This window comes from Oryctolagus cuniculus, chromosome 20 (genome assembly GCF_964237555.1).
Source record: "Oryctolagus cuniculus chromosome 20, mOryCun1.1, whole genome shotgun sequence".
Taxonomy (NCBI): Eukaryota; Metazoa; Chordata; class Mammalia; order Lagomorpha; family Leporidae; genus Oryctolagus; species Oryctolagus cuniculus.
Genome location: NC_091451.1, coordinates 13389415 through 13507998, shown reverse-complemented (window position 1 = coordinate 13507998; position 118584 = coordinate 13389415). Strand labels below are relative to the sequence as shown.

General features: G+C 51.4%; 2 protein-coding genes across 8 annotated transcripts; one reads left to right on the top strand and one right to left on the bottom strand.

Annotated features, from left to right (window-relative positions):
- The first annotated feature begins 26989 nt into the window (after positions 1 to 26989).
- Positions 26990 to 44379, top strand: PIGH (phosphatidylinositol glycan anchor biosynthesis class H). 6 transcript variants are annotated; one of them, XM_002719564.5, is made up of 4 exons: positions 26990 to 27561; positions 31367 to 31576; positions 32451 to 32534; positions 34415 to 35053. In XM_002719564.5, exons 1-4 carry the CDS (start codon positions 27382 to 27384, stop codon positions 34505 to 34507), a joined length of 567 nt encoding a protein of 188 aa, XP_002719610.1. In that variant the 5' UTR covers positions 26990 to 27381; the 3' UTR covers positions 34508 to 35053. The 6 variants fall into 6 exon arrangements, with proteins under 6 accessions (XP_002719610.1, XP_008270059.1, XP_051682314.1 ...); XM_008271837.4 differs by having other exon boundaries at positions 27277 to 27561; positions 32454 to 32534; XM_017349393.3 differs by lacking the exons at positions 32451 to 32534; positions 34415 to 35053 and adding exons at positions 37451 to 37555; positions 42115 to 44379 and having other exon boundaries at positions 27284 to 27561.
- Positions 35063 to 91444, bottom strand: PLEKHH1 (pleckstrin homology, MyTH4 and FERM domain containing H1). 2 transcript variants are annotated; one of them, XM_051826353.2, is made up of 30 exons: positions 91305 to 91413; positions 89261 to 89398; positions 83492 to 83650; positions 73010 to 73072; positions 71220 to 71369; positions 68632 to 68715; positions 64337 to 64418; positions 63345 to 64099; positions 60602 to 60680; positions 59851 to 59942; positions 57624 to 57774; positions 57284 to 57426; positions 56315 to 56425; positions 54980 to 55066; positions 54545 to 54706; positions 50574 to 50654; positions 50117 to 50299; positions 49669 to 49777; positions 48750 to 48862; positions 47620 to 47796; positions 47282 to 47379; positions 46357 to 46534; positions 45777 to 45932; positions 44763 to 44863; positions 43757 to 43898; positions 42599 to 42741; positions 42372 to 42501; positions 39136 to 39225; positions 38723 to 38869; positions 35063 to 37358 (listed from the first exon to the last, which is right to left on the bottom strand). In XM_051826353.2, exons 3-30 carry the CDS (start codon positions 83615 to 83617, stop codon positions 37197 to 37199), a joined length of 4095 nt encoding a protein of 1364 aa, XP_051682313.2. In that variant the 5' UTR covers positions 83618 to 83650; positions 89261 to 89398; positions 91305 to 91413; the 3' UTR covers positions 35063 to 37196. The 2 variants fall into 2 exon arrangements, with proteins under 2 accessions (XP_051682313.2, XP_008270056.3); XM_008271834.4 differs by lacking the exon at positions 89261 to 89398 and having other exon boundaries at positions 91305 to 91444.
- Between the last annotated feature and the right edge of the window lie 27140 nt (positions 91445 to 118584).

The window sequence follows — 118584 nt, the reverse complement described above, 5'->3', positions numbered from 1 at the left end:
GTCTCCACGCCGTACCGAGTCGGCGAGCTCTCGGAACGCGAGAGCCCTCAGTCTTTCTGATCTTGCGCCCCGGGAGGTGCTAGCTCCACCGCCTGGCTGCTGGGCGGGCCAGCCCCCGGTGCGCGCTCGGCGCAGACAAGGCCAGGACCATCTATCTGCTCCGTTCCATCTCAAAGCTCAAAGTCCAGAAAACACTGTGGCCTTAACTTTGGGCGTGGACATCTGGGAGGTCAGATGCAGATCAGAACCCTCTGCACTGGCAAGTTAATGAAGATCCACCTGCCTTAGGTTTGCTGGCCGGGAGACGAGATGTTTTCAATTATATACCTGTAAAACGGGAGTATTGGCCACTAAAAAACAAATACAGTGACATTGGGACTATTTCAAAATTACAGGGAGGCTCCAGGGCTAAACACTAAGTAACTAGTTAGGTTTTTTTTTTTTAAATAATATGTATTTATTTATTTATTTGAAAGTCAGAGTTGCACAGAGGAAGAGACAAGAGAGAAATCTTCCATCTTCTGGTTCACTCCCCAAACGGCCACAACAGACAGGGCTGGGCCAGCCAGGAGCCAGGAGCTTCCGCCTGGTTTCCCACGCAGGTGCAGAGGCCAAGCACTTGGGCCATCCCCTGCAGCTTTCCCAGGTGCATTAGCAGGGAGCTGGATTGGAAGTGGAACAACCAGGACTAGAATTGGCGCCCATATGGGATGTCGGACATCGCAGGCAGTGGCTTTACCCACTGTGCCACAATGCAGGCCCCACTAATCAGTTTTAATAATAATGTTTATCTCTTAAAATTCCTTTTTAAAAAAAATTTGATGGGGGCATGCGCTGCGGCTTATCGCGTAAAGCTGCTACCTGCGATGCTGGCATCCCATATGGGCGCCCATTAGAGTCCCAGCTGCTCCTCTTCCAATCCAGCTCTCTGCTGTGGACTAGGAAAGCAGTAGAAGATGGCCCAAGTCCTTGGGCCCCTGCACCCGTGTGGGAGACCCGGAGGAAACTCCTGGCTCCTGGCTTTGGATCGACTCAGCTCCAGCCATTGCGGCCATTTGGGGAGTGAACCATTAGATGGAAAGCTTCTCTCTCTCCCACTTTGCCTTTCAAGTAAATAAATCTTTAAAAAAAAAAAGTGATTACCATACAATATTTGTCCATTTTTATGGGCTACAGTGGAATATTTCAGCACATATACAGCATAAATTGACCAAACCAGGAAACCAACCTTTAACAACACTTTAATAATAACCAATTAAAGTTCTAAGAACTATCCCTCCAATAATTCTGTAAAGTAGGGACATCTTGCAGGGTCTTAGTCCACCCGAATGAGGATGGACTGGGTCCAAAGAAAGGTAAGTGCGCTGCTCGCCCGTTCCCCAGCCCCTCCCCCCATCCTGGGGACAGTCAGACGCAGCGGAGAGTCAAGTCAAGTAAGCAAGAACTCATTTATTGCATGCATAGCAAAGCCTTTTAAAGCACAAGACTGCAGGATTGCTGGGGCAGGGCATAAGGACCAACCAATTACTTAAAAGGTCATTTTACGGGGCGACTTTTTACAGGACCAGCCATATGTCTGTACACTCATCATCAGTTGTCACTTCCCCTGATGCTGCTTGGCCAATCAGCTTTGGTGGTAAACGACTTTGGGCACCGCCCACCTTACTTCCTTTGGGCGCCATCTTTGAATTGCCTCGTGTGCCTAATTTCCCCACACCATCTATTATTTAACAATAGATAGTGTGTGTGGGGGGGGAGCCAATGTAATCCATAAGCTGTACTGAAAGGAGCGGCCGAGAGCCGCCATAAAATGGCCTTAATAAAACAGTCCTGGGAAATGGGGAGTAAACTAAGTTCACAGAGAAAGCAGATAGCTACTAGCCAGAGATAAGGGCTACTACCCAGAGATAAGGGCTACTACCCAGAGATAAGGGCGGCAGAACATCCTGGTATGCACATAAGCCCCCTCCCCTGTGCTTGTTCAAGCTTAACAAAGAAACTGCGAGACACGTAGGGCACGTAGCCACCCCTTTCTGCTCTTCAAGGACCCCCTCCCCTTGTCCAAGCTTAGACACGTAGGGCACGTAGCCCCCGTTTCTGTTCTCTCCTCCTCCTCCTCCTCCTCGACGACCTCCTCCCCTTGTAGTTACCCAATAAACTTACGCCACCCTATGGTATGTTAATTTTGTGGTTTTGCCCCTTAAAAGCTGTGTGAGATAGCTGCTCGGGGCTCCTCTCGCTTGCTCGCTGCTTGCAGCAGTAGAGGGCCCATTTGCGCAAATGAAATAAATAAAATTACCTCGTGCTCTATTGCATCGTCTGGTCTGGAGTCTGTGTTTCTGGGGTCGTCACAAGAGGACACCGCTTTTGGGGTCCTACATTTGGGGGCTCGTCCGGGATTTGGGGGACCCCAGACTCCCACACTCCATCGGCCTGACGGAGGTAAGTTTGCTTACTTGTGTATTATTGTAATTGTGGTTTGTACTGTTTGTCTTTGTCTGCCAGGGCGACGTGGAATCCGTCCTGGGGCGGTTTGTACTGTTTGTCTTTGTCTGCCAGGGCGACGTGGAATCCGTCCTGGGGCGCCTGTACAGGCTCAGTATTGACTGGACCAGTGGGGGAGACAGACGTGTCCTGAGACCCCTGGTTCAACCCTGGAGGACGCTCCAGTGGTGGTCTGGGAAGGAGGGAAAGAGGGAATTTCCCTTCTTCCAGGGGAGAGCCTGGCCAGATGGCCGCTCCCTTCTGATAGTTTCGGTTTTGTCTAGGTCTGTTGCTGCTCGGCTTGTGATTTGTGTTCTGTGTGTCACTGTTTTTGTTGTCCTTTATTTCCTACTGTCTCCCCCATCTGTTTTTATTGTTGTGTTTGATTGCTAGATGTATACTTGTATGAAAAATGTGTATTGTATTCTTATGATGTGTTAATTATGTCTACTTCTCAATGCAACTCTAGGGCCAAATGTAAGGACAAATTTTTGGAATGGAGAGGCTTGTACCTAGATTTGGCTCTGGTAACCAAGAAACTTTGCTGCCGAATGACCTTCTCCTGCTCCTTGGGAGCCTGGCCAGTTCCCAGGGAGGAGGATAAAGGAATGTTTTCTGATAAACAGGTGGGCATGCTTCATGTCTCGGCTCTCTGGCCAAGACCCGAGATGGGACGCACTGCTTGCCTAAAATCTTGGCAATGAGCCACCCTTGTCCTTGGGGGCTTTAAGGGGGAGCCGGAGCAAGCCTCTGCTGCTGCTGTTTCGTTTCGGGGGGAACACACAGTCAAGCTGAATGTTAAATGTGCCCGTGATGATTACTAATAATGTTTAATTCTCAGTATGGATCCTTCTCCGGAGCTGTGTGAAGATTGCCTAGTGATGCCCACAGTACTGTAAATTCTACAAAACATAAGTACAACGTGGACATGATCAATTGGCTACTGTGATTGAGGTGTTCTGTGACAGTCCCTTTAATGAGAAATTAACAAAATGGATTAATAACAGGACATTCAGGACCTGACACTCTGCTTGGTATGTCATTACAAAAATCATCAAGGAGGGCTATGCCTGATAAATGAGGGTGCTATAAATGTGGGCAACAGGGACATGAACAAAAATTGTCCAGAAGTCAAAAATCAAAATAAGGCTCTTCCTGGGATTTGCTTCCAGTGCTAAAGGGGAAGGCATTGGGCCAATAAATGTCACTCCAAAACTGATAAAGAAGGTAATTCATTAAAAAACAGAGTTCAGGAAACTGGAAGCGGGGCCAGCCTCAGGCCCTCCCTACAGGGATCAGTGGACCATCTTGCTATAGTATCATTAAAGCAATGGAGCCATGTTTATTGCAACATTCTGTTAATCTATGCTCCTTTACCATCTTTCCTGTAAATAATTTTAGTGTGCACTACAAGGCTTGCAGCGTATTTCTTGTGGATTAAACTAAAAGTAACTAAGTCTGTGCACAGCAGACAGCTGAAAAGTAATTTACTGTCACAAATTGGCATAGTTGGCAGGATCCGCAAGTATGCAAAGCAATGCCTTTCTTTAAAAGAAAAACTGAAGTTGCATGTGTAACCTGTGATGTTCCTGGCTGGAAAGACCTTCAGTTCGCCTGTTTGGTGAAGGAATGGGCTCTCTGCTCAGAATCGAGTGAGAATTGGGATGGCAAGTTACAGAGTGCACAGCCTCCACAAGTTATTGAGGTTTTGCTATCAGTGCCGGTGGAAAAGGGGGATGAACTATAGGCTTTGGGGAGGTGAGAATGGATTTTGTTATCTGCATACTGATGCATGTGTAAGCAATTGGAAAAATAAGTACAGGATAAATGTAAATTGGAAAAAAGAAAATGCTGCCCTTTGGAGTCAAACTGCTAGATAGTGGTAGAAAAAAATTATATCAAGCTCCTGTACTGCTGCCAGGGCCAACTAAGGTTATTCAGTGTAAACAATACAGAATTCCAGGTGGATATGAGGAAATATCTAAAACAGTAAAAAAATTATCTTAGTGCTGGAGTGATGATTCCCATAATCACTAAAAGAAATTATCTAATTTGGCATGTTAAGAAATCAGATGAAACCTGAAAAATGACTGTGGATTACAGGGAATTAAACAAAGTTACTCTCCCATTGACTGCTACAGTCCCAGATACCATCATTTTGATGTAAAAGGTCACAAACATAAAAGCGTGTTCTTGATAAGGAAAGTTAAAAGAAAGAGATACTTTTAAAAGAATATGATTTGTAAAAATTGTTTATCTTAATGGCTGGTTTATACTGGAATGAAAAAAAAAAAGAGGGGGGGAGAAGAGAAAGGTTTGAGCAAGTTACAGAAGGTGTGAGAAAGTCGCAAAATGTTATGGGAAGAAGAAATCTTTGGTTATTTTCTTTGACATAAAATCAAAATCTGATCCTCTGTTAAAGCAATGAGTTAAAGTAATCTATTATGTTCTCTTGATGTCTCTGTTAAATTCTAACTGCTTAAAAACAGCTGTAAAAAGAGCAGTGGTGAAATGGAGGGATCCTATCACCAATCAATGGAATGGACCTGATCCAGTACTGGTATGGGACAAGGGCTCCTAAGGGATGGGTTTTTCTATGTAACCAACATGCCTTTCTGCAATTGCTCCCTGGGCCATGTGGCCCTGATGCTAACATCTGTATTTACAGCAGCGGATAGAGCAGTGGTGTGCTTTACCTGAAGACTACTATAACAATCATCCTAATAGGAGAGGACACTGCCCTTGCCATGGCTGCATCAGTAGTAAGTGTTCCTGGACTGGCTTTTGGAAATAATCGTGGACTATGAAGGCTTACATGTTTGGTGACCAAAGCAATCAATCTTACTGCTACTGTGCTATCCAATATAGCCAAAGAATTGCATCAAGTTCACTCAGGAGTGCTTTTAAGCCATGCAGCTAACAATTACTTGCTGTTAAAAAAAAATCATATAACTTGTAAATCTGTACCTGGGGGATGTTATTTTAACATTACTAACAATGTGCCATATATAGAGTCTGTTATTGATAAACTTAAGAGTAAAATGCAACATATGTTTATTACTAACCCACTATTCATTTAAGGGGTTTCAATGGATTCATTGGTTATTAATGTTGGCTGGACTGCTACTGCTTTTCCCACTTTGTATGGGATGTCTTCCGTGTGTTCTGCATTTTATGCTGACTTCCCTATAGTATGAATGGACTGAGATTCATCATTTAAAACTTCGTACCAAGCCTCCTTTGTAATCAAAATAATTGATATTTGGCTGTATGTTTCATCTCTCACCTAATGTTGGGCTGGAATGGTACTCAAAGACGGGTAAGACGCTCAGCATCCTGTACCAACCTAAGACAGGGCTCTAGGCCAAGCTGCCAGAGTTACCGATGACGGGTAAGGACAGAGATGACTGAGGGCAACCTAAGACAGAGGCCATTCTCAATTTAATAAAAAAAAAAAGGAGGAGATGTGGGGACCCATGGCTGGCCATGGGCCCACATGCTAAGGCCTGGCTTGCTGATCATTGGCATTAGTCCTCATGCAACAGTATCAAGCCCTGGCCACCAGTGACCGTATTGAAACCCCTCATTAACGGCACACAATTTTAGGATTAAAATTAGTTCAAAGAGAAAATGGGGGAATGAAAGGAGCGGCCGAGAGCCGCCATAAAATGGCCTTAATAAAACAGTCCTGGGAAATGGGGAGTAAACTAAGTTCACAGAGAAAGCAGATAGCTACTAGCCAGAGATAAGGGCTACTACCCAGAGATAAGGGCTACTACCCAGAGATAAGGGCGGCAGAACATCCTGGTATGCACATAAGCCCCCTCCCCTGTGCTTGTTCAAGCTTAACAAAGAAACTGCGAGACACGTAGGGCACGTAGCCACCCCTTTCTGCTCTTCAAGGACCCCCTCCCCTTGTCCAAGCTTAGACACGTAGGGCACGTAGCCCCCGTTTCTGTTCTCTCCTCCTCCTCCTCCTCCTCGACGACCTCCTCCCCTTGTAGTTACCCAATAAACTTACGCCACCCTATGGTATGTTAATTTTGTGGTTTTGCCCCTTAAAAGCTGTGTGAGATAGCTGCTCGGGGCTCCTCTCGCTTGCTCGCTGCTTGCAGCAGTAGAGGGCCCATTTGCGCAAATGAAATAAATAAAATTACCTCGTGCTCTATTGCATCGTCTGGTCTGGAGTCTGTGTTTCTGGGGTCGTCACAAGAGGACACCGCTTTTGGGGTCCTACAGTACTTTGGAAATCTATGTTCATTAAATAAAAGTTAAAAAAAAATTCACACTATTCAAAGACACGCTTTTTTTGGGAAATCTTGAGAACTTTTTTTAAGGATCAACAATAAAAATATCCTTTAAATCTGCCAAAAAAAAAAAAAACAATAGATAGTGTATTAAAATAGTTGGCTTAAAAAATATTTAAGTAGTTGGCTTAGGCGTCTGCAACCTGGACTTCTGGAAGTAATCTGCTTATCAGTCTCACCTGGAACCCATCCCCCGTCTGAGAGCCTTCACCACAACGTTCTTTTCTCCGGTGATTTGCACAAAGTCTCGGTAGACATCTGAACTGCTCCTTTCATGCTGAGATTTTTTCCTTTCCTCTGATGGAGCTAGCACACACCTGCTTCAGGGATTTGACGTTGTGGCTACTCAGGGTGGTCCTAATCGGGTGAACCTGGGTCCATGGGTGTCTTTCTGGTACGTTGAAAAGTACATGGCTGTGGCTGGTGCTGCGGCTCACTAGGCTAATCCTCCACCTGCGGCGCCGGCACACTGGGTTCTAGTCCCGGTCAGGGTGCCGGATTCTGTCCCGGTTGCCCCTCTTCCAGGCCAGCTCTCTGCTGTGGCCCAGGACTGCAGTGGAGGATGGCCCAAGTGCTTGGGCCCTGCACCCCATGGGAGACCAGGAGAAGTACCTGGCTCCTGGATTTTGATCAGCACAATGCGCCAGCCGCGGCGGACATTGGAGGGTAAACCAACGGCAAAAGGAAGACCTGTCTCTCTCTCTCACTGTCCACTCTGCCTGTCAAAAAATTAAAAAATAAAAGCCATGGCCATGGCCCAGCTTCCTGATCTACTTGTTCTGAAGTAACACCTTGACAGTTGGGACTCCATTTTGGAGAACCTGAGACTCCATTCTGGGAAGGTGCCCTCCCTCCCCCCCCCCCCACACACACCATGAGACTCTGGTCTTGAAATCGGAAAAGACCCCCTAAAGTTTACCCTGAAATGTGGCCCCTTAAAGTTCCCTAGAAATGCTATCAGGGGTGCCACATGCGCTACCGGAATTTGGGGTCCCTTACGATTTCATCACAGGCTTATTACCAAATCCCCGATATTAATAAGCCCGAGAGGGTTCTTGCCTAGTATTTAGAGAAGAATTCTAAATACCGGCACAGATAAACGAGGCAGCATGGTACATTTTAAGCTTTTATTGAGTAAGAAAGGTGCATAAGAGAGTGAGAGCTTTATTTAGGGGAGAGAGGTGAATGGGGGTTCATACCGAGCACCAGGAACCAGCCATGTGGATGAGCATCTAGGCCAGGAAGCCTAGAGCACATGGCCCGAAGGCCACGCGCCCTGGAGGCGCAGGGCTACAGCAAGCCCTGTCCTGGCAAGAGGCCAGGGAAGAAGAGCAGGCGGGCCTGGGCACACTGTGCCCTAGGCTTTTAACCCACTCCAAAGGGGAGTGGTTAATTAACCTGATTGGCTGGTGGGCACCCCAGTGTGGCCAGGTAGGGGAATGAGGCCACACAGGGGCATGGCAAAGGCATCAGGTAGGAGCATGAGGTCACATAGGGGCGTGGTCTTCCAGTTCACAAATCTGATCAATTTTAACCTGTATGCCTGCCTACTTCAGTCTGAAACCATGATCTAAAACAGTTGAACAATAACAGTACACTACACCACACTTGGCAAAGCATAGAAACCCCCTAGCATGATCGCTCAAGCTTGGAAGTGGATAGGCTGCACCTGGTTAATGATAAAAATGTAATTTGTCTATGTCCTACATGTGATTAAAACCAATACCTGGATTAATGTCAAGATTATAATTGGAATTGTTAAGATTGTAACTGGTATTGTCAAGATTATAATTGATACTAGTTTCCCATAGGTTTTAGGTCAGCTTGACTCTAGTAACCATGAATTCCCCTCCCAATTTTGTGGGTTTTGCCTTTATAAACCCTGTTGCTTTGGGCTTCAGGGTCGAGAGTTCTTTAGGGCATGAGCCCACTCTCCACTGCTGGCAATAAGGGACCGTCAAATTGCATCAACGTGTGGTGCTCCTTTGTTTACACTTGCTCGGGTACAACAGATCCTGGTGGGAATAGCAGACAGTTGGTGAGGCAGGGCCACCTGTTTTAAAGCGGGAGACAACAAGACCAGAGAAGATGAGCAACCTTCCCACAGTCACATAGCTTGTGAGTGGCAGGGCTGTCTGTCTTCATGTTCTAGTTTCCTAACCATATGCGGGCATGGAGATGCAGGCATGGAGATGCTATTCCTCCCAAAAGAAATTTGCATTTAAACAACTGAGATTGAATTCACCTGATGCCAGTTTTCAGGCTGCTCTCCAACATAGCTCAGATGTCTCCATGGCAATACCGTATCTCCAAGGAGCACTGGCATTCTAAGGCAGTTTATTTTTAGTGAGTGTGTTGTATACTTCTTTCTGCCTACTGCTTTAACAAAGATGTTTTTGTTAGCAAAATAAGCATAGCACTGCTGTGAGGCAGCTGTGCTCCCCGACCAGCAGCAACAACATTACCTGGATACTTGTTAGAAATATAAATTCTCTGGGGCTGGCACCATGATGCAGTAGGTTAATACTCTGCCTGCGGCGCCAGCATCCCATATGGGCACTGGTTCGAGTCCTGGATGCTCCTCTTCCAAGCCGGCTATCTGCTGGGAATGAAGTAGAAGATGGCCCAGGTGCTTGGGCCCCTGTACCCATGTGGGAGAACAGGAAGAAGCACCTGGCTCCTGGCTTCGGATCAGCACAGCTCCGGCCGTTGTGGTCATTTGGGGAGTGAACCAACGGAAGGAAGACCTTTCTCTCTGTCTCTCCCTCTCTCTGTCTGTGACTCTACCTCTCAAATAAATAAAATCTTTTTTTTAAAAAAAAGGAAATACAAATTCTCATATCCCACCCCCAAATATGCTGAATTGGTACCAGAGCAGGATGGGTGAGGGTGTGGTCCAAGACTCAGTCACTGATACAGTCACACTTGTTCAGTACACTAGAGTTATCTTGGGACTTTTCTCGTTCTTGTCTGTTACCACTTCCGATTTTTTCCCCTCTTACTATATGTACTGTGTTTTCTAAACCTGATATGATTGTCTCAGGCCCTCCTCATTTACTGCAAAAATTTTTTCTATTCATTCATTCAGTAGAGAGAGAGAGAGAGAGAGAGAGAGAGAGAAATGCATGGGTGCTCCTATCTGCTGGTTCATTCCCCAAATGCCTGCAGTGACCTGGGCTGGGCCAGGGCAAAACCAGGAGCCAGGAAGTCTATCTCCCATGTGGGTGGCAGGGACCCAGTTATTTGAGCCATGACCACTGCCTCCCACAGTCTGCAACAGCAGGAAGTTGGAGTAAGGGACCAGAGCCAGGTATTGAACACAGGTACTTTGATGTAGGAGGTGTGTCTTAACCGCTAGGTCAAACGCCCACTTCCTTCTTGCTTTTTGAGCACCTACTATGGGTCCTCACACCGGCCTTTTCAAACCACCATATTATATTAATCATGCATATCACTTTCTGTGGTCTCCACAATGTGTAGTTTAGTTAGTGGAAAGCAGCTAGTTCCATATACTGTGCCCAGGAGCCGAGAACAGCAGATTGCATTGTTAACTATTGCAAGAACAGAGAGGTGTGATACCTTTCCTCACTCAGTGAAGGGTCATAGCTGACATTCCTAAAGCAAAATACAGGTTAATAAAATAAAATTGGGGTCAGTGCTCTAGTGCAGTGGGTTCAGCCTCTGCCTGCAGTGCCAGCATCCCATATGGGTGCCGGTTCGAGTCCTGGCTGCTTTACTTCCAATCCAGCTCCCTGTTAATGCACCTGGGAAAGCAACAAAAGATGGCGCAAGTGCTTGGGCTCCTGCACCCACATAGAAGATGAGGAAAAGGCTCCTGGCTCCTGGCTTTGGATCATCCCAGCTCTGGCCAGTGCGTCCATTTGGGGAGTGAACCAGCAGTTGGAAGACTTCTCTCTGTCTCTGCCTCTCACTGTGACTCTGCCACACAAATAAATAAATATTTTTAAAAAGAGAAAAAATCATAGCAAATTTATTTAATCAAAGTTCTATATGACATGGGCCGGCGCCGTGGCTCAATAGGCTAATCCTCCGCCTTGCAGCACTGGCACACCGGGTTCTAGTCCCGGTCGGGGCGCCGGATTCTGTCCCGGTTGCCCCTCTTCCAGGCCAGCTCTGTGCTGTGGCCAGGGAGTGCAGTGGAGGATGGCCCAAGTGCTTGGGCCCTGCACCCCATGGGAGACCAGGAGAAGTACCTGGCTCCTGCCATCGGATCAGCGCGGTGCGCCAGCCGCAGCACGCTGCCTGCGGTGGCCATTGGAAGGTGAACCAATGGCAAAGGAAGACCTTTCTCTCTGTCTCTCTCTCTCTCACTATCCACTCTGCCTGTCAAAAAATAAAAAAATAAAATAAATAAAAGTTCTGTATGACATGAGAGCCTTCAGAAATGGAGACATCCCCTCACCCACCACCAAAAAAAAAAAAAAAAGGCACAAGGAAAACCACCTGTTTTTCTGCTTAGATTCAATGAAGAATGGACAGCTGTGCAGACCGTGCCTGCACAAAAGGGTCTGCTCTGTGGCACAGATGGAGGGGGAGCTCAGCGAGGCCTGTCCAGATTCTTCTCAACTTCTCGGCATGTGGGGCAGAGCGGAGGGTTCATGGGAGAAAGGAGAGAGTGAGATTTCTGGTTTGTTTTGTTTTTTAGCATTTTATTTATTTTTTGAAATAACATATTTTCATTTACATTATAGTCTATTTTTAATTTACATTATAGTCAAAGGTTTAATGGCTCAACTAAATAAATAGAGTTCAACAAATAAAAATACTATAGTCCAACAGGAAAATAGGTGCAGACTACAAATAATAACCAAATGAAAATATATTCAGCAGGGGCTGGTGCTGTGGCATGGACTTGGGCCATCTGCCACTGTTTTCCCAGGCCATAGCAGAGAGCTGGATCTGTTGTACCCAAGCAAGTGTAAACAAAGGAGCACCACACATTGGTAAAATTTGATGGTCCTTTATTGCCGGCGGTGGAGAGTGGGCTCATGCCCTAAAGAACTCTCGACCCTGAAGCCCAAAGCAACAGGGTATATAAAGGCAAAAACCACAAAATTGGGAGGGAAATTCATGGTTACTAGAGTCAAGCTGACCTAAAACCTATGGGAAACTAGTATCAATTATAATCTTGACAATACCAGTTACAATCTTAACAATTTCAATTATAATCTTGACATTAATCCAGGTATTGGTTTTAATCACATGTAGGACATAGACAAATTACATTTTTATCATTAACCAGGGCAGCCTATCCACTTCCAAGCTTGAGCGATCATGCTAGGGGGTTTCTATGCCAAGTGTGGTGTAGTGGACTGCTACTGTTCAACTGTTTTAGATCGTAGTTTCAGACCAGAGTCTCATGGTGTGTGTGTGGGGGGGGCACCTTCCCGGAATGGAGTTTCAGGTTCTCCAAAATGGAGTCCCGACTGTCAAGGTGTTACTTCAGATTGAAAGTGGAGCAGCCAGGACTCGAATGGGTTCCCATATGGGATGCTAGCACTGCAGGCAGTGGCTTTACCCACTACACCACAGCACCGGCGCCCATATAAAATAAATTCTAAAATACAAAATCATTAATACTACAGTAGTATATATTTCTTATCAATTTGTTTGCTAAATATTTTAAATGAAGTTTGACAAAACACTGTATTTGCAGCAAAACTGATACAAAGCTTTTCTCTGTGTGAGTTTTTTTGCTTTTCTTTTTATTTTTAAGCTCCCACATATAAGGGAGCTCAGGTGGTATTTGTCTTTCCATATCTGGCTTATTTCACTCAACATGATGTCCTCCAGTTCTAATCATTTTACTGCAAATGACAGAATTTTAGCCTTTTGTTTAACTGAATAATATTCTATTTTATAGCTGAATAATATTCCACACATACACTACACTTTCTTTTTTTTTTTTTAAATGTGCCAGTTTTCTCAAGATTAAGATTTACTTATTTGAGATGCAGACAGAGAAAGAGAGAGAGACAAAGATCTTCCATCCTCTTGTTCACTCCATAATGGCTGCAACAGCCCAGCCTGGACTGGGCCAGGCCAAAGCCAGGAGTTTCCTTGGGGTCTCCCACATGGGTAGCAGGGTCTCAAGTGCCTGGCCATCCTTTGCTGCTTTCCCAGGCTACCAGCAGGAAGCAAAGCTGGGAAGTAGAGTAGCCAGTGCCCCTATGGGATGCCAGCAAGGGCTCCCACATTTTCCTTATTCATCTGATGGCAAACACCTTGGTTGATTCCATATTTTGGCTATTGCGAACAGTGCTATTATAAACATGGTGGTACAGATATGTCTTTGATACAATGAGTTCATGTCTTTTGGGTCTATACCAAGTAGTGGGATTGCTGAGTTACTTGGCAGGTCCACTTCTAGTTATTTAAGAAATCTCTATACTGTTTTCTTTATTTCTTTCTTTTTTAAGATTTAGTTATTTATATGAAAGGCAGAATTACAAAGAGGCAGAGGCAGAGAGAGAGAAAGTCTTCCAACCGCTTGTTCACTCTCCAGATGGCCGCAACGGCCAGCGCTAAGTCAATCCCAAGCCAGGAGCCAGGAGCTTCTTCCGGGTCTCCCATGCAGGTGCAGGGGCCCAAGGACTTGGGCCATCTTCCACTGCTTTCTCAGGCCATAGCAGAGAGCTGGATCAGAAGTGGAGCAGCCGGGACTTGACCCGGTGCCCATCACTGCAGGTGGCCACTTGACTCGCTATGCCATAGTGCCGGCCCCCTATACTGTTTTCCACAGTGGCTGCACTAACTTACATTCCCAGCAACAGTGCATAATAGTTATCCTTTCTCTACATCATCAGCAGTTGTAGCTGTCTTTTGCGTAACGGCCATTCTGACAAGGATCAGGTGACATCTCATTGTGGTTTTGACTTGCATTTCCCTGATGGGAATTGAATTCCCTGATGATATTGAGTATTTTTTCATATATTTATTGGATTTCTTAACGGGAGTGGTTGCTTTGGTTTCTGGGTTGTATGGCTTGCTTGGAGATGGAGTTCTAGTTTTTTGTTTTCTTTATTATTTATTTGAAAGTCAGAGTTACACAGAGAGAGGAGAGAGGAGAGAGAGAGAGAAAGGTCTTCCATCCAATGGTTCACTCCCCAGTTGGCCACAATGGCCAGAGCTGCACCAATCCGAAACCAGGAGCCAGGAGCTCCTTCTAGGTCTCCCACATGGGTGCAGGGGCCCCAGGACTCAGGCCATCTTCTACTGCTTTCCCAGGGCATAGCAGAGAGCTGGATCAGAAGTGGAGCAGCCGGGTCTTGAACCGGCACCCATATGGGATGCCAGCACTTCAGGCCAGGGCATTAGCCCTCTGCGCCACAGCGCCAGCCCCGGATCTCTAGTTTCTATGACTCACCTTGAGGAGTAGGAATTCCGGTTTCCATGATTTGCTTCAGGGGAGAATGAAAGGCAGAAGATGGTCAGAGAGAAAGTTTGCTTCAAAGGCCCTCCCCAAGTCCTTCAGTTCAAATTACTCAGCCTACCAAGGTGCTATGCTCCTGAGTTTCAGGTACTGAGTCCCAACAGTAGTATTCTTTAAAACTCAAATTAGGGGTGGGAGTTTGGTGCAGCCGATAACACGCTGCTTTGGGACACCGTATCCCATGTTGGAGTGCCTGGGTTCCAATCCTCTGAGGCTGGCAACACCTCCCCCTTCCTCATCCCTTGATAAGTTGCCGGGAATGGTGGTAGGGAGGCTGTGAAGGAATGAGAGTGGGTAAAATCTCCATGTAGAGTTTTTCTATGTAAATCCACCCCAGGGCTGACTCCAGCTTCCATCACGATGGCCTTGAACATGAAGCTGGGGAGAGGTGCTCATGATGGACTACTTCCACTGTATAAATCCAGTCACCATAGATAGCTCCCGAGGGCATACATAATAGCAAGCACAGTAAAATATTTAGGCAGTGCTAAGTTTTGAGTATGCTATCTTTGTTTTTAATATAATTTAGTCGTAAGGTTATATAATTTGATTTTTAAAAGATTTTTTAATTAATTTATTTGAGAGGTAGAGTTACAGACAGTGAGAGGGGAAGACAGAGAGAAAGGTCTTCCATCTGCTGGTTCATTCCCCAAATGGCCGCAACAACCAGAGATGAGCTGATCCAAAGCCAGGAGCCAGGAGCTTCTTCTGGTCTCCCACGCGGGTGCAGGGGCCCAAGGACTTGGGCCATCTTCTACTGCGTTCCCATGCCATCAGAGCAGAGAGTTAGATCAGAAGAGGGGCAGCCAGGACTAGAACCCTTGCCCACATGGGATGCCGGTGGAGGATTAATCTACTGTGCCACAGCGCCGGCCCCTATAATCTGATTTTTAATGAAAGCTGGCAAAATTCCTGAAAATTGCAAAGTGCTAAGAACAGACATCAGTAGTGCATCATTGTTTACTGCAAATTCAAAGGAACCCAGAAAAGTCTAAATAGCAAAATTTCAAAGGCAGGGACCATGAGTCTTTCTCTCTTTCTGAGCTCTGTGGTGTGATTTTTTTTTTTTTTTTTTTTTGACAGGCAGAGTTAGACAGTCAGAGAGAGAGAGACAGAGAGAAAAGTCTTCTATCTGCTGGTTCACCCCCCAAATGGCCGCCACGGCTGGTGCTACGCCGATCCGAAGCCAGGAGCCAGGTGCTTCCGGCGCCGGCCCCCTAAGCTCTGCTTTACCAAGTCCTAAGGACAGTGCATGGAACATAGCAGGAACTTGATCAATACTACACAAGGCTTCCAGTCTTAGAAGACGCACGATCTTTGTTCTACAGCTCTGATATCAATCCCAACTTTAGTTCTAAAGTTGAAAGCCTCTCTTTCATTTTAAAAACATATTCATGGCGCCAGTGCTGTGGTATAGCAAGTTAAGCCACCGCCTGCAGCAGTGGCGTCCCATATAGGTGCTGGTTTGATTCCTGGCTGTTCCACTTGAGATCCAGCTCCCTGCTATTGTGCCTGGGAAAGCAGCAGAAGATGGCCCAGGTACTTGGGCCCCTGCATTCACATGGGAGACCTGAATGAAGCTCCTGGCTCCTGGCTTTGGTCTGGTTCAGTTCTGGCCGTTGCTGCCATTTGGGGAGTGAACAAGTGGATAGAAACATTCTCTCTCTCTCTGGCCAGCGCCGCGGCTCAATAGGCTAATCCTCCACCTAGCGGCACCGGCACACCAGGTTCTAGTCCAGGTCCGGGCGCCGGATTCTTTCCTGGTTGCCCCTCTTCTAGGCCAGCTCTCTGCTGTGGCCCAGGAAGGCAGTGGAGGATGGCCCAGGTGTTTGGGCCCTGCACCCGCATGGGAGACCAGAAGCACCTGGCTCCTGCCTTCGGATTAGCGGGGTGCGCCGGCCGCAGCGTGCCAGCCGTGGCGGCCATTGGAGGGTGAACCAACGCCAAAAGGAAGACCTTTCTGTCTCTCTCTCCCACTATCCACTCTGCCTGTCAAAAAAAAATTCTCTCTCTCTCTCTCTCTCTCTCTCTCTGTGTCTCTCTCTCTCTCTCTCTCTCTAACTCTGCCTTTCAAATAAATCTTAAAAAAAAGTATTCATTCATTCACTCATTGCCAGTATTTGCCAAGCACCTAGAGTGTGCATTGTTCTGTATGTTCTGTGGATAGTAACGAAGGCAGATAATACTTCATCACTCACAGGGCTTACATTCTAGTGGGGTAAGACATTCAGGCAGATGAATAATTTCAGCCCATAGTAAATGCAATGGGGAAAACAAAGCAGAGTAATGGGAGAGGAGATGCTATTTTCAATGGGATGCTAAGAAAGGCCTCTCCAAAATGACAATGTAGTCAGAGGCCTGAAGGATGAGGAGCCAGCTCCTCTGGGAGAAGAGACATCAGACCAAGGGAACACCACCAAATCACAAGCCCTAGGGTGGAAGTGCATTTGTGGATCCAAGGCAGAACGAGAATGCCAGTGCAGCCCAAACATGCAGAGCAGAGGCGGGTACAGCGGGGAGTCAGGGAGGTAGGAAGCCACCAGCTCACCGAGGCAACACCAAAGAGCATGAACTTCAGAGGGCGACTTCTTTTTTTAATGATTTGTTGCATTTATTTGAAAAGCAGAGTTAGAGAGAGAGAGAGAGAGAGAAGAGAGAGGGAGACAGAAGAGAGAGAGAAAATCTTCCATTCACTGGTTCACTCCTCATATGGCCGGGCAAGGCTGAAGCCAGGAGCCAGGAACTCCATCTGGTTCTCCCACATGGTTGGCAGGGGCCCAAGTGTATGGGCCATCCTCCACTGCCTGCCAGGCAGCGGAGCTGGATTGGACGTGGAGCAGCCAGGATTCGAACCACTACTCATACCGGATGCCAGTGTTGCAGGAGCAGCTCTACTCACTGTACCACAACATCAGTCCCAGAGTGTGAATTTTTTACACACAGTCAGAAGAACAGTAAGTCTGAAGCCACATTGGGCACTTGGTAAAACTTCCCTTCTTGCCGGCGCCGCGGCTCACTAGGCTAATCCTCCACCTAGCGGCGCCGGCACACCGGGTTCTAGTCCCGGTCGGGGTGCCGGATTCTGTCCCGGTTGCCCCTCTTCCGGGCCAGCTCTCTGCTGTGGCCAGGGAGTGCAGTGGAGGATGGCCCAGGTGCTTGGGCCCTGCACCCCATGGGAGACCAGGAGAAGCACCTGGCTCCTGGCTCCTGCCATCGGATCAGCGCGGTGCGCCGGCCGCAGCGCGCCGGCCGCGGCGGCCATTGGAGGGTGAACCAACGGCAAAAGGAAGACCTTTCTCTCTGTCTCTCTCTCTCACTGTCCACTCTGGCTGTCAAAAAAAAAAAAAAAAAACTTTCCTTCTTTCTTGCTCTTTGATACTGGAGCTGGGGAGAACTAACAAAATAACACTAGGCGACAGTGAAGGTAAGGGCTATGGCCTGAATTCATTTGTTGAAATCCTAATTGCCAAAGTGATGCTGTCAGCAGGTAGGGCCTTTAGGGAGGTGATTAGATAATGGGGGTAGAGCCTCATGAATGGGATTAGTACCTGGGATGTTATGAAATATATATCCTGGGGCTGGCGCTGTAGCATAGCAGGTAAAGCCACCCCTGCAGTGCTGGCATCCCATATGGTCGTTGGTTCGAGTCCTGGCTGTTCCACTTCTAATCCAGCTCTCTGCTATAGCCTAGGAAAGCAGTAGAAGGTGACCCAAATTCTTGGGCCCCTGCACCCATGTGGGAGACCCAGAGGAAGTTCTTGGCTCCTGGCTTGGGATTGGTGTAGCTCTGGCTGTTGCAGCCAATTGGAGAGTGAACCAGCGGACGGAAGCCCTCTCTCTCTCTCTCTCTCTCTCTCTAACTCTGACTTTCAAATAAATAAATAAATCTTTGAAAAAAGAAAAAGAAAAAGAACACTAAATTTGGGGCCAGCATTGTGGTGCAGCAGTTAAGAGGCTGCACGGGACACCATATCGGCGTGCCTCGGTTCACATCTTTGTTCCAGTTCTGAGTCAGCATCCTGCTAATCCGCATCCTGGGGGCAGCAGGAGATGGCTTGACTACTGGGTCCCCACCCAACACCCGTGTGGGTTCTGGGCTCCTGACCTTGGCTTGGCTCAGCCCTGACTGTTGTGGGGACTTGGAGAGTGAAGCAGTGAATAAAGATCTCAAGCAAGAATGAATGCATGAATGGATAAATAAATAAATAAGTTTTATTTTGGTGCAAAACTTTGAAACCAATGCATAACTTTTTCCATAATAATTTTTTAAGATTTTATTTATTTATTTATTTGAAAGGCAGAGTTACAGAGAACAGAGGCACAGAGAGAGAAAGAGAGACAGAGAGACAGAGAGAGAGATTGAGAGAGAGGTCTTCCATCTGCTGGTTCACTCCCCAAATGGCCACAATGGCCAGAGCTGGGCTGATCTGAAGCCAGGAGCCAGGAGCTTCTTCCGGGTCTCCCAAGCAGGGGTCCATGCACTTGGGCCATCCTCCACTGCTTTCACAGGCCATAGCAGAGAGCTGGATAGGGAGTAGAGCAGCTGGGTCTCCAACCAACTCCCATATGGGATGCCAGCACGGCAGGCGGCAGCTCTACCTGTTACGCCACAATGCTGGTCTTGCATTTTATACATTTTAAAGACCCCTTGTATGCATGGATTTCAAAATTTTGCTTGAACCAAAATAAACTTATCTTTTAATTCCATTTTCTGTGAAATTTTTGAAGTGCCAGTATTTCTTTAAATTTCTATTTTTCCTTTCATGTCGTTTCTTTTTCTCCTCATTACTCTTCCTTATTTTAAATAATTCCTGGCTGCAACCATCATGTGTTCCTGCCAGTGCCATCTGCCATTGCCATGGGGCCCTCACCATAGCTGAGTTGATGCAGGTGCCATGACCTTGAACCTCCAAAACTGTGAACTAAGTAAACCTCTTATCTTCATAAATGGCTTGTCTCAGGAATTTCATTATAATAATGAGAAGCTGACAAGCATACTCCCAAAGGGAGTTATAGAAACCAGAATTCTGGGGCTGGCGCCGTGGCTCACTTGGTTAATCCTCTGCCTGCGGCACCAGCATCCCTTATGAATGCTGGGTTCTAGTCCTGGCTGCTCCTCATCCAGTCCAGCTCTCTGCTGTGGCCCAGGAAGGCAGTGGAGGATGACCCAAGTGCTTGGGCCCTGCACCCACATGGGAGACCAGGAAGAAGCACCTGGCTCTTGGCTTCGGATGGATGCAGCGCTGGCCATAGCAGCCATTTGGGGGCTGAACCAATGGAAGGAAGACCTTTCTCTCTGTCTCTCTCTCACTGTCTATAACTCTACCTGTTAAATAAATAAATAAATAAATAAATAAATAAATAAAAAAGAAACCAGAATTCTTCTTCTTGAAAGTGAGTCACAGAAAGTAGTCTCTTCTTCACCACAGCAAGCCATAAAACTTCTCCATAGAAGACTTTATGTGGAAGCCGGCGCCACGGCTCACTAGGCTAATCTTCCGCCTTGCGGTGCCTGCACACCGGGTTCTAGTCCCGGTCGGGGCGCTGGATTCTGTCCCTGTTGCCCCTCTTCCAGGCCAGCTCTCTGCTGTGGCCAGGGAGTGCAGTGGAGGATGGCCCAAGTCCTTGGGCCCTGCACCTGCATGGAGACCAGGAGAAGCACCTGGCTCCTGCTTTCGGATCAGCACGGTTCGCTGGCCGCAGCACGCCGGCCATGGCAGTCATTGGAGGGTGAACCAACGGCAAAAGGAAGACCTTTCTCTCTGTCTCTCTCTCTCTCACTGTTCACTCTGCCTGTCAAAAAATAAAAATAAAAAATAAAAATAAAGACTTTATGTGACCAATGTTCTGTTCCATACAAACAGGAATGAAATCCCTCACGGAGAGGCCTTGCTGGTTTCCACCCTCAGTATCTCGCCATCACATCGTATTGCTTTGGTGCAGTCACATTTCTGCACAGCCGTGCATCCTTCTTTGATGCTGAACATAAAAATATATGGTCTGTGGGTACTTATTTCTTTTCTTTTTTTTCCCAATCAAATGGAAACTTTTATTAACATGGCACATTTAAAAAAAAAAAAACAGGGTAGGGGTTTGACCTCAAATACTTATGTCTTCTGAAATAAACTTAGACAACATATGAACCTTAAGGATATCTCCTCCCTAACCAGTTTAGGGTCCACTGCAACAGTTCTATCCTTTCCTTCCCGGCCTCTTAAGAACCTTGCAAATATCTGATCATCTGATGCCCAGGAGCTCCTGAAATGCATTAGAGTCACGACATCAGCTTGTAGAGAATGCAAAGACCTAAATCTTATTCTAGGTTAAGTGTCCAAACAAATTCACCAGACAGTTTACATCAGATAGAGTACCATGCAGAATTTAAATTTGGAACAAAATACTTCTCTTTAACTCTGCCCTCACACAGAAATGAAAGTTCCCAACTACGAACACCACTAACCCCCACCCTGTATTCTGATGCACCAATCCCAGCCAGATTGGCCCATCCACAGCGCCCAGCTGAAGTCCAGCAGTTGCTTCACAGAGCTGTCCTTCTAGAATGATGCATGTCAGGGGCCTTGCTCTGGTGCAGCAGGTTAAGCAGCCACCTGTGGCACTGGCATCCCATGAGTGCTGGTTCCCAGCTGCTTCACTTCCAATCCAGTTCCCTTATAATGGGGCTGGAAAGTAGCAGAAAATGGCCCAAGTGCTTGGGCCCCTGCCACCTGTATGGAAGACCCAGATGGAGTTCCAGGCTCCTGGCTTTGTCCTGGCCATCACAGTCATTTGGGAAGTGAACCAGCAGATGGAAAATCTCTCTCTCTCTCTCTTTGTGTGTCCCTCTGCCTTTCAAATAAATAAATCTTCTATTAAAAAAAAATTGAATGCACCTCCTTCCGCACCTCCAGAGCTGCAGACTCCAATTCCAGGGCTCACGTCTCTCCCCAAAGTACCAGAGAGCAATCAGGTCTTGCGAGAAAGAGCAAAGCGCCTCAAAACTCAAAAATTATTTTTTCAAACTTAAAATCAAAATATTTATTTAGATTTTTTGAAATATAAATAAAATAATCAGCAGAACAAAAACAAAAAGCTGACACATCATACGATTGACCATCGCCAAGCACAACATTTATTAGTGACTATAAAAAATAAACATCAGTTTTATTTGCTTTTCCTAGCTTTCAGTACATGAATGTTTTTGGAAGCTTGAGTTCCTCAGGAAATTCCACAGCTAAACTGGCTCCTATAATGTGACTGAGTGAGGTTTAGGGCCCACTCCCACGGGGAAACACATTTCTATCCTTGCGGATTCTGAATAACAACCCCTAGGAATTTCATTAGGATCCTTCTAACATGGGGCCAATGCAGCCACACACTTGCAAACACACTCCAATTTAGGTACAGGTCCTCTTCAGGTTTCCTAAGTTCTCCAGATGACTACAGAGTCCAGGGCACCATCATTTCTGGCAGCCCAGCCTGCAGCCCAGGGACAAATATGACTGCTACCAAAGTGACAATAACTAAGACAGGTTGCTAACAACAGAAGGAAAGACAGAACAGGTCATATACAGGGTCTGGACACAGACTGACACATAATACAGGGGACTTCAAAAAGTTAATGGAAAGTGGAATGCATATTTTCCATGAACTTTTCAAAAGCAATGCACAGTTTCCACGCATTTTTTGAAGTCACTTTTAATGGTCATTTGATTTACAAAATTTGCAGCAATGTCGTCACTGCAATTGAGAAAGAGTGGTCTTATCATCAAATGTTGCTGGGAAATAAAAAGGTCCTCAACCCTTACAAACAAAAATTAATTCAAAATGGATTACAGACTCAAATCTGAAAGGTAAAAAATAAAATTTCTGGAAAAAAAAAAAAGGAACAGAGTATTTTCACGACCCTGAGGCAAGCAAAGTTTCTGAGGCAGACAAAGGGTTTTTTTTTTTTTTAAGATCTATTTATTTATGTGAAAGCATTACAGAGAAAAAGGGGGAGAGAGAGAGAGAGAGAGAGACCGACCTTCTATCTGTTGGTTCATTCCCCAGATGGCTGCCAATGGCCACCACTAGGTCAGGCTGAAGCCAGGAGCCAGGAGCTTCATCCAGGTCTCCCATGTGGGTGGCAGGGGTCCAATCAATTAGGCCATCTTCCACTGCATTTCCTAGGCCATTAGCAGGGAGCTAATGAATCGGATGTGGAGCAGCTAATACATGAACCAGCACCCACATGGGATGTCAGTGTTGTAGGTGGCAGCTTTACCCAGTATGCCACAATGCCAGCCCAAATTTCTCTAACAAAATACACCACTACCCATAAAAGATTGGTAATTTGGAATTCATTAAAATTAAAACCCCTCTTCATCAACAGACACTATTAACAAGATAAAAAGGTAGCCAGCGCCGCAGCTCAATAGGCTACTCCTCCGCCTTGCAGCACCAGCACACCGGGTTCTAGTCCCGGTCAGGGCGCCGGATTCTGTCCCGGTTGCCCCTCTTCCAGGCCAGCTCTCTGCTGTGGCCAGGGAGTGCAGTGGAGGATGGCCCAAGTGCTTGGGCCCTGTACCCCATGGGAGACCAGGAGAAGCACCTGGCTCCTGCCTTCGGATCAGCATGGTGCGCCGGCCGTAGTGTGCCGGCCATTGGAGGGTGAACCAACGGCAAAAGGAAGACCTTTCTTTTTATCTCTCTCTCTCTCACTGTCCACTCTGCCTGTCAAAAAAAAAATTAAAAAAAAGATAAAAAGGTAACGTACAGACTGCATTTTACTGAATGGAGAGTAGGCCTCAAGAAAACAAATTCATGGATCAAGTACTGTAACACAGTTAAGCCACCTACCTGCAACACCAGCATCCCATGTGAGCACCAGTCTGACTCCTGGCTGCTCCACTTCTGATCTAGCTCCCTGTTAATGCGCCTGGGAAAGCAGTGGAAGATGGTCTGAGTTGGTTGGGCCCCTAGCATCCATGTGGGAGACCCAGATGGAGTGCCTGGCTCCAGGATTCAGTCTGACCTAGCTCTGGCTGCTGCATCCATTTGGGAGATGAAACATATTCTCTCTGTGTGTGTATGTATGTGTGTGTGTGTGTGTCTGTCTGTCTTTCCCCCTCTAACTCTGCCTTCCAAATAAGTAAAATATTCAGAAAGATATTCAAAGAGAAAGGGAGAGAGTGACATGAGAAAGACTGAACTCCCATCTGCTGGTTCAGTCTATAAATGGATACAACAGGCTAGGCCAAGCTGAAGCCAGGAACCAGGAGTTTCATAAAAGTTATTTATTTATTTATTTATTTATTTATTTTTGACAGGCAGAGTGGACAGTGAGAGAGAGAGACAGAGAGAAAGGTCTTCCTTTGCCGTTGGTTCACCCTCCAATGGCCGCCACGGCTAGCGTGCTGAGGCCGGTGCACTGCGCTGATCCAAAGGCAGGAGCCAGGTACTTATCCTGGTCTCCATGTGGGTGCAGGGCCCAAGCACTTGGGCCATCCTCCACTGCCTTCCTGGGCCACAGCAGAGAGCTGGCCTGGAAGAGGGGCAACCGGGAAAGAATCCAGAGCCCCAACCGGGACTAGAACCCGGTGTGCCGGCGCCACTAGGTGGAAGATTAGCCTATTGAACCACAGCGCCGACCCAGTTCTTTTTTTTTTTTTTTTTTTTTTTGACAGGCAGAGTTAGACAGTGAGAGAGAGAGAGACAGAGAGAAAGTTCTTCCTTCCATTGGTTCACCCCCCAAATGGCCGCTACAACTGGCCCCCTGCACAAATCTGAAGCCAGGAACCAGGTGCTTCCTTCTGGTCTCCCATGCGGGTGCAGGGCCCAAGCACTTGGGCCATCCTCCACTGCCCTCCCAGGCCAGAGCAGAGAGCAGAGGAGCAACCAGGACAGAACCAGTGCCCCAACCGGGACTAGAACCCAGAGTACCGGCACCACAGGTGGAGGATTAGCCTAGTGAGCCACGGCGCCGGCCAGTTTCATCCAGTTCTCCCACATGGTTGGCAGGGGACTAAGTAATTGGGTCATCATCCACTGCTTTCCCAGTTCCAACAGCAAGGAGCCGGATCAGGAGTGGAACATCTGGGACTTGAACCAGCACCCATATGGTAGCAGGAGGCGGCTTAACCTCTATGCCACAATGACGGCCCTAAAATAAATCTTTTTAATAATAATATTGGCTGAAATTTCCTCAAATTTGACAACACATAAGATTTATTGGTTTATGGGAGAGGCAGAGTGACAGAGAGAGAGGGAAGAGAGGAGAGAGAGGAGAGAGGAGAGAGGAGAGAGGAGAGAGGAGAGAGGAGAGAGAGGTGAGAGAGGAGAGAGAGGAGAGAGAGAATCTTCTATCTGCCGGTTCACTCCCCAAATGGCCACAACAGCAAGGAATGGGGCAGGTCAAAGTCAGGAGCCAGGAGCCTCTTCTGGGTCTCCTACACAGATGGCAGGATCCTGACCACTTGGGCCATCTTTCACTGATTTCCCAGGCCATTAGCAGGGAGCTGGATCAGAAGTGGAGCAGCTGGGACTTAAAATGGCACCTGTAAGGGATTCTAGCATCATAGACAGCAGCTTTAACTGCTATACCACAGTGCTGGACCCAATAACAAAAAAAAAGTTTTTTAAAAAAGCTGATCAAACACTGAACAGTATGAACCCAAAGAAATGTATGCCAATATATCATAGTCAAATTTGTAAAAACTAAAGATAAAAATTTTTTTTTAAAGATTTATTTATTTTTGGGCCGGCGCTGTGGTGCAGAGGGTTAATGCCCTGGCCTGAAGCACAACCATCCCATACGTGTAGCAGCTTGAGACCCGGCTGCTCCACTTCCAATCCAGCTCTCTGCTATGGCCTAGGAAAGCAGTAGAAGATGGCCCAAGTCCTTGGGCCCCTGTACCCACGTGGGAGAACCAGAAGAAGCTCCTGGCTCCTGATTGGCATAGCTCTGGCCACTGTGGCCAGTTGGGAAGTGAGCCAGCAGATGGAATCTCTCTCTCTCTCTCTGTACTTCTGCATTTCAAATAAATAAATAAATCTTAAAAAAAAAAAAAGGCCCCTTAGGATACCCATATTCCACCACATTCCACATCAGAGTGTCTAGGTCTGAGTCCTGGCCCCACTCCAGTTTCCAGCTTCTGGATAATGCATATCCTGGGAGGCAGCAGATGATGGCTCAAGCAGTTAGATCTTCACTATTGGAGACCCAGCTTGCATTCTGGACTCCCAGCTTCAGCCTGGCGCAGCCCTGGCTGTTGCTGGCATTTGGGAATGATCCAGCAGATGGAAGGTCTCTCTCCATCTCTCTCTGCATTTCAAATAAAAATACATAATATGTATCTTTTTTTTTTTTTTTGACAGGCAGAGTGGACAGTGAGAGAGAAAGACAGAGAGAAAGGTCTTCCTTTCCCTTGGTTCACCCCCCAATGGCCACCACGGCTGGTGCAGTGCGCTGATCCAAAGCCAGGAGCCAGGTGCTTCCTCCTGGTCTCCCATGGGGTACAGGGCCCAAGGACTTGGGCCATCCTCCACTGCACTCCCGGGCCACAGCAGAGAGCTGGACTGGAAGAGGAGCACCTGGGACAGAATCCGGTGTCCAGACCAGGACTAGAACCCGGTGTGCCGGCGCCATAGGCAGAGGATTAGCCTAGTGAGGCCACGGCACTGGCTGATAATATGTATCTTTTGACTGACACTTGAAAAAGATCTCGGAATGGGTCCCATAATTACTGTAATTTTGAAGTAGTGATGACTAGAAATGACATTTGGAGTTAACCATTACAATTTTGAGTTAACTGTAACAATACTAATTAGTTTAATTCAGAATCCAAAGAAATGTTGAATTTCAACTGGAAGTGAATGGAGGGGTAGGGATTTAGCTCTGTAGCTAAGAAGATGCTTGGGATGCCTACAACTCATATCTAAGTACCAATGCGACTTTGGAAGGCAGCAGTGATGACTCAGACAGTGAGGTTCCTGCCACCCATGTGGGAGACCCAGACTGAGTTCCTGGCTCCTGGCTTCAGCCTGGCTCAACCCTGGCTGTTAACAGGCAATTGAGAGGTGAACCAGCGGATAGAAGATAGTTCTCTCTGTTTCTCTCCCTTTCAGATAAATAATGAATATCAATATTTTTTTTTAAAAAGAACACGTTAAAAAAACCAAAGACAAAACTCAGATTCTATTCATGAAGTTTAAGTTAAGAAACTACAGAATAAAATGTTTCTCCAAAACATTAACTGTTTATTTCTAAGAGGTGGAAATACAGGTGGTTAAAAACGGATCTGTATTTTTCAAATTTCCTAGAACAAGCACCTATGACTTTTATATTTAAAAAAACATATTAAATGGCATATACCAATAAAGGGGGGGTATATCATGTGATCCGATTCAGGGCCCAAAAGATGAAATGGGAAAAACAAATGCTTCTAGAAAATCCATTAGGAGCAGGAAGATGGACAAATTGAACCTTTTAGCAGAGACTGAAAGCTGCCACGAATCTCTTACACACAGAAGGACCAGGCACAGGCGCTGCCACGGGGCTGAAGCAACAAAGCCGATCTAACAGCCCCCGAGCCCCTCCTGTGCCCCGTCCCGGGCAACGCGGGCGCCCACAGGCCGCTGGTGCTATTGCTCTGGAACGCTGTTACCGGGACCTTCCGCCCTGTTACTGCTCCAGGCGGCTGTCTGCGGGAGAGAACTCCCAGGCAGCGAAACCCAACCCTATGCCAGACCCTACAAGAACCTTCTAGATCTGACCCCTGACTTCCTCCCCGATTTCCAACTCTCGGCCCCACTCGTTCCGGTCTCAGCGGCTTTGGTTTTCCTGGTCCTCTTTATTGGCAAACCCCTCCCCCAGGGCCCCCCCAAAAACAGCGTGGCCCTTCACCCCTTCTGCCCGCCAAATTCGCTCCCTAAGAGTCTCTTGAAGGAACCAAGCACGGAACGCAGGCCGAGCCGGCATTCGCAGTTTACGACCTCAGGGAGCTCTGCACCGAGGCCGACGCACGACTGCGGCTGCGCAGAGCTTGGGGGCGTGGCCTGGCGACCGGGTTCCCGGAAGTGGGCCTGGCTCTGTCGGGACGCTGCGGACTTGCGGGCGGACTAGCGCAGCGAGACTGCCCGGGTCCCGGCGGTCGCGTCATGGAGGACGAGCAGAGCTTCTCGGATATCTGTGGCGGCCGCCTGGCCCTGCAGCGCCGCTACTACTCGCCGTCCTGCCGGGAGTTCTGCCTCAGCTGTCCCCGGCTCTCGTTGCGCTCGCTCACGGCTGTCACCTGCTCCGTGTGGCTGGCGGCCTACGGGCTCTTCACCCTCTGCGAGGTAACGGCGGCTCGGCCGCTCGGAAGCTGGGATCGGCTTTGAAAGGGTCTCTGGGGGGCTCTGCTGGAGCTCGGGCCTGTGGTCTGACCCTCCTAGGGGGTCGTAGGGCGGGAACTCGCTGGCTCTGCGCCTAGCGTGTAGTGAACCTTGTGTTGGGGTCCCTGCTCCCTCCCACAGGTCGCTGTGGGTCCCAAAGCTTGGAACTTTACCTCGCACGTGCCCTGTGTGGTGCGTGTCCTTGGCGATTAAGTTCCGAGAGCTGCAAGAACCGTGCAGCCTGTGCAAGGCTCTCATCCGTCAGGTCAGAGGTGTCACTGCTGACACCTTGCGTCATTGTCCCCAAAGCACGCGTGCATCTGTTGTGAATGGAGTATTGTAGTTCTTCCTAAGCTCTTGTGTTTCAACGCAGTTTAACCCTTCCTCCTCCCAGCGCCTCCCTCCAATTTCAAGTTCTAAAGAATTATTAAACTTGAGACGTGCATGCTTGCTTTTTTTAGATTTATTGTTCAAGAGGCAGAGAGATGGGAGAGAGGCAGAGATCTTCAATCTGCTAGTCCACTCCCCAAATGCCCGCAACAGCCCAGACTGGGCCATTCCACGTGGGAGGCATGGACTCAAGTACTTGGGCCCGTCCAGTGCCTCCCAGGCGCTCAGCAGGGAGCCGGCTCTGAAGTGGACTGAGCAGGCGCTCTGATGGGGGATGCTAGGACACTTTCACGCGTGGCTCCACAGTGCCTGCCCTGTGTGCGTGCTGTCTATGCCCAATCTCCAGACTCATCGAGGCTCCGTTTTCACTTCTCTGGAGTGGAGTTAGTATCTGCCATGCCAGCTTCACAGAGTGGAGTGAAATGCACTCGGCCCTCGGATCCAGAGGAGCATCCTGCTTGACGTTTGCAGGGTGAATTCCAGTTGCAGGCTCTGAACTGCGTATATTATTTCAGCAGTGATCTGACCAGGGCAAAGTACTGCAAGCCTGTTTATTTCTGTAATTTGGATTTTGTTTCCATTGCTACCTCCATTTTTTTTTTTTTTTTTTCCTATCAAAGCATATTTCAGAGCATGGTAGTTTCACACAGAAACGCAGAATTGAGGCAGGCGTTTGGCACAGCAGTGAAGGCACCACGTGGTCTGCTCACATCCCATATGGAAGTACCGGGGCTCAAGTCTCAGGCCTGGCTCTTGATTCTGTCTCTCTGCTAATTCACTCCCTGGAAGATGTCACAATGGTGGCTGAGTACTTGGGTCCCTGCCACCCATGTGGGAAACCTGAATCCAGTCCCTCCTGCCCTGTCCAGAGTGTCCTGGGCATTTGGGAAGTGAACCATCAGGTGGGAACCAGTATCTCTCATTCTCTCTCCTCTTCTCCCTTTCCCTCTCTTCTGTGCCTCTGAAATAAAATAAAATTTTTTAAAGATTTATTTATTTATTTGAGAGAGAGCGGGGGGAGACATGACATAGAGAGACAGAGAGAGAGAAAGAGAAAGGGAAAGATCTTCTGTTTGCTGGTTCACTCTTTAGATGGCCTCAATGGCCAGCATTGGGCCAGGCTGAAGCCAGGAGCCAAGAGCTTTCTCCAGGTCTCCTGTCAGGTGGCAGTGGCCCAAGCACCTGAGCCATCTTCTGCTGCTTTCCCAGGCCATCAGCAGGGAGCTGGATCAGAATTGGAGCAGCCAGGACTCGAATCAGTGCCCATATGGGATGCTGGCACTGCAGGCGGCGGTTTAACCCACCATGCCACAGTGCTAGCCCCTGCAATAAATTTTTAAAAATTAATAAAAAAAGTACACAGAATTAAGACTGCCCAGCTTTGTATCAAATTGTATCTAAAAGTTTGTTCATAAGTCAGTTAAAATGATGGTTAAGTTGACAGTACCTCCCCCAAGTTTTTGATATAGTTAAAGTTCAATACTAGCCTGGGTCCCGGCTAGTATGTGATCAAGTGAGGAAGAGAGGACGGATGTTTGTAAGGCCCACTGAGGGCCAGCTTCCTTACTGAACTCCTTACTTCAACTTAGAAGAAAACAAGACTCGGGAAGAGCGATAATTTACCCAAAGCCCTAAAACCAGTAAGTTTAAACCCAAAAGCCTTGAATTAATTGATAGGAGGCTGGAAACTTAATGCGGTTACAGTGCCTTAGAGGACAAGGTGGGATTCTAGCTGAAAGGACTGGACAGGATTCTTGCTGAAGGCAGGCCAGGGTGGACAGGGTTCTTGCTGAAGGCAGGCCAGGGTGGACAGGGTTCTTGCTGAAGGCAGGCCAGGGTAATCTGACACCAAGATCTAGTGAGAGCCAAGGTTCTTGCTACATCTGGGCAGGGAAGGCCCAACAGACAGAGTTGATGGCTTAGAGGAGCATCTTGCCAGTATAAAGAATAGTAACACACTCCCTGCCCTCTGGGGATGTGTGGCAGAATTACTGAATTTCTTTAATTACACGTCATCAATGATTTTTCCCCTATACCCTCTCAGTGTTCTCTGTCCTCAGCATGGCTCTCCACTTGGTCTGGCCAGGGCAATAGTTCCAAACATCTAAACCTCACAGTGAGGGAAACTTCTCTCCCTTGGGTCTCTTTGTAAGGTGGACTAAGTTTGCTGTGCCAAGCAGACTTCCCCTCACGTTTCATTGGCCAGGGTTGTGTCACATGTCAGTTTTTTTTTTTTTTTTAAGATTTTTATTTATTTATTTGAAAGAGTTAAACAGAGAGAGGAGAGACAGAGACACAGAAAAAGAGAAAGAGAGAGAGAGGTCTTCCATCCGATGGTTCACTCCCCAGATGTCCGCAATGGCCAGAGCTGTGCTGATCCAAAGCCAGGAGTCAGGAGCTTCTTCTGGGTCTCCCACATGGGTGCAGGCACTTAATGACCTGGGCCATCTTCTACTGCTTTCCTGGGCCATAGCAGAGAGCTGGACAGGAAATGGAACAGCCAGGTCTCGAACCGGCACCCATATGGGATGCTGGTGCTTCAGGCCAGGGCGTTAACCCACTGTGCCACAGCGCTGGCCCCACATGCCAGTTTCTAAACCAGTCGTTGGCAGGAGTGGGAACCAGTGGCGACTGGTTCTGTTAGGAAGAGTAGATGGCTGTGTATCAGGTAAGAATAGTATCTGCTCGTTGTAAACCCTTTGCACTTGTCCAGGCTATGATTCTGTACTATACATTCTGCTGAGAGAGAGAGGAGAAGACCCGGGTGTTTATGTTGCAGTTTTGGAAGACCATGTCTGAACTGGTGTGACGGTGGAAGTTCGGCTCGTGGAGTTTCTCTCCAGACCTATTTTCTTATCCTGTGGATCTATTGCTCTGGGTCACTTTGTGGCACTTCAGAGCCCAGCGCACAGAACAAAGGCTTTTCTCCCGCCTTGCCTAGAGCTGACTTGCTGTACAGCACAAATACGAGTATATGCCAAGACTGTTTGGTAATCTTTTTTTTTTTTTTTTTTTTTTTTTGGACAGGCAGAGTGGACAGTGAGAGAGAGACAGAGAGAAAGGTCTTCCTTTTGCCGTTGGTTCACCCTCTAATGGCCAGCGCGCTGCAGCCAGTGCACTGTGCTGATCCGAAGGCAGGAGCCAGGTACTTCTCCTGGTCTCCCATGGGGTGCAGGGCCCAAGCACTTGGGCCATCCTCCACTGCACTCCCAGGCCACAGCAGAGAGCTGGCCTGGAAGAGGGGCAACCGGGACAGAATCCGGAGCCCCGTCCGGGACCAGAACCCGGTGTGCCGGCGCTACAGGTGGAGGATTAGCCTATTGAGCCGCGGCACGGGCCTGCTTGGTAATCATATGCCTGTGTCTGGCTCTGTCTTCAGAACAGCATGGTCCTCTCTGCCGCCATCTTCATCACCCTCGTAGGCTTGCTCGGTTATCTTCATTTTGTGAAGATCGATCAGGAGACTCTGTTAATCATCGATTCCCTTGGCATCCAGATGACCTCATCCTATGCTTCAGGCAAAGAAAGCACCACCTTCATAGAGATGAGCAAGGTCAAGGATATTGTCATCAATGAGGCTATTTACATGGTGAGTATTTAGGTGTCCAGGCTCCTTCGGGCGTCCCCAGCCCATGGTTGACCCTAGATCTAAACTAAGTCTTTTTTTTTTTAACTTTTATTTTTTTATTTGACAGAGTTATACAGTGAGAGAGAGAGAGAGAGAGAGAGGGAGGGAGAGAGAGGGAGGGAGGGAGAGAGGGAGGGAGGGAGAAAGGTCTTCCTTCTGTTGGTTCTGTTCACTCCCCAAATGGCCGCCACGGCTGGAGCTACACCGATCCGAAGCCAGGAGCCAGGAGCCAGGTGCTTCTTCCTGGTCTCCCATGCGGGTATAGGCACCCAAGCACTTGGACCATCCTCCATTTCCCTCCCAGGCCACAGCAGAGAGCTGGACTAGAAGAAGAACAACCAGGACTAGCCAGTGCCCATATGGGATGCCAGTACTGCAGGCGGAGAATTAACCAAAGTGAGCCACGGCACCGGCCCTTAAACTAAATCTTAACTCCCTAAAATATTGGGTATGTCCCAGGATTAAACTTGGGGACCCTCTGTTCTAGTTCTTTGTTCCAGTTTCCTTTTTGGCCAGCCTCTCAAATAAACAAGTAAACCAGAAAAGTGAAACTTATGTTGAAAAGATGAGTCCTCTTGTTTTTAAGAGAGAGATTTTCATGGGGAGGGAGTCAGCATTTCAGCTGTACCTTGTAGCCCAACTTCAGAATCATTTTTAGTTTGTGGGTTTGCCATTTTTTATCTAAAGAATGAACATATACTTATCCCCCACTTCAAGAGCTATTGAGTGCAGGCCTATTTCGAGAGAAGCGTGTGAGGTTTTGAGGCTTCCGTGGAAGAAAAGGGGCACCAGTGCGTCTCCCCCAGACCTCTGTCAGCTGTCTGTTGTCTTGCAGCAGAAGGTGATTTACTACCTCTGCATTTTACTGAAGGACCCGGTGGAGCCGCAGGGGGTGTCCCAAGTAGTGCCTGTTTTCCAGGTGAGCACAGAGCCCCTTCCCTTCCCCCAGTGCAACCCTCCACCTGTTCTTTCTGCTTTTCCACTGCGACTTTTCTTCAGTAGAGGTGGAAATCTCTGTGGTCAGAGCATGTAAGATGCCGGACAGTTATTTTTAGTGCACATTAAGATTTTTAGTTATTTTAGAAGTTCCTCTCTGAGGCAAATATAAGCTCTCAAAAATATTATGAATCCACATTTTAGCGAAAAAATATATAACAACTCTGCCTACAACAAAACAGTAATTTGCTGTCGACCAACATATAGTTTTACATTGATGTTATTGTTCCACATGTATAATTATATGCTATTTTGTGGTTTTTTAAATCATTTAATGTGCATATTTTCCACAAAGGCCATTATACTATTTTAAATAATATTTCATTCCATTATGTTAAAATATCAGTTTATCTAGCTATACTATTGCTAGCTTTCCCCCCCCCACAAGGTTTATCTGTTGCACTTGAAGAGCAGGAAGAAACAGAGCGCGTCCATCCACTGGTTCATTCCCCTAATGCCTGCAACAGCCAGGGCTAAAAGTCATGCTGAGACCAAGAGCCCAGAATTCAATCAGGGTCTCCGATGTGGGTGGCAGGGACCCAAGTACTTGAGCCATCACCTGCTGCCTCCCAGGGTGCACATGAGCAGGAGGCTAGAATTGAAAGCAGAGCCAGGATGCTGATGTCTCAAGTGGCATCTTGACCCCTATGCCAAGTGCTCACTCCTGTGACTGGGCTTTTAACATCATGTCCAGATTAGTTTTTTGTTTTTATTAAAAAACACATGATTATAATCACAGTAGGCATTTATAGTTAACCTCACCTTATTGTCCTTTCTTTCTCACAGATGATTTAAGACTAAAAAAATTCTTTTGCATTATGGCTCAAAATTACTTTGTTACAGCTAACAAATAGCTTTATAAATTTTTCACATGTGAGACTGGACAACTTCAGCATACTTTTGCTAAGAATGTCCTTGTTTTTCTACTATCTTGGCTAATACTGGATTTACAGTTAGTAGGAAAGGCATTGTAAAGTTAATAAATTTATATCTTTTTAGAAGACTTATTTGTATATTTGAAAGAGCTACAGAGACTGAGACAGGAAAAAAAAAAAAAAAAAAGAGACATCGTCCATCTGCTGGTTCACTTCCCAGATGGCCATAACCACTAGGACCGAGCCAGGCTGAAGTCAGATTCATCTGGGCCTCCCGCGAGGGTGCAGGGACCCAAGTGGTTGGGCCATTTTCTGCTTTCTCAAGCCCTTAGCAGGGAACTGGATCAGAAGTGGAGCAGCTGGAACCTGAACTAGCAGTGCCCATCGGGAATACCAGCATCATGGGCTTTACCTGCTGCATCATGATGCTGGCCTTGAATTTTTCTCTTCAAATGATGCATTTACTTGTATTATCCTTGTACCCCTGTAACAATTCTTTCTGTATACTGGGCAGCAAACTTTTACTACACACACTCTCCACATTGTTTTTCCCATTCTGTGGTTTTTGTTTTATTTCACTGTGTAAAATATTTTTCAATAGTGACATGTAAAACTGCACTTCTTGTCTCAGAACTACTTCACAACTTATGACATTTCTCGAGGGTCCATCCCTGTTACTATGGCTGCTTGCTTGTTAAGATGGAGGTCATGACATTAGCTTAAAAAGCTGTCTTTTAATCTGTAGTTTGCAGGTAGGGCTGAGGGCCTAGTTGGGACCCCAGCTGGCCTGACTCTCCAAGGCCTGCACTCCTGTCTCTGAGCTGACACTGTGCTGGCTGAAGGGCAGAGGACACCGGTCAGCACGCAGGTGGCCACCGCTTGGCATGCAGGGCCGTTTTCACTGTGCATTTCTCCCCTTGGATTTCAGAGCGCCAAACCTCGGCTCGACTGCTTGATTGAGGTGTACAGGAGCTGCCAGGAGATCCTGGCACACCAGAAAGCCACAGCCACAGGCCCGTGAGTCCCAGCGTTGAGAAGGCCACTTTGTCTTCCACGGGCAGACTCCTAAGCCAGGTCGGCTACTGTGTTTTCTGTCCTCAAAGCATCAAGTGGACACAGCCCACGGAAACAGTGTGGATGCAGTGGATCGCTCGCTGTAGAGCAAGTGACTGCAAACTCCGCTCGGGTATCTGTGTTTCGTAGTGCTCCCCTGGTGAGGCGCTGCCTGCTTTACCAGCTCAGGGGAGATCTTAACTCCGACGTGCTATGGCAAAAGCAGTTCCAGGAAAGAGCACTTTGTGAAATTCCTAAGCACATTCAGTCTTACTTTGTGTTGAGATTTGTGAAGACAACGGGATGCTGACATCAGATCTCTTGAGAGAGGTATAGTTTCTAGTTTCATAACAGTCCCTGTATGAAGTTAAGGGGGAAAAAGCCAAGACCCTCGGGCATGGGGGAGCAGGAAGCAATGTCCTCCAACAGGAACCTCTGTCACCTGGCTCCTGTGTTCTGGGCCGAGTTACCTCGTGATTTTCTTAATAAACAGCTTTGTTCAAAACATTCACAATCGCCTGGGTCACAGACAGCTGCTTTTTATTGACAGACATGATCCTGGCATTTCAGTCATGGGTGTCAAGCACATTAATACTTTTCTGTTACTCAGCACTTTTTACCATTGTGAAAGCTGCTTTTGCCAAGAGAGGTGAGACAAAGGCAAGACGGAAATGTGACTCTGGTTTCCAGACGTGGAATCCTTGCGTCAAAGTTGGATAAATAAGCAAACAGTCGAAGCCTCTGTTTCCAAGGCAGTGTCTCCTGAAGGGCGGTAAGCAGAGGGTGGGAGAAATAGTTTGACCCCCAAGTTCAGTATGAGCACTGCCTCATTTATGTTTGCCCCGTCTTTGGAAACCTGGTTTTGAAACTCCATGGGTATACAACATTATCCTTACTGGCCTAAGAGACACTCAAGATACTATAAAATCAGAACCGTCGCCTTTTATCTGGCTTTGGGGGAGGGGGTTATCTGGGAGCCAGTGGAACATGTGCCTTGTGCGAGGTAGAGATGTCCAGCTAGATCCCCAAATCCTGAGAGGGGAAGATGGGAACAAAGATGGCCTTAAAACCACCCGTCTTGCAAAGTCAGGGTCATGTACAAGAGTCAGAGTGGCGCGTTTCTTTTTCCATCTGCCTGGTCAGTGTGTGGGTGAGAAGGGAGCTTTGAGCAGCGGAGGCGTTCACGGAAGCAACTTCCAGCCAGTGTCACAGACACACACACACACACACACACACACTGCTGGGGCTAAAGGCGTGGATCTTGGGTGCTACTGCCAAACCTATACAGTTTCCAACACCATACTGACAAGTGCTAAGGCTGTCTTAGGGCTTGGAAACAAAACTGTTTCTCCGATGCTGGAAAATCTGAGCATGAACTCTCGTTTTCTTTTCCTCTGTCAGGGAGGGTGTAAACAAAGACTATCTTCTCTGCACTCAGGTCACAGTGTAGTCAGGAAGGGAAAAGGTTAGCCGGCGCTGCGGCTCAAGAGGCTAATCCTCCGCCTTGCAGTGCCAGCACACCAGGTTCTAGTCCCGGTCGGGGCGCCGGATTCTGTCCCGGTTGCCCCTCTTCCAGGCCAGCTCTCTGCTGTGGCCAGGGAGTGCAGTGGAGGATGGCCCAAGTGCTTGCGCCCTGCACCCCCTGGGAGACCAGGAGAAGCACCTGGCTCCTGCCATCGGATCAGCGCGGTGCGCCGGCCGCAGCGCGCCAGCCGTGGCGTCTATTGGAGGGTGAACCAACGGCAAAGGAAGACCTTTCTCTCTGTCTCTCTCTCTGTCCACTCTGTCAAAAAAAAAAAGGAAGGGAAAAGGTGAAAGCAACTTGGCTTCCTCACCTGATGCTCATGTGCAGGTACCACGCACACGCACACGCCCTTGCCCGGAAACTAATTCCCAGTGCAAGTTCACCGGAAGTCTCGAGGCCCCTGAGCGCAGTGAGTCTGTGTGTCCAGTAGCCTCACAGAGCAGCAAAAGAAGGGCAGGAAACTGACCACCTCATCCTGCAGCACTGAGCCCGGTGCAGCTGTTAAATGAGGCCAGGCTTGCCGGCCCCTGCCCTCGCTCTGGCCGTGTGGCACTGGGGACAGTGCGGGGCCAGGGAGAGGCGCTTCCCTCTGAGTGGAGTAGTGCGGCCTGTACTCCAGGAAAGAGGGAGAGGGAGTGCTTTTCTTTCCAGCCCTGCTAGCCCTTTCCCACGTGGGAAAGAAAGTCCAGTTTTAGTGAGTTCCAGGCTTTTGTCAGTTCAGGTAAATCAGAGTTTTAGTCCTGTTCTGTTCAGGGATGTTGAGAAAACTTCAAGTATAAACCCCTACGTAACGACCACCTGCATGAGAAATACCAGCTGCCCTGACGTCGGCACTGAGGCCTGGCTAATGGTGCACCGGCCTGTCGAGGTCTCTATTCAGGCAGCATACAGAGTTAGTATTCTCGTGGGGAATAAAAGGTTAACTGGTTCTTACACTGGGTCTGCATTTTTAAAAGCTGGGCTCTGAGACAAGTAAGGCACCTAGAGTAAAGGCTTCTCAAACACGAGATACACGGGTCACAGAACAAAGTGAGGCCGGGCGTGAGACCCATCACAGTAGTATCGCACCCCAGGACACACATCTCCAATTCCAGAGGCACCAGTGGTGGTGGGGAGGAGGCAGGAGAAACAGTCACAGCAACGTTGGCCCCTTGGTGGCGCAGGGAACAGAGGCAAAGAGCTGTCGTCCATCCAGGTCCCAGGGCTGGTGGATGGCAGGGGGATCTGTGGGGGGGCACACAGTTGTAGAGTGATGGTTCATGTAGCTGGCCATGATGAAGGTAGCTTCTGCAATCTAAGGAGAGAGCAGAACGAAGGAGGTAAACCAACCTGGGCTCGAATTTGGGCTTTCACTTACAAGGTGCATAATCTTCCTGTCTAAAATAGCCAACCAAGAACAAAGCCCAAAGGGACCGTTCCTGTGAGGTACAGAGGCCCAGTGAACTGGACACCTGTTTGGAGGCCCTCCGAGCTACACAGAGCCCTCCTCAGGTAAAGAGAACCACATTCCCTCACAGCAAGGCAGGGGCCTTCCTGGGGAAGAGATCTGCACAGCCTTGCCTCTGGCGAAGGGGGCACTACAGGGAGGAGGTCTGACAAACTTCAGAATTAAAAGTAGAGAGGGGGGTGGTGTGGTGCAATGGGTTAAGCTGCCACTTGCGACACTGGTACCCCACATCAGGACACCAGTGATCCAGCTCTCTGCTAATGCAGAAGGTGGCTCGAGTGTGCACGTGGGAGACCCACATAGAGTTCCAGACGCATGGCTCCAACCTGGCCCAGCCCCATCCATTGCAGCATCCAGGGAATGAACCAGCTTCCTCTCTCCAGATAAAGTGGAGCACAGGGACAGGTGTTGGCAGAGCAGTGGAGACACTGAGTGGGGTTCCTGCATCCCACGGCATGACTCAAGCCCTGGCTCGCCCCAGATTCCAGCTTCTTGCTAATGTGTGGGCTCAGGTAGTTGGCTCCCTGCCACCCGTACAGAAGTTCTGGGATGCTGGCTTCAGTGTGGCTTTTCCCCACCTGTTGCAGGTATTTGGGGGATGAACCAGTCGATGGCAGAATGCTGTCTCTGCCTTTTACATAAAATTCATAAACAGAAAATTTTTAAATGGTTACAAAAACAAGTTAATAAAAGTGGAGAACAAGTTTCTAGTTACTCTCAGAAGAGAACAAGAAATCAGAACTTCGGTTTCTGAGCTTTGTTATTTTGCTGGTCACCATTTCCTGTACAGAGCCCTAAAAGCAAAGGCCATTTTGCTGTCTTTGGGGCCACAAAGAAAGGGACAGTGTGGAGCCCGTCTGGCCAGTGCTGGCGCAGCAGAACCCAGGCACCTTGAAGAGGAAGCTACCCTGCCCTGGGCCTGCTGCAAGGAGGAGAGCAAGTGGGCGCCAAGCTCGGGTCTGCACGTGCAGGGGCTTGAATTCAGAAGCAAAGGAAAGACGGTGCAGTATCTGCACCAGTTCCCTCCTCCCCACTCGCCCCTCTCCCTACCAGCTCAGCGGTGACACAGAGGGAACTCTGCCTGAGCCCTCTGGAGTACTGGTTACAGACAAGGCCACAAACGAGGGGGGCAGGGCCCTTGTCAGCACCATCCAAAGCCCCACCCACCACCCGCGAGCAGAGTAAAATGGTTAAGCAGCCGGCAGACCCACCTTGGGAGCAGCCATCCGGAAGGTCAACTTCTCAATGTGACCTTTCCCAGAGCTCTGGTCTGGAATGGATCTAATCACAAGCATGAAGTCATCTTTGCAGCCACCAAAGGTTGTCACTGCAGTGTAGGGGTAAGTGACGTGCACTTGCTGTGGAGAGGAGCCAGTGAGTTCGGGGCAGTTTCCCACCTGTCTCCTAGCAAGGAGCCAGCACCGTCTCTTCTAGGCACAGGCTCCCTCAACCAGGAGGGAGAACCCACAGTGGTCCTCACTCGGAGGTCTGCGTGTTGCAGGTCGAGGAGCTTGTCCAGAGGGAGGGCAGCAGGGCTTGGGCGGGCTGGGGTAGGGCCCTTGGAGTCCAGAGAGCGGGCAGTGCTCAGGTGCAGGGGCAGAGGCAGCCAGCCACCCGTCCTTACCATGGTGCTGTGGTCCAGGATGCTGACGCCATCCTCGTTCACAGCGATCCAGACCAGAGGGCTCTCCTCCTTGGAAGACAGCTGGGCAGGCTGGGGAAACAGAAAACGCCACCAGTCATGCCGAGAGATCCTGAGCTCTGAAGAGCTTTCTGAGGAAGAAGGCGTGTGCAGGGACCTGAGGCAGCGAGCCCTCATCTTGGGGAACACAATGACATTTGTACAGCATTGGAAATACACAAGGCTGCTTGTGGCAGGAGCACTCGGCCTGGGGGCTCTGGCCACCTATCATCCACCCCAGGGGTCGGGGGGCTCAGCCTCGGTGTACCCAGCACCCATCCTGCCACAGAAGCTGGACCGGGAGCTCAGAACAGAGGCCAGCCCGGCTGCTGCTGCGGGCATGAGGAACAGGCTGACTGCTCTGGGCTGAATTCCACCCACGGCTTCTCCTGGCTGAAGCACATCTTGTTACAGCCAATTTCCTAGAGACTACATGGGAAAGCAAGAATGCACACTTAAGGACTTTGGGTCCCAGCAGTGAGACAGGGACGACAGGGCAGGCATTCCCTGCAGTAACTAATTTTCTCTGCTATGGTTGCAGTAGGAGAATCCACGTCTTTTTCCTATTCAAAAGGCTGGGGAGAGAGACGGACACATTACCTATTCTAGAAGCTTTTCCCAACACCCAGACCAAGTGAGACCAGTTACATGTCTTTATAATACCCCTGTACTGTCCCTGCATTGCCTGTGACAGCTTATAAAACAATTTCTATAAGAAGGGAAGGCAGGGCAGAACATGCATGAAGGTACTTTAAAATGCGTGTCAAGTGCAATTAAAAGATGTTTATGTTGGTACAAATTTTTTTTTTGAAATCCATGCATATGAGGGGGTCTTCAAAAAATTCATGGAGGGGCTGCAATGTGGCACAGTGGGTTAAGCCACTGCCTGCATCCCATGAGCATCCCATGAGCGCCGGTTCAAGTCCCAACTGTTCCACTTCCAATCCAGCTCCCTGCTAATGCAGCTGGGAAAGCAGCAGAGGATGGCCAAGGTGCTTGGGCCCGTTACCCACACTGCAGACCCAGATGGAGTTCCAGGCTTCTGGCTTTGGCCTGGCCCAGCCTTGGCCACTGCAGCCATTTGGAGAGTGAACCAGCAGATGGAAGATCTCTAAATCTGCCTTTCAAAAAAAAAAAAAAACTTAAAAAAATCCATGGAAATATGTATTATGAAGAAACTATAAATGGGGGCCAGTGTTGTGGCACAGTGGGTAAAGCTGCTACTGCCTGTGATGCCCTGTGCCGCTGGCATCCCTTCCACTTCCAATCCAGCTCCCCCTTAATGGCCTGGAAAAAGGAACAGAGGATGTCCCAAATGCTTGGGCCCCTGCTACCCACGTGGGAAGCACAGCAGAAGCTCCTGAGGCTCCTGGCTTCCTCCTGGTCCAGTCCCAGCCATTGTGGCCATCTAGGGAGTGAGCCAGTGGATGGAAGATTTTCCTCTTTCTCTCTGTAACACTGCCTTTCAGATAAACAAATAAATCTTTATTAAAAAAAAAAAAAACTACAAATGGGTTTCAAAAATTTTTTCCACCAAAATAAACACTTTTAATTATATTTTTCATGAACATTCCAAAGTTTTATATATTTATTAGAACTCCCACTCCCAAAGACCCATATCTACTGGGTCTGGCCAAGGCTAAGAGCTGGAAACTCAGTCCCATGTGGATGGCAGAAACCCAACTGCCTGCACCATTGCTGCTTCCCAAGGTCTGTATTAGCAGGAAGCTGGAGTCAGGGGCTGGGGCAGGTGTCAAGCCCAAGGACTGATATGGGACACAGGCATCTTAACTAGGCCAAATGCCCAACTTTTCCATGAACTTTTTTTTTTTTTAAAGATTTATTTCTTTATTTGAAAGAGTTACATAGAGAGAGGAAAGGCAGAGGGAAAGAGAGAGGGAGAGAGAGGGGGGGAAAGACAGACAGAGAGAATATCTTCCATCCTTTGGTTCACTCCCCAATTGGCCACAACAGCTGGAGCCAGGAGTTTCTTCCAGGTCTCCCACACAGGTGCAGGGGCCCAAGGACTTGGGCCATCTTCTGTTGCCTTCCCATGTGCAGCAGTGGGAAGACCAGAGTGGAGCAGCTGGGACTTGAACCGCTGCACCACAGCACCAGCTCCTTCCATGAACTTTCTGAAGCACTCTCCCCAACCTCTATCTCCCCAACCTGATGGGAAGCTTCCAGAAGGCAAGGATCGAACCACTCACCCATTATAACCTCAGCTACCACCAGACAATAGGAGCCTAACCACCATTTTTTGGGTGTATGAGAGAATGTCCATTTTCTGATCTGTCGCTTCAGTAGAACAGGTCTTGATCCTGCTTGAGCACAGGATGACGCCTGTGGTTATAAAGTTCATGCACTCCACATGCCCATAAGGAAAAGTTCCAGCTCACATGAGCACTTGCCACGTGGCCTTCATGCAGAAGTGAAATGAACTTTTCCCCAACACTGTGGAAATGTGCTCACATTTTTTAGGTTATACATTGTTCTATCTTTAAAAATAAATAAAGCACTAATCTTTTTTTTTTTTTTTTTGACAGGCAGAGTTAGAGAGAGAGAGAAAGGTCTTCCTTCCGTTGGTTCACCCCTGAAATGGCCACTACGGCTGGCGCACTGCGCCGATCCGAAGCCAGAAGCCAGGTGCTTCCTCCTGGTCTCCCATGGGATGCAGGGCCCAAGCACTTGGGCCATCCTCCACTGCACTCCTGGGCCACAGCAGAGAGCTGGCCTGGAAGAGGAGCAACCAGGACAGAATCTGGAGCCCCAACCGGGACTAGAACCCAGTGTGCCGGCGCCGCAGGCATAGGATTAGCCTATTGAGCCACGGCGCCGGCCTAAAGCACTAATCTTGAGAGGAATGTATAAGGCTGGATCTTTGTGTGTAAATTAGTTAGTTGTTCCTACTTCTCCTTTCAGGGCTAACAGAAGTCAATATGAGCAATGAATCACGACTCTGCTCTGCACCATGGACATCTGGAGGTCAGACACAGTAGGGCAGCGACCCCTGGTGGTTGCTGTGGTGGAGGCGGGAGCTACAGACTGACTGAGGAAAACGGGTCAGACACAGCGGGGACAGCGACCCCTTGTGGTTACTGTGGTGAAGCCAGGAGCTACAGTGTTGACAAACTGGACATGGGGTGGGGGATGTGAGCCCCTCTCCCACAGGCACTTACCTGAGCAGCAAAGAGCTTAGCACCAAAGAAAGGCCATTTCCGGGCCACAGTCAGGTAGATGCGGATGCACTCAGGAGCGGAACAGCCTTGCAAGGCTGCCCACTTTGTGGTCAGCATATCTGCCAGGTGCCTGGTGTGGGCAGGTGGAGAGAAAGGTGCCAGTGGAGGGCCTGCGTGTGTCCACGGCAGGTCTGAGGCCTCCCCAAAAGGCCCTGCAGTCCCCCTACCTGAGCTGTTCAGGGGGGGCCCCATGTCTGTAGCGCCGTGGGTAGAACCTGTCCAGGACTTGCTGGAGGAGATGCTGAGCTTTGCCCGGGGGTGTGCCCCCGGGACCCAGCAGGACGGGCTTCTCCAGGTCTCCATACTCCACCTGCGGCAGAAGCAATGAGGAGAGCGGTCAGGAGTCACCAGTGGACGGTGCCGGTGGTCTGCAATAAGCCACCTCACTGGTGGGCTTCGAATGGACATGGGAAATGCTTGTGAAGAGACCCCTTACCTCAGGTTTCACAGACACCAGACAACTGGCCAGGCCTGGGGTACCAGGGATTGTCTAGACCAACCTGCCCGTCACAGCTGAGGTCAAGGGCCTCATCCAAAGCCAGTGACAGGTGAGGGAGACACTGGTGATCCTGGGTTCTAACCCCAAAACAGGGGCCCAGGAGGAAGGATGCTGGCGATCCTGGTGGACAGCAGTGTTCCCAGCGTGGCCTTTGGAGGCAAACCCGTGGCTCAAATCCCAGCTCTGTGCTCCTGACGGAGTTACACTCCAAGTGTCGGTTTCCCTGTCTGTCAACTGGGGATGAGAAGTGCCTGGATGACACGGCTTCTTAGCACGGGGCTGCGACAGGTGATACGTATTGGTGTTTGTACGGGAGAAGGCCTAGTGTTAGCTCCCTGGCTGCAGCACGCCGATCCAGACTCCTATAGAGGCACTTCGAAGGTACCTGTGACAACATGGCCTCCCAGGGGCAACAGATGGTGCGGCACAGGCTGCATGTGTGTGCCCCTTCCTAATTCCACGTGTGATGCTGGGTGGTTTATACAGCTTAACAGAGACATGCGACACACTACCCAACTATCATACTTAGGACAACCCTGTGGGCGGGCAGGGAAGTCTGTTTTCAGTATGCAGAGCTTCCTAAGGTGTGTGGCTAAGCTCTCGCAGCAGAAGGTGGCTAGCACAAACTGCGCGCTTGGATTCAAGGTTCAGCACTCCGTGTGGTGTGCACTGTCTGCAGTGGGTGAGGAGCCCCGCAGGGTTAAGGAGCAACACCGCCCTCTCCTGGGCACCATGGGTTCTGCAGAACTGCCCGTCTGAGCCTGGGAGGCGCACTCCCCACAGGGACTCAGTCCCCAGAGGCGGTCCTGACCTCCCGCCTCCTCACCTGGGCCATCAGGGCAGCCATCTCCAGAGCCAATTCCTTGTTGACAGGAAACCTCCCGGCCACGATCTCGCCGCTGGTCTGGGAGGCGAGCAGCAGCCGCTCTCGTTCCGTCTCCCCCTTGACCTGACTCCGAAAGTACAGCCTGCAGGGAGGAGCGGGGCGGTGAGGACCCCCACGGGACATGAACCCGGATGACGGCTCTGCTTCCCGATGTACACAAGCAGCAATCGGATCATGCGCGAGAGCCTGTTTCCTGCCGCTCCTGCTGGGACACAGGGTGACAGCGACACGGGCCGCGAAGCTCCCGGGCTGATTCTGCGCACACCACGGGACTGCCCCATCTGCTGCGGGGAAGCGGGTGCTTGGATCAGCCCATCAGGGCACTGCAGGCGTGCAGATCCAAGACGAATGGACACTGCTTGCCTAGATACACCGGGATGGAATTTTCTGTCCTAATGGATAGAAAGTCAAGGTGTCTACTTCCTACCAGGGTACTTTAAAAAGCTTGTGGAAAATGGAATTAAAAGATAAGGTTTTTTTTTTTTTTTTTTTTGGTGGAAAAAAGCTCTGAAATGCAAACATAGTTTTTTTTTTTTTTTTTATAATACACACTTTTCCATAAACTCTTGAAGACCTCTCATTTTTCCCTGGAATCTGAGCTGTTGACTCAGCCATAAGTATCTGGTGCTCATTCCCGGTTTCCTTCTCATAAGGTGGCACGCGCGGTTCGTGTGTTCCCAAGGTAACACACAGCGTGTCTCCTTGGCAGGTGTGTGCACATGTGCGGCCATGCAGAGCACATGGAAGTCAGACGAGGTCCGAGCTGCCCAGGAGTGCGTGGGGCTCAGGAGCACGGCCAGCCTGGGCCCCTCCTGTGACCAGCGTGCAGCAGGTATCTGTGGGCCCCTCAGCCCGCAGGGGAGACCGTCCATCCAGGCAGGTGGACTGCACCTAGAAGCAGCCTCCCATGCCTGTCCCCCCCCCCCCAACCCCGAGTGCTCAGGACCTGTTCTTGTACATCAGCTTCACCACACGCGTTCCCCCCTCCGTCTTTCCGGGGTGCAGCTCCTTCAGCGCTTGTTCCCACTTGGAGATGGCGTCGCAGATCTTGGAGAGGCAAAGGAAAAGTTCCTCGTGAGAGGAGCGAGTGGGAGAGCAGGGCTGGCCTGTGCGCTTCCTGACAGAGCCTCAGGCTTCCAGGATCCCACCTGGGTGCCTGCAGACAGACAGGGGGCGGGAGCCCTGGGCAGGGGAGCAGCAAAGCGAGGAAGGCGGCTGCCACTGGCGAGGGGGGCAGCCCCAGTCAGGAACCACGGCCGCTCGCGGGGCTCTGTTTCCATCCCGCTGACCGCCAGTTTCTGCTTCAGCAGACGCACATACGGGCTGCCATGCAGCAGAGCCTGACAGATGCCCCCGGCACTCAGAAGACAAGGGGCGTGGTTTTTCCAGGCAAGGAAGACTATAGAAGGCGGCTTTGTCCCATTGCAGGAAAGAAGGCAGATGATGCAAATACACCCGCCAGAACCTCCCCACCAACACTCGGCACCCTCCACGGCACCAGCTCCCAGATCAGCCTTACATCCCGGTCAAGGCCTTTACATTTGGCGAACCATAAAGACCCACTTCCTTAAATTGCATCTGTAAGCACGGGCCTGGCAGGGCAGAGGGGAGGGGCCGTGTACAGCGCCACGCCCATGGATCTAGGCTTACAGTTTCCGCTGGGGAGCAGGCGGACGTGACGGGCGGCAGGCTCGGTGGGGTCTGCCTGTCCATACTTGGGGAGCTGAAAGGGGCTTACTTTTGCCCTGGGAGCTACAGAGCCATTCGGGGGAGGCAGGGCCACGGAGAGCTCGTCTCCTAAGCCGAGAGCACACAGCAGCTTCGGACGGCACAGAAGTCCTGGCCCAGGGAGCACCTTGGGCTCAGTGCCACACGGGATGCTGCACAGCCGGGCGCCTGCCCGTCGGGCTCTGTCCCCACCCCCCAAGTGGTTCTCTGCGCCCGGCGGGGAGGCCGTCACCTTGACACTCCCCTGCAGGCAGTGCTCCAGGTCCCTGCCGGAAGGATCGTCCGTGAAGAGGGCGAAGCCAGAGTGCGACGGCCTCCGCATGCCCATCTCCTGGTTCAGCCGCTGCAGGAACTCGTCCACGGTGGAGGAGCCGTCGAAGCCGACCACCTGGCGGGGAGACAGACGTTCTGACCCAGGCCGGCTTCCCGAGCAGCCCACAGGGCCGTGGAGGGCCCTTAGCTCAGGCAGGAGCGGAGGCGACTGGGAGAGGACGAAGCAAGCTGGTTTCCGGACGCTCACGCCGAGGGCCAGCACGCAAGGAGCCTGAGCCTGCCCGCCCTGGATCGGACTTAGGCTTGGTTCCTCCTTTGCGGTCAGTCTGCGGGGGCCCTGCCATGGTCACTGTCACTGCTTTCCTGTTCACGCAGTGGGTTCTAAAGAGCCACTTCCAGGGCACCCAGCAGCGACACGCTTGCGTCAAGCTCTCTTCTTCCAACCACCCCGTTCCCCGGCCCAGAACCCAGGCCCGTCGCTTTTGCTGGTTTGCCTGTGAAGAACCCATCACTTCTAAGGGGGTGCACCCGGCCCTCACCTGGTAAGTCCCGTTGGCCAGGTGCACGGGGATGCTGAAGGGCAGGGAGTGGTGGAAGGGGTTCCGCAGCAGGATGGACACCACCTCCATGCGCGACGGCCTGGCCTCTCGCTCCCCGGTCTGCAGGGTCCGCTCCACTGCCCGCTGGCAGTAGGTGGCATACTGGCCAGTTTCACTCCTGAAGACACAGGGCAGGAAGAGCGGTATGTTGGAGTCTCTACCAAGGCACTGAGGTCTCCACCCAGACTTAGCTAGAAGAAAACTAGCTGGGACAGGCCGTGAGCAAAGCCCCGAAGCCTCTGCTCCGCGGGTGTTAACTGGCCACGCAGGACCCGTATGCGGCAGCTTCATGACCTGGATCATTTTCTTCCAGAAGCCAGAACGTGACAACAGAACGAATATTTGGGGATACTCTGGGACAACGTGGCTTCACCCGAGGGGCCCACAAAACACCCATGGACACATGGTAGGCATGCCCCATCTCCACGTGCCCTACCGTGCACACCACTGGGGGAAATCTCTGCACCCCGAGCAGACGTCTGCTCTGTGCTGGTCTCCCTGGCCCCTCTTTGTTCTCCAGTGGTTTAGTTATTTACTTGAAAGTCAGATGGAGACAGAAAGACAGCGTTCTTCCACCTACTAGTTCACTCCCCAGATGGCCACAAGGCTGGGCCACGCTGAAGCCAGAAACTCCACCCTCGTCTCCCAGGTGGGCAGCAGGGCCCAATACTTGGGTCACCTTCTATTGCCTTTCCAGATGCCTCAGCAGGAAGCTGGATCGGAAGCGAGGCAGCTGGGACCGAGACTGGTGCACTGATGGGGGACCCCAGCGTTGCAGGTGGCAGCCGAGCCTGCTGTGCCACAGGCCGGCCCCGCCCCGTCCCTGCTGTAGTGCGGGCGCGGCAGGGGAACGGTGCTCACTCACCGGGGGTCTGCGTGGCGCTGCAGCTGCTGCTTGACGTACCACAGGAAGTGATGCTGAGGCAGGAAGAGGGGGGCACACAGAGCCAGGAGCTGCCAGCACTGCCAGGGCATGAAGCGGGAGTGAGCATCAGTTCCGCGTGCCCCCAGCCTTCCACCCGACTCTCATGGGTTCTGGGAAGGCCACCTCGGTCAGGCTTCTCCAGGATGGAAAATGCACATTCTCACTGTGCACTGGGGCAGCCCGGGACACAGAGGCTGCCCACTGGCGAGGCTCAGAGCACCACAGCCCAGGCGCCTCCCGGGCAGCCCTTGCCACTGTCGTGCCCGGGGGATGCGCACCTGCATGCGGGAGTACTTCTGAGGGGGGCGGCAGCTGGTCTGCTTCATGAGCTGGCAGTAGATCTCGCTCTGAAGCTCGGGGTGAACGAGGCACACCTGCAGCGCCGTCTGGGCCAGGGACACGTGGTAGTCCACCGAGGCAGCTTCCACGGGCACGTTGATGAAGAGCTGGCAAGACTGGCAGGAGGGCACCAGTGGGCATGGGCAGCCCCACACCCCTTGCTGTTGTCCTCACAGAGGAATGGGGTCTCTTGCTCCGAGAGGGGTGGACAGAGGAGGCCGTTACCCTGGGACTCAAGTTCACGGGCAGACAGCCCCCTCAGAGAGCCAGCACTCTTCGTGCTGGGGAGCACCTGTGCTTGCTGCAAATGGCCCCTTTGGGATAGACTCTTCCCTTCTTTAAATGGTTCCATTACATAAGCAAGACATAAGCATGCTTACATAAGCAAAAAAATTTTTTTTTGGACAGGCAGAGTGGACAGTGAGAGAGACAGAGAGAAAGGTCTTCCTTTTTCCATTGGTTCACCCCCCAGTGGCCGCCACGGCCAGCACGCTGATCTGAAGGCAGGAGCCAGGTACTTATCCTGGTCTCCCATGCGGGTGCAGGGCCCAAGCACTTGGGCCATCCTCCACTGCCCTCCTGGGCCACAGCAGAGAGCTGGCCTGGAAGAGGGGCAACCGGGACAGAATCCGGCGCCCCGACCGGGACTAGAACCTGGTGTGCCGGCACCACAAGGCGGAGAATTAGCCTATTGAGCCATGACGCTGGCCATAAGCAAATTTTTTTAAATAAAAAATAGAAAATTCAGATGGGTACAAAGAACATTCTGAAATAGGTCAGAATTTCTGTGTCCAGAGCAACACGGACCTGGCCTCCCCTGCTGTTACCCAGGGAGGAGGGGAGCTCCCAGACAGAGGTGCCCCACACCCGCCAGCGGGAGGACGACACTCGAGGCTCCCTGCGGGACTCTCCTTCCCACCCTCTCCAGAGCCCGCTGTGGGCTGCCCCTCACTGCGTGCGTCTCCTCCACCCGAGTCTCACTGGGGCACCCTCGGCCCCTGCAGGCAGAGTCAGGATACACAGCGAGGCTGCTGCCAGCCGGGGGGCGTGGGCCACTCTCCCACTTTACCTTGAAGAGCTTGAGGGCCTCGGTCTGCAGGGCCTCGGAGGGCAGGGTGGTGAGGGAGGCGGCCAGCCCTTGTCTGGTGTAGCACAGCGTGGGATGCCTCCAGAGTGGGGAGTCTGCCAAAGCCAGGCGCAGTTACTGCCGAGGAGCGAGCCCGCGGCCACCCCGTCCCCCGCCCCCACTTCACACCATGGGGGAGGCTGGGACAGCTGGGTTGTGCTGGCTTGTCATCCTTGGCGGATGGCTACACAGTGGGCACTGCAGTGAGCACGCACACACACACACACGGCATGGCTCACAGGAAGGCAGCCACTGCTTTGCACAGAGAGCTGCAGTGGGGGGGGGGGGGTGTGGCACAAGTGTCTGTGCACGCATGTGTGTGCAGGGTCAACCGCTTTCTCACAGCACCACGTCTGCCTGGAGCAGAGCGAGCTCTGCCTGGAGCCAACAGGCCCGGGAGCAGCAGTGGGGAGCATGTGGGCATGGGCCTTGGGTTAGCTCCTCAGGGCCCCAAGACATCAGCAGTAGAATAAAGAGCCCAAACATCCCAGGCCCAGGTTAGCTTGATCCCAATGTATGCTTCATTTATTGATTAACAAACTCGAACTGCAGATTAACCAGCTACCTTCTTTGCTCAACCCTCCGCCCAGTCGGCGAAGCTGCTGGCTGAACAAAGTAAAACATTTACCCAGGTCACTGGAGAATCTGCTTCCCAGGTCAAACCCGCCCGCCTCATGCAGGGTGACCTCCGTGTGCTGGCCACAGACAGAGGGCCCTGGAGCCTGGGAGGCGAGCTTCCTTCTGCAGCTCAGATGTTGTTCAAGCAGCTTCAGGATACAACAGTGCCTTGTTTGGTTGCTGAAGCAGCAAGCACACAGCCACCCTCCTCCACCCCCAGCAGGGATGGCCACCCTCACCTTACCTGGGTCCCCCTCACCATCCATCAGTTTCCCAATGAGCTGTTCATAGGCAGTGCCCACCTTGGCACTGCTGCCTCCTGCAGCTACCGTGAGGTGGTAAAGCCACGTGTCCTGGAAGAGGGAGGGAACCACAGGATGGGGACAGGGCGGGAAGAGCGCAGGCAAGGGCTCCAGGGAGGCCTCCCAGGGTGGGGCACAAGTCAAGGCCATCAATCTCCAGGGAACATAAACCCAAGCTTCCAAGTCTGTGGTTCTTTCTCATGGCCCCAGGGAAGAGACGCTACTCAATGCAGAGAACTCAGTATAAAGGAACATTCCATTCAAATAATAATATCAACTGCCCAAGTGTCACAGGGGCAAATAAACTCAAATTCTAGGGGGCTCGGGAGTCAGAGAAGGAAGATGAGAACCACAGGCCAAGCCTGGCCGTGGAGGCCCAGCCCCTCTCACCTTTTCATGCTTGGTGCCTATGAGGAGGTAGGTGGGGCTGTGCTCTGGGGGGTGGATCACCAGCGTGCAGTGGGAAGACAGCAGCCGGCCAGTTCCTCCAGCCTCGTAGTCCTCATCTGAGTCACACGAGCGATCCACTTCCTCGATGCGCGCATCCCGCACGGGCAGACGGCCCAGGGGTCGCTGTGGACACAGCCTTCCGTGAACAGAGAGCTGGCGCGGGATGGGGAAGTCTCTTTTGGCTCTGTAGGGCTGGGGACCGTGACTGCGGCACTGGGTCAGGCCACACACGTGGGCCATGCAGACGGGGGAGGGGAGGTGTCCAGAAGGCTCGCTTCTGTGCCTGCTGTGGGGTGGGACTGGGTCAGGGTGAGGCCGGCCGTCTCCATCAGGATGAGCAGCCCAGTGGTTTGGGGCAAGCAGGAGACTAGGTGCTGGTGGGAGGCCGAGGGGCTACCTTGTCTTCGTGGCTCCGATAGTAGTAGAAGGTCTTCCCGACAAGAGCGCACCAGACGAGCTTGGAGTGGCCATGTTTTACCTGCAAGACAGAAACGACCTGGCCTTAGCAGAACCTCGTGGCCCTGGAACTGAACCCCGGACCAGGGAAGAGGAGCCACAGGAGGAGAGAATTCACTTACAGGCAAACTCAAGTCCTTTGTGGAGATGCCACCTGGCTCCTAACAGGACACTCTGGATTATAAAGCTTTTTTTTTTTTTGGACAGGTATTGTTATAGACCATGAGAGAGAGAGAGACAGAGAGAAAGGTCTTCCTTCCATTGGTTCAGCCCCCAAATGGCCGCTACCACCGGCACTGTGCTGATTCGAAGCCAGGAGCCAGGTGCCTCCCCCTGGTTTCCCACTTGGGTGCAGGGCCCAAGCACTTGGGCCATCCCTCACTGCCTTCCTGGGCCACAGCAGAGAGCTGGACTGGAAGAGGAGCAACCAGGACAGAATCTGGAGCCCATATGGGATGCCGGTGCCGCAGGTGGAGGATTAACCAAGTGAGCCATGGTACCGGCCCCACGGATTTTAAAATTTTTTTTAAAAATGATTTGGGGCCAGTGCTGTGGCTCAGCGGGTTAATGCCCTGGCTTGAAGCGCCGGCATCCCATATGGGCGCCGGTTTGAGACCTGGCTGCTCCACTACGGATCCAGCTCTCTGCTATGGCCTGGGAAAGCAGTACAAGATGGCCCAAGTCCTTAGGCCCCGGCACCTGTGTGGGAGACCTGGAAGGAGCTCCTGGCTCCCTGGCTTTGGATTGGCACAGCTCCGGCCATTGTGGCCAATTGGGGAGTGAACCAGAGGATGGAAGACCTTTCTCTCTCTCTCTCTGCCTCTCTCTCTGTGTCACTCTTTCAAATAAAATAAATAAATCTTTAAAAAATGATTTATTTATTTGAACGGCAGCTAGAGAGAGGGAGGGACAGAACCACTTGCTGGTTCTTTCCCCAAATAACAGCAGGGGCGGAGCCAAGCCCAAGCCGGGAGCTTCATCTTGGTCTCCCACATGGGTAGTAGGGACCCAAGCGCTGGGGTCGTCTTCTAATGCCTTACAAGGTGCGTTAATAGCTGGATCAGAAGTGGAGCAAGAAGGGGCCGGCACTGTGGCATAGTGGGTAAAAGCCACTGCCTGCGACACTGGCATCCCAGTGTGGGATCGTGTCCTGGCCGCTCCACTTCCAATCTAGTTCCATGCCTACAGCCTGGGAAAGCAGTGGAAGATGGCCCAAGTCCTTGGGTCCCTGCACCCACATGGGAGACCTGGAAGAAGCTCCTGGCTCCTGGCTTCAGTCTGGCCCAGCCCTGGCCTTTGTGGCCACTTGGGGAATAAACCAGTAGATAGAAGATCTCTGTCTCTCAGTCTCTCTCTTTTTCTGTGACTCTGCCTTTCAAATAAATGTTAAAAAAAAAAAAAAAAAAAAGAGAGAGACAGCGAGAGAGAGAGAAGTGGAGCAGCTGGGACTCCAGCTGACCCTCGTGCGGGATGCCAGGATTGCAGGTGGTGGCCCAACCTGCTGTGCTGCAACACCAGCCCCTTAAAACATTTTTATTTATTGGACAGGCAGAGAGACAGAGACAGAAAAAGAGCTCCCACGCACTGGTTCAATCCCCAGATACCTAGAACATCAGGGCCAGGCTAAAGCCCGGAGTCAGCAGCTCCATCTGGTCTCCGGTATACACGGCAGAAACCCAAGTACTGGAGCCATCACCTCACAGGGTGCACGTTAGCAGGAAGGTGGTGGGAGTGGAGCTGGGACTTGAACCTGAGCACTCCAATAGGGGATGCGAGCATCCCAAGCAGCATCTTTTTTCTTTCTTTTTTTTTTTTTTTACAGGCAGAGTGGACAGTGAGAGAGAGAGAAAGGTCTTCCTTTGCCCTTGGTTCACCCTCCAATGGCTGCTGCGCTGTGGCCGGCGCACCGCGCTGATCCGAAGCCAGGAGCCAGGTGCTTCTCCTGGTCTCCCATGGGGTGCAGGACCTAAGCACTTGGGACATCTTCCACTGCCCTCCCTGGCCACAGCAGAGAGCTGGCCTGGAAGAGGAGCAACCGGGACAGAATCCGGCGCCCCAACCGGGACTAGAACCCGGTGTGCCGGCGCCGCTAGGCAGAGGGTTAGCCTAGTGAGCCGCGGCGCTGGCCCCAAGCAGCATCTTAACCACTGCACCTAACGCGTGCTCCTTAGCTGGATCCTAACTGCTAGGCCAAACGTGCACCCCGAAACCTCCTTCACAACAAGGGTGCCGTGCATGTACCACGTGGCACTCCAGCTCTCCTCGGGCTATTCTGTGTCCCATGATCTGCCATTAAAAGATGAGCTAGGAGGCAGGCATTTGGCACAGTGGTTAACTTGCCACTTGGAATGCCCACAGCGCACAGTGGAGTGCCTGGTTCAAGAACTGCTTCTGATCCAGTTTCCTGCTAACACACACCCTGGCAGACAGCAGATGATGGCTCAGATACTTAGGTCCTGGTCACTCGTGTGGGAGACCCAGATTGAACTCCAGGCTCCTGGCTTTGGGTTGGCCCAGCCATGGCTGCTGCAGGCATGTGGGGAATCAACGAGCAGATGGAAGCTCTCTCTCCATCTGTGTCTGTCTCTGTGCCTTTCAAATAAAATTGAAAATATTTTTTTTTAAGGTTCATGGAAAATGAGTTATAAAAGATTATCCAGGCTGCAGGAGGGAGGGTAGGATGGTTAGTGAACAGGTACTGGGGTGCAGTCGGAAAGAAGGAATAATTCCCAGTGTTCCTCTATAGCACAGCAGGATACCTGCGGCTGACAGCAACTAACCGACTGTCTCAAAGCAGCTAGTAGAGAGGACGTTAAATGCTCTCCACGCAAAGAAATGACGAACGTCGGAGGCGATAAATATGCCAAGCACCCTGATCTGATCACCACGCACAGTACGCAGCACCGAAATGCCACACTGTGCCCAACAGCTAAGCGTGATTACTTTATATAAATTAAAAGATAAACCAGGGGCCGGCACTGTGGCATGCGGGTAAAGCCACCACCTGCGATGCCGGCATCCCATATGGGGGCCAACTGGAGATGGAGCTGCTCCATTTCTGATCCAGTTCCTGGCTCTGGCCTGGGAAAGCAGCAGCAGATGGCCAAAGTGCTTGGGCCCCTGCACCCGCGTGGGAGACCTGGAGAGAATTCTGGGCTCCTGGCTTCGGCTTGACCTAGCCCCAGCTGTTGTGGCCATGTGAGGAGTGAACTAGTGCATGGAAGATCTAGCTCTGTCTCTCCCCCTCTCTAACTCAAATACATACATAAATATAAAAGAAAAAAAAAAGATAAACCAGGCCAATCAGATGGCCCCTCTGTGAATAGGAAAATAGGAGGAACCTGCTGGCTGGTGGAGGCCACAGATCACAGGACGCCCAGAGGGTGGGTGGGGCCCCAGGAAGCTGAGCCCCAGGGCGGCCGGAGATCAAGAGGGAACAGAAGCTGCAGACAGGCAGGGGTGACCTGAGCACTGGCAGCCGGGGGACAGGGTGGCAGAGCGAGCCCGCGAGTTGCTGCAGGTGCTCTGGTCTAGGTGAGGTGCTTCCTGGTTCCTTTCCCTCTCCTTAGGGATAACAAGTGCATCTCTGCTCTGCAACCAGAAGGGCCCTAAATAAAAAGCCTCTAAAGCAGGCCTGGGATACGCCAAGTCTTCAAGTGCCCCTGCCTGCCTCCCTCTCTCACCTAGGTCTCTCCTTCCCGCTATGAATTCTGTGCTGCGGTTGGCGGGCAGCCTGCAATGAGCCCCACATGGGCACAGGCGTTCCTTCCCCTCCCGTTAGAACAGCTGCCGGGACTCACCCTCGGTCACCTCGTGCGGCCAGATCAGGCCGTGTTTGAGGCCGACCGGCTCACCGCTGGGAGGAAGTTCCTGCAGAGAGCAGGCCGGCCCTCCGCGGCCCCCACCCCGTACCTTGGTCAGCCAGCCCTTCACGGTGGGCTTGGTGCCGCCCTGGGGCAGGGCTGGAGGCCCCGTGGCCTGCACCTTCAGCAGGCTCTGCAGCACGCGGATCCACTCCTCCAGCAGGCTGGGTGAATCTGCCGTCAGGTAGTAAGTCTTCTTCTCGCAGACGAGCTGTGCAGGGGGAGGCATCAGGCCAGGGAGACAGCAGACAGTGGCGCTGGGCAGCACAAGTCAGGGACCCGTGGGGAGGGCCCTCCTGCTTCCCGATGCTCCCTCCCTTTCCCCCTCCACCTGTCCTTCCCTGCCGTGCCCCCCGTGCTCGTCTCTCACACCCGTCACATCCCCCTTTCACTCCCAATGGTGCTGATCACGTGCACCCATCCTGTCTCAGTCACAGCCACGGCCACAGCCAGAACCAGCACCTCTTCCAGCGGGCACGCTCACCTGGAACGTCTGCGCCCCCTCGCCTCGGACAATCTGGCAGCGGGAGTTCAGATCCACTTGACCTTGCGGTTTCCTGATGACATCACTCTGGAAAGGAAGGACCGGGGATAGCGGCTGGAGTGTGCACACAGTGTGTATCACTCGCCCTCACGTCGTACTCCAGGTCACAGGCAAGGGGAAAGGCCACGGTGTGGTGGACAACCTGCCCTGGATTCCAGGTCTGAATGGAGCCACAGTTAGAAACGTGAGGCCCCCGACACAGGCACGGAGAGGACAGAGTGAGCCTTTACAATTGGGTCGGGGGCGGGAGGAGGCGTTTGGCCAAGGAGCTAAGACACCAATTAGGATGCCAGCATCCCGTATCAGGGTGCCTCAGATTGGGTCCTGGCTCTGCTCCCGATTCCAGCTTCCTGAGAACGCACAGCCTGGATGCAGCAGGGATGGCTCAGGTGGCTGCGGCTCTGCAACCCACGCGGGAGTCCTTAGGCCAAGGGCCCAGCTCCAGGCTCAGCCTCCTGGCTGATGTGGGTGTTTAGGGAGTGGACCAGCAGATGAGAGCTGTCTCTCTGTAAGTTTTTCTGCCTCTCTCTCTCAAGATAAACAAAAAAATTGAGTCAGAAGTCACCAAGTTATTACTGAATTATAAAGCTATTAAATTTTCTACTATATCTTTCATATAAGATATCGAAAATAAGTGATATGTCAAAAGGTATTTTTTTAAATATTCATGGAAAACATGTATTAAGTAAAACACATGCATGGTTTCAAATTTTTTTTTCACATCCAAACACCTTTTAATTCCATTTTCCATGAAATTTCTGAAGTTCCCTCATCTATCTCAGTGATTCTTTCCAGCGCCGTTACAGACATGACTAAGCAACTGTGGCACACTTCTCACAGAGCAATACAGACTGAAAATCTATAATACGGCACTGAAGACAGCCACTACCAACTAACTGGAGTTCACAAGAGACAAGCCCTCTTGCCTTCGTTAAGACACTAAAACTGGTTTTCCAGGGAGGTCCTGTCAGACTAGCTGCCAGCTTCCAAGCCTCCTTAATTCCAAACCGCAGAGGAGGGAGGTCCAGGGGCAATGGCCCTGCCTGCTGGAGTGACCCAGACGACAGGAGGGCGGCCCGAGAGCCCTGCTCTCACACAGCACCAGACGTGGCAGGAATCAGCTTCTGAAGAGGGAGTCGGGCCAACCGGCCTGGATGGCCTTCACTGCCTGCCTGCTGGGCCCGTGTGCGACTGCTTTCCCACCTGCCAGACCTCTGCCCTCCGGCTTCCTGCCTCCCCACCCCTCTTGCACAGTCTGGGCCTGGAGCGTCTCACCGGGGACTTGTAGTACATGATCTGCCCCTGTCTCAGGACAAACCAGCGCCTCTTCCACGTCTTCACACGGCTGCCCATCTTCAGCAGGTAGCCCGACTTCTCCAGCGACTCCTGAGGGGTGAGAGGGGGCCAGGGGCACAGAACAGGGACATCACCTGGGGCTCCTGGCCACAAGGGTCCAGCAGAGTCCTGCCTTTGTCATCAGTTTTTTAAAAATGCCTGAGCACCTACTGTGCACTTTCAGGGCCCTGTGCCCTGCCATGAAGAGGACCAACAAAGCACGGGGACCTGCTGTGGAAGGGTCACCGCGCCAGGGGCTGCGAGAAGCTGGCCTGGGCGGGCTTCAAGACAGAGCTCTGGAAGGAAGGTCAGCCTCTCTTCCAGGATGGGTCAAGAGGAGGGAGGGAGCAAGGACAGGCAGGTGTGGGGCACAGCGTGCAGCACAGCCAGGCTGGGTTCAGGGGGCACGGGACAGGGTGTGTGAGGACAGGGATGGGTGGAGCCAGGGCTGGGGAGTGAGACAGATGTTTATTCACTACTGCTGGTCTTGGCATGAAGAAGCATGTCTCTGAGCCTCACACTTCCCATCTGTAAAATGGAGCATTAATCCAAGAGGACTGAGGACAAATGAGACACAGCACGAGAAGCCCTGAGCACGGGGCCCGGCACACAGCAAGGGCTCGATAGATGTTAACATGGTTAGCATCCCAGGGCTGGGGTGCAGAAAGGTACTATTCATACCTGTGAAACGTGCCATGGGGCTGGGGGCGGACCCTCAGTAACCAGCCCTTCCTGGTTGGCCAAGGAGTCCTGCCTCCTGGGGTCTGTGTGTCTGACCATAACTGTCACTCCCCACCCCATACCCCCTCCCTCCCTCCCTCCAGCCACCCTAGGGAGCCCCCACTGCACGCAGCTGCGGTCTGCTCCACCCTGCCCTGCCCACCAGGAGGGGCTGTGCCCCCAGCTCACCGTGCCTGGGCCCAGCCCGTCGGGGGAGTAGGATGAGGTGCGCTGCAGTTTATGCTCAGGCTCCGAGTAGTCACTGTCCAGTGAGCAGGCATCAGGGGGGATGGCATAGTCGCCCTCGGAGCTCAGTGAGGACACGGAGACACCTGCCACAGGAGGAGGAGTCAAGGCCAGGTCCTGCCCCTCCCCCATCGCATCACCCAGGCTAGGGCTGAGGCTGGAGCTGCTGGGGGTCCTGGATACAGATCTAGCATGAACCCCCCCGCCCCCAACCACGTGTACAAATGCCCTTGGGAAGAAGCGAGGAGCCCCTGGTAGCTCCTCTCCCACTCCCCTTCTCTACCTCTCTTGATGGCCCGAGGGCTGCCCAGCCCACTGGTCTTCCGGGACTCAGAGCAGGGGACGGACATCCGGAAACTCGCCTGAGAGCTGCAGTCATCGTCGGAGCCGGAGGACTCGTCCATGAAGGGCACACTGCTGATCTGCATGGCTCTCTGCAAGACAGGTTCCTCACCTGCTGCAGCCCAGGCTGCAAGACAGGCCCCTCCCACCCTGCAGGTGCATCAAGGCCACGCTCCAGCTGGAGCACTGCCACACAACTGTCCCAAACAGTGATGGGCCCCTTCCTGTCCTCACTCCTGTGTCTACACCTCCCCGGGCCTGCCTCCCGCACATGTCCTCTGCTGCGGTCCCCAAAGGAAATGCCCCATCCAGACTGAACACCTGATGGCTGCGGCCCTTGCTCCTGGTCACTAGGGGGCCAGACAGCCAAGCCAAGCGTGGAGCAGGAGCTTTACCACTGGGTGGGGACTAATGAAACAGTGAGAGACCATCATGATTGGCAAACATTTAAAAAGGTCAATTATGCCAACGCTGGAGAGGGTAACCGGAGAATGTGGCAAACAGGACACTGCAGAGAAACAAGGTGATTTTAGAAGGCAACTTGTTAGCACCTGTCAACATCTGAAACATCTGTAAGATCTGCCCTGAAGTCCACCTCTAGAACTGTCCTGCAGAAATATGTGTATGTAAGTGCACAGGGATATTTGCACGATGTTTAATGCACCACTTATTCTTCTCTGCCCTCCCCTGCAATGTTTATTTTTGACAGAAACAGGAAATTGTAATCAAAGTAGCTATGGTGCATCTAGAACAGGGATGGGGAACCTGTTTTCTGCCAAGGGCCATTTGGACACATCATTCACGGGCCATACACAATGATCAACTGAAAACATTAGTCTGCCATAGGTTTATTGAATTTAGAGTCCGGCTTGCAGTTACCTTGGCAGGGTCAGACCAAATGACTTTGCGGGCTGGATGCTCCCTACCCTGGATCTAAAGCAGGCAGTGTATATACAAGGGACGGGGCAGGGCTGTGCGTGGACAGTCACAGGATGACCTGACACATGGCTGGTGAACAGCTGATAAACAAACTGTATGTATAATATGACACCCCCCACCGTGTGCGTGACAGAGAAACAGCATATTTGGAAACGCATCAGGGGGCCTACAGAATAAGCACCAAGCCATTCATAAAGTTGCCCCTGGGGTTATGAATTAGGGAAAAGCAATGTGAGAGGACATCTGCTTTTGTTTGTTTTTTTTTTCTATACTTCTATAAAGAGTTGTATCAAGTATTACTATACTATTTTGATTCAAAACCCAATAATGAGAAAACAAAAATGTGTATGAAAACATGGTGTTGCGGTTATAGCTGATGTTTGGAAATGTGTTTGCACACACAGGAACAAGCTCGGAAGGGGCCTCATTGCCTCTGGGACCCAGGGGTGCCACAGACACGAGAGAAGATGGGAGGGGAGATTCTCTGCCCATGTTCATACTGATTCAAAGGTACAATTTGTACAATACAAATCTAACAAACAGCAAAGCAAAACTCACATGGTGGCTGACTGAGCTGCAGAAGCCTGACCCCTGAGCCCCACCATAGTCATTACAGCATTATGGCACAAAAGATGGGAGTGCCATCTTGAGTCCTGGCTGAGCCAGTACTGGTCCAGCTCTGTTAACGGGCCTGGGAAAGCAATGAAAGATGACCCAAGTGCTTGGGCCCCTGCCACCCACGTGGGCAACCTGGATAGAATTCTGGGTTCCTGGCTTCAGCCTCGTCCAGCCCTGGCCATTGCAGGCATTTGGGAACAAACCATCAGATGGAAGCTTTCATGCTTGCTTGCTTGCTTGCTTGCTCTCTCCCTCTCTCTCTCTCTCTTGCTCTGCCTTTCAAATAAATAGATAAATCTTCAAAAAATTAAATAAATGTATCTGGGGGGGAGAGAGAAAGAAAAAGAGTTCCCAACCACTGGTTCATTCCCCAAATGCCTGCAACGACCTGTGCTATGCCCAACCTGGGGGCTAGGAGCCCAACCCAGGATCCCTACACGGGCGACAATAACTTACTCACTCGAGCCAGGGTCTGTCTGCATTAGCAGGGAGCTGGAGCCCAGAGCAGGAGCTGGCACTGAAACCCAGGTACTCTAACATGGGATTTGAGTGTCTTCACAGCTATGCCAAAGGCCTGCCCCGACGCCCCGCGTTGTACAGTGGCTTCTTACCCCCTTCAGAGCTGTGTAGACAGGCACAGTGACATTCTTGTAGACAAGGCCACAGAAAGGCCCAGGAGACGTGAGGGCAGGAGGGCTGGAAGCTGAGGTGGGGAAAGAGGGAGGGATGAACTCAAAGGCGTCACCCAGTAAGAGGACAGGGGCTGGCGGACCGGTGCTGCCAGGGGCCCCTTCAGGAGCACCCTGGGTGGCAGACCTCAGAAAGGCGCCAAGGCCTTCTCTCCCTATTTCCCTTCCCCACTGACTTCCTTAGGGGGCAGTAGTCCCCAGGCAGCCAAGGATCTACCACACTGAACTCCAAAAGTCTTGTCCCTTAACCACTTGCCCTCTGTGCGGGGCTTGCACAGGGTCTCTCTCTCTGAGGTGACTTACAAATGCTGTGCCCACAGGGCACTCCCACCACCATGGCCAGAGGCTGGGGTTCACCCGTGTCAGGCACTTGGGGCTCCTCCTGCTCCACACCTTTTGCCCTGCATCAGGGATGTCTGTGCAGGTGGGGAGCTGGGCTGGCGGACCCCCACCCCCCTAGACACCTCCCAGCTCCATGAATGCTACAGCCCTGATCGCTGCCCTCGTCCCCCCAGCTCTTCCGCATCCCAGAGAGTCACTGATGCTGGATCTGCCTTCCTTATCCCTCCCAGGGAGCCCCTGCTGTGCGACTGCACCTGCTGGGGAAGGGAGTAGGTTCCAGAATCTCCCCACCTTGCCCAGCACAGTCCCTCCCAGCCTCACGGGGACTCACCGCAGCAGGCAGCATTACTTCTGGGGGACACATCCGAGAGCTGCATGCCCGACGTGGCCACGGCGTAGATCCGACTCTCCTGGAATGAGAGGCCCCAGGAGGGTCAGGCCCCGGCCCCATCTGGCACTTGGAAGTTAAAGCCTGGCTTTGGAGGCAGGCAGAAGTGAGTGCGCATCCAGGCCTGGCCAGTTCCTAGCAGAAGAACCTTGGGCAAGTTCTGTCATCTCTGAGCCTCTAACACAGGCAACAACACTGACCCTTCATTCAGGCTGCTGTGAGAGTCAAATAAAACAAACAGTCATCTAACACCCGAGATACACGCAGGTACTTCACAAAACCCATGGAAAATCTGTCTCTCCCTCTCTCTCTGTAATGCTGCCTTTCAAAAAAAATCTTAAAATAAAAAAATAAAAAAGAGGTCAGGAGGCAAGCAGATCAGAATCGCACCAACCACAGGGACCGGGAGTAGCAGGTGCCACTCCAGCTGCTGGGGGTGCTGATGGCTAGGAGGTTGAGGTTCCCTTGGAAACTGGCAATTTGGAACCCAGAACACACTCTGGTTGGGTCCTAGGGTCAAGCTAGGGACCCCAGAGCCCCAACATAGAGGATGCTAACACGAGAGAATCCTTCCCTCCACACCCCGCCCCACAGCCCCAGGGAGCTGATTTCTCCCAAACAACCCGCAAAGACCATCCAGGCTTCTCCAGGCAGGAAAACAAAGCCTGCTCAGGTGACGGGTGAGTCACACAGGGGAGGTCAGGCCCTGGGAGGCACCGGTCCTCCCAGCTGGAGGCCGTTACCGGGAGGTATCTCAGGGCAGGAGACTCGACAGAGGGAGGGCATCCTGCCGTGGGCCAGTGCACGGAAGCAGGCATCAAAAAGATGATTTCTGCCCTTAAACTCAGGGCAAGCCTCCGACCTCGCAGAGGAAATGAGGGGCTCAGGTTAAGCAAAACAAAGGACCCTCAGAACAAAGGGTCCACAAACGGCTAAACCTGCCTCCCTGGTGCTGGGGAGCACCGGGTGCTGCCCAAGAGACCCACTGGGCTCAGATCCTTCCTCAGGGACCCGGCTGTCCTATCCACGCCCTCTGGTTTTCCCTCAGGGGCAAACAGAATATCAAAAACAGGAGACAAATTCAACTGCAAGGCTCAACGCTGCCCCTTGTGGCGGCCGATGTTCATGCACGCTGCCTCGCCATAACATTTATCCGGGTCCTTCTCTCTCCCCTCCCCAGCCCAAGCTCTGAACCGGACAGGTCAGGACCAGCACCACTTCCGGCAAAATGGCGGCCGAGAGCAGCACACTTCCGGTGATAGCCGCTGAGCCCTCGTGAGGTTAATTTTGTGCTGTCACCTGACTGGATGAAGAAATACCTAGGAACCTGGAAATGCATTGCTTTGGGATTGTCTGTGGGGGTGTTTCCCAGTGTGAGACTAGTGCTTAAGGAGTAGGTGGGAGGCCCGGCCTCGACATGGGCGACCCCGTGGACAGGCAGGGGTTGGTCTGGAGAGAATAAATACTCCGGCAGCTGGGGCTCGCTCGACTCCTGCTTTGGATGGCAGCTGCTGGCCTTTGGGCTCCAAGTCCTACACCAGCGGCCCACTCCTGGACGCAGGCCCTTGGCCTTGAACGCACAGTTACACCTCAGCTTTCCTGGCTCTGAGGCCCTGGCTGGGTCCGAGACACAGTCTCGGCCTAGGGAGAACCTGTCATGGGACTTCTTAGCCCCTGCCACCACACAAGCCAGTTCTAATAAACCCACCTGCATAGACCTTTATCCACATCCTATTCTGTCTCGACAGAACGCGACAACTATGGCCCTTCTGCCACATCCTTTGTCCCCGGCTCACCTGCGTCTCTTCTTTAGGACTCTGACTACGAAAGCAGTTGGCCAGCAGCCATGGCCTGCAGACTGGCTGGCCCTGGGGGGCCGTTGCACTCTCCCATGTCCCAAGCCTACAGGGGCCAAGAGTGTCCTTGAAGCAGCCCTTCCGGGTAAGGCCCCGAGGGTGCAAGGCGGGCTTCCCAGCAGCAGTGTGGGGTGGTGCCACACGCTGCAACCCTCGTTCCCCCAGGGTGCTCCAGTTGCTGTATTGCCAGTCATGGGCATTCACATATCCCCTGCGGTACTACTGCCTGATGCGACTGGAGCATCAAGACAGACCACAAGCAAGAAAGCAGCTGACATCTCGTGATGTCAAAACATCCTCATGTGATCACGCCCAGTTTAGCCAGTCAGGTCATCCCTATCTCCCTTGCGCCAGCCCCCTTCAATGATTCTGAAGCAATTCCACCGAGTGTCACTTCACCCAATGCTAAAAGTAAGGAAATTAAAACAGCCGGCGTGTACAGACCACTCACTGGGAACTGCTGTTGCAAGGAAAACTAAGGCATAGAGGTTCAGTAACAAGCCCAGGGTCACTCAGCAATTCAGCCCCAGAGGTGGCACCTGGAACCTGTGCTCACCACCACACTACACCACTCAAATGAACTACGAAGATGAATTGCGTAAAAAAGGTTGCACAGTCCGTGAGGACCCAGCTCGATGGGCGGCACCCGATGAGCACTCAGGAAGTGACAGCTGCCACGGCCACCTCAATTCAGGGGCAGGTCCCATGCCCCACCTCCCGGGACCACGTGAGGACGGAAGCCTCACGTGCCCAGCGTGTGGACGTGCTCGAGGCACGGTGCTCCCGTCGCCGGCTCTGCCCCGCTGCCCAGCCCTAAGGTGGTCTCTTACCCAGGAAGGAAACCGGTGCAGGGGCGGCGTGGGCGGCGTGCTCCCCAGCTCCACTTCCTCCAGCTCGCTTCCGGGGGCCTTCAGGCTCGCTCTCACGTCCTTCTTCCCTGCTGGCAGCGGCTCCTCCATCTCCATCTTCTCTGGCTCTTCCCAGATCTGAGCTGGAGTCTTCAGCTTCGGAAGGCCAGAAGGGTGCAGGACCGGGAGGACCCCGATCTCAATGTGCACTGTGTGGTCCAAGTGTCCAGGGCCCACCTGGGGCTGGCTGTGGTGCCTCTTGGCCAGCTGGATGCTGTCCCGGGGGGTGCCGGGAGCCCGTGCCTTTGGGAGGGTCAGGCTGCTGCCAGGACCACCTTCCCTGACAGAGGTCTTGGTCCCAGGGAGCAGCCCTCCCCGAGCTGTGAGCAGGCCCTCACCCCAGGAGGCTGAGCCGCGTCTCGGGGCACGAGCTTTCACGCACAGCCGACTGGGAGAGCCTTCTCTACCCAGATGGGGTTGAAGCGCCTGGGCCTCTGCTGTTTTCCCAGATTGGATCACACTGGGACTAGAATCATCCAAGGAGCTTCTTTCTTCACAAACAAGGTCCTTGCTCTGCAGGGACCCTGGAGAATCTTCAGGCACAGACACCTTGAAACCCTGAGCCTGGGGACCAGGGTCCTGCCCCACAGGCTGGGGGCCTGGCTCAGAAGGGACAAAATCCGGCTCTGGGGATTCCTGGGAGGACATCAGCTTCCCTGAAGGCACCATCCGAAGAGCTGTGGTTGGAGCAAAACCAGGAAAATTGAGAGCTCCTCTGATTCAGCCCCACACCCCACCTGTTGTGTGTGCGTGCACACTGCACACACGTTCACATACACACACACACACTCGGCCACCTACCTTCTAGTGCTTCCTGCCCACACACCCACACACCCTGGCCCACCTACTTCGTAGTGCATCCTGAACACACAACACACACACACACAAACCCACACACAGACACACACACCTACCCTCTAGTGCATCCTGAAGGGCTCCCACCTGCTCCACCAGGTGCCGATTACAACTCTTCAGGTGCTGATTCTCCGTTTCAAGCTAAGCAGAAAGAAAAATGAAGATTTAGAAATTCCCATCCTGGGGCTGGTGCTGTGGCGTGGCAGGCAAAGCCACTGCCTGCAGCATCAGCACCAGTTCATGTCCTGGCTGCTCCACGTCTGATCCAGCTCCATGCTGGTGTACCCGGGAAAGCAGCGGAGGACGGCCCAGGTACTTGGGCCCCTGTACTCATGCAGGAAACCAAGAAGCTCCTGGCTCCTGGCTTCAGATCGGCCTAGCTTCAGCCTCTGTGGCCATCAGGGGAGTGAACCAGCAGATGGAAGACCTCTCTCTGTCTCTTCCTCTCTGTCTGTAACTCTGCCTTTCAAATTAATAAATAAATCTTAAAAAAAGAAATACCCATCCTACAAATTCAGACACATAATTCAAAATAGGGTTAAAAGCCCAAGTCTTTAGAACAAAACAGGTGGTGTCCCCACCCCCCTATCATTGAGGGGAGTCTGGCCTCCTCCCTCCCTCTCTGCCAACTGGTTTGTGTGGGGATGGAATTCCATTTGGCAGCCCCCACACTTCCTTTTCTAGCTATTTTTAACCTTTAATAAAATTGTGTTATATGAGAGTACTTCAAAAAGTTGGTGGAGACTGGAATTCCATTTTTGAAATGCTTGTATAGCTTTTCTTTATCTGCTTCCACAAATGTTTTGAAGATCCCTGGTTTGCATGGATTCCTAAATTTTTTTTTGCATCAAATAAATTTATCTTTGAATTCCATATTCCACGAACTTTTTGGAAAACCCTCCTATAACACAGAAAACTGCACCCTACATCAATGAATAGCTTAAGTGGCTCTGAAATGAATGCTCACGGGCACATCACCCAGATTAGGAAACAGAAATTCGCCAGCAGCCAAGATAACTCCCTGCCTTGCCCCTGCGCAATCACAGGTCCTTCCCTCTGTGCTAACAGTAGCCTGCTTCTAAGTTTACTGGACTCATTGCCTTGCCTGCAGTTTCCTCTACATTAAATCTAACATTTTATTGAGCATCGAGTATCAAGAGTCAGTGCTGAGGGAATACGGAGGCAAAGCAGGTGTCAGTCTGTCCCCGGAATCTGCTCTCCAGCAGGTGACCTGAGAGGTGCACTGAAAGAGAGGAATGGGCAGCGAGGTGGGCCACGCCCCCTGCAGGTGCAAACCACCTGACCAAGAGGAAGAGGAAGCAAAGAATCACGTCGGTCCTTTTCCAGTCTTGTGATCTTTTTCCTTTTGTTTAGAAAGAGGCTAGATGGTTTTGTTTATTTAGTTTTATTTCTTTGGAAGACAGAGATGACGGACAGAGAGATCTCCCATCCATTGGTTTCCTCTTCAAATGCCCAAAAAAGCTGGGGTGAGGCCAGGCTGGACCCAGGAGCCAGGAACTCCACCTAGATGGATGGAGTGGCAGGGGCTCACACACCTGAGCCATCATCTGCTGCCTCCCAGGGTGCGCATTAGCAGGAGGCTGGGTGGGAAAGGAGCTGAACTCCAACCCCAGGACTCCAGTGAGGGATGCAGGTCTCTCCAGCGGTGCCTTAGCTGCTGCCCCAAATGCACACTCCAGAAAGACGTTGTTCTGTCTGTTCATAGCACTGCAGCAAGACACGGAATCAGCCTGTGTCCACCCAAGGATGAACCAAGCAGAGAAATGCAGTTATAAACACAACCGTCTGTTATCAACTCACAGAAAGAACAAAAATCTGACTTTTGCAGCAAAATGGACGGAACTTGAAATCATTAAATGAGATAAGCTAGACATAGAAAACCACTCTCTGTTCTTTCTCAGCTGCAGAAGTTAGAAAAATGTACTTGGGTCCCTGAACTTAGAAAATCAATCACCAGCGACGGGAAGGAGTGAAGGGGGACAGAGGGAAGTTGGACAACAAGGACTACAATGGTCAGAAAGAAGGAACAAGTGCTGTGTGTGACTTCAGTTCACAATAATGCATTCTATTCTGTGTGAGGAACTGCAAGAGAGGAGCTGGCAGGCTCCACACAGAAAGAAAAGATAAGGAACTGGAGAGGCTGGCTGCCAGGTTTGAGTGGTTTACATGTTTACACAATGCTAGAACACTGCACTGTACAAATATGTAAGTATTACATGTTAACTGGAATGGGTTTTTCTTTTTTTTTAAAGATTTATTTATGGGCCTGCGCTGTGGCTCACTAGGCTAATCCTCTGCCTTGCGGCGCCGGCACAACGGGTTCTAGTCCCGGTCGGGGCGCCGGATTCTGTCCCGGTTGCCCCTCTTCCAGGCCTGCTCTCTGCTGTGGCCAGGGAGGGCAGTGGAGGATGGCCCAGGTGCTTGGGCCCTGCACCCCATGGGAGACCAGGAGAAGCACCTGGCTCCTGGCTCCTGCCATCGGATCAGCGCGGTGCGCCGGCCACGGTGGCCATTGCAGGGTGAACCAATGGCAAAAGGAAGACCTTTCTCTCTGTCTGTCTCTCTCACTGTCCACTCTGCCTGTCAAGAAAAAAAAAATTAAAAAAAAAAAAGATTTATTTATTTGAAAGGAGGAAGATACACACATACACACACACAGATAGAGAGAGAAAATCTTTCATCTACTGGTTCATTTTCAAACAGCCGCAACAGCTAGGACTCAGCGAGGCCAAAGCCAAGAGCCTGGAACTCCACCTGGGTTCCCTATGCGAGTGGCAGGGGCCCAGGCACTTGGGCCATTGTCTGCTGTTTTCCCAGGCACATCACCAGGGAGCTGAATCAAAGTGGAGCAGCTGGGGCTCGAACCAGGGCTCATATGGATAATACTGGCCCCATAATTCAAAGTTTTTATTTTTTTAAGACTGATTTATTTGAAAGGTAGAGTTATGGAGAGAGAGAAAGGAGAGGGAGAGCGCGCTCTCCTATCCACTGGTTCACTCTCCAAATGATGGCAACATCCAGGGCTGTGCCAGGCCAAAGTCAGGGACCAGGAGCTTCTTTCAGGTCTCCCATGTGGGTGCAAGGGCCCAGAGACTTGGGCCAACCTCCACTGCTTTTCCAGGCACATTAGCAGGGAGCTGGCTCGGAAGTAGAGCAGCCAGGACTTGAACTGGTGCCCATATGGTATATAGGTGCTTCAGGCTGCAGCTTAACCTGCTGAGCTGCATCACTGGCCAAATTAAAAGTTTTATTTTTGACTGGCAGAGTGGACAGTGAGAGAGGCAGACAGAGGTCTCCCATGTGGGTGCAGGGCCCAAGCACTTGGGCCATCCTCCACTGCACTCCCGGGCCACAGCAGAGAGCTGGACTGGAAGAGGAGCAACCAGGACAGAATCCGGTACCCCAACTGGGACTAGAACCCCGGGTGCTGGTGCCGCAGGCAGAGGACTAGCCTATTGAGCCGTGGCGCCGGCCAAATTAAAAGTTTTCAAAAAATAAAATGAGAGGGAAAAAAAAAAGCAATGAATGGAGAGAGAGGGAAGGGAGACAGAGGTTCCTGGGGAGCTGGTGGGGAGAAAGAATGGAGAATCATCAGTATTTGGTGGGCACAGAGTTTCTGCATGGGGCGAAGAGTTTTGCAGGCAGACAGTGATGATGGCCACAGGACACTGTGAACATACTTCACGCCACTGGCCGAGGTGTACACTTGAAATACAGAATGGCAAACTGTGTATGGAAGAGTATTTCACAAGGTTCACCGAGGGACTGGTGCTGTGGCACCATCACTTGCAACACCATCATCCCACACTGCAGCTCTGGTTCATTTCTGATCCAGCTCCCGGCTAATGCACCTGGGAAAGCAGCAAAAGATGGCCCAAGGGCTTGGGCCCCTGCCACTCATGTGGGAGACCTGGATGGAGTTCCAGGCTCCTGGTTTCAGCCTGATCCAGAGCCTGCCCTTGCGGCCATCTGGGAAGTGAAACAGTGGTGGGAAGATCTCTTTCTTTCTCTCTTTCTGCATTTCAAATAAATAAATACATTTCTTTAAAATAAATAAATAAAAAGATGAAGAAGATGGAGGAGAAAGCAGGAGTGGGTGGGGGCGTCTGTGTACTCAAAGGAAGGTCAGCTTCCATGGGACACAAAGTGCATCAGGAGCTCTAGGAAAACCCAATCAAGGCAAACGGACAAGCTTCTGTGTCCAGGCTGTTGAGGGCAGATGGGGAACACAAAGGCCATCTGAACACCAGCAGGGGGCGGCAGGGAGCCCTGGGGGCCGGGGGCAGCCTCCTCACCCTCCCCAGCCAGGCCCCCAGGGGAGTTCTGGACTTACCTCTGCTAACTTTAGTGTCACCCATTCCTTGATCTTTGCAGCTTTTTCTTGAACGATTTTTGCTTCCTCAGCTCTCATTCGCTTCTGCAAAGAAAGAGAGGACCTGGAGTTAACCAGGAACCACCAGCAGAGTGAAGGGCTGCAGGCGGGAAGTCCTGGGAAGAACCATCAAGTGACTGGGGTGGGGGGAGTGACCCAATAGAAAAACAAATCAGTTTTGATTTTTTAAAAAAGATTTGCCTGTTTTATTTATTTGGAAAGCAGAATTACAGAGACAGGGAGAGAGACAGAGACATCTTCTATCTACTGGTTCACTCCCCAAATGGCTGTAACAGCTGGGGCTGGGCCAGGCTGAAGCCAGGAGCCTGGAACTCCATCCAGGTCTCCCACATGGGTGCAGGGGCCCAAGCACTTGGGCCATCCTCTGCTGCTTTCCCAGGCACATTAGCAGGGAGCTGGATCATAAGTGGAGCAGCCAGGACTCAAACCAGGACCCATAAGGGATGCTGGCATCGCAAGGTGGCAGCTTAACCCCCTGCGCCACAATGCTGGCCTCTCCATGAACTTTTAAATAATTTTGATTTCTTACTTGAAAGGCACAATACCTTTGTATTAACTGCACAGACAACAAGTAAAAACAAGGTTCAATGGTCACATCCTGAAGTACGTCCCTCAGGACAGCCGAGGGTGGAAGATGACTGTAAAGGGGGTCAGAAGAGAAAGAGAGTGACCTAGGACAGAGTGGGACATTGACTCTGATCCTACACACGGGGCTTGTTTGCTGTGGGACACTAGGAAAGCAATCTGATCCCCGTGAGCCTCCAGGCCACCCCTAAAAAGCAAATGCACAGCACAATGACATCAGTTCCACAATGACAGGACTGCAACAAATTCATAGCAGGAAAGGGTTTGCCTCACGGTTAGGATCCCTGCACCCCACATGGGAGTAACTGAGTTCAACCCCAGGCTCCAGCTCCTGACTCCGGTTTCCTGCTAATGCAGTCCCTGGGAGGCAGTGGTGACGACTCAAGTAGTTGGGTCCCCGCCATCCACATGGGAGACCTGGGTTGAATTCCTGCCTTTTAGCACTGGCCCCTCAGCCACTGCAGCCATCTGGGGGGAGTGAACCTGCAGATGGCAGCTGTCTCTCCCTCTTACATTAAAAAAAACCCATTTTGAAATCTCTGCGTAGTATCTTCATGACACTCATTCCCCACACCCATTCTGAAGATCCCTTGTATTCATGGGCTTTTATATTCATGTTTTCAGCACTCCTTCTCTTCTAATCTTGATCTACTGATGACAACTATAAAATGATTTTTTCCTAGCTTAAGATGCTTTAGCAGGAGTCCTTTTGTCCACCAATCCCCAGGATGCTGCCACTTCTAAGAGCCAATCTAAGAGAAAACTGGGGAGAGATTCCGCAGGCTGAAACTCCATGATTTTTCGGGAATACACAGTGCTCTGTAGCATACAATGGCACAGCACCGAGGGAATGCACAGTGGGTGCTCATGAATCTGAGAACACCTACATGGGAACTTACAGATCACCTGACCACGCAGGCATCTGGCATAGCATCCCATGCCACAGCGCCTCAGTTCGAGTCCCAACTCAGCTTCTGATTCAAGCCTCCTGCTGATGCGTACCCTGGGAGACAGCAGGTGATGGCTCAAATCACTGGGTCCCTGCCACCCAGGTGGGAGCCCTGGATTGAGCTCTCAGCCCTGGCTTTGGTCTGGTCCAGCCCCACCTCTTACAGCCATCTGGGGAATGCACTGTCCGTCTCTGTCATTCAAATAAACTAAGTGATTACAGTCATCTGACCATACCGTGGGTCCCCTTGTTGGAAACGGATGGGGCCCTGGCCCCAGGGAAGACCTGGGTAGGTAAGACCTGGGGCAGGGGGATGGGACGGAACCAGCAGGTATCTGAGGAGACTGCCAGAAGGCTGGGCAGAGGCCAAGTTCAGAAGTCCTCACCGGAGCAGAGGGGTTGACTGGTGCTGAAACACTGGCCGGCGGCCTCTTCTGGGCTCCCACTTGCTCAGAGAGGTCGAGGTCCCAGAAGAGGTGGCAAGTTTGGTCTCTGCCTTTTCAGGTTCACAGAGAAACCTGGTCAACCAGATGACCCAGTCTGGCCATCCAGCTGTGTGCTGCTCTGGACATACAGCAGACACGCCTCGTGTGCCACAGGTTGGCAGGGCACAGCGTGCCTCCCCCTGCTGAGCACTGACCACGGTTGACACCACACGCTGCGGACCTGGGCGACTGCTTCCAACTCTCTATGAAGTTTTAGAACCTGTTTTATAAGTGTGTGAGATGACCAGCAGCGTCTCAGCAAACGCCCACAGCCAGACAGCGGCGGGGATCCAGGCCCAGGGGGTCTGCCTGCAAGGCCTTTTTCCTGCCACACTCCCTGCCCTGCTTCTACGGAACAGATGTGAGAGGGAAAGGCCTTCCATTTCCACATAAAAGAGCACCCGAGACAGAAAGTTTCCCCGTTACTTGAGGGCGCAAGCAGGGGGACTCTGGGGGCCAGCTGGCGTGGCTGCCAGAGGCGGCTGGCGCCCGCGCCCATCAGCCCTTACCTGCGCCTCCAGCTGGGCCTGCAGCTGGCGGATGAGCTCATCCTTGCACTGCACGGCTTTCAGCAGCTCCTGGTACCTGCGGGGCAGGCTGCCTGTGCCATCCACGTTCTTCAGGCTGCACAGCTTCAGCTTCTCCTCCATCACGCCCACCTGCAAAGTACCCGCGATGTCACGAGGGGCTCCCAGCACGCCCGCAGTGGGGGCTACGGCCGGTAAAGGGACGATGTCTCCGCTGCCCCAGCCCGCGACTCCCAAGCAGAGCCCTAACCCAGGGCGGACTGGGCAATTAGTAAACCCTTATCTGGGCAATAGAAGGAACTCATTGGGGCTACTCCGCAGAAACCAGCTAAGCCTGGGATGAGCTGAGGAGGACAGACAGCAGCCTCCCGGGTGACTTTCCAGCCCTGCTGTGGTGAGATGTTTGCTGTTCGCTGGCTACCCACGGGCTGCCCCTTGCTTCCCAACCCCATTATCACTAGACGAGGCCCTGTCATTCACCCCACCAATGGGCTCTGGGTGGAAATGGCACATCCTTTCTGGCGAAAGTATCCACACCTGGACACATGCACACAGCTCCTGCCTTGCCACAGCAACCACGTGGCTGTGAGCTGCACGTGCTCTGCTGTAAGATGGGGCATCCCCCTGCCCAGGCCCCTGACTGGAAGAATTCATTCATCCTTCCTTCCTGTCTCTCCCTCTCTCTAACTCCTGTAACTCTACCTCTCAAATAAATAAATAAAATCCTAAAAAAAAAAAAAAAAAAAGACTGGCACTGTGGCATACTGGGCAAAGCCTCTGCCTGCGGCACCGGCACCCCATATAGGCACTGGTTTGAGTCCTGGCTGCTCCACTTCCAATCCAGCTCCCTGCTATGGCTTGGGAAAGCAGTGGAAGATGGCCTGAGTCCTTGGTCCCTGCACCTACATGGGACACCTGGATGAAGCTCCTGGTTCCTGGTTTTGGATTGGTGCAGCTCTGGCCGTTGTGACCATCTGAGGAGTGAACCAGCGAATGGAAGACCTTTCTCTCTGTCTCTCCCTCTTTCTGTAACTCTACCTCTCAAACAAATAAAACCTTTCGGCCGGCGCTGCGGCTCACTAGGCTAATCCTCCGCCTAGCGGCACTGGCACACTGGGTTCTAGTCCCAGTCGGGGCGCCGGATTCTGTCCCGGTTGCTCCTCTTCCAGTCCAGCTCTCTGCTGTGGCCCAGGACTGCAGTGGAGGATGGCCCAAGTGCTTGGGCCCTGCACCTGAATGGGAGACCAGGAGAAGCACCTGGCTCCTGGCTATGGATCAGCGCGGTGCGCCAGCCACAGCGCGCCGGCCGCAGCGCCCATTGCGGGGTGAACCAACAGAAAAAGGAAGACCTTTCTCTCTGTCTCTCTCTCTCTCTGTCCACTCTGCCTGTCAAAATAAATAAATAAATAAAAAACAAAACCTTTCAAAGAAAAAAAAGAATTCATCTTCCACCAGCTGACCTTCGGTGGAGAGGTGCCATGAGTGAGAAGGAGCAGGATAACCCACTGAGTTTCAGATCCATCTGCTACGGTGGCGTAGCCCCGCCTACCTGGACTCCCACGCCCACGTGGCACTGACCGCCACGCAAAGGCTCCTCATTCCCCCCGAAAGCTCTGTGCACCCTGCTCTGTTCAGATCTAACTTGACTGCTGCTTCTTCTCATCCATGAAGGGGCACCTCCGTGGCGTGCGTGTGTGCACGTGTCCCAGGGAGGGCCAGGAGAAGCGGCAGTCCTTTCGCCTGCGCGTCCTGCCGATTCCCTCCCCCGTTACCTGGGTCTCCGCGTTCTCTGCTCTCTGCTCCGCCTCCAGCAGCCTCTGCTCCAGCTCCTGCATCTGCTCAGACAGAGAGGAAGGGGTTTGGAGGTGCCGTGTCCCTCCTGTGGACACGTCATCAAGTGCACCAGAATCTACCATGCAGACGCCGCGCACAGCCAGGCCCCGCCTCCACCTGTCTGCAGGGACTCGGGGGTGTCAGGCTAAGGATTCCCACGCACTCCTCGGCTCCCTGACGCCGAGCTCATGCGGCAGGAGGATGCGCATGGCTGTTGCCCATGCTGCTGGCTCCTTCACCCTCGTGCGGGGCAGCGGGGTGGCCATACTTCCTGAGCGCTGCAGTCCCAATGCTGCCTTCAGCCTCTTGTCCCCAAAGCCTTGTTCCTCTCAGCTCCAGGTCGCAAGCTGCGCTGTGCCACTGCTTGCCCATGTGGCACCATGGACCACGCTCTTACATGAGTCCACTTCAAGTCATCAGTAAATAAATGTTCTTCAGGGCTGGTGTTGTGCTATGGTGGGGTAAGCCGCTGCTTGCAACACCACAGTAGTTCAAGCAGCCAGTGCTGTGGCATAATGGGTAAAGCCACCACCTGCAGTGCCGGCATCCCATATGGATGCCGTTTCAAGTCCCGCTGCTCCACTTCCAATCCAGCTCTCTGCTATGGCCTGGGAAAGCAGTAGAAGATGGCCCAAGTCCTTGGACTCCTGCACCTGCGTGGGAGACCTGGAAGAAGCTCCTGGCTCCTGGCTTCGGATCAGTGCAGCTCCAGCCATTGTGGCCAACTGGGGAGTGAACCAGCGGATGGAGGACCTCTCTTTCTCTCTACTTCTGCTTCTCTCTGTGTAACTCTGACTTTCAAATAAATAACTAAATCTTAAAAAAAAAAAAAAAAAAAAAAAGTGCCAGTTTGAATTCTGGCTGCTTTGCTTCTAATCCAGCTCCCTGCTAACACATTTGGGAAAGCATTAGAGGATGACCCAAGTGTTTGGTCCCTTGCCACTCATGTGTGAGACCAGGATGGAATTCCTGGCTCCTGGCTTTGGCCTGGCCCAGACCTGGCTGTTGCAGCTATCTGGGGAGTGAGCCTGGAGATAGAAGATCTCCTTCTCTCTGTCACTCTGCCTTTTCAATAGACAGATTTTTTTTTTTTTTTAAGAAAAGTTCTTTTCCACTCAGAACATCTCAATGGCTGGGACAAATTTCTTTCTCTCTCTCTTTCTCTCTCTTTCTCTCTCTCTCTTTCTCTCTCTAACAGGCAGAGTAGACAGTGAGAGAGAGAGACAGAGAGAAAGGTCTTCCTTTGCCGTTGGTTCACCCCGCCCCCCCCCCCCCCCATGGCCACTGCGGCCAGCACACCGTGCCGATCCGAAGGCAGGAGCCAGGTACTTCTCCTGGTCTCCCATGGGGTGCAGGGCCCAAGGACTTGGGCCATCCTCCACTGCACTCCCGGGCCACAGCAGAGAGCTGGCCTGGAAGAGGAGCAACTGGGACAGAATCCAGCACCCCAACCGGGACTAGAACCCAGTGTGCTGGCGCCACAGGCGGAGGAATAGCCTATTGAGCTGCGGCGCTGGCTGACAAATACTCTTTCAACCACTCAGACATTGCTGCCTGTGACTGCATGGGGCCACCTCATTTGATGTCTATAATCTTACAGAAAAATAAAGAGGCTCAAGACCTGTTTCAAAAGAATTCCACCTTGCTGCCAGGAGAGCTGAGCCTGGCCGTTTCGGGTTCTCGTATCACACAGCCCACACAAAGGCAGTGATGGCCTTGCACAGGGAGGCTCCAGAGACCAGACCTCAGCTGCAGCCCTGAGGGCTGCTCGGGAGCCCGCAGCGCACACGACATCTCTTGTAAGCTTCAGGAGCGCACGGCTGGGTGGGTGGAATGTGGGCTGGACGTCAGCGCCCGTCCTCCTGCTGCCAGGCCACCACCATGCGCTGCCTGCACTGCACAACATCACATGGCGGCCCTGCACAGGTGGGGCAAGTTCACAGCCAACTCTCGGCCTCATGGCAGCCACACCGCTTCCTCCTCCCCAGCCCTGTTCCAGAACACCATGTACGCCTCGTGCATATAAAAAGCTACTTCAAACATTCGTGGAAAGCGAAATTAAAAGCTAAGTTTACTTTCATGTAGAACAATTCTGAAATCCATGCACACGAGGGGTCTTCAAAGAGTTCATGAAGGAGCGACATGTGACCTGGCAACCAAGCCAGTAGTTACAATGCCCACTTCCCACATTCGGAGAACCTGAGTTCGAGTCCTGACTCCGCTCCTGATTCCAGCTTCCTGTTAAGGCACACCTCTGGGAGGCAGCAGCTGATGGATCAAGTACTTGGATCCCTGACACCAGACTGAGTTTCTGGCTTCTGGCTTCCACTTGGCTCAGTCCTAGCTGTTGAAGGCATTTGGGGCATGAACCAGTAAACAGGAGATCTCTGTCTCTCTCCCTCTTGAATGAATGAATGAATGGTTTAAAGTTCACAGAAGGGGCCTGTGCTGTGGTATAGCAGGAAAAAGCCACTGCCTGCCGTGCCAGCATCCCATATGCTCACTGGTTCAAGTTCCAGCTGCTCCACTTTTGATCCATCTCCCTGCTAATGGGGAAGCAGCAGAAGATGGCCCAAGTGCTAAGGCTCTGCACCCATGTGGGATACCTGGAAGAAGCTCCTGGCTCCTGGCTTTGGATCGGCCCAGCTCTAGCCATTGTGGCCACCTGGGAAGTGACCCAGTAGATGGAGGACCTCTCTTTGTCTCTGTCTCTACCTCTCTTTCAAATAAATAAATATTTTTTTAAAAAAATTAAGTTCACAGAAAATATATATGCATGGATTCCAAATTTTGTAACAAAATTAACATTTTTAAATTCACGTTTCCATAAAATTTGAACTGCCCCGGTACCAGAAGCACAGTATTCTCACCTAGTCCTCCACCAAGCTGGATGGGCCAGAGTCCGGCGCTGTGCCAGCTCCCACCCAGTTCTCATCTCTGCGGATTTGGCCTTTTCGCCAGCTCCTCAGCCTCCGCCCCTCGGCCTGCACCAGGCCTTGGTTTCACTGGTGAAGAGCAAGCCCTGCTCTCTTTGCAGCTGCAATCCTGCTTTCCTGGATTGGAGGGGGGGGTGGGGGGCAGGACGAGCACGAGCCTGGTGCTGGCCAGCGGCACCTCAGGTCTCAGAGCTCTTCTCCTAGGGTAACGTCCTGTGTCCCTTGCTTCCTTGCTGGGCTTGGGGAGACACAGGAGCTTCTGTTCACATCCCTCTAAGAGACAGCTGGAGCCATGCTCATCTGCAGGTCCCAAGTAAAACTCAAGGCTCAGAACTCCTGGGACAAGCTGCCCCTGGCACTCCCAACAGCCAACACCCCTCTGCCAGGCACTCGTGTCACCTGCATGCCCTCTCCTCCCCTTCCTCAACTGGGTTTCACAGTTAGGATCCCCTTCCCAGCTCCCGCTCAGGGCTATGCTGGGACTGGCTAGATTCATGCATCCATCAGCGGCAGGTGGACTTTCTCAGGTCAAACAGTCCTTGGGCCTGCCCTAGAAGAGTTTCCTGACCTTCGCACAGTTGCTAGGCAGCTACAGGGCAGATAACAGCACAGTGCAAACCAATCTTGTGGTTACAGGGGTTACTGCCCACTGCAAAAAGAATTCTACTTGGCGGTGGTGGGCCGGGTGGCATCAGGCATGCTGGTTGGCAAGATAGGGCTTCAGAAAAACCTGTGGAAAATGGGATGGGGCAGGAGACTAACTTAGTAACTAGGATACCATGTCCCCCATCAGAGTATCTGGTTCAATTCCTGCCTCAGGCTCCTGACTCCAGCTCTGTGCTAACGCAGGCCCTGGTGATAGCTCAAGTAACTGGGCTCCTGCTGCCCATGTAAACTGAGTTCCCAGCTTCCAACCTTGGCTCTGGCCCAGCCCCGGCCATTGTGGGCACTTAGGGAATGAACTACCAGACGGGAGCGCCACAAAAAACCCGCCGAGGCCCTGGGAAAACAATGACAATGACAAAAATAAGGAGTCTAGAAAACTAGCACAGACCAGAGAAACCTAAGGAGACATGAAAATGTAGTGTGTGGGATCCTAGGCCAGGAAAAGGGCACTAGGGGAAAAGTGAAGTGAAAAAGTAATTTCATTTTGGTGAAAAATTTTGAAATTTCTGCAGTTTTTTCATCATATGTATTTTCCATGGATTTTTTTTTGAAGACCCTCCCGTGTATGCTTTCAAAACTTTCAAAAAAAGTTTTTTTCAAAACTTGCACCAAAAGAAACTTGCTCTTTTAAAAATAAAGATTATTTTTATTTGAACGTCAGTGACGGGGGTGGGAGAGTCCGTGAATGGAGGAGAGGCCAGCATCGCGGCACTGCAGGCTAAGACGCCACCTATAGCGTCCACATCCCATCGGGGAGCTGCCCTTCCCTGTCCGAGCTTCTCCACTCCTGATCCAGCTCCCTGCTAACGCACCTGGGAGGGAATGGATGACGGCTCAAGTAACTGAGTCCCAGCTACCCACATGGGAGACCCAGACTGAGGTCCAGGCTCCTGGCTTCGGTCTGGCCCAACCCCTGCTGTTGCAGCCATTTTGGGAGTGAATCAGCAGATGGACACTCTCCCTCTCCCTCTCCCCTACCACCCAGCACTACCACCCCTTTCAAGTAAATAATTAAACCTTTAAAAAGAAAAAAAGAGAGAATGAGGAAGCAGGAACTCCATCTGGGTCTCCCATGTGGGAGGCGAGAACACAACCTCTGATCCATCATCTGCTGCTGCTTCCCAGGGTCTGTGTGACCAGGAAGCTGGAACCGGGAGTCCCACGCACAGAGGCAGATGCAGATGTACCAAGTGCCTTAACTCCTATGCCTGCCACTTGTATGCATTTTTAAGCTTAAGTATTCTTTTTTTTTTTTTTTTAATGACATATTTATTTGAAAGGCAGAGATACAGAGAGGCAGAGGCAAAGTCAGAGAGAAAGAGAAGTCTTCCATCCGCTGGTTCACTCCCTAAATGGCTGCAACGGCTAGAACTGGACTGATCCGAAATCAGGAGCCAGGAGTTTCTTCTAGGTCTCCCACATGGGTGCAGGGGCCCAAGGACTTGGTCCATCTTCTACCGCTTCCCCAGGCCATGGCATTGGAAGTGGAGCAGCCAGGACGTGAACCGGCCCTATATGGGATACTGGCAATGCAGGCGCTGGCCCTAAGGGCAGATCTTTCTTCTGTAATCTTGCTTACAGAGCCACACACCCAGGGACTAGTGTTCTGGCATAGTGAGTAAAGCTGCCACCTGTGGTGCTGGCATCCCATATGGGCACGGGTTCAAGTCCCAGCTGCTCCACTTCTGAACAGCTCCCTGCTGGTGCATCTAGGAAAGCAGTGGAAGATGACCCAAATACTTGGGCCTCTGCACCCACGTGGGAGACCCAGAAAAAGCTCCTGCCTGGCTTCAGCTCAGCTCCAGCCATTGTGGCCACCTGGGCAGTGAACCAGCAAATGGAAGATCTCTCTGTCTCACCCTGTCCATGCTTACCTGCCCCCGTGACTCTGCATTTCAAATAAATAAATCCTAAAAAGAAAAAAAAAAAAGAGCCACACACCTGGAGGCCAATGTTGCAGCACAGGGAGCTAAGCTGCCACCTGAGATACTGGCACCCCCTATCAGAGCGCCAGTTCAAGTCCTGGCTGTTCCACTTCTGATCGTGCTTCCTGCTAATGTGCCTGGGAGAGCAGTAAAGGATGGCCCTAGCACCTGGGCACCTGCCACTCAAGTGAGAGACCTGGATAAAGCTCTGGACTCCTGGATTTGACCTGGACCATCGTGTGTGTGTCTGTGTGTGCGTGTATGTGTGTGTGCGCGTGTATGTGTGTGTGTGCGTGTGTGTCTGTGTGTATGTATCCCTCTCCCCTTCAAATAAATAAGTAAATCTTTAGATAAATAAAGAGCCACGCCTTCAGCCCTGAGACACTGGTGCTATGGCCAGGGCTGCCTGTTTGGGTTCCTTCAAAGGGCTCCCTAGGACCGCGTCCTCAGCTGTCCTCTGGCGTGTGGGTCTGGGGCGGCGTGCCAGCCGAGGGAGTGTCAGGTTCCGGCGGCTGACCGGGATCCACTTTCACCAGCTGCACAGCACATTCCCAGGCGTCCCAGAACTGGCTGCAGCAACCTGATGAAAGGCCCTTGGCACCCACCTGGCAGTTCACCCCATGTCCACAGCTCCCTGTCACACGCGGCCGCGCTGTGAATCATCAGCCCCACGGTGACAGGAGCAACGGCATTCTCCTACACCTCCCAGTAGAGCCCCGTCATGCCAAGCAGGGGCCTGAGCTAAGAGCCACGCCATCCCGGGTTTCAACTCTCCCTTTTGCAAGGGGGTGCAATGTCTTCCCACTGCCCGGCACCCACTGGAGAGAATGGTACAGGTGACAGCGAAGGCTCGGAACCTCGCTGACCCCACTACTCTGTGGCTCGAGAAAAACCCCTTCAATTCTCTGCGCCTCAGTTCCCTCACCGGGGAGAGGAGCAAGGTAGCATCCCCCTCTGGGGCTGACGTGAACGTGACATGTGACGCCCCAGGCCTGGGCTTGAAGTTCACGAGCAGCTGCCTGCTGACTTGTTCCTACACAAAGATGACACTTAGAAGGGGGCAGACCAGTTGGCCAGAGACAACCTGCTGCTCACCTGCTGTTCGGCATAATGAGTGACGGAGCCTCCTCTCCCTTTCTCTCCAGGGTGTCCTGGTTTAGCGGACAGATTACATGGTCATCCCACTGACGATTCACCTCGAGAGAGAATGGGTCCATGGGGCCGGCGCTGTGGCTCAGCAGGTTAATGCCCTGGCCTGAAGCACCAGCATCCCATATGGGCGCCAGTTCGAGACCCAGCTGCTCCACTTCTGATCCAGCTCTCTGCTATGGCCTGGGAAAGCAGTAGAAGATGGCCCAAGTGCTTGGGCCCCTGAGCCCACATGGGAGACCCAGAAGAAGCTCCTGGCTCCTGGCTTTGGATTGGCACAGCTCCGACCATTGTGGCCAACTGGGGAGTGAACCAGTGGATGGAAGACCTCTCTCTGCCTCTCCTCTGTGTAATTCTTTCAACTAAATAAATAAATCTTAAAAAAAAAAAAAAAGGGTCCAAGCCAGAGGATGCTGACCACAAGCCTAGAGAGGGTCTGGAAAGACTTGTGCGCAGAGCCCGTGGGGCTGCTGTTGGGAGCACTTTAGACGTACTAACTAAGATGTCCCAACGATCCCAGAAAGCAGGTGCTGCATGTATTCCTACTGCATACATCAGGAAACTGCAGCACAGAGGTGAGGTCACAGGTCACAGGCCACACAGTGAGATTCAAAGCCAGGATAGTCCCAGGCATGGTTAGCCATGGCACTCCCCTGCCTCGCACATCCAAATCTCACCTGCCACGTGAAAATCCAGATCCTATATATAATTCTCCATTTCGGGGTTGGTTGGTTGGTTATTTATTTTTGGCAATTGTTCTAAGACTCTATTGCCCAGCAATCAAAAGTATGCATTTTTCTACATAATGTACTATGAAGTTATTATCAAGTGTGATTTTTCATCATTCTGTTCATCTGCTTTCTCGACCACTTCATTTCCTCTTCCAAACTGTCACGTGCCACACTTGAGTCAATGAAGTACTTTTAAACACGACAGCCATGGGGCCGGAGCTCTGGTGTAGCAGGTGAACCCACAGCCTACAGTGCCAGCATCCCATATGGGCACTGGTTTGAGTCCCGGCAGCTCCACTTCCGATCCAGCTCTCTGCTATGACCTGGGAAAGCAGAAGAAGATGGCCCAAGTGCTTGGGCCCCTGTACCCGCGTGGGAAACCTGGAAGAAGCTCCTGGCTCCTGGCTTCAGATCAGTGCAGCTCTGGGCATTGCGGTCAATTGAGGAGTGAACCATCGGATGGAAGACCTCTCTGTCTGTCTCTCTGTCTCTGTCTCTCTGCCTCTGTCTCTCTGCCTCTGTCTCTCTGCCTCTGTCTCTGTCTCTCTCCTTCTCTCTGTGTAATTCTGACTTTCAGATAAATAAATAAATCTTAAAAAGAAACCACGACAGCCAAAGATCTGAGTATTCACCTGCAGTACCCATATGCTCAACACGAACTCTTGGAACTTCAGTACATTCGGGGGTTCTCCAAGTTTATTCACAGCCTCTTGTGTGATGGTTTGTGAAACACTTGTCACAACCTTCGTACATCTTCAAAACACACAGGCTTTGCAGCACCTCCAACAGATCGGCGACGGACCCACCTACTCTGGCCCTGCCATGACTGCACGGCTGAACACTTCCAACGCCCATTTCTCTCCACACTCAGGCAGGGGGAAAAAGCTAATTCTCCATAGCTGTGTTCTCTCACTCACTCTGGCCACCCGAGGGTTACACCGTCTTATGGCACTAAGTGGCTGCTGCACATCCTTTGATTTCTTCCAGAACCCTCCTTGCTCTCGTCATGTTTCTCTCACACAAATGACTGTATGGCACGCCCACGTCCTACACCAGACGGCGTGGGGAGAGCTCTGCCTCCACGCACAAATCCAGCTTCCTGCATGTGCACCCTGGGAGGCAGTGGTCATGGCTCAAATAGGTGGGTCCCTGCATCCAAGAGGAGGCCCCCAGATAGAGTTCACTTCAACCAAGCCCAGCCCTGGCCATTACAGGCATTTGGAAAGTGAACCAGCGAATGGGAGATGTTTCTCTCTCTCTGCTTTTCAAAATAAAAATTTTTTTTAAAAAACTGTTTTCCATGAATTGTCACCCATGTGATCAGAAACAAGTCTCTTCCTGCTGAGGTGTGTTTTCGACCACCTGGCTGAACGGATCCACACTCACCCTCTCCCTCCCCCCCACCTCCCCCAGTACCACGATCAAGGCAAGTCCTCCAGCTCTTACAGCTTCCTGGACAGGCAGACTGTCGGCACCAGGGTCTAAGGCCTGCTGCCCCGGTCCCGAGGGATCTGAATTCTTCCTTTTCTACTGTCGGTCCCCGGAAGCCACCCACAGGAACCCTGCATGTTTCTGGCAGAGTCTGACCCAGGGGACAGCAATGCCAACAGACTCAGGGCTCAACAGCTCTGGCCCAAGCTAGTCCAGGGCCACGCCCGTGGCCGTAGAAAAGCAGAGGTGATGCCACTGCCTTGCCATCCTGGCCTCCAGTTAGCAATCAAACATTTACTCAGGCTTTACTGAGGGTGACGTGGTACCACCTGGAGATGGGAGCGAGCTCAATTTTACCACTGCACTGCAAAAAACTCACTAAGCAGACGGATACCATGAAACTAGAGAGAGAATGGGTGACTCACTTAAGACATATTTGTGAGAGCACTTCAAAAGGCTCGGGGGAAAATGAAATGGAAAGATGTATATTTTGATGCAAAAAAGTGTTTGAAATCCATGCACAGTTTTTCTTGTAATACACATTTTCTGTGAACTTCGTGAAGGCTGTTTGTGGGTATGCACATACCTTTAAGAGCAGATCTCCACTCTCTAGATGGGTTATTCTCCAACATACCTCTGCAGGTAGCTGTTTAGAAAGCAGTTCCCCACAGAAACACACAGAAGGGGGTCCGTGTGCCAGAACCGCCCATCCAGGCATGCCGAGATAGTAACCGTCCCCTTTAAGACCTGCTCCACCCCAGGACCCTTACATACAAGGTCTGATCTCATTCTCAACGTAACTCTGAGAGGCAGTCTTCTGTGTCCCTGCCTTAGAGGCAAGGGCACTTGCAGGGTCTGGCACGCAGCAGGGCCTGCTAGGCCTGGCTCCGAAGCCTGTGTCCTTGTCACGTGTCCTGTTATGCTAACAGGCAAGCAGCAGGGTTAAGGACTTCTCTTCTGCCCCTCATTGAGGGAGACACTTTAAGGGAATGACAGAACCTCTGCTGCAGTCACAGCCACTCAGCAGGTGACAGAAGACCAAGATGATCTGTGTCTTTTTTCAAAAATTATTTTCAGTCTTTTTATTTGAGAGGCAGACATAGAGCTTCCATCTACTTGTCCACTCCCCAGATGCCTGCAACGGCTGGGACAAGGCCGGGGCCAAAGCTGGGAATTCAACCCAGGCCTCCCCTACGAGTGGCAGGGATCCAATTACTTGAGTCATGAGCTTCTGCCTCCCAGGGTCTGCATTAGCAGGAAGCTGGAGTCAGGAGCCAGTGCCGGGTACTGAACTCAGGCACTCAGATATGGAAACTGGCATCTCAAACACTGCATCAAACGCCTGCCTCAGATCTATTTCATTTCTTGGGTGTGCCCCAAGAAGAGGCAGAGCAGAGCAGAATGCAAGATGACAGCTTGGCAAATCACTCAAGAGTTTGTTCTTCAAACCAAAGCCCCACCTCGGGTTTCATGGGCACGTGTGCAAAAGCATCTTATTAAAAGCTGACTTTCCCCAACTCTCCCCTATGGCTCCGGCCCCCTATGCAAGGAAATGAGGCAGCGCTCTGCTCGCCAGCACTCACCTTGTCAGCCAGCAGCTCCCTGATCTTGCTGGCCTGTAGGCGGAACCGGAAAAGCTGTGTTTCCAGGGCCAGGCAGCGTTTCTGCCAGTCCACGCTAGCCCGCGACTCCACCTTGACTTCCGCCATGATGGAAACAACTTCTGGATGTTCCAGGGAGGCCTAGGAACCAGCGAAGTGAGAGAGGACAAGATAAGCAAGTGCAACTCCACCACAATTGGTCATGACAATTTGGTCATAAAAGGAGCAGGCAAGGGGGCGGAGTGTGCCGGGGGTGGTGCCTGGGGAAGGCTCAAGGTGGGTAACAGAATGGTTCAGGGTCATGTAGCTAACTGGGGGCAGAGCCCCAGCTTCCTGCTGACTTCCGACCCTACTACTGCAAGACACATTAGCTGGGGTATGAATGCAAAGAAAATAGAAGGGAGATTTACCCAGATGCCCTCTGGATATGTCTCAGAGAAGACACACTGGGTGTAGGATGAGAAAGGAGGAATGCACAGTGTGTGAGACAAAGGGACACAGGTGTGAAGTGAGCAAAGAGCTCACTCGCTGGCAGGATTTTTTTTTTTTTTAAGATTTATTTATTTATCTGAAAGAGTTACACAGAGAGAGAAGGAGAGGCAGAGGCAAAGACAGAGAGAGAGAGAGAGAGAGAGAGAGGTCTCCCATCCGATGGTTCACTCCCCAACTGGCTGCAATGGCCAGAGCTGCACTGATCCAAAGCCAGGAGCCAGGTACTTCTTCTGGGTCTCTTACGTGGGTGCAGGGGCCCAAGGACTCAGGCCATCTTCTACTGCTTTCCCAGGCCATAGCAGAGAGCTGGATTGGAGGAGGAGCAGTCGGGACTAGAACCGGTGCCTATAAGGGATGCTGGCACTTCAGACCAGTGCTTTAACCCACTGCGCCACAGAACCAGCCCCAGTTCTTTATACTGATCTCTCTACCAAAAAATTAGTGGTTTTTAAAGATTTTATTTAGTTGAAAGGCAGTGACAGAGAGAAAAAGAGGCAGAAACAGAGAGACAGAGAGACAGAGATCTTCTACCTGCTGGTTCACTCCCCAAATGGCCACAACAGTCAGGGTATGGGGGTATGGCCAACCAGGAGTCAGGAGCCTGGAGTTCCATCTGGGTCTCCCATGTGGGCGGCAGGGGCCCAAGGACGTGGGCCATTGTCTGCTGTTTTCCTACATTAGCAGGGCGCTGGACTGGAAGCAGAGCAGCTGGGATTCTTTTTTTCCAAAAGAAAATACTGCAACAGCAGCCCCATGCTGTTTTACATCCCCTTGTCTCTCCTCAGGAGGTCTGCGACAGCTGAAGACCCTCACCTCCTGTGCTATTTCCAGATGTTATCTCGGAGCTGATGGTTGATCACCCACACTGTTCCTCACATCTGTCCCACTACACATGGCTATCACAGCGTCCATGCTGCTGACAGCCTATGAGACAAGCGGTCAGGACTGTGGTCCACACTCACAGGGACAGAGAGCCTAGGAAACTGGCACCACCTACTCCACAGCGCGAGAGCAGCGGGGCTGGGACTCCAAAGTCCTTGTTCCCAGCCACTGTGCTCTTCAAAACCCAGAAAGGGTTCTCATTTCACACAGGGCGAGGCGGACTGTTAAAGAGAGGAACATTCTAGAGGAACTTCCAGAGCCTTAGCCTCAAGGTAAAGCTACGCGGCAGACCCTGGGCAGCATCCTGGGCTCAAACATCCTAACACTACAATCTCCACCAAGCACTGGCACTCGGCACATATCCCGACTTTGTGCTTAAAATATAAGGTAGGGGCCGGCGCTGCAGCGTAATGGGTAAAGCCTGCAGTGCCAGCATCCCATATGGGGGCTAGTTCAAGTCCCAGCTGCTCCACTTCCAATCCAGCTCTCTGCTACGGCCTGGGAAAGCAGTAGAGGATGGCCCAAATCCTTGGGCCCCTGCAGAGACCCGGAAGAAGCTCCTGGCTCCTGGCTTCGGATAGGCCCAGCTCCTGCTGTTGCGGCCATCTAGGGAGTGAATCAGCAGATGAAAGATCTCTCTGCCTCTCTGTACTCTGCCTTTCAAATAAATAAAATAAAATAAATAAATAATAATAAAAGGTCTACTGGAGTGGATGTTCTGCCTAGTGGTTAAGATGCCTCTTGGACATCAGAGTGCCTGAGTTTAAGTCCCAGCTCCATTCTGATTCTGCCTTCCTGATAATGCCAGTACTCAGCAAGTACTCAGGTCCCCGCCATTCGCCTGGGAAACCTGGGTTGTGTTTCCAGCTCCTGGCTTCAGCCTGGCCCTGCTCATCCCAGGCCACTGTGGCTATCTGGGCAGGGAACCAACAAGCAGATGGGAACGTAAGTCTGTCTCTCAAATAAATAAGTAAATGAATTTAAAAAATAAAAATCACAAGCTTCAAAATTAATCAAATAAAACCAAAATAGCAAACAGGGCCTAGGGGCCTGAAGACAACAGCCCAACAATCAAGCCACTGATGGGTCTGGTGGCTGAGGCACTCAGTTCTGGGCTCCTCCGAACACTGGACACATGACCTCAGCCCTGCTCTCCCAGCGCTGTCACCCCAAACAATCCCGACATTGTGGCCTCCCGGCCATCCCCACCTCAAAAGACTGGGACCAACTGGGACGGACAGGAAGACAAAAGACAAAAACAAAGCATGACCTTTCTGAGCTAGGATCACAGCTGAGAGACAAAACAAAACCTTGGGGCGGGAAGCTCCGTGTTTGATTTTCTTTATCCTTCAAGGAGACTTTGCTTTTCCTTGCATAAACAGAAGAAGTTAAAGATCTGAGACAAGGACCTGGGAGCCTTGTAACCTATCCCCAGGGCTAAGAAATCCCAATAGAAGTACCCCAGTGAAGCCAAAGGGCGGGGAAATGCAGAGCTAAGTTTGATTCAATGTACTTCACTCTTACTGATGGCCAAAGCTGCCGCTGAGTTCCACGGACAGAGGGAAAACCCAAGTTAGCAGAAATCTCTGGGGTCTCTGGAAATAAAATCTGTCACTGGTCTCTGCCTCGTCCTGATAGCTTAGCTGACACAGGCTTTAGGGAGCATTTTCTCTAGCCAAGCGTCTGCATGACCTCACGTTTCTGAACCGATCAAGAGGCCTGGTTAATCCTCTGCCCGCCTTGGAGGTGCTGGCAGGTTCCACGGCTTGCCGCGGCATGTGGGGAGAGCCGAGCGGTTTGGAAACAGCTCTGGAGTAAGGTGCCTGCTGCCAAGCCCAAGGCCCAGAGGCTCTTCCGACAGCTGCAGGTGGTCAGCGCAACAGCTGTAAAACCAGGGCTATTAAGGGCAGAAGCCAGTTAAGTCGAACCTCACCTGCTAAGGCACCTTGCCCTCCGACCTCCCACAAAGACATGCAAGGGTGCGCAGGAGGGAAACTTCCATTTGCAGGACGGCTTTAACACTTCAAACAAAGCACCGCCACGTGTGTGTGATTTTAGACAGAGGATAAGTTCTACGTTCACGACAAACAGGTGAGGAAAACTCACTGCATCTGTCACCCGCTTAGAGCCATAAAGCAAAGGAGAGAGCGGAGCTGGGCCATGAATCTGACCTCCCACTATCGAGAACTGTCCTGTTTCCACGATGCTGCTGCTGCCGTGGTAGCAGATGTCTCACGCCCCGAGGCAAGCCTATCACAAACAGAATACTACAGGCAGAACCAGATGGGGAAATGAGACCTACACCCAACTGGGGAGCACCCGGGTTTGAAGCCCAGCGCCAGCTCCCGATTCCAGCTTCCTGCTGACGCAGATCCTGGGAGGCGGCAGTGATGGTGCGAGTCACTGGGTCCCTGCCAGCGGAATCCCCAGCTCCTAGCTTTGGCTGAGCCCAGCCCCGGTCAATACCAGCATCTGGGGAGTGAACCGGCAAACAGGAGTTCTCTGTTTCTCTATACCTCAAGTAAACAAGGTTGCTTTACAGCTCAATTGATTCCCCCCATCTTTCATTCTGGAAAGCTCCAACCCACACAAGAAGTCAGGAGAACAGTACGATAAATCCCTCTGTGCCCCTGGCCAGCCCCAGCTCTCATCAACTCACGGCCACCCTTGTGATCCCTGTTCTCTGGAGTCCTGTGATGCCCAGAACACTACACCACTTGGCAGGTGAATCAAACGATAGCCATGGCCGTGACACTGGCTTTGGAGCTCCCCAAATCCTCTAGTACCCAGACTGAAATGCCACCGAGGTCAGCAAGGATGTGACTTCACACTGCTGGGGCAGGGGGGAGCGCATCAGCAAAACACAAACTTGACCTGGGAGCTCTCCAACCAGAAACCGACAAAAGGCTGAAATCCAATTTAATTCAAGGAGCTTTTGTTAAGGGATTCCGACAAGGAAGGTTGAAGATACAAATGATGGATAAAGACCCTTCGGCTCGCGAGCCTCAAGTACAAGTCTGCACGTCCTAGGATCTCCCTGCAGAGGGACAGACAGGCCCCACAGTACATCACTCGGATGACGCAGGGGGCATTAGACAGTCACAGGGCTTCCAGGTGGGTACAACCCTGTAATTCCCACCATGCTCTCCTGTGTTCACGCCCAGAGTGTGAGCACCTGTTGGCTATGCCACGTTGCTAGTGCTGAGCTCCCAGCATCTTCTAACAGTGCTCACCTGCACGAGGCTGACCACCTGCCCCAGGGCTGGGAAAGGAGCCTCCTTCTGGGCAGGGAGGAAAGCGTGCACAGGGCCCCTGCACAGGGGCCCCTGAATTCACCACTGTCACATTCCACCTCTACTGGGGTCAGCGACACATTGCACACGACGAAGGGAAGGGACAAAGGAAGCAACAAGTGTGTCCCAGGACTCAAGATCTAAATACCAAAAGGAGTCAGGACAACCAGAGACAGCATCCCTCAAGAATAAAAACAGCCGGCGCCGCGGCTCACTAGGCTAATCCTCCGCCTTGCGGTGCTGGCACACTGGGTTCTAGTCCCGGTCGGGGCGCCAGATTCTGTCCCGGTTGCCCCTCTTCCAGGCCAGCTCTCTGCTGTGGCCAGGGAGTGCAGTGGAGGATGGCCTAGGTCCTTGGGCCCTGCACCCCATGGGAGACCAGGTATAAGTACCTGGCTCCTGCCATCAGATCAGCGCGGTGCGCCGGCTGCAGCGCACCGGCCACGGCGGCCATTGGAGGGTGAACCAGCGGCAAAGGAAGACCTTTCTCTCTGTCTGTCTCTCTCACTGTCCACTCTGCCTGTCAAAAAAAATTAAATAAATAAAATAAAAACAGCACAGAGAACCAGCGTGTAGGACCTACGACCCCACACTCAGGCAACCAACAGGTCTGATGTGAACACTGGCTCAGGCACTACATAATCCCATGACCTTGCACCGTCTCTTTACCTGCTCCGACCCTCAGGTCAGAAATGGAGGGCAATGTTTCAAAGTGAGGGCAAAAGGTATTCGCCAGAACCATATGAAAGACGCCAGCTTGGCGCCACTTCTTTGAGCTTCAAAAATGACAATTTCATGGACCCCATCATACAGAATTATTTTGAGAAACAAAGGAGATATTACAAAAGCCACGCACACAGTAAGCACTCAATAAAAGATAGGTATTGTGACTCTCAGAGAACACAAGGAAAACCAACCACGACCTGGGCATGGAGGAGATACAGCCCACAGATGTGTACACTATCAGCTTCACTTAGGAAAGGAGGTCAAGCAGTTTTTAAGGTTTTTTTTTTTTTTTTTAAGCAATTAATGAGTTTCTATTTTATTTGAAAGACAGACACCAAGACAGAGACAGATCTCCCACCTGCTGGTTCACTGCCCAAAAGCCCACAACAACCAGAGCTGGGCCAGACCAAAGCCAGGAGCCAGGAACTCCATCCAGGTCTCCCACAATGGGTGGCTGGGATCCATCACCTGCTGCAGGGTGCACGCTGGCAGGAAGCTGGAATTGGGAGCAGAGCAGGCGATTCAAACTCAGGCACTCTGATATGAGGCAGGTATCCCAAGTGGCATCTTAACCACTCTGGCAAATGCCATTACCTCCTACCCCCAAGGCTATGTAACAGCTGTGATATATTCTCTCCTGTCTTATTTAAGGCTCCCTGACTGACAGATAGCTGGGTGGTTTCCAGCCGTTTGCTAAAATAAACAATGCTGCAGTGAACATCCACGAATATACATCCTCTCAGTACACCAGAGGGTACCCAAAGGACAGTTCTAGAAACGAAATCCGAAATCCGTAGGGTTAAGTGATGTACATTTCAAATTTCCAGGAAGCCAAGCCGCCCTCCCCTGAGGCCATCCTAAGTCACACCTGGGCCAGCAGTGTTGGTTTCCCCATGGTAGAGGTCAGGATGTCAGCTAAACAGCTAGCCTGCTGGAAGCCCACTGGAACAGGGGCCAGGGAATCCCGGCACAGTAGCCACCACAGGTATAAAGGGTTCTCCAACCCATAAGCAGTACAGAGTTCAGCACACAGGTGCTTGGCCTCACAGAGGTAAGAACAGAAACAGCAGGGCCCGGTGTTGTGGCAAAGCAGGTTGAGCCGCTGCCTGCGACACCGGCATTCCCTATGGATGCCAATTCAAGTCCCGACTGCTCCACTTCCCATCCAGCTCCCTGCTGATGGCCTGGGAAAAGCGGCAGAAGATGGCCCAAGTGCTCAGGCCCCCGCTACCCGCATGTGAGACACAGAAGAAGCTCCCGGCTTCAGCCTGGCCCAGCGTTGACCTTTGTGGCTATCTGGGGAGTGAACCAGAGGATGGAAGATCTCTTTCCCTCTCTCTAACTCTGCCTCTCAAATAAGTAAATCGAGAGAAAGAGAGGGAGGGAATAGACAGCAATGCACCAGGGCAGAGTGGCGTGGTGGGGGCACACTTCTCCCCCATCGCTGGCAAAGGGCCACCACACTTTCCCAGCTCAATTGTTAGTTTCCAGTTTGGCAACACAGGGAGCACCTGACCATTAGCCAGCTCTGAGCAGGCAGTGGACCCGGGTCCGCCTTTAGGATTTCTAGAGTCCTGCCTCTTTCTCTCTTCGGCTGTAATGACCTTGGGTCAGTCGCAACTTTCCGGAGTCCCAGTTTCCTCTTTTCAAGAGGGGAACAGTAATACGCTGATATTCTAGGAAGCAAGAAGTCGCGGCGCCGGCACCACCCACTGTGCCTGGAGCGCAGAACCAGTCCAAAAAGTTTCCCGAAGGAACTAAGGAGTCTTGCACAGAAAGAGCTCCGTCGATCACCCTCCACCCCTGTCCGCAGCGCCCAGGCTCAGCCCACGGGTGTCTGCCGAGGTGGACTCCTAGCAAAGCTTACGGGGACGTCCTGGCAGGGGTGGGGGCGTCACTGCCTCTGCCGCCCCCGCGACCGATTCCTCCCTCCAACTCCAAAGGCACAAAGCCCTGATGTCATTCGGCGCCCAACCTGTTTTCTCTTCCGCTCGGCTGACCTGCCCCTAGGCGTCCAGCCTGACCCATAAGGACCCCTGAGAGAACCATCCAGAAATCACAGGAGAAATAACCTAAGAGGAGGAGAGGAAGGGGCGGCAGGGTTGAAAGTGAGCGAGCGCCCACAAGGTGGAAGCCTGCGCGTCTGCTTCCCCGAGCAACTGGATCACTCCAGTCCCCAACGCCAGGTTCCTCTCCCCGCAAAGCTACTCCTGCGGGTGCCCGGACGCTCCCGGCTCCGCAAGCCCGACCAGCGCGGCTCCCGGCGCTCCCCGCCACCGGGCGCTCGCTTCCAGGTAGGGAGGCACCTGCTCCCGACCCGACCCGACCCGAGGGAGCCGGCCCCCGCCGCCCCGCCAGACACCCACGCCCGCCGGCCCCGCGGAACGCGCGGAGCCGCTCACCTTCCGCGAGCTCGCGTGCGTCCCCGCCGCGCACCGGGCTCACGCGCGCCCTGGGCGCGCCGCCGCCGCCGCCGCCGCCGCTGACCTTGCGTCGCTCCCGCCGGCGTCCCGAGCGGCCGCCGGGTCTCCGCTCCCCGGCAGCAGGGGTCGCGGTGGGCGGGGCGGGGAGAGGCTGGAGCCGTAGGGCTGCCCGCAGGCTCGCTGCACAAAGCTCGGCCGTGCCTCCGAGCGCCCCATTCAGCGCCCGGGCCGGGCTCCCTCCGCCCCCGGCTCCCCTCCCGCTCCTTAAAGGCAGAGCGCCGGGCTGGGCTCGCGGACAGGCACAGGAAATGACCTCAGCAGGCTCCAGCCTCCCACCTCTCCGCACCGCTGGGCTCGAGCTGCGGCCGGCGCGGAGGGCTGCGGGGTCCCCGGGGGCAGCAGGGGCTCCCGGGCCGAGCCCTCGAGCTCTCTGCGGGGGCTGCTTCGGGCCGCGCGCCCTAGGGAACCTGCTGGCCGACAGCGTGGGACCCTCGCAGGGTGGGGAGGGCCGAAGCAGACCCTCCCCCGCCCCCTCGAGGCCACCTGCGAGACCTGTAACGCCCGGATGTTTGGCAGCCCCTGTTTTCACTGCGTCCCGCTGGGAGGCCAAACGTTCTGGTTTGTAATTTGGAGGAGAAAAAAAGGGGGAAGAAAAAAGTCCCCGCCGTCCGGAGGGGACTGCAAAAACGGGGGGGGGGGGGGAAGGAATTAAAAGATAAGCTTATTTTGGTGTGAAACTGATTTTGAGATCCATACACGTTTTTGGAAGAATCTGTATGAGAGAGAGAGAGTGTGTGTGTGTGTTTATCTCGCTGTTCCTCCATTCACCCAATATAATCCCACACCCGGAGGGCATGGGGACACTCAGCACTTGCTCGGGTGGCTAGATGCCCAAGGAGGGCAGTGAGCGCTGAGATTTCTCTCTCCAGTCCTGCAGGCCCCCCTCAGCCCTGGCTGCAAGGGAAGCAAAACCCCATTCCCCAAGTGGGCATTGGTGAGACTCACCCCAAGCACTAGTGAGGAATCCCCCATCCCCTGCTCCCACCCCAGGTTGGAAACTGAAGCTCAGTGCGCAGGCTGGGGGATTTGCACAGCTGACAAGCTCCCCTGGCCAACCCCAGGCAGGGTTTTGGGAGCGCAGACCCTCGGGAGAGCTGTTCTTGCTGGTGCGGGAGGCCCAGGGTGGACCAGCGGGAGACCAAGACCTGGTACCTCCGGGATAGATTAACCCCGTTCGGTGGGACACTGACCAGGCCAGGAGTCGCCTAAGAAGCCCAACAGCAAGTCCTCTGGGTTTTGCTAAGGGACACCCACCGTTCATTCATTCACTTAGGTTAGGTCGTGCACTTAGTTAGATTTCAAACACGGAAGAGAAGCAGTGAAATACCAGGCTTCCTCACCTCCTGCCCCCACGTAACTCCTCCAGGATCCCAGCTTCCGCTCTAAGTCTTTGTATCCTTTCAAGATATTTTATGCATATAGAAGTATTATGTCTTCATAATAAGAGAGTACTTCAAAATGTGGGAAATGGAATTAAGAGATACATTTATTTTCATGGAAAAAATTTTGAGATCCATGCATAGGAGGGACCATTCAAAAGTTTGTGAAAATGCTTATTATGAAAAAACTATGCATGGATTTCACATTGTTTGCATGAAAATAAAACTATCTTTGACTTCTACCACGAACTTTTTGAAGCACCCTCTTACAAATTGTGCGTATGTTAATGCGCATTATGTATCCACATTCACACTTATTACAAAGGAAGCATCCCTTGCTTTTTTTCTCTTGACTATCATCTGTTGACTTTAAGCGTGACATATCAACAGTCTTAGAGCTGCCTTTTTTTTTTTTTAAGTTTCCTAATTTTCTTCATGATGACTATTCAAGATGTTTCTCATCTTTGGCTCTTAAATACCTTGCTACACGGAATACCGTTGTGCATAATTCTCAGTCCATATATGTGCCTGTCTTATGGTCTGAAATTTAAAAGTGTTGGGACAGGCATTATGGCACAGTGGGTTAAGCTGCTGGCTTGCAACACCTGCATCCCATATTGCACTGCTGTTTCAAGTACTGGCTCCTCTGCTTCCTGTTAATGTGCCTGGGAAGGCAGTGGAAGAAGGCCCAAATACCAGGGCCCCTGCCACTTACATGGAGACCCAGATGGAGTTCCTGGCTACGGGCTTCAGTATAGCCTGGATCTGGCTGTTGTAGCTACTTAGGAAGTGAACCAGCAGGTGGAAAATCTCTCTGTCTCTCCTTCTGACTCTGTCACTCTGTTTTTCAAATATTTATAAATCTTTTTTTAAAAGATTTGTTCGTTTATTTGAAAGGCAGAGTTAAAGAGAGGCAGAAAGAGAGAGAGAAGAAAGAGAGAGAAAGGTCTTCCATCCGCTGGTTCACTCCCCAGATGGCTACAACAGCTGGAGCTATGCCAATCCGAAGCCAGGAGCCAGGAGCCAGGAGCTTCCTATGGGTTTACTAGGTGGGTTCAGAGGCTCAAGGACTTGGGCCGTCTTCTACTGCATTCCCAGGCCGTAGCAGAGAGCTGGATCAGAAGTAGAGCCACTGGGACTCAAACTGGCGCCCATATGGGATGCCAGCACTAAGGCAGCGGCTTTATTCGCTAAGCCACAGCGCTGGCCCCTAAACAAATCTTAAACAAAATAAACCTTAGAAGTAGAATCACTGGCTCTAAACATAACGTGAATTTTTTAGAAAGATTTATTTATTTATTTATTTGAGAGGTAGAGTTACAGACAGAGAGGAGAGACAAAGAGACAGGTCTTCCATCTGCTGGTTCACTCCCTAGATGTACCTGCTATGCCACAGCGCTGGCCCCACACAATGTGAATTTTAAATTTCAGTAGATACTGCCAAATGGCCAGCGAAAGAGACTACACCAAGCGATACTCCCATCCCTGTGTTTAAGCTCCCCTTCCTTCCCTCTAACCTGCCCAACAAAATCATCTATCACAAAAGTGCAAATCTTTTAGGAAAGGAAAACTAAATAAATTAACATTCATGGAAGATTTTTAAATACCATTAGCACACAGAAGGGCTCAAGAAAGTGTTGGCCCTCAGTGTTCCAACAGCAATCCTCATGTGACCTATCCTGCTTTAGGCTGTTTTTTTTTTTTTTTTTTGACAGGCAGAGTGGACAGTGAGAGAGAGAAACAGAGAGAAAGGTCTTCCTTTTGCTGTTGGTTCACCCTCCAATGGCCTCCGCGGCCGGCGCGCTGCGGCCGGCACACCGTGCCGATCCGAAGGCAGGAGCCAGGTGCTTCCCCTGGTCTCCCATGGGGTGCAGGGCCCAAGCACTTGGGCCATCTCCACTGCACTCCCTGGCCACAGCAGAGAACTGGACTGGAAGAGGGGCAACCGGGACAGAATCCGGCGCCCAGACCGGGACTAGAACCCGGTGTGCCAGCGCCGCAAGCGGAGGATCAGCCTATTGAGCCACGGCGCCGGCTGCTTTAGGATCTTTTTCATTTCTTTTTTTTTCTTTTTTTTATTATTTATTTGAAAGAGTTACAGAGAGAGATCTTCCATACACTGGTTCACTCTTCAAATGGCTGGGCCAGGCTGATGCCAGGAGCTAGGAGTTTCATCTAGGTCTCCCATGTAGATGCAGGGACCCAAGGACTTGGGCCATTCTCCACTGCTTTTCCAGGTGCATTAGCAGGGAGTTAGATGGGAAGTGGAGCAGTCGGGACCCAAACCGGCACCCATATAGGATGCCAGCATTGAAGCAGCAGCTTAACTCGCTACACCACAATGCTTGCCCCTGGGCTCTGCTTTAAGCCCAGTTCTGTAAACCTGGCAAGTTCTTAGTCTCTCTGGAGTTCTAGTTTGCTCGTCTGCAATGTGAGAATCACAAGGTCTCACGGGTTGGTTTGAAGATTAAGTCAGATAATAGAGTTACTTAAATTTTAGGATCCAATGATTGTTCAATAAGTGATCTTCCAACTTTTTATTTTGAAAATTTCAAACCTATGGAAGTTACAAAAATAGTATTTAGAAAGCCATATAACCTTCATCTAGATTTACCACTTGTTAACATTTTGTCAAATTTCTTTCTCCCGTCTGCTACACACACACATATCTCTCAACTATCTGAGTTAGTTGTACAAACCATGATTCTCTACCCTGAGTGCTTCAGCGGTAACATTCTAAGAACAAGAGTGTCCTTATATTGTCAGGAACTTTAGCATGGATAGAATACTGTCATCTTATACGTGGGTCATATTCAAATTTCCCTGGTTGTCCCAATAGCGTCCTCTTAGCTCCTCTATTTATTCTTGTTAGTCCCGGCCTAGTGCTCACAGAGTGAATAGATTTGGAGAGGAGAATGGGCCATCCCCCTCCCGCCTGCTTCAGGGAGAGTGACTTCCACAATGAGGAATCCTGGCGTAACCAAGCCACTAGCCAGGTCACTTGCGGGTAGAATGGAGCCTCCCACGGAACACTAGGGGTTGTTCTACCAGCCTTCTTGGCTGACGTTGTCCCCTCTACCTGATCCTGTCCACCCCATGCTAGCAACCCGGGAAGGGTCCTGCCTGCCTCTCTGCAAGGGTCTCTGGTGCCTCTGCCACCCCCAACCCCATTGGTCCCCAAACAGCAGAGGCTGCTGTGGCTCTGGGAAGGCCTGATGTTGGGGACCCCTCAACCATAGCCCCCCATACCATAGGATGAATCCCTATGGATCCCCAGGCTGGCCCACCTCCAGCTGAACCCTAGGATTAAGGATCGGGATGTCTCAGGCACTCTCTTCCCCGATAATCTGTCTTAAGGCATTTTCTGTGTAGCTCCCTCCTGCCCATGGAACTGAGAATGAGGGTCACACTGTGGTTACGGTGGCCACGGGCCAAATTCAGGTAATAGCATCAATGACACAGTCATCTCTCTCATTCATTCATCCCTCTTCCCTTCCATTCATTCATTCATTCACTCACCGTAACTGACTTCCAAGTTGTTCCATCAAGTATTCTATTAGATGCCCCTGACTATAAGTATGGGTAGGCCCTTTGCTTCCTGCCTCAGTTTGTCCTAATGAAAAATGGGAAAATTGTTTCCCAGCATAGCAACTTTTGAGGTCAAAACATTTGAGAGCTGGAGAAGCAGGTAGGATGAAGTGAGTCACCACAAAATCTGTGCTGGGCGCCATCTTTGGCTGGAGCAATGGTGGGAGAGGGAGGAGAGCAGGTAGGACTGGAGGCCTCCGAGACCTGCTGGATAGGCCCCAAGAAGCCTCAAGGGATCCCAGGGGAAAAGGCCCCCAAACACCTAAAGCTCGTTTCTGCGGGATATTAGCTTATGTATTAGTCACAACAAAATACCTAAGACAATCTACTTACGAAAGAAGGTTTCTGGGAGCCAGCGCTGTGGCACAGCAGGTTAAAGCCCTGGCCTAAAGCGCCAGCATCCCATATGGGCACCAGTTCTAGTCCCTGCTGTTGTTCTTCTGATCCAGCTCTGCTATGGCCTGGGAAAGCAGTAGAAGATGGCCCAAGTCCTTGGGCCCCTGCACCTGCATGGGAAACCTGGAAGAAGCTCCTGGCTCCTGGCTCCTGGCTTTGGATTGGAGCAGCTCCGGCCATTGTGGCCATTTGGGGAGTGAACCAGCAGATGGAAGACCTCTCTCTCTGTCTCTACCTCTCTCTGTAACTCTGTCTTTCACATAAATAAAATAAATCTTTTTAAAAAAGAAAGAAAGAAAGAAGGTTTCTTCTTGTGGCCACAGTTTTGAGAGCTTACAGTCCAAGACTGGATGGCCCCATTGGTTTGGCTCTGGGGATGGCCTCTTTGCTGACAGAGTCCTGAGGTGCCACAGAGCTATACATGGCAAGAAGGAGTCTGGGTGGAGGAATGATTGCACGATGAGCCAGAAAGGAGAGAGAGAGAGAGAGAGAGAGAGAGAGAGAGAGAGAGAGAGAGAGAGAGAGAAAGGAGACAGAGAGAAAGAGAGAGAGGCTGGACCCAAGTTGGCTTTTATAATCAAGCCTCTGGCAAGAACTACTTTCCAAGGGTGCACCTCCAGTGATCTAAGGACCTCCCACGGCCCACCTCCTAAACACCATAACTGGATTAAACCTCAACCCTCTGATTACCATTAACTTATATCTTTGGAGTTTAAACATCTGCCCCGGCTCTGGAGCCAAGTCACATTAAAACCATACAAGCTTATAACAAGTGGTCTGACAATGGAAAACAGAGGATGGAGTGGAAAGATAGGGAGAAAACCCGCCTGTGCTCTGAGCTGAAGATCAGTTAGGGAACCCTTGTGAGAGGAGGTGAGGCCTGCGTGGGCGCCCATTGTCAACTGGTCTGAACCAAGCTGACCCTGCGGCAATGGTCAGGGTCTTGTATTCACAGTCACAGGGCCTGAGAGGTGAGCACAGGCCCTGTGTCCTCCTGCCTATAACCCTCTACAAGTGGGATATCAAAAATGGCTAAGAGGGGGGGCAGCACTGTGGCACAGCAAGTTAAGCCACTGCTTATACATCAGCATCCCGTATCAGAGTGCCAGCTTCGGCCTGGCTCAGCCCTAGCCAGTGCAGCCATTTGGGGAGTGAAGCAGCAGATGGAAGATCTCTCTCTCTCTCTCTCTCTCTCTCTCTCTCTCTGCCTTTCAAATAAATAAAAAAATTTTTTTGACAGGCAGAGTGGATAGTGAGAGAGAGAGACAGAGAGAAAGGTCTTCCTTTTGCCGTTGGTTCACCCTCCAATGGCCGCCACGGCTGGTGCGCTGATCCGAAGGCAGGAGCCAGGTGCTTCTCCTGGTCTCCCATGGGGTGCAGGGCCCAAGCACTTGGGCCATCCTCCACTGCCTTCCCGGGGCCACAGCAGAGAGCTGGCCTGGAAGAGGGGCAACCGGGACAGAATCCAGCGCCCCGACCGGGACTAGAACCCGGTGTGCCAGCGCCGCTAGGTGGAGGATTAGCCTATTGAGCCACGGCGCCGGCCAACAAATCTTTTTAAAAAACGGCTAAGGGACTGGGCATTTGGCACCACAGTTAAGACCCTCCTTGGAACGTCCACATTCTATCTCAGAGTGCCTGGGTTTGAGTCCCAGCCCCTCTCCTGATCCAGCTTCCGGCTATTGCACTTCCGGGGAGGCAGTAGGTGACAGCTGAAGTACTGGGGTCCCTGCCACCCCTATGGGAGGCCCAGATTGAGTTTCTGGCTCCTGCCTTTGGCCTGGTTCATCCCTGGCTGTTATAGATTGATTTGTGGAGTGAATCAGCAGATGGAGGATCTCTGGCTGTCCCTGTCTCTGTCTCTCCCTGCCTTTCAATAAGTGAAATAAATAAATAAGTAAACATTTTAAATTCCTATACAGTCAATAAAACAGCATCCTGGTTTAGGCCTGGTTCTCTGGGCAGTGCTGTGGGAAAGAAAGGGTCCCTTGGAATTGGACTTAACCTGTCCAGCTTTATGAGGTGAGTTTGGTGTCAGTCTTACACTTTCTACACTAGTCTCTTACATGCAAAATGACGATAGTAATTATTCTTGTCCCTTGAGATTTGTGGAAAGAATTACAATAGCCCTCATTATCGGCAGGACTTGGTTCCAGGATTTCCCTGTGGATACCAAAATCCACAGATTCTCTGGTCCCTTATATAATGTGGAGTAGTGTTTGTATACTCTGAATAGTTGTTATAGAAATGGGTGTTTAGGGCCGGCGCCGTGGCTCAATAGGCTAATCCTCCACCTTGCGGCGCCGGCACACCGGGTTCTAGTCCCGGTCTGGGCGCCGGATTCTGTCCCGGTTGCCCCTCTTCCAGGCCAGCTCTCTGCTATGGCCAGGGAGTGCAGTGGAGGATGGCCCAGGTGCTTGGGCCCTGCACCCCATGGGAGACCAGGAAAAGCACCTGGCTCCTGGCTCCTGCCATCGGATCAGCGCGGTGCGCCGGCTGCAGTGGCGGCCATTGGAGGGTGAACCAACGGCAAAAGGAAGACCTTTCTCTCTCTGTCTCTCTCTCACTGTCCACTCTGCCTGTCAAAAAAAAAAAAAAAAAAAAATGGGTGTTTAGAGGCCAGCGCCGTGGCACAATGGGTTAACACCCTGGCCTGAAGCGCTGGCATCCAATATGGGTGCCGGTTCAAGACCCAGCTGCTCCACTTCTGATCCAGCTCTCTGTTATGGCCTGGGAAAGCAGTAGAAGATGGCCCAAGTCCTTGGGCCCCTGCACCCACATGGGAGACCTGGAAGAAGCTCCTGGCTCCTGGCTTCAGATCGGGCGCAGCTCCGGCCGTTGCAGCCAATTGAGGAGTGAACCAGCAGATGGAAGACCTTTCTCTCTCTGCCTCTCCTCTCCCTGTGTAACTCTGACTTTCAAATAAATAAATAAAATATTTTTAAAAAATGGGCATTTAGGCTGGCGCCCCGGCTCACTAGGCTAATCCTCCGCCTAGCGGCGCCGGCACACCGGGTTCTAGTCCCGGTCAGGGCACCGGATTCTGTCCCGGTTGCCCCTCTTCCAGGCCAGCTCTCTGCTGTGGCCAGGGAGTGCAGTGGAGGATGGCCCAAGTGCTTGGGCCCTGCACCCGCATGGGAGACCAGGAGAAGTACCTGGCTCCTGCCATCGGATCAGCGCAGTGCGCCGGCCGCAGTGTGCTGGCCACGGCGGCCATTGGAGGGTGAACCAATGGCAAAGGAAGACCTTTCTCTCTGTCTCTCTCTCACTGTCCACTCTGCCTGTCAAAAAAAAAAAAAAAAAAAAAAAAAAGGGCATTTAGTCTAGCATTTAAGACACCTCTTAGAATGCTTGTCAGAGTTCCTGGATTCAATTCCTGGCTCAGGCTCCTGACTTCAGCTTCCTGCTAATGCAGGGCCTGGGAGACAGCAGTGATGGCTAAGGTGACTGGGTTCCTGCCACCTGTATGGGAGACCTGGACTGTCCCTGTTCCTAGCTTCCCCCACCCTACCCCACCCCCAACCATTGCAAACATTTTAGGAGTGAACCCATAGATGGGAACTCTTTCTGTCTCTCAAATAAATAAATAAATACTGTTTTGAAGTTGTTATACTCTATTGCTTAGTGAATAATGACAAGAAAAATATATCTCTACCTGTTCAGCACAGATGCAACTTTTTTCCTAAATTTTTTCCAAATATTTTTGATCCAGGGCTAAGTGTGTGCCAAACCCACCTTGTGAATGACACTGCATGGTGTCTGGCACGTAGCAAGTGATCTACAAAAGGTAGCCTTTGTTACCCATTCCCTGAACAAATATTTGCTGGAGGTCTGATGTTTGCCAGACACTGCGAGGTCCCTGGGGGATAGAAGATGGCCAAGACACTGTATCTGCTCTCCAGGAGCTCCCTTTGTTGCAAGATTGCAGTGGATAAACAGATGTCAGGATTAACTCTAGGAGAAGGGGCGAAATGTTTGGCAGTTCACCTCCGCCTATTCCTTCTAGAAACCCCACCTCCCCACCTCACCTCTCTTCTCTGAGCAGAGCCCTGGGCTCTAGAATGGCCCCTCTTGCTTCAGCGAAACTCCCCCAAATTAAAGCACCCTTTCTTCTCCTTGATAGACAAGAAGGGAAGGGAGCAAGGAAGAGGAAAACAGGGAGGGGGTTTCAGACACCCAGGAGTTCCCAGTCCAGCCTCTTCGTCAGCAGCCGCAGGGAGAGCTCTGTAGCCCCTGGATTGTCAGGGCAGTCAGGAGGCTGTTCCTACCGTGCAGCGTGTGGGAGCAGCGGGGTTACCCCGGGCTGGGATGGAGAGGCTCAGAGTCTCAGAGGCCCCATCCAAGTGCAGAGAGGTGTGCAGACGGAAGGACACGGGACAGCCTAGAGGCAGACCCCCTCAGTGTGGGTGTTGTGGGTTGGGGAATAATGTCCTTTTTTTTTTTTTTTTTTTGGACAGGCAGAGTGGACAGTGAGAGAGAGAGACAAAGAGAAAGGTCTTCCTTTGCCATTGGTTCACCCTCCAATGGCTGCTGCGGCTGGCGCAGCGCGCTGATCCGAAGCCAGGAGCCAGGTGCTTCTCCTGGTCTCCCATGCTGGTGCAGGGCCCAAGAACCTGGGCCATCCTCCACTGCACTCCCTGGCCACAGCAGAGAGCTGGCCTGGAAGAGGAGCAACCGGGACAGAATCCGGTGCCCCGACCGGGACTAGAACCCGGTGTGCCGGGGCCGCAAGGCGGAGGATTAGCCTAGTGAGCTGCGGCGCCGGCCGGGGATAATGTCTTAACTACGCTCATGTAGTCATTCAGTTACTGGCTGCCAAATAGTTACTGTTTGCTATTTACCAGGCCCTGTGCTTGGAAGGAAAGTGTGGCAGTGAATTAAATCTACACAAAGAGATTTGCCTTCCCTGGACTCCTGGCTCTTCCCAGAGGGGGCTAGACATGAGGCAGTGAGCACAGTTATCACACACACGCAAGCTCATGGTGGCTGTAGAGTCAGAGAGAGCTGAGCAGAGCAGGCGGCTCTTCCTTGGTAAAGCAGTAATTGGAGTTCTTTCCTTAGAGGGTTATTATAAGGCAAGGGGAGGGGGCGAGCAGTTTGTAGACACCTAGGAATTATTATTAAATAAGGAAGGCACTGGAAGCTATAAAGGACTAAATGGTTTGCTGAGTGCCCGAAGGTTAGGGATGTGGAAGCTAACAGGGAGGGGCCGGGCAGTGGGAGGGCCTGGTCAGCAAGGACTCCGGTGAAGTGGCAGGCAGCAATTCCAACTTGACCCTCACATCATAAAATCCCAAGGGCACTGATTGAAAATATGCATTGCGGCTGCACCCCTGGCCACTGGGCTCAGCAGGCCTGGAGGTCTGTGTTTTCATGCCCTCTAGGACCTACAGGGGGTCTGTATTGACCGGTGTGCCAGGCAGCTCAGCGATCTTCTTGGGAACAACAGCCCCAGAGGGGAGCACAGGGTGGAACGGATGCTGTGCCAGTATGTAGCAGGCAAAATGGTCTGTCCAGGGCAGGAGAGAGCCAGGTGGAGGGGGACTCAAAGAGATGGGAGCAGGAGGGGGAGGGAAAAGGAGGGCAAGTTGGGAGCTGGTGGAGCTTGGGGAATGAGGACCTGGTCAGTCCAGCTGTCTAACTGGAATTCCGGAGTGTTGGAGAATTTGTAACATCATGTTACATCATAACATCATGTTACATCATGTAACATCATAACATCATGTAACATCATAACATGCACAGTTTAACCCGTCCTCTGATTTCTCCTTTCATCAAAGGTGGATACAGTGGCTCTCACAACCAGGGGAAGGAGGAGCCGGGCAGGCACCAGCTCCCAGCAGATGGCAGGTCCTCTGGTAACCTGGGGAGCCAGCGTGAGGAGAGACTGGGGGCTTCCAAGAAGCCAGAGACGCTCAGGGCATTGCTCCCCTTCTGCTGCAGGTGCTAGGCAGCTCCGGACACGGGTACTCAGGGTGGCCAGCTGTGGCCTCTGGGGTCCCACTTCCAAAGCTCAGATTCCAGCTATGGCACTTAGCTCAGTTCTTAGTAAGGACTCCGTAGATGCTGGCCATTACTATTTCCTCTTCAGCTCATGACAGATCCAGGATGAGAGAAAGAAAAAAGTCTTTCTCCCACCCTGACTTGATCCCTAAAATCGGTTGCACCTGTGTCCCCACAGGGGACATCTTGGGTTGGACAACATGTGTGTTGCATGTCTGCTGTGGGCCAGAGTGTGGGAGAGGGGGAGCGTAGAGGAGCAGGTGGCTCAGGCCGGGGCATCTGGACCTTAGAGGGCCTCTTCCAGGGCCTTGAACCGCCCCGCTCCGGGCAGCTGCTTCCCCAACAGAAAGAGGCAGTGTCAGGGGCAGTGAGTGTGAGTTCTTGCTTGAGCACTGCCGTGTGGTCTGAGGACGGTCTAGGAACTCCTGGTGCCTCTGTTTGCTCCACGCCAAAACAGGAGCAGGGCCTGCGTGGTGGCTGCCCTCAGTCTGGGGCTAGAGAGTCGATGGACGCTTTACAACGTCCAATGATCTGGGACACGGGGCTGCTACCATGCAGAACGCAAGGTTGGCTTGGTTGGCTGATGTCAGAACTGTGGGACGGGAATGGAGGAGAAGTGAAATGTGTGGACAGCATGAGAGGACCTGGCCATATTAGCCAAACATACCTGGGATGCAGCCAGCCATTGCACGGTGCTGTGGACAAGTGAAAACTCTCCAACACCTTAACTGAAAAATAAAGCATTTAAAGCCAGTGTTCATTGGCTTTGTCCTGGAGCATGCTGGACATTTTATAAGGGATCATCTTGATTCTTGAAATTGTCTGTTTATTTTTATTTGTTTGAAAGGCAGAGCAATAGAGAAGTAGAGAAAGAGAGAGAACGTCTATTCTTTGGTTCACTTCCCAGTTCACACCCCAAATGCCTGCAACAGCAAGGCTGGGCCAGGCCGGAGCCAGGAGCCAAGAACACAATCCATGTAGGTGGCAAGGACTCAAATATCTGAGCCGTGATCTGCTGCCTTCCAGGGTGCACCTTGGTAAGAACTGGATCAGAAGCGGAGGAGTGGGGTACTCAAACCAGGCTCTTGGTAAAGGGAGGCACCCATCCCAAGTAGGGGTTAGACCTGGTGTGCCACAAGGCCTGCCCCAAAGCTTTTCTTTTTAATCTCCATTTTATGGATGAGTAAACTGAGGCCAAGTGACACGGCTAAGCTCAGGAAGAGTCAGCACTCGACCCTGTTCTTCCTGACTGTGTGTAGCAAGTGTTCACCTGCAGCACGCCTACCAGGCCGAGTGGTCGCCATGAGTGAGCCCCAAGAGCCCCAGGACTCAGAGAAAAGAGGAGAAAGGCAAAGTGTGGACAGAATGAGTGGACCTGGCCATGTCAACTCCCCTCTCTCTTTCCCCACAGTGGTTTGGCCAGAAACCAGCGGATGTGTTATCTCCTCTGACCCTTCAGGAATTCACCGTGCCACGCCCAACCTCGGGATTCCCTGGAGGGGTGTCAGGCCTCGTCCCTGTGGGAAGTCTCTGCCGGCTCCTCCCTGTGAGGGGGTTCATCCTGGTAGCACAGCCTCTCGAAATCCTGGGCACGTCCCACCAAGGGGTGGGAGGCTGTCTCTCAGCGCCATCTGGTGGTCAGGGTGGTTTGGGTTTTTGTTTTGTTTTGTTTCCCGGAGCCCTGAGCCCTAGGAATCTACCTTGTCTATTCATTCCATCACCAACTTCCCTTCTACTTCTTTTTTTAAATATATGGTTTTATTTATTTGAAAGGCAGAGAGAGAGAGAGAGAGTGAGGGAGAGACATACGAAGAGAGAGAAAGAGAAAGAGAGAGAGATATCTTCCATCTGCTGGTTCATTCCCCAAATGACCACAACAGCTCCATGCAGGGACCCACATGGGAGGGACATGGGCCATCTTCTGCTGTGTTCCCAGCCACATTAGCAGGGACCTGGATCTGATGTGGATCAGCCAAGACTCGAACCAGCACCCATATGGGGTCCTGGCATTGCAGGCAGTGACTTAATCCGCCTGTGCCACAATGCCAGCCCCAACCATCTCTCTTTAAATAAATGTTTAAAATTTATTTCTTTAGAGATTGTACATCCGTGTTCACTCCTCCAATACAACAGCTGAGGCTGGGCTGAAACCAGGCTGTGAAGCTCAAGCCAAGTCAAACAGGTGGGTAGCAGGGACCCAACAGCTTGAGCCATCATCTCTACCTCCCAGGGTGTGCATTAGCAGGAAGCTGGATCGGAAGCAGAGTGGTGGCTTGAACCCAAGCACCCTCCTATGAGATGTAGGCACCCTAAGTAGCATTTTTTTAAAAGATTTATTTATTTATTTATTTGAAAGAGTTACACAGAGAGAGGAGAGGCAGAATGAGAGAGAGAGAGGTCTTCCCTCTGATAGTTCACTCCCTAGTTGGCTGCAACGGACGAAGCTGCGCTGATCCAAAGTCAGGAGCCAGGAGCTTCTTCCAGGTCTTGCATGTGGTGCAGGAACCCAAGAATCTGGGCCATCCTCCACTGCTTTCCCAGGCCACAGCAGAGAGCTGGTCTGGAAGTGGAGCAGCCAGGTCTCGAACTGGCACCCAAATGGGATGCTGGCACTTCAGGCCAGGGCTTTAACCCACTGTGCCACAGTGCCGGCCCCCTAAGTAGCATCTTAACCATTGGGTCAAAAGGCCACTCCTGTGTCCTTCTGACCTGACCACTGTGTGCTTTGGTCATCTGGTGGTTAATAGAGCTTTATGTACTGCTTAAAATGGAGACCTTAACTACTGCATACTGTGTTCCTATTCAATTTTGCATCATTTCAGTGAAACTTAGTGGTATTAAAAGACTAGGGTAACAGGGCAAATGGGGAGAACACCGCCGCCACCCCCCAGTCCCTGGCTCCAATCAATGCATACCATCTGTGCACTGTGCAAGACCCAAAGCAGCATGCACAGCCTATCAGTTTGGCACAGGTTGTAGGCAGACACCTGGCCGGGCCACGTCACTCAGGTGGAGGCAGAAGGAGACTCCTCTGACAATGTCCAAGGTGCAGGTTAAGGATCATCTGTGCTCTGCCACAGATGAAGTAATGGGACACGGAGCTGGAACCTCACCTGTGACTCTGTGCTGTGTGTAGACGTAAGCTTAGGAGTTTCCAGAGAGGTGACTGGGACACTGCAATCTCCCAAAAAGGAATTTCTGCATATCCAGGTCCAGGTCCGTATGAGGGAACACAAGTCCTTTTCCTTCTATGGAGTGGGTCCACCCAAGGCAAGCAGGTAGAACACATAGACACATCGCATGCCTAAGAAGGGAGGTTGGGAGCCGGCACTAAGCTGCAGTAGGCTAAGCCTCCACCTGCAGTGCAGGCATCCCATATGGGCGTCGGTTCGAGTCCCAGCTGCTCCACTTCTGATCCAGCTCTATGCTATGGCCTGGGAAAGCAGTACAAGATGGCCCAAGTCCTTGGGCCCCTGTACCCACATGGGAGACCCAGAAGAAACTCCTGGCTCCTGGCTTTGGATCAGCCCAGCTCCAGCCCTTGTGACCATCTGGAGAGTGAACCAGTGGATGGAAGACCCCTCTCTCTGTCTCTCCCTCTCTCTGACTATAACCCTACCTCTCAAATAAATAAATACATAAATCTTAAAAAAAAAATGGTGGGGGAGGTTGGTGATGGGGCACAACAGGCAGATTCCTAGGCAGGAAAACTAAGACAGTGCTGGGGGGAAGGGGGTGTGACACAGGGTCCCTGCTCCTTTCAAACACTTGCTGTTGATCATTGGCCATGTCAGAGACTCCCAGCCTCTGGAACAAGCTGATCCTGGGGACAAGTTTCCAGGGCCTAGGGGATCCTGCTGGTGTGGACTCAGGATCTCCAGAACAAGACGCTCTTGAGAAGAATGTGCTTCTACTGCAGAGCAAAAATTTCAGCATTGAAACAAATCCATTGGGATATTCAGAATAAATTTCCCCAGATGTCCTTGTTACTGAAGCCAGTGGAATAGCAGTGGACATACAACACAATGGACATGAGATTGGAAGCCATGTGCAGAGGGGAGGGATTCTAATGTTGTCTAAGATCTTTTCCACTCTAAATTCCTCCTTCTACTGACATGGCAGTTTTTTAAAAATATTTTATTTATTTATTTGACAGGTAGAGTTACAGACAGAGAGAGGGAGATACAGAGAGAAAGGTCTTCCATTTATTGGCCCACTTCCCAAATGGACACAATGGCCTGAGCTGAGCTGATCCAAAACCAGGAACCAGGCGCTTCTTTCGGATCTCCCACATGGGTGCAGGGGCCCAAGCACTTGGGTCATCTTCCACTGCTTTTCCAGGCCATAGCAGAGAGCTGGATGGGAAGAGGAGTGGCCGGGACTTGAATGGGTGCCCATAAGGGATGCCGGCACTGCAGGTGGAGGCCTAGTGTACTACGCCACAGCACCTTCCCTACATGACATTTTATGATTTAAAAATTTTTAGATATTTGTTTTTTTTAAAGATTTATTTATTTATTTGAAAGGCAGAGTTACAGAGAGGCAGAGGCTGAGAGAGAGAGGTCTTCCATCTGCTTGTTTACTTCCCAGATGGCCGCAACAGCAGGAGCTGGGCTGATCCAAAGCCAGGAGCCAGGAGCTTCTTCCAGGTCTTCCACATTGGTACAGGGGCCCAAGCACTTGGGCCATCTTCCATTGCTTTTCCAGGCCATAGCAGAGAGCTGGATCAGAAGAGGAGCAGCTGGGACTTGAACCAGTGCCCACATGGGATGCTGGCACTGAGGCTACGCTACAGCATCGGCCCCAATTTTGAGAAATTTGTTTTATGGGACTGGCTTTGTGGTGCAGTTGGCTCAGCTGCCACTTGTGATGCCCACATTCTGTATTGGAGTGCCTGGTTCAAGTCCCGGATCCTCTGTTTTGGACCCAGCTTTCTACTAATGTGCGCCCTAGGAGGCAGTTGATGAAGGCTCAAATCTTTGAGTCTCTGCCACCCACATGGGAGATCTGTGTGGAGTTCCTGGCTCCTGGTTTCAGCCAGGCTCAGCCCCAGAGGTTGAAAGATTCTTTCTCCCTCTCTCTGTGTCACTCTGCATCTCTGATAAATAATGAAATCTCTAAAAGCTTTTTATTTATTGGGCAGACAGAGAGTAAGATACAGAGAAACAGAAAGACAGACAGACAGAGTTCCCGTCTGCTGATTCATTCCCTGATGTCCACAAAGGCTGGGATTGGGCCTGGCCAAAGCCGGGAGCTGAGAACTCAGTCCAGGCCTCCCTCATGTGTATCAGGATTCCAATCACTTGAGCATCACCACTGCTTCCCAGGTCTACACTAGCAGGAAACTCCAGTCAGGACGCGGAGGGCAGGCATCGAACCTTGGTACTCTGGTATGGGAGGGGGGACATCCTAACTAGGCTCTCCATCCACCCTCATTTTAGAATTTTTGTGTCCTTCCTTGAGTAACATCTTTGAATATTTTTCACCATCCATGTTAGGAGAAGGCTAAGCAGTGCCCCCAATATTTAAAGCAGAAATAATGACAAAATAAAGGGGAAAAAAGTATAGAACCTAAGCGTATACTTATTGAGATCTAGTAAGTAAAATATTATTGTTATGATTCATCTAGAGAATAAAATACTATGCAGCTGTTAAACTTTATGTCGGAGAACTGGCGTGGGCATTTGGCACAATGGTTAATATGCACCCTTGGCATGCTCATGTCCTTTGTCAGAGTGCCTGGGTTCAAGTCCTGGCTCCACTCACAATTCTATCTTCCTGCCAATGCGTACCCTGAGAGACAGTGATGGTTACTCAAGTTCTTGGGTCTCTGCCACCCAGACGAGAGACCTGGATTGAGCTCCTGGCTTCTGACTTCAGCCTGGCCCATCCCTGGCTGTTGTTGCATTTGGAGAGTGAACCAGTAGATGGGAAATCTCTGTCTTTGAAATTGAGAAAATAAATAGCAATCTAAAAATTATGATTAAGAATTACATTTTATAAGCATGGAAAGATATCACTACTTAATGCCAACTGAAACAATTTCTAGAAAATTATGGAACGAGGGCTGGCATTGTGGTGCAGGAATTTTGGGGAGTGGGCCAGTAGATAGATGATCTCTTTTGTCTCTGTCATTCTGACCCTCAAATAAACAAATAGATAAATGTTTTTAAAGAGAGAAAAGTATGGAACATATGATTTATTTTATATAAAATTATATACATATAATTATATATATGTAAATAAATTACTTTTCCAAACATTAACAGAGACTATCATTGGGTGTAGAGATTTAGTAGAACGTTTTCAGTTTCTGCTTGGTTCTTTTCTATATTATATAAACATTTTACAAGGAGTATGAATCATTTTTCTAATAAAACTATTAAAATATTTTAAAAGTATTGATCCCATGAGTAAGGCAGAAAGCTGAGACTCAGGGAAGTTGACAACTAACTCAATAAAACCACAACCTGCAAGTGCAAGGGCCATTCTGTGCCACTATACCCACCCACCCCTCAAGTTGAATGCCAGCACTTTGAATCCTGCCTCCCCTGGTTAGGACACTGGGGAGGGATATGGCAGTAGGGACTGAGGGGAGTTGGGGGATAAGCGTTCAGATCAGAGAGGACACACACGCTCTTGATGTTGTCTGGATCTCCATTATATATATCCCTCCTCAAAGCAATTAAGTGATGACCACAAGAGCATTACCGGATTCCTATTATACAGTATGTTCTTGTGGTCTGGAAGTTGCCCAAGTCTTGAAGGAACAGACGCAAGTCTGGGGACAGAGTTAAGTTGGGCCCATACTTCTAATCCAAGCCCATCTCACATCCTGCAAGGGAAATGATGTATTCAGCCATTTTTCTGCACTTAAAGAAAGAAGGAATGCAGAGCTGGTGTGGTCCAGAGGCCTGACTGTGTTGGGTGGGAGCAACATGGCGAGTGATTTCGAGAGGGAAGTCTTGCTTGTCTTCCTTCTCCCTACTCCTGGTCACTCCTCCACAGCCACCACATGTATCCACATTCCTAAATGCAGCACCAGGACCTCCTTGAACCTTCTTAGAGAATACTGGGGCACTGGCCAGCTCAATTCAGCCTGGTGACAAGTCAGCCGTTAGGGTAGGAATTGGAACCCAATGGGCCCAATTTCTTACTAGAACATGAACTTGGACTTCAATGGTAAGAGTCCAAGGATGTGACAGAGTATTAATCTCCCATGATACAACCACAGGGCACTCATACACGGCACCTTACTCAAAATGGGCCCTTGAGCAATCTACTCCCCTCTTAGCCTGTCCACTCTGAACACAGACATGCAGTTCCAGGACAAAGAACTCATCCCCTCTGAGAACCTCCTTTGTGTCATTGGAGACCCCACTATTCTTTCCTCCCTGCACCCTGGCCCTTTTACTCTACAAGAACATACTTTCAAAAGTTCATGAAAAGGGACAAGCATTTGGTAAAGTGGTGAAGACACTCCTGGACCTTCACATTCCATACCAGAGTGCCTAGGTTCTGGTCCCAGCTCTGCTTCCGGTCTTAGCTTTCTGCTAATGCTCACGCTAGGAGACAACAGGTGATGGCTCAAGTAGTTGGGTCCCTACCACTCATATGGAAGAGCCTGATGGAGTTCCGGGCTCCTGGCTTCAGGCTCGCCCAGCCCTGGCTGCCATCTGTGTGAGAGACCCAGATCAAGTTCCAGGCCTCTGATTTCCACTCGGCCCAGCCCTGGGTGTCGTGGGCATTTGAGGAGTGAACCAGCAGGTGGAAGATCTCTGTCAGTCTGTCTGTCTGTATGTCTCTGTCTCTCAAAATAAATAAATATCTTTTAAAAACTATTATCTATTTTAAAAAAGTTTGTGGAAAAATGGAATGAAAGTTTACTTAGGTATAAAATATTTTTAATGCCATGCATTGTTTTTTCAAAATATAATTTTCCTTGAAATTTTTCAAGACCCTTCATATGGTATGAATGGATTTCAAATTTTATTTGCACCTGGGTAAACTTATCTTTTCAGTCCATCTTCCCTGAACTTTTTGAAGTCCCCTTCATATTCCCTGGGAAAGTCATAACTCTGTACCTGACAACCCTGCTCACAAATATGAAAAAATTCTGCCAAAGATGCCATTGTTTCCTTCCCATGTCTGGCCTTTGCTGAAGGACATAAGAGAAAGCAGGCTTTGACCTAAGCTGTGGATAAGAAGAGGGCGGGGCTAGAGTCTTTTGACAGAAAGAAGGGGGTAAATTTATAAACACTGGTCAATTTTGAGCCAAAGCCTGAGTTTAACTTACAAATAAAGTATGGTAGAAATAAAGCCTGGCTGTGGACTTGGCCTCGTTGTAGAACACAGATAATCAGAGACCTTGTGTGGGAGATGTGGTTTCAAGGCACCAGTTGGAGCGTGGGGTAGCACTTCATTATAGACCATCTTGTATGGGTCTCATCTGCCACATGAGGATACTTCAGAAAGTTCACGAGGACTGGAAATAAAAGATAAGTTTGAAGCCGGCGCCGCGGCTCACTAGGTTAATCCTCCGCCTTGCGGCGCCGGCACACCGGGTTCTAGTCCCAGTCGGGGCACCGGATTCTGTCCCGGTTGCCCCTCTTCCAGGCCAGCTCTCTGCTGTGGCCAGGGAGTGCAGTGGAGGATGGCCCAAGTGCTTGGGCCCTGCACCCCATGGGAGACCAGGGTAAGCACCTGGCTCCTGCCATCGGATCAGCGTGGTGCGCCGGCTGCAGCGCACCGGCCGTGGCGGCCATTGGAGGGTGAACCAATGGCAAAGGAAGCCCTTTCTCTCTCTCTCTCTCTCTCTCTCACTGTCCACTCTGCCTGTCAAAAAAAAAAAAAAAAAAAAAGGTAAGTTTAGGGGTGGGCATTTGGCACGGTGGTTAGGTACTGCTTGGGACTCCTGCATCTCCCATTCAAGAGCCTGGTTAGCATCCTGGCTACTCCACTTTCCATCCAGCTTCCTGCAAAGGCACACCCTGAGAAGCAGCAGGTGATGGTGTGTGTGGGATGCTCGGATCCAGTTCTGGGCTCTTGGCTTTATGTTGGCCCCATCCTGGTTGTTGTAGTCATTTGGAGAGTGAATCAGTGGATGGATGATCTCTCCCTCCTTCTCTCTCTCTCTGCCTTTCAAATAAAATGAAAACAAATCAACGATAAGTTTGGTGCAAAATCTTTGAAATCCATACATGCAGGAGGCATGAGAAAGTTCATGGAAAATGCATATTTTGAACAAAAACTATAGACTTCAAAAATTTGCACCCCAACAAACTTTTTTTTACAAGCAGAGTTAGACAGTGAGAAAGAGAGACAGAGAGAAAGGTCTTCCTTTTCCATTGGTTCACCCCACCAAATGGCTGCTATGGTGGGCATGCTGCACTGATCCTGGTCTCCCACGGGGGTACAGGGCCCAAGCACTTGGGCCATCCTCCACTGCACTCCCTGGCCACAGCAGAGAGCTGGACTGGAAGAGGAGCAACCGGGACAGAATCCGGCGCCCCAACTGGGACTAGAACCTGGGGTGCCAGCGCCGCAGGCGGAAGATTAGCCAAGTGAACCACGGCACCGGCCACACCCCAACAAACTTTTTAAGTACTCTTCTGTGTGTAGGTCTCAATCTTTGTTACCTTAGCCCAGCTCTTGATACCTTAAAGGCTGTTGACGTGAGTAACAAGTTCCTTGAAGTTGAGAGCCCTCGAAACAGCATAATACTAGACAAGAGAAGACACCACACACACACACTGATTAGTTAATTAGCATCTGAGACAATAATGGGACACCTGGATGAGGTGGAATGGCAGCCCTTCCAGAATGTGGCAGAATTCTCCCGGAAGGCCAGAACTGAGAGGGCAAAAGGAGTTGGGACAGGTTTCACCCCCTGCTCCCCACCCTTGCGACAGTCCTCACACCACTGCACCCCACCCTGGGCTGCTTCTCTGCCAGCTTCTGTGAGAGAAACGTTTGGACTCAACTCTCCAAAAAAGAGTTCTCTACCCAATTCCAGATCTAGTGGGGCTGGGGTTTGGGGCTTGGATGAGACGTTGCGATAGAAATTCTTAATAATGTTGCCAAGTCCCAAGATATCCGGTGCACTCGCTGCGTCTGGCTGAAATTTCTCTTTGAACCGATATGGTGAGGTTGGGACAGGCACACAGTGTCCCCCCGGGGGAGAACGGCTTAGATAGCTGCATAAAAGCTTTGAGCTGCAAAGCCTTCTCATAACCAGGCGCGCCTTAACAATACTCCTTTGTCCCTCCTCAGACTGCTAAGCTCCTTGTATCCCGGCAAAGGGAGGCACAGACGGGAGGTGACCAGTTTGGACTTCGGGTTTTAATCTCCAAGGCAGAAATTCTTTTACATTTGCCCAGCATCTGGGCTGACTGCTGAGTTGGAAATGGGAGCAGCAGAGTCAGGGGTGGGGGTGGAGTTGGGCTCTCCCCAGGGTTTAGGGAATAGAGCCAACTCTATTCCCTAAAAGAGTCACAACAGTGTGGTGTGGTCTCAATGTGTGTTCATGTTCTTGCTTTGACTTCTTCAGCACTGGCCTTCACCCCTGTGACAGATCGCTGGTCTTATGAACCTGAACCTGCGCTGATTTTCTGGGCTGTCCTGATGCACACACATTAATGTCTTGATGCTTTATGGATGAATTCACATAATCACTGAATCGTGAGTTCTTTATTTTCTGACTCAAGGTGTTTGTGAGTCACTGCATAAGCCCTAACCACTGCATTTCTGCATTTTCTTTCTGATGACAAAAAAAAAAAAAAAAAAGAGAGAGAGAGAGAGGGGAGAGGACATGACTTTTAAATATCCCCAAAGTAGCAGGACACATTATTTTGAGAGCTCTTTCCCTTTCCCACATGGACACGTCGATATCAAACCTTCTGCTAAACCTGCAGTCATTGAATTACTTCCCCAAGGCCTAATGCCTCTTCTCCCTACACTGGTACCTCTTTCCATCCCTCTGCAACATTTTATAAACATTCAAGGATATCTTTAATAGCCTTTTGCATTTCTTTCCCCGTCACAATTTACCCATTCCTGAGCATTGCTCATAGCTGTAAAAAATCCACACAAAGTCTGCCCTTGTAGTGCAATATGGATTTACCCTCATGTAAATTGCAGACTTTGGGTGACAAGGAAGTGTCACTCGGCTTTACACCAGCCCTAGCATGAGAAGTGATCTTACCAGCAATGTTTGTCTTTCTGTCCGTAGCTGTAGAGCCTCCTGCTGCTTTCTTGGGGCTTACCTGGTTCTTTCACCATTTCTCACAGCCAAGAAGGTTACAAGGAAGAATGAGCTGGCCTACAGACCTATTATAATGTCCAGAGCCCTGACATCACCAAATGCTGGCGGGGCTGTGGAGCAACAGGACCTCTCATTCATTACTCGTGGGAATGCAAAGGTGGTGCAGTCATTTTGGAGAACAGTTTGCAGATTTCTGATAAAACTAAATATACTCTCACCATACAGTCCAGCAATCAGGTTCCTTGATATTTACCCAAAGGAGCTCAAAACGTATGTGCACACAAACACCTACACCTGCCCCAGTTTACATCAGCTGTATTCTTTATTTCCGAAACTTGGAAGCAGCCACCATGTCCTTGAGTGTGGAACAAGCTGTGGTACATCCAGACAGTGGAACACCACTCAGTGCTAGAAAGGAATGAGCTACAAGCTGTGAAATGACCTGGGGGAGATGTAAGTGCATATTACGACAGCAAAGAAACCAGTCTGGAAAGACTATAAATTGTCTGATACCAACCGCACGACATCCCAAAAGAGGCAAAACTACGGAGACAGTGAAAACATCAGTGGCTGTCTGGGGTGGGTGGCAGGAGGGGAGGGATGAATCAGCAGAGCAGAGAGAATTTTTATGACCCTGAAACTAGCCTTTTATTAAAAAATTTACTTATTTGAAAGGAAGAATGGCAGAGAGAGAGAGAGAGAGAGAGAGATCTTCCATCTGCTGATTTGCCTCCCAAAGGGCTGCAACAGCTAGTGCTGACCCAGGCAGAAGCCAGGAGCTTGGAAGCCCATCTGAGTCTCCCACATGGGTGGCAGGGATCCAAGTTTGTGGGCCATCTTCTGATGCTTTCTCAGGTGCGTTAGCAGGGAGCTGGATGGGAAGAGGAGCAGCCAGGACTCCAACCAGCACTCCAATACGAAATCTGCTGGGGTCGCAGGTGGCAGCTTAACCTGCTGCACCACAGCGCCAGACTTGCTTATGAAACGATTCTGTATGATTCTATTATGGTGCTGTTATACATTTGCCCAATACCATAAAGTATTGTATGCCATAAAGTATACAACAAGAGTGAACCTAATGTGAACTACAGGCTTCAGGTGATAATGATGTGTTAAAGCAGGCTGGTGAACTGTAACAAACAAAGACTCGGGTAGGGAATGTTGTTTATGGGAGGCCGTGCACGCGTGGGGTCTGGAGGTGCGTGGGCAATCTCTGTACTTTCTACTCAGTTCTTCTGTAATCCTCAAACCGCTCTGCAAAATAAAGTCTGAAAAAAAAAAAAAAAGAAAAGAAAAGAAAGAAGACCCTTACAGGGGCTCTGAGTCCGCTGTGAATGCCCAAGCACTTGTTTGCCTTTTTCGTGAATATTTGCTCTTTGGGGTCTTTTTGCAGCCTTTCCGTTTGACAATATCCCCGATTTCTCTTTCATTCAAGATGTGCGGTGCTGGCCGGGCTTACACTAAGGGGCTACTGGACCCTTCCCTGGTCAAGAACAAAGCAAATTGGGCTCTTTACACTGAGCAGAAATGATTAAAAAAATAGAAGAATTGGGGTCTGCTGGTTCTGGCAGCAGAGCCCTGGTGAGCTTCTCAACGGCTCCCAAAGCTGGCCCGATCCTCGCCTTTTCAAGCTTGTTTACTCCAGCATTCCCTTCAAATACAGGAGCCACCAGATCATATCCTTCCAGAAAGTTCCTTCTAGACTTAAGCTAGCTCATGTCAATTTCTGTAGCTTACAGTCACAGAATTCTAAATGACAGAGGTTCAACCCTTTAGCATCTTGGTGTCTCCTTTCCTCCCTATTTCAAGAAGGGGCTGTTGCAAAGTCCCCCTATTTTCAAATGCCAGCCTATTACCTTGACCTCCTCCCAACAAGACCAAAGCCACACATCCCCATTCCCCAGTTCTCTCCGATCAGCTGTTTCCCATCAAGCAGATCCGAATGATCTCAACACTGAGATTGCCTTTGCCTTCGATCTTTCTCCTGCTTCTGCCTCACTCCTGTCTGTCTTATCATAGCATCTGCAGCAGACTGGACGTGGTCTCCTCCTGATCTCCAGTTTCCATGCTCCAGCTCCCTCCAGACCCTTTCTGATCTGGCTGCCGGCCAGTCCCTCTGCGGAATCACTCTCTTGAGCCACATCTCTCCTGGCTTTCGGTCAGAGGGCAACCCCCAGGGAACCAATCCTCTCTAACAAGCAGAAAGAGATCTTTCTGATTCCCTTTGAAAGTCATCAAGAAAATTACTTACGGTGGAGGACAAGAGCAACCCCTTTATGGATGGTTTGCTTGGGAGGAAAGGCAGAAAAATCTTGTCTCAAATTTGTCCAAGCACATAACATGTTCAAGGCACCAGAGCGGCTAAAAGGATGCTTGGAAGACTCTTCTTTTCCCTGCCCAGTGGTGGACAAAAGGTGTGACGAGAACGACCATTAACTGCCTAAATGTGGGAGGGGCTTTCCATGTCAGTATGGCACTCCTGCCACTTACTCCCAGTGTACTATGCGCCTGCCATGGGAAGCACCTCACTGCACCACCTTCTTGCAACAAGCAGCTACCTGGGTGTTATTGCCATTTCCATCTGGCAGATGAGGCAATGGGCTGAGAATGGTGAAATGAGCTGCCTGGGACATCCAACGTGGGGGTGGGCATGTGACTCAGGGATTGAGTTGCTGCCTGGGGCAGGAGCATCCTTTATCAGAGTGCCTGGTTTGAGTCTGGGCTACTCTGCTTCTGACTCCAGCTTCCTGCTAATGCACACTCTGGGAGGCAGCAGGTGATGGTTCAAGTACTTGGATCCCTGCCACCCGTGTGGAAGACCTGCATGGAGTTCCAGGCTCTTGCTTCAGCCTGGCCCATTCGGGGAGTGAACCAGGAGCTGGAAGATTCCTCCTTCTCTCTGTTGTTGCTCTGCCTTTCAAATAAATAAGTAAATCTAAAAAAAAAAAAAAAAGAGACAACCAAGGATGGTTGTTGTGGTGCAGCGAGTTAAGATGCCACGTGGGATGCCTGCATCCTATTTTGGAGTGCCTAGGATTTGGTCCCGCCTCCATTTCTGATCCAGCTTCATGCTAATACATCTGAAAAACAGCAGATTTAGGCTCAAGTACTTGGGCCCCTGTCACTCACATAGGAGACCTGGAAGAAGTTTCTGACTCCTGGCCAAGCCCCTGTTGTTAAGGGCATTTGGGGAGGGAACCAGCAAATGGATTCTCTTCTCTCTTCTCTCTTCTCTCTTCTCTCTTCTCTCTTCTCTCTTCTCTCTTCTCTCTTCTCTCTTCTCTCTCTCTCTCTCTCTCTATCTCTCCCAGGTCTCTCTCTTGGTTGCTCTGCCTTTCAAATAAATAAATGAGGATGTGGATTCTGAACTCAAACCGAGTTCTGCCTGCATCAAGTGTACGAATGGCCCATGGCTCTGCCCTGCTCCCCTCGCTTAGAGGACAAAAGGCGAGGGAGGCCGGCAGTCCTCAGTGTGCGTGACCCCAACACATTTTTTCAGACTCTGGGTCCCTCCATCGCCAATCTGGGCTTGAATCACCACAGCTAGAATTTCCATGCCTACTTTCCCCTGCGCTCACCTTCCCGTCGCTGCTCGCAACGCGGCACGCTGGTCTCGACATTCTCCCCGTGAAAAGCCAGGGGACCCACTCATTGCTCCAGATGCTATTTTTAGGGCCTCTGCTGCAGCAGACTGCTCTGTCCTCTACACACCTGATTTTATTTGACTTCTTCTTGGTGCAGATGGAAGGAACCTAGGGTGGGAGGCCAGGAGACCTGAGCCTGAACAGCATTTTGTCTTCACTAGCAGTCTAACCTTGACCAAACCATACACCCTCTACGAGCCTTGACTTCCTCATTTATGATAACAGGATAAAAAAAATCGGGCCCTACCCCTAAACAGAAGATATGTCCACTTTAAGGCAGGAACTATAAACTGTAGGTAGGAAGAAATATCCCTAAGGGAGGAAGGGAGGAAACTCAGATCCCATCATGAAGCCCACAAGAGACAAGGAAGAAGCGGAGAGACCAGATGACAGCAGCCTTGTGCTGTAGTTTCTAACTCTCCCTTCCGAGTCTGTAACTGGCATTTCAACTTCTAGACCACAGCTTCTACACTAAGGGAGAAAATATTAATATTATATACGAAAACATTGTCTTTGACCTCAAGGTTTATTTTTTGCCTCTGATTTTATAAGAAATTCATTTCTGTGGGCCCCTAAAAATACTGTTGGCACTCGGCACTGTGCCTACTATGCCTAATGGATCAGATGCCGGGAACTCAGACCTTCTGCCTTTCCATCTCTTTATTGCTTTCCTCTGCACAGTGCTGCCTCCCAGAGCCCGGGAGAGAGCCGCGCCAGCCCAGGCCCAGTGAGAGAACAAGAGCAGGTGCAATAGGCCCTCCGGGTGGGGAGCCTAGCGGGTGTCTCGCTTCATCAGACAGACCTTGCTGCCCGAGTAACTGAAGCTGCTTCTCACCAGAATCCCTGAGATGGGGCTGTCCACTGCCTCTCTGACAATGTCCCGGGGACAGCCTATATGCCTGCCTATAGCGCTGACCCCTTTCCCT

Excerpts from the sequence above, each read along its gene's own strand:
- PIGH (XM_051826354.2), top strand. The coding sequence starts at position 27,382 with ATGGAGGACGAGCAGAGCTTCTCGGATATCTGTGGCGGCCGCCTGGCC. Across the intron at positions 27,562-31,366 it reads GGCTCTTCACCCTCTGCGAG|AACAGCATGGTCCTCTCTGC; the intron begins GTAACGGCGGCT and ends CTCTGTCTTCAG. Across the intron at positions 31,577-37,450 it reads TCAATGAGGCTATTTACATG|CCAACCAAGAACAAAGCCCA; the intron begins GTGAGTATTTAG and ends TGTCTAAAATAG.
- PLEKHH1 (XM_008271834.4), bottom strand. The coding sequence starts at position 83,617 with ATGGCGGAAGTCAAGGTGGAGTCGCGGGCTAGCGTGGACTGGCAGAAA. Across the intron at positions 71,370-73,009 it reads CAGAGAACGCGGAGACCCAG|GTGGGCGTGATGGAGGAGAA; the intron begins GTAACGGGGGAG and ends GGTACTTTGCAG. Across the intron at positions 68,716-71,219 it reads AGGCCCAGCTGGAGGCGCAG|AAGCGAATGAGAGCTGAGGA; the intron begins GTAAGGGCTGAT and ends CTTTCTTTGCAG.